The 144179-nt window shown below is 44.8% G+C and overlaps 1 protein-coding gene across 4 annotated transcripts; it reads right to left on the bottom strand.

The window, feature by feature from the left end:
* Positions 1 to 63645: 63645 nt before the first annotated feature.
* On the bottom strand, positions 63646 to 142195 carry LOC144498509 (sodium-coupled neutral amino acid transporter 4-like). 4 transcript variants are annotated; one of them, XR_013498722.1, is made up of 18 exons: positions 115727 to 115861; positions 113344 to 113460; positions 102929 to 103171; positions 100635 to 100728; positions 100363 to 100478; positions 95437 to 95510; positions 95029 to 95121; positions 92072 to 92153; positions 88342 to 88424; positions 86459 to 86517; positions 84201 to 84485; positions 84031 to 84110; positions 82032 to 82132; positions 81652 to 81776; positions 78081 to 78222; positions 70814 to 70958; positions 70610 to 70707; positions 63646 to 66895 (listed from the first exon to the last, which is right to left on the bottom strand). XR_013498722.1 is itself a non-coding variant. In XM_078219727.1 (17 exons), exons 3-17 carry the CDS (start codon positions 103045 to 103047, stop codon positions 66794 to 66796), a joined length of 1656 nt encoding a protein of 551 aa, XP_078075853.1. In that variant the 5' UTR covers positions 103048 to 103171; positions 113344 to 113460; positions 142050 to 142195; the 3' UTR covers positions 63646 to 66793. The 4 variants fall into 4 exon arrangements, 3 of the variants coding, with proteins under 3 accessions (XP_078075853.1, XP_078075852.1, XP_078075855.1); XM_078219727.1 differs by lacking the exons at positions 78081 to 78222; positions 115727 to 115861 and adding an exon at positions 142050 to 142195; XM_078219726.1 differs by lacking the exon at positions 78081 to 78222.
* Positions 142196 to 144179: the final 1984 nt, after the last annotated feature.

The raw sequence follows: 144179 nt of genomic DNA, 5'->3' as shown, positions 1-144179 counted from the left end.
CGTGAAGTCAGACAATGTTATGGCCTCAACTACTTTCTGTGGCAGTGAATTCCACACATTCGCTACCCTCTGGGTGAAGAACTTTCTCCTCAGCTCAGTTCTAAAAGGTTCATCCCTTATCCTCAAACTATGACCCCTAGTTCTGGAGTGCCCCACCACCGGGAACATTCTTTCTGAATCTACTCTGTCTAACCCTGTTAGAATTTTTCTAAGTTTCTATGAGGTCCCCTCTCACTCTTCTAAACTCCAGTGAATATAATCCTAACTGACTTAGTTTCCCCTCATATGACAGATTTGCCATCCCAGGAATCAGCCTGGTAAACCTTCGCTATGCTCCCTCTATTGCAAGGACATCCTTCCTCAGATAAGGACACCAAAACTGCACACAATACTCCAGGTGTGGCCTCATCAAAGCTCTGTACAATTGTAGTTATTCTCGCCGTTATGATACTTGACACCATCCAGGACAAAGCAGCCCACTTGATTGGCACCACATCTACAAATGTTCAATTCCTCCACCGCTGACGTTCAGTAGCAGCAGTCTTTACTATCTACAAGATACACTGCAGCAATTCACCAAAGATCCTTAGACAGTACCTTCCAAACCCATGGCAACTTCCATCTGCAAGGACATGGGCAGCAGATAAAGGGGGACACCACCATCTGCAAGTTCCCCTCCAAGCCACTTACCATCCTGACTTGGAAATATATCACCGTTCCTTCGCAGTCACTGGATCAAAATCCTGGAATTCCCTCCCTAACGGCATTGTGGGTCAACCCACAGCACATGGACTGCAGCGATTCAAGGTGGCAGCTCACCACCATCTTCTCCGTGGCAACTAGGGATGGCCAGCCAGGTCCCACGAATGAATAAAAATAACTTGAAATTGCGCCCATTATTGCACAGAAATACATTACTTGAGTCCATTCAGTCCATGACATTTTATTGTCCATAAGTTATCCAGTGAAATTCCATCTCCTGCTTGCTTTTAAGAATGCCTAACCTTACTCTATTTCAAATAAATTGAATTCCTCCTGATGCAAATTCATGGACTTTGCTTCAACAAGTCCTTAAAGACTTAAAAAGACATTTGAAAAACTGGATAAATACGTGCCAACAAATTGTATGAGTTAAAAGTAAATGCACAGATTTTCCTCCCTCTCTTCATGCCCAGGCAATGGACAGAACAGGATACAAAGGAACTATTATCTATCCAAATGCATTTACATTGCCCAAGGGCGCCACCAGTGTTGGCCTTGAGTTGGCAAAGGGAAGGGAAATAAACAGAGGGGCCTTGACATTGGGATCTGCTGGTTGTCAATATGTTTTTGACTTATTTGTTCACAGGATGTGGGTGTCGACAGCAAGGCCGGCACCTGAATGGAGCTGTCAGCCACCCCAGTTGTCCTTGTGATGGTGGTAGAGAGAGAGCTTCCTTCTTGAATCAATCACTGTTGTCCCTGTGATGAAGGTATTTACACAGTGGCATAGTTAAGACTTCCAAGGTTTTGACCCAGCAACGAAGAAGGAATGGTGACATATTTCCAAGGCTGTGTGACATGGAGGGGAGCGCAGAGATGGTGACGTTCCCATGAACATGCTGCCCTTTTCCTAGGTGCTGAGGTTGTAAAAGGTGCTGTATAAATGCAAGTAATTTCTTCTGTTTGTTTTGTTTCTAAGTACGGCCAGGCTGGCATTTTCCGCTTACCTCCACTGTCATGGGAACTAAAATTTAAATAAATAGCTTCCATGTCTTTATAGGAAACAAGCTGGCTGGAAACTAATGCAGCACAAAGCGGGGATCAAATCTGGTAGAAAACAGGAAAGGCAGAATGGAACAGACAGCAGACAGTCTGGAATGCTCCACCTTCACTGCAATAGCTTTTGTTTTTACAGATGGTACATGATGTTAAAGGTCTGTTTATTTACAATACGTTTCCCGTGTCATTGTTTTAATGGAGAAAAAAATGTACCATCAGGCCATGAGTGACGTACAGAAACAATTGAGAGACTTTGCGAGTCATTCTGTCACTCTTCACCAATTGAACGCGAGGCTTATGTTTAAAGTTTATTTATTAGTGTCGCAAGTAGGCTTGCATTAACACTGCAATTAAATCACTGTGAAAATCCCCTAGTTGCCACACTCCAGCGTCTGTTCTGGTATACTGAGGGAGAATTTAGCATGGTCAATGCATCTAACCAGCACGTCTTTCGGACTGTGGGAAGAAACCAGAGCACCCAGAGGAAACCCCTTCATCCCCAGAATCATTCTGGTGAACCTCCTCTGGACTGGCTCCAATGCCAACACATCCTCCCTCAAATAAGGAGACCAAAACTGGACACAATACTCCAGATGTGGTCTCACCAACACCCTATACAATTGCAACAACACGTCTCTACTTTTATACTCCAGTCCTTTTGCAATAAATGCCAACATCCCATTTGCCTTTTTTATCACATGTTCCACCTGCAAACCGACTTTCTGTGATTCATGAACATAAACACCCAGATCCCTCTGCCTGGACGCATTTTGAATCTGATTTCCATTTAGGTAATAATTTGCCTTTCTATTTTTTCTGCTAAAATGGATAACCTCACACTTATTCGCATTAAACTCCGTCTGCCAAATTTTGGCCAATTCTCCTAGCCTATCTATCTCCTAGTCTATCTATACCCATCTGTAAAATCTTTATATCCTCTTCGCAGCCTGCTTTCCCACCTATTTTCGCACCATCTGCAATTTTGCTACACTCTATCCCTGCTTGCAGATTATTTATGAAGATTATCAACAGTTGAGATCCGAAGACTGACCCCTGTGGCACTCTGCTAGTTACATTTCGTCTCCTTCACATTCCCCTCGACCTATCAAAGGGACCCTTCCAAGGTTGAGTGATGTTTTTCATTGGTGGGCTGATGCAGAGCCAGTAGTGGCCACCATCAAATCTAATTAGATTAGCCGGCAGCTCTTGAAAATGGGACTTCCTCCCCTCCGCTGACTGTTAAATTGTCACAGAGTGAACTGCTAGAATGGGTGGGTTTGTCTCCGATATTTACACAGCAGGGGCGGGGGTGGTGAGAGGGGGTGGGCGGGGTGAGGGACCCTGAAACAATATAAAATTCCACCCCAATGCGTGGAACTAAAGGAGAGAAGAGTAATGATTAATTAAAGGCGTGATCGTAGTTGGCTTTGTTGTTTTCATTTGTGAGGGTAGATATCTTGAATCCGCCAAGTGATAATCAGTTGCTTGAAAACTTTTATTTCCAGCTGGAAGAGAATTTTTGCTGCTATGATTAGATATCCAAAGCTTGTGATACCATTCCAGCGGGCTGTCACTAATGCTTCATTTATGAATGGGGGGCCAATGGCCTTTAATTCAGCAATGACCACATATCATGAATGATCAAGAAAGTCTTGTCCATTAGTGAGAAAATTTCCGAGCGATTTTGAGTTTTTAATTCCCCTATAATTTGACTTTAAAATTAAAAGTAACTCCCAACAGATTTTGAAGCCCTCGATAGTTTTGCTTTGGAACTGCAAAAGAATTGTTTCATTCTCTTCTAATGTTGTCATCAAAATGTTGATGAAATTGCAACCTTTTATTTTCTCCAAACCACTCTTTAATTCTATGTTTTGTGCAGCCATGTGACTCATAATAATATATTCTGCAGTGATATCATAGTCTGGAATAACCTATCATAATTCTAACTTTATACTTCACTGTCATCAGAATGAATTATACCTATAAAATTGGCAATGTTTAGAACATTTTTCAATGCAATATTTTTAATTTAATATTCCAATTTGCTCAGATAACATTTGAATCATAGAATCCCGACAGTGCAGAAGGAGGCCATTTCGCCCATCGAGTCTGCACCGGCTTTCCGAAAACAGTCCCACCCAGGCCCAATCCCCGTAACTCCCCATTTTTACCCAGCTCTTAACCTACACATCTTGGGACACTGAGGGGCAATTTAGCATGGGCAATCAACGGAACCTGCACATCTTTGGACTGTGGGAGGAAACCGGAGCACCCAGAGGAAACCCACGTAGACACGGAGAGAACGTGCAAACTCCACACAGACAGTCACCCAAGTTCGGAATTGAACCCGGGCCCCTGGTGCTGTGAGGCAGCAGTGCTAACCACTGTGCTACCGTGGTGCCCTTCTTCAGTCTTTATGAGGTGGTAACCCACCACGGCTCCAATATATCGGTATGGCTCAGATTGTTCTCCACAAAACAATGACGAATAAAAGTAAATCCATGTAGTTGGCTCCGTGTCTCCTCACAATTTGATCTCTATTTCCTTTCTCCAGCTCCACGATTATTGCCTTATTCCCTCTTTCCCCATCTAAGTGATGTGATGGATCTGGATACCAAGCTCCTTAGCACTGCTGCTTTACAGCACCAGGAAAAGGGGTTCAATTGGGTGGCTGTCTGTGTGGAGTTTGCATGTTCTCCCCATATTTGCGTGGGTTTCCTCCGGGTGCTCCGGTTTTCTCTCAAAGTCCAAAGATGTGCAGGTTAGGTGGATTGGCCATGCTAAATTGCCCTTATCATCCAAGATGTGTAAGTTAGGGGGATTAAGTAGGGTAAATGCGCAGGGCTATGGGGATAGGGCAGGGGGTTTGGAATGGAGATGGGCCTGGGTAAGATGCTCTGTTGGAGAGTCGGTGCAGACTCGATGGTTTGACTGGCCTCCTTATACACTGTAGTGATTCTATGGGGGAAATCTTACCAAATGAACTTGAAATCAGGAGAGAATCATGCTGATTTTTTGGGTGATCTCCCAATTACAATCGTACGACACTTCAAAATAACAGAGCCAGGATGTGATTCTCGCCAGTAATTGGCAGGGCGAAGTCTAGCTCGCTGGTGAAGTCGGCTGCTGAACTCTAGGGGCGCCATTGTGCAGGCGCATCTCCCAGCATGTGTACACAGTACACTGGGAGATCTACTGTCACCCACCCACCCGCCATGGACATTCCCCCCCCACCAATCGCTGCCTCAGATATCGCCGCCCCCACCACCCCTCCTCCAACGATTGCTGCCTCAGACATTGCCCCCCCTCCCCCGATCGCCGACCAGGCCAATCCACCCCTCACCTCTCCAATCACCATCCCAGCCGAGCCCCAGCCCCGATCGCAGAGTTCCTTCCTTTCCTCCCCCACCTACAGAGCTTCCCCGCCTTCCCCCCTTCAGGCCCCACCCCTTTAAGGTCCTGCCCCTTCAGGCCCCACCCCCTTGGCACTGCCAGGTGGGCAGTACCAGGCTGGCAGTGCCAGGTGCCAGACTGGCACTGCCCAAGGGGCAATGTCTGGCCCTGCTCCTGACCACCCAGAGGGCTTCAAAGGCCTCCGGTCCCACTGACGGGACCATCACGTCAGATGGGGACCATACATAATCCTCGCTGGTGAGGACGTCTACTGGCGAACAGTTAAAGGCAAGTGAGCCCGGATGATAGTCTCTCTCAGTTCTCTCTTTCATCCTGGTATTTTAGGAAGCTGCTCTGGCTTCAGACTTGTGTGTGTGTGTGTGTGTCTCAGAGAACTGCAGCATCCAACCAAAGGACTAAGTTCCAGCATCACATGAGCATTCGTATTTGCTGTGTTAAGCCTGTGGTAAGGATTTTGTTTATGGAGAAGTTTGTTTGATTGGAACATTGCATATATTTGTCAAGGGTTACACAACATCATAGTTGTTTCTTTTCCTTATTTATAATTGATAAAAGTTATTGCTAATTTTCTTTCCATACATGTTAACTGTATTAGAAACATAGAAAAACTACAGCACAATACAGGCCCTTCAGCCCACAAAGTTGTGCCGAACATGTCCCTACCTTAGCGATTACTAGGCTTACCTATAACCCTCTATCTTACTAAGTTCCATGTACTTATCTAAAAGTCTCTTAAAAGACCTCATCGAATCCGCCTCCATCACCGTTGCTGGCAGCCCATTCCATGAACCCACCACCCTCTGAGTGAAAAACTTACCCCTGACATCCCCTCTGTACCTACTCCCCAGCATCTTAAACCTGTGTCCTCTTGTGGCAACCATTTCAGCCCTGGGAAAAAGCCTCTGACTATCCACTCGATCAATACCTTTCAACATCTTATACACCTCTGTCAGGTCACCCCTCATCCTTCGTCTCTCCAAGGAGAAAAGGCCGAGCTCACTCAACCTATCCTCATAAGGCATACTCCCCAACCCAGGCAACATCCTTGTAAATCTCCTCTGCACCCTTTCTATGGCTTCCACATCCTTCCTGTAATGAGGCGACCAGAACTGAGCACAGTACTCCAAGTGTGGTCTGACCAGGGTCTTGTATAGCTGCAACATACGCCTTCTTAACCACAGCCTCAACCTGCACAGCTGCTTTGAGCGTCCTATGAACTCGGACCCCAAGATCCTTCTGATCTTACACTCTGCCAAGAGTCCTACCATTAATATTATATTCTGACATCCTATTTGACCTGCCAAAATGAACCACCTCACACTTATCTGGGTTGAACTCCATCTGCCACTTCTCCGCCCAGTCTTGCATCCTATCAATGTCTCGCTGCAACTTCTGACATCCCTTCACACTATCCACAACACCTCCAACCTTTGTGTCATCAGCAAACTTACCAACCCTTCCCTCCACTTCCTCATCCAGGTCATTTATAAAAATCACAAAGTGTAAGGGTCCCAGAACAGATCCCTGGGGCACTCCACTGGTGACCGACCTCCATGCAGAATATGACCCATCGATAACCACTCTTTGCCTTCTGTGGGCAAGCCAGTTCTGGATCCACAAAGCAATGTCCCCTTGGATCCCATGCCCCCTCACTTTCTTAATAAGCCTGGCATGGGGCACCTTATCAAATGCCTTGCTGAAGTCATGTATACTACATCTACTGCTCTTCCTTCATCAATGTGTTTAGTCACATCCTCAAAAAATTCAATCAGGCTCGTAAGGCATGATCTGCCTTTGACAAAGCCATGCTGACTATTCTTAATCATATTATACCTCTCCAAATGTTCATAAATCCTGCCTCTCAGGATCTTCTCCATCAACTTACCAACCACTGAGGTTAGACTCACTGGTCTATAATTTGCAGGGCTATCTCTACTCTTTTTTCTTGAATAAAGGAACAGCATCCGCAATCCTCCAATCCTCCGGAACCTCTTCCATCTCCATTGATGATGCAAAGATCATCGCCAGAGGCTCAGCAATCTCCTCCCTCGCCTCCCACAGTAGCCTGGGGTACATCTCATCCAGTCCCGGCGACTTATCTAACTTGATGCTTTTCAAAAGCTCCAACACATCCTCTTCCTTAATATCTACATGCTCAAGCTTTTCAGTCCACTGCAAGTCCGCACTACAACCACCAAGATCCTTTTCCATAGTGAATACTGAAGTAAAGTATTCATTAAGTACCTCTGCTATTTCTTCCGGTTCCATACAAACTTTTCCACCGTCACACTTGATAGGCCCTATTCTTTCACGTCTTATCCTCTTGCTCTTCACATACTTGTAGAATGCCTTGGGGTTTTCCTTAATCCTGCCTGGCTCTCCTAATTTCCTTCTTAAGATCCTTCCTATTAGCTGTATACTCTTCAAGATCTCTAACATTACCTAGCTCCCTGAACATTTTGTAAGCTTTTCTTTTCTTCTTGACTAGATTCATTCCAGCCTTTGTGCACCACGGTTCTTGTAACCTACCATAACTTCCCTATCTCATTGGAACATTGCTATGCTGAACTCCAGACAAATATTCCCTGAAAATTTGCCACATTTCTTCCGTACATTTCCCTGAGAAAAGCTCTTTCCAATTTAGAAACATAGAAACATAGAAAAACTACAGCACAAATAGGCCCTTTGGCCCACAAGTTGTGCCGAACACATCCCCACCTTCTAGACCTACCTATAACCCTCCATCCTATTACGCTCCATGTACTCATCCAGGAGTCTATTAAAAGACCCTATTGAGTTCGCCTCCACCACCACTGACGGCAGCCGATTCCACTCGCCCACCACCCTCTGTGTGAAAAACATACCCCTAACATCTCCCCTGTACCTACCCCCCAGCACCCTAAACCTGTGTCCTCTCGTAGCAGACATTTCCACCCTGGGAAAAAGCCTCTGAGAGTCCACCCGATCTATGCCTCTCAACATCTTATACACGTCTATTAGGTCTCCTCTCATCCTTCGTCTCTCCAAGGAGAAAAGACCGAGCTCCCTCAGCCTATCCTCATAAGGCATGCCACTCAATCCAGGCAACATCCTTGTAAATCTCCTCTGCACCCTTTCAATCTTTTCCACATCCTTCCTATAGTGAGGCGACCAGAACTGAGCACAGTACTCCAAGTGGGGTCTGACGAGGGTCTTATATAGCTGCATCATTATCCCTGGACTCCTAAACTCAATCCCTCGATTGATAAAGGCCAGCACATCATACGCCTTCTTAACCACCTCCTCCACCTGCGGGGCCGATTTCAGAGTCCTATGGACCCGGACCCCAAGGTCCTTTTGATCCTCTACAGTACAAAGAGTCTTTCCCTTTATTTAAGAGTCTTTCCCTTTATTTAAGCCTCCGACTTCCTGCCTGATAGCCTCATAATTCCCCTTACTCCAATTAAACACTTTTCTAACTTGTCTGATCCTATCTCTCTCCAATGCTATGTATTTTTAAAAAAACTTTGTTTGATAAAAACTCCCTCGTGGATCAATTGAATCATACTTGAAGTGAAACATCTCATGCTCACCCTAGCCAAACTCAAATTGCAAAACTTATGATCCAGATGGACTTCATAAAACATTTTGGAGTTCCTGACCTGAATTATAACAATAGTTTCAGTAACTGGGTCAATGGAGCAGTACAAGAGACCCAGGGAGAAAATGACACCGTATGAATTCATTCATATCATAATTCCGCATAGTTTTAAATTTATTTATTAGTGTCGCAAGTAGGCTTACATTAACACTGCAATGAAGTTACTGTGAAAATCCCCCAGTTGCCACACTCCGATGCTTGTTTGGGTACACTGAGGGAGAATTTAGCATGGTCAATGCACCTAACCAGCATGTCTTTTGGACTGTGGGAGGAAACCGGAGCACCCGGGGGAAACCCACGCAGACATGGGGAGAACGTGCAGACTCTGCACAGACAGTGACTCAAGCCAGGAATCAAACCTGGGTCCCAGGCGCTATAAGGCAGCAGTGCTAACCACTGTGCCACGGCACCGTGAATACCTCACTCAATGGCATGAGGAAGTCCTGGACTAATATTACCGACAGGCTTTCTTGATTTATATTTATTGTCTTTTCTCTACTATTCATTGGACGTGGGCATCACTAGCTGGGCCAGCATTTATTGCCCATCCCTAATTGAACGGAGAGGCATTTCAACATTGCTGTGTGTCTGGAGTCACACGTAGCCCAGTGCACAACAGGTAAGGATGGTAGATTTCCTTCTCTGAAGGCACTGGTGAAGAACCAGATGGATTTTGTTTTATAAACAATGATCTCATATTCATCACTACACTTCTAATTCCAGAATTCTATTAAATTCACATTTTGCGACCTGTTCTGATGGGATTTGAACCTGAGTCCCCAGATTTCCAGTCCAGTGACAATACAACTACACCACCACCGGCCCGGGGCATTGATGGAAATCCCCTGGTATCCTGGCTAGCAATTATTCCGCAATAAACATCAACAAAACAGCTTTCTTTACCATTTGTCTCATTGCTGTGTATGGGGCCTTGCCATGAGCAAATTGTCTGCCCCTGTTTCCTGCATCGCAATAATGACAAAACTTCAAAACTAATTAAATAACTTTATGGAAAAGTCAGGATGACCTGAGGATGTAAAATGAGCTATGCGGAGACAAATAATTCCTTGCTGTAAAGACCATTGGGATAATGGCAAGAACATCAACATTTAAGTATAGAACTCATTCATTATTCAACAACAGTCTATTCATCGGCGGCAAAGCATTTTGAGATGTCCAGAGGCGATGGAAAACATTATATAAAGAAACAAATTGATTCTCTTTTTCTTTACTCAATGGTAAAATATTTCTTTTGATGGTACGTAAGTTATCTGGAATTGATGTTGCTGCTCTCAGCTGCTACAAGTATCCTGCGGTTCATTTGCACAGAAAATATTATTACAACTGAATATTATTTGGATTTATATTGCATCTTATGTCAACGATGCAGTTCAAAGAGTTTCACAAAGTGAATTCCACAGTGGCACAGTGGTTAGCACTGCTGCCTCACAGCGCTAGGGACCTGGGTTCGATTCCCAGCTTGGCTCATTGTCTGTGCAGCGTCTGCAAGTTCTCCCTGTGTCTCCGTGGGTTTCCTCTGGGTGCTCCGGTTTCCTTCCACAGTCCAAAGACGTGCTGGTTAGGTGCATTAGCCGTGCTAAATTCTCCCTCAGTGTACCCAAACAGAGTGTGGCGACTAGGGGATTTTCACAGTAACTGCATTGTGGTGTTAACGTAAGCCTACTTGTGGTTAATAAATAAATTTTAAACTTTTCCTCTGAGTCTGCCCTTCTGCCACCCCATCACTGGTCATGATACATTTAGTCAACTAGGTTCCAGGTGTATAAGGTAGAGTAAGACAAAGTGCAAGTTTCTCCTATTAAAACTGTGAAAGTAGGAGTGTTTGTGAGTGTGCTGGCTTTTGTAAATGTGGTAAAGAGGGAAGATCAAGACAGTGGAGAGGGAATAGAATAAATTCACTAATTCACTGAGGAAACACAACTTCTGTGAAAACCCAAATTGAGAGGGAGACAAGGGGACTATTTTCATTGCCACAGTGATGGGTGATTTGATAAATGTGTTTAAAAGTCTGAAGAAACTGAGGATCCAATTTTATTTCTGTGCTTGGTTTTGAGAGGGTTCAAATATCACCCCCCTGTTTCCAGTGATTGAGGAACTCCAGATAGAACAAGGGGACATGGACTTAGGCCGGGCTTCTCCTGAATTCTCCTGAAGTGTACATGCCGGTGGGAAAACGGGAATGTTTCCCACTGCTGTTGCCAGCGTTTGTCAGGTGGGATTCACCCACTTGAAAGATGCAAATGAGCTGAGTTTTGGGAACCCACCAGCCAGCTCCGCTGTTCAGAGGTCAGGGAGCCATTTAAAAATGGCTCCCTGATCACCGTGCTCAGAGACAGGCGCCCGCTCCCCTAAAAGAATGAAATTCTGTCCTCCCCACCGACCACCGCCACCGCCCCCTCCCTCATTGCCACACTGACCAGGAGAGCACCACCAATGCCTCACCAAAGAGTGGCATCCTTCCCCCACCCCCCCCCCTTCACCCCACCCACAAATAACTGTCTCCCCCTGCCCAAAACCACGCAGGCATGAGGATGATCAAACACCGCACCCCCCCCCCCCCCCCCCCCCCCAAACTCAGGCTCCCTTCCTCTTCAGAACCTTTCCCCACTCAGGCCCTTCTCAGACCTACCCTACTTGGGCCCTCTTCCTCCTCAGACCCCCCTCCACGTGGGCCCCCTTCCTCCCCAGACCCCTCCCCCCACTTGGGCCCCCTTCCTCCTCAGAACCCTCCCCCCACTTGGGCCCCCATTCACCTCAGGCCTCCCCCACTTGAGCCCCCTTCCTCCTCAGATTCCCCCTAAGAACCTCCAATCTACCCCTCCCCCCTCAGGCCCCCTATCAGGCCCTCTTCAGGCCACGTACTTTGGCAGTGTCCATGGTGCACTGTCCCCCGGCATCCTGGCACTGACACCCTGGCCTGGCGTCTTGGCCCCAGAGGCGGCTTGAGGAAGTAGGTCCAGTGGTCCCTCTGCTGCTGCCAAGCTGCAGAGGAAGGGTCCCTCAGGGGTTATGGGGGTTGAGTGGGGGGGAATCGGGTTGGATAAGTCCCATGCCTGCATGGGTGGGGGAGGATGCCTCTCATTGCTGAGGGGTTGGGTGGTGCTTTGTCAACCCTCAGGATCCAGCACGTTGGGTCCTCTTTTGTGAGGGCCTGTATGAAAACCCACTCTCTGCAGATCCTGCTGGGTGAGTAGTGGGAGGTATTTGAATCGGGCATCAAAGCCCACTAATTATATGTTAAATAGGCAACTTGAATATTTATCGGGTTCCATTATGGGCGGGCCACCTGATTGGGGCTGGTGGGGGGGAGCTGGGCCCCATGCCCGTTTTTTGCTCACCGCCTGATTCTCCAGGCTATCACTATTCCCGCTGGGAGCTAGCCGGCCTGGAGAATCCCTTCCCAAATGTATAAGCTCTAAAACAGAGAGCAGGAGAATGGAGTTAGTGGTTGTACAGACACCATTGCCTCTGTCCCAACTTGTAATAGCCAAGAGGGGAGAGACACTCGACCTATCACCCATTCCAAGTTGGGACAGTGACCTTGGTTCCTGTTCAATCACTAAATTGCGGTAGTCTCACTGCCCTCTGTGTCAAAAAGCAATTCGCTGCTCTCTGTTCTAAATCTGCTACATCGTCCAACACCTTGCTGCCTGACTGAATGCTCTCCAGCCATCAAACCCGCCACATGGGTAGGCATTAAATTCCGCCCCAGGTTTGTGACCTGTTTGATGTGCATGAGCAGTTACTTTTTCCTCTCTCATAGTACCAAAAGTTCCACCTACTTTGAGCCCAGTTGGCCACCCTTCCTCCATTCAGACTGTGCTGTTACTGTGCTGTCACTTACACATCTTGTGACGGGACCTCCAACTGTTGAGCATTAAAGTTGGCAGTTCTAACTATGACACCATTGTGCCGACGTGAATTTTCTGTCATAAGAGCAATTTTCTTCCAGCTTATTATGTTCTGCATGTGGGCGGCACAGTGGCACGGTGGTTAGCACTGCTGCCTCACAGCGCCAGGGACCCGGGTTCGATTCCCAGCTTGGGTCTCTGTCTGTGTGGAGTTTGCACATTCTCCCCATGTCTGCATGGGTTTCCTCCGGGTGCTCCGGTTTCCTCCCACACAGTCTGAAAGATGTGCTGGTTAGGTGCATTGACCGTGCTAAATTCTCCCTCAGTGTACCCAAACTGGTGCGGAGTGTGGCGACTGGGGGATTTTCACAGTAGCTTCACTGCAGTGTTAATGTTAACCTACTTGTGACACTAATAAAAAAAACTCTATGGCCTTGTCATTCCTGATCTCTGCAACCTCAGCTGCATGGACGATAGGCTCTGAAATTCTCTCCCTTAACCTCTCTACGTCATTCTCCTCCTTTGACTATCTTAATGGCCAAGTTTTCAAGTATCTGTCCTATAATATCTTTGCATGATTCATTGTCAAATTGTGTTTGATAACACTGCTGGGAAGCACCTTGATGGCCAGAATTTCACTGGCACGCCCGCCCGAGGCTCGTAGAATTGTGCCCGAGGCCAACGGAGAGTGCCATTCTGTGAGTCTCGCGCTTCCCGATTGCAGGGCTGGTGTGCCGATAAAATCAGTGCCAATGTGTTTTGCTACATTAAAGGAACGGTACCACTGCAAGTTACCATTTGTATTCTATATATTCCAGGAAATGTAGATCATTGAAAGATAGCTGAATCATGTAGGACTGCAATATCCAGTTAAACAACTTCAAGGCTTTTTTCCCTGGTTACACCTGATAGTTTCCTGGTGGTACAGTAAGTCATACCTGGCAGTGTGCGAGGCAGGAAAAAGATGCTGCAGACACAATCTTTTAACAAATTGACAATGACTTTGCTCCCTTCACCGAGAAATGGCGTTCAATAATGGCCTCTTTTGCAGAGTTTCATTTTCCTCTCTGTCAGAAGGTACTGGGTTCTTGTCCCACTCCAGAGACTTTTAACAAATTGACAATGACTTTGCTCCCTTCACCGAGAAATGGTGTTCAATAATGGCCTCTTTTGCAGAGTTTCATTTTCCTCTCTGTCAGAAGGTACTGGGTTCTTGTCCCACTCCAGAGACTTGAGCACAAAATCTAGGCCGCTGTCCCGGTTCAGTGCTGAGGGAATGCTGCAGTCTTTTGGACAAGACACGGAATTGAGGATGGAATTCTCCATTTTGGAGACTATGGGCGAGATTTTCCAGCCGCGCTCGCCCCAAGGCCAGAAGTTCCTGCCTAAAGTAACGGACCTTTGCATGTTCCGCCGAATTTTCTATCCCACCTGCTAAGATTCCCGTGGCGTCGGAACAGGAAAATTCACCCCGTGTGTGGTAGTGGGCGGCTCCAGTGTTGCCTTTCCCGCTGGCCTGAATGTCCAGATTCTGTGCTTGGAATCTCATTAATCATGCACAGGTGAGTTCGCCTCTGACTCTCCTGGTGGCTGGTTTGTCTGCCCGCTGGTAGCTGGTGGGTTCGAAGATCCTGGCGCCATATTTAAACGCTGGTCCAGCACACTCACATCATTCTCCTCAGACCATGCGGGATGCCAGCAACCCAATGGGAAAAGGCGAGCAGCCTCAATAAGAATTCTGCTCCCCTAAACCTGTCACCCATGAGGCATCTTCTTCCTGCCTCGCACACTGCCAGGTATGACTTACTGTACCACCGGGAAACAATCAGGTATGACCAGGGAAAAAAGCCTTGAAGTTGTTTAACTGGATATTGCAGTCCTACATGATTCAGCTATCTTTCAATGATCTACATTTCCTGGAATATATAGAATACAAATGGTAACTTGCAGTGGTACCGTTCCTTTAATGTAGCAAAACACATTGGCACTGATTCTATCGGCACACTTGGCCCTCTACCCACTGCATCTGGAGTCTTCATCAATCTGCTTCCAGTAAACAATGTCGTATCCTTTTGATCCTCTTGTTTGTGAGATTTTCGTGTAACCTTGTCAGGGTTGAGTTTCCCTCCCCTCTGCCTTCCAATGTTCATTTTCTTCATCCATCTCCTTGTTTTATTAGTTGTCGTCCTGAGCCCTTGCCCGTCATTCCCCCCCCCCCCCCCCCCCACCACCTTGCCCAACCCTCCTTCCACACTGCCACCAGTGGGAGGGAGGGGTGGGGTGGTCGGATATAGTCCCCTATACTCCCCAGGCACAGTCCTATGACACAGGAAGGCCCATGGGTCCAGCAGCACGGTGCTGTCCATGAAGACCAGCTCAGCATGGAGGTGGAGGGCAGGAACCGGTCTCTGCTGGCAGAGTGGTGAACAGCGCATCAGGAGCAGTGCGACACTGTGGTCGAAAGACTTTATTGTGCTCACCTCGAAGTCTCTTGCCAACTGATGACCATCTTGTGCATGGCACTCTTTAACAATCAGGTTTTGCACCAACATAATTTCACCCTGGCGTGACGTGAGATTGGAAGATCTCTGATGGGATAGCAGCTGGCAGCTATTTTAATCAGCATTCATGAAATGCAAATCGAATTCATGCTACCAGCCAGCAGGAAAACAGACCTGCCATTAACCTGCCTTTGGGAGAATTGCAATGTGATTTTACGTTGGTGGGTTTCTGACTTTTTGGCTCCCACGAGGTTCTCTGCTCTGATGGCAGGATCCTGCCCTGAGTCCCTTTAAAAGAATCAATCGTTCCACTTGGAAGAATAGAAAGAGACTTCTTCCCCTATGTTCCTGGCTAATATTTGGGGTGGCACGGTGGCACAGTGGTTAACACTGCTGCCTCACAGCTCCAGGGACCTGGGTTTGATTCCCAGCTTGGGTCACTGTCTGTGTGGAGTTTGCACATTCTCCCCGTGTCTGCGTGGGTTTCCTCTGGGTGCTCCGGTTTCCTCCCACAGTCCAAAGATGTGCGGGTTAGGTTGATTGGCAATGCTAAATTGCTCACAGTGTCCCGGGATGTGTAGGTTAGAGGGATTAGCAAATTAAATGTGTGGGGTTGTGGGGGTAGGGCCTGGGGTGGGATTGTTGTCGGTGCAGACTCGATGGGCCGAATGGCCTCCTTCTGCACTGTAGGATTTCTATGATTCTACGATTCATACCTTGACCACCAAGACTGAAATAGATTGTTTGATCATTGTTACATTGCTGTTTGTGGGATATTGTTGTGTGAAAACTGGCTGTGATTCCAAAGATGTGTGGGTTAGGTTGACTGGCCATGGTGAACTGCCCCTTAGTGTCAGAGGGTCGAGCAGGGAAAATGTGTAGGCTTATGGGAGTAGGGTCTGGGTGGGATTGTAGTTGGTGCAACTCGATGGGTCAAATGGCCTCCTTCTGCACTGTAGGGATTCTATGATTCTATGTTTTCACTCGTGACATCACTTCAAAAGTACTTAATTGGCTGCCAATGCTTTGGGCCTTTCTGAGATTGCGAAAGGTGCTACATAAATGCGAGTCTTTTGCTTCCTTAATATTGTTTTTCAGGAAAGAGTTTTTATTTGCAATTTCCACCACGCCCAAATTATTGAAAGAATTGGTCAGTGGCTTTGAGGAGAATGGGCTTATCTTCTACATCCGTGGTGACTGATCCCTCCAACAGATCCCCAAATTGAGCAAATTGCATTGTGCTCAGTGGTGTTCTCTGGATTCTAAATGAGCTGTTGGGGCCCCATCAGAACTAATTGGCATTATCAAATTCTTTTCTCTTTATATGAAATGTTGTAAATATAGAATGATAGAATCATAGAATCCTACAGTGCAGAAGGAGGCCGCTCGGCCCATCGAGTCTGCACAATCCCACCCAGGCAATATCCCCATAACCCCATGCATTTACCCTAGCTAGCCCCCCTGACACTAAGGGGCAATTTATCATGGCCAATCAACCTAACCCGCACATCTTTGGACTATGAGAGGAAACCGGAGCACCTGGAGAAAACCCACGCAGACACGAGAAGAATGTGCAAACTCCACACAGACAATGACCCAAGCTGGGATACGAACCTGGGTCCCTGGCGCTGTGAGTCGGCAGTGCTAACCACTGTGTCACAGTGCCGTCCTATATGCTTGAACCTTTGAAGGCACATCATGATGTTAAGGGAATAAAATATATTGGCCGGGATTTTCTGGCCATTCTCGCTGGAGGATCTGGCCCCTCTGACAGCAAACCCCTGCCTCAGATTTCCTGGTGGTGGTGGGGGGGGGGTGCTTAGAACGTCAATGTCGTGCTGCCTATGCCACTGTGATAATGCCCTGGAAGTTGGAGGGGCGGGCAGAGGTCGGAGGTGTGGGGGGTGAGGGGGGGGGGGGGGTGGCGGGGGGATCCTGCACGTTATCTCTGCGCTCATAAAAATGAAATAATTTGGGCGTGATCTTACCGGCCGTTCCTGCCACGCTCCGGCTGCAGCGAGGTCGGAGAATTTTGCAGCCAGCCAAATCTCCGTTCGCTGCGGGATGGGAAAATCCCGCTGGCATGAACGGGGGTAAGATTCCGGCCTTTTCCTTTTTTGTTAATTATCAATGGGATTTCCAAACACACTAGTCGTGCCTTCAAACCTGTTTCGCTGCTGAGTCGGATCAGAGCTGATTTGAACATTTATCCCATTGACTTGCCTTCGCTCCAATCCCTCAATAATTCGGCTCACAACAAATCCATCAACTTCAACTTTAAAACATTCACTTGTGCGGCACCTACAGTTTTTCTGGGGGTGAAAGAGTTCCAAATTTCTACTGCCCTTTACCTAGTGATGCACTTCCTGGTTTTAGTCCTTTCTCTAATTTTCAGGCTGTGTCCCATTGTTCCGAATTTCACCATTTGAGGAAACAGTTTCTCTTTATTCATCCTGTCGAATAAAAGAAAGAATGGCTTGTCATGTCATTCATAGCCACCGGGCATCTTAAAGTGCTTTGCAGACAATAGAGTATTTTTAAAGTGTCATCATTTTAATGAGCTTCTGTCTCAATCTTCCAGGTAGATGTACAAAATGTTTCAGCATCTTCTCCTAGACACCTAGCTATTGTGCTTTATCTTTTCAAAGATGTTCTTATGTTGTGTGAGCCATTATTTCCAGCTGATTAAGCCTTGTACTGAATGTTTGTTCTCATAGAATATACAAAGAAAGCTAACATCCTGTGTGTGGCGGGGACGGGGCGGGGGTGGGGGGGGGTTGGGTGGGAGGGTTCCATATCAAGTAACACAACCGGAGGAGTACGAATCAGGGCCTGATAGTTTCCTAGAAGGAAATGAAGATAATGTTTCATGTCATAGCAGCTGGCAGTGATCCATGGACCAAAACCTGCTGGAAAACTGCATCAGTCGAATGATACGTTAAAACTGTTTCCCGAATTAACTTGTCAAGAAAAAAACCCCAGGAAATTGTGGAGTGAGACAGATAAGAGCCTTTGTAAATTGCTGTTAGCCAATAAAACTCTGTCTGTGCTATGAGTTTCCCCACTGAACTTAATGATGATAATGAATTTGATAGCTTCATGATGTTATTATGTATTATTCGCACCTCAGCCGTGACAGCAAATTGTCACACAGGACCCTGGTATTGACGTGCTGTGTGGTCCTCAACTTCAGCCCTGTAACAAAAGAGCAAAGCCATTAATTCTCTCCAGCAGGGCTGAATCATTATAGAGACTTCCCCCACACACCAATCACCGCCCCTACCCCCCCCCCCCGCCTCCCTCCCCCGTCCCTTTGAATCTATTGACAAACTTTTGTTGCCAATTTGTGTCTTTCTCTTGGTGTCAAAAGGTAATAATTCCCAGGACACAAAGTTTTTCACCATTCATTCAAATATCAATTAGATAGATTTCTTTCGGGAATAGAATATTTTTGGATTTGCCGCAAATGAGTAATTCGAGGCTTGACATATATAAGTGGAGTATTGCTTGGGAATCCATAGAATCCCTACACTGCAGAAGGAGGCCATTCGGCCCATTGAGTTTGCACTGACCAAAATCCCACCCAGGCCCCATCACCCCACTTATTTACCCTGCTAACCCCCTGACACTAAGGGGCAATTTAGCATGGCCAATCAACTTAACCCACACGTCTTAGGAGTGTGGGGGGAAACCGGAGCACCTGGACGAAACCCCCGCAGACACGGCGAGAAAGAAGGAAAATGTAACTTTGGTTCTCTGGTTTCTAAAGCTTTCGACCACTGGAATTTTCCTGGTGGTCACGTAAAGGTGGGAGAATGGCGTTGAGAAACATATCAGCCATGATTGAATGGTGGAGCAGACTCGATGGGCCGAATAGTCCAATTCTGCTCTTATATCTTCTGGTTTTATGTTCTGAGTCCGCTGTTGACTAAATTAATGGAGATTAATTATCGTGATTAGTCAATTCTCACAGTATGACCATAATGTCAGGAGATTGTTGGAAATGAATTCTTATTTCAATGTGAAAATGGGGGATCTGAACCTGTTCCATGTGTGACATTAGTGTACCTTTAAGTTCTCTTTGTTGCCAGGCTGTCTGTAGGAGTCCTTTTATTGCTCCTTCAGTGGTTTAAATGGGGTTTGTTTATTTTTACTTTGCGTTGTTTTATGGTCCTGCATTGTTAGGAGGAAGGTCATAGGTTCTGATCAGTTTTTTTCCTTCCTAGGGAATTCAAGGTTTCATTTTCTGTTTCTGGCTGGCAGCAGTGCTTTAGTTTAGAAGGGAATGGAGATCAGAGTGAAAGCAGTGTCTCTCTCTCTCTCTTCCTGGGTTTTGGAAGTTCTGCTGGTTAGCTGAAAGCAAGGCTTCCTGCCTTCCTGCAGTAGAAAACCTGCTTTTGGTGGCTTGACCAGAGTCTCTCCCTGGTGTTCTGGGAAGCTGTTCTGACATCAAACTGTTCTGAGTGTATCAAAAGAACTGCAACATTCATCCAAAGGACTCAGTTCCAGTATCACGTGAGCATTAGTCTGTGCTGTGTTAAATCTGTCGAAGGGTTTTTTGTTTATGGGATTGGTTTGATTGGAACATCTTGGATATATTTGTTAAGAATTAGACATTATTGTGCTTGTTTTGTTTTGTTGATAACAGTTATTGCTAATATTCTTGCTATGCATGTCAAATATATTCTTAAATACATTGTTTCATAAAAGCTCCCTAGTGGGTCATTTAAATCATACCTGAGGTGAAACACACCATGCTTATCCTAGCCCAATTCAGGCAGGCTCCATAAAACACTTAGGAGTTTCTGACCTGAACCACAATGCATCGATGGGGGAGGGAGGGAGGCCAGTGATTGTGGTTGGCCATTGGGGGCGAGGGTTTGGCCTGCTGGGGGGTCGGGGATGCTGCGGGGGAGGGGGGTCGGGACTGTGGGGGGGGAGTCAGTACTGCCGGTGGGGAGGAAATCGGGGGGGGGGGGCGGGAAATCGAGGCAACGGAGGGGAGAGGGGTGGAGGCTGGGCCGGACATGGTCAGGGGGCCAGCAATCGGACCGTGGGAGGGTGAAGGACCGGCTTTGCAGAGTTCACTGGTCTGGCCAGCGGCCAAGCCGGCCGATAATCAGGAAGCCGGCAGTTGGCGCTGACAAATCGGCGCATGCGCAATGGCTCCCTCAGCACTATGCTGCCGGTCCCTCCAGCAGGAATATGCCCCACTAATAGATTTTTAGCAAGATTGATGCTAGTGCATTTTATAGCGCACAGTGTGTGGGAGATTCATTTTGAAACTCCCGCTGAAAAAACCAGCGTGAATTACTCCAGTTTTTACACAAATTTAGAATTTTTTGGGGGAGAATTTTGGCCCTGTTGTCTGCTTTAATCAGGATTACCCAGTGTACAAATGGTATAATCAGCGATCCTTAGAGGGATACTGTCACCAGTGAATATAATTAGTGAAGAAAATTATTGGCTCCAGATCTTCTATTCTTCAGATGGTCATACGCTGGTGTATCCTAAAAGTTGCACATTCCCTTGGAAGCCCCGATGCAAGGACTTGATGGGAATTGCCTGGGAAGTTTCAACTTCCTGTGGGAAACTCCCATGCATCAGGGATCCTTCGAAAAAGTCTCCAGCTTTGAGTTAGAGTCAGAGACTGAAGGTTCTGACTCAGTTACTTGGATAATTATCTCGGAAATGTTGGACAGGAAAAAGTCACATCTAACTCCAGTTAACTAAACAGCTGAGCCCATCAACTCCTCACTGACATCCTGACTCCCACTTGACCCTTTAATCCTCTCCCTGATCCTCTGGCTACTCTCCCTGATCCTCTGAAACCACGACCCTCTGTCTCCACACTCTCCCCTCACCTTCAGAGTTCCCCCCTGAGTCCTTGACACTTTGAGCCCCCCCTATTCTGAAACCACTCCAGCAGCCCCCCCACCCTCCCGCATTCCCCCCCACCCCCCTGCCCCGACCCTCTGATCCCTTTTAGATCAAGGGTCGCCTCGACATGAAGGATAGGCTTGCAAGTGACCCCTCCCGATTCCTCTCCCCAAAATGGTGATTCCGGGACACCCACCCCCAGCCCCAAGTTGAACCTATCCGGTCCCCCGAGTCCTCTCCGGTGCCCGCTGAGATGTGCACATTGCGGAGGGTGCTGGCTGTCTGAGTGCTCACCTCTGAAAACCCCTCTGGGAGGGGAAGGTGCTGGGTCCACACTTCTGTAGACCGGTAGTAAATGGTGCTGATGTGACAGAAGCTGAAAATACTGTTCGGGTTATATATCTGGAGAGTGCTTGCTGATGACAAGCTAATGTATTCAAATGAGAAATCTGTGTTATGTTCCAGGCCACTCCACCAGTGAGGTGCTGGGAAGGTCAGAACTCGGAATCTCGTGCCCTCCGGATTTTGAATCCATGCAACCATTCCCGCAGACAGAGAGTGCAGGCTCAAAATCACCCCCATCATTCAACATGACTGGACCATAAAACCATAAGATATAGGAGCAGAATTGGGCCATTCGGCCCATCGAGTCTGCTGCACCATTCATTCAAGGTGATTTGATTCTCATCCCCATTCTCCTGCCTTCTCCCCATAACCATTGATTCCCCTTATTGATCAAGAACCTCTCTATCTCTCAGTCTTGTGGCTTTGTTTCTCTTAGTGGTTAACTGGGATTTCAAACTTTGTCGGCTTTAAACAGAAGATGTTGCTCCCTAACTGGAACGTAATAATTCCTGAAGGGACCAAACAATATGTCCATCTCAGCCTTAAAAATAGTCAACAATGAAGCATTCAATTTTCTCAAGAACCTCGCAGTCTCTCTCCCAATGATTCAATCTCTTCTCCTGAGACTGTGTTCCACAGGATTCATAAACCTGCACTCCAAACTCTAATTACAATTACAATTACAATTCCAACTCTAATTACAACTCTAATTACAATTCCAACTCTTTTATAAACTACTACATTCTTTAAGCTGGGACTGCCCTTGGGTTTCTCTGAATACCAGTCTCCGGGCTGCCCCATGCTATAAATGGCTCCCAGAGCTTCTCTGAACCCCAACTCTCTCCAACAACCATCTGCCACCTCCTCAGCTCCCCAGGACTTCTCTGAGCCCTATCTGCCTGGAGCCTGCTAATTGTTTCTTTGTTAGCTGTGAACCACACAATGTCCAAACTGCAACCAACCCCTTTTCCAAGGAAACAGACAAATAAATTGAAACAACAGAACCTCCTTAAGCCCCATCCATTTCCATGATGATCTAGCCTTTGAGGTTTCAGTGAATGTTTTTAAACTAACTTAACTCTAAGTCCCAAAATAACCTCTCTGGACTGCACTTCCACAGTGTAAACATCATCTCTCCAACTCTCCAGTGAAGCAAGCCCACCCACTATTTTATGGCTCTTACATTTCTCGCTGTTAACCTCTTGAGTCAGCATGACCCTAACCTTTAAAATGTAGTAGACTCCAAGCTGCTTTAGTTGCATTTATGCCATTTTCTACAAAGAACAAAGAACAATACAGCACAGGAACAGGCCCTTCGGCCCTCCAAGCCCGCGCCGCTCCCCGGTCCAGGATTGAATCCTGAATCCAGGATCCCCGCCCAATTTTCCAGCCTATCTACATACCAATATCCTATCCACCGAGCTGTCCCTCACAGCTACGATGCTTTGTTCATCACAACCTATTAACTCACCCCCACCCCCCCATTCCAGACCATGTGATCTCCAGGGAGAGGCGAAAACCCAGAGTGAAAACCCCAGGGCCAATATGGGGAAAAAAAATCTGGGAAATTCCTCTCCGACCCCCTGAGGCGATCGAAACGAGTCCAGGAGATCACACTGGCCCTGATCGGAAAATGCTTCCCAACCCTATTCATTTCCACTTCCACGAACACCATATGAATTCCCTGCCCCCGAGACAGGTTCCCAACTATCCGCAGTCTCGCTCTGTACTGGCACCAGCAAGATGATCATAGAATGAAGCCTTGAAACGAGAAACAAGGAACAATTAGCCCGCGCCACTCCCTGATCCAAACTAGACCACTCTTTTGTATCCCTCCATTCCCACTCCGTTCATATAGCTGTCTAGATAAGTCTTAAACGTTCCCAGTGTGTCCGCCTCCACCACCTTGCCCGGCAACACATTCCAGGCCCCCACGACTCTCTGTGTAAAATATGTCCTTCTGATATCTGTGTTAAACCTCCCCCCCTTCACCTTGAACCTATGACCCCTCGTGAACGTCACCACCGACCCGGGGAAAAGCTTCCCACCGTTCACCCTATCTATGCCTTTCATAATTTTATACACCTCTATTAAGTCTCCCCTCATCCTCCGTCTTTCCAAGGAGAACAACCCCAGTTTCCCCAATCTCTCCTCATAACCAAGCCCCTCCATACCAGGCAACATCCTGGTAAACCTCCTCTGTACTCTCTCCAAAGCCTCCACGTCCTTCTGGTAGTGTGGCGACCAGAACTGGATGCAGTATTCCAAATGCGGCCGAACCAACGTTCTATACATCTGCAACATCAGACCCCAACTCTTATACTCTATGCCCCGTCCTATAAAGGCAAGCATGCCATATGCCTTCTTCACCACCTTCTCCACCTGTGACGTCACCTTCAAAGATCTGTGGACTTGCACACCCAGGTCCCTCTGCGTCTCTACACCCTTTATGCTTCTTCCATTTATCGTGTAGCTCCTCCCTACATTATTCCCACCAAAATGCATCACTTCGCATTTAAACTTCGCGTTAAACTTTTATCTTCCCAGAACCAAATATTGGGGTGGCACAGTGGTTAGCACTGCTGCCTCACAGCGCCAGGAACCTGGGTTCAATTCCCGGTTTGGGTCACTGTCTGTGTGGAGTTTGCACATTCTCCCTGTGTCTGTGCGGGTGCTCTGGTTTCCTCCCACAGTCTGAAAGACGTGCTGGTTAGGTGCATTGGCTATGTTAAATTCTCCCTCAGTGTATCTGAACAAGCATTGGAGCGTAGCGACTAGGGGATTTTCACGGTAACTTCATTGCAATGTTAATGTCAGCCTATTTGTGACTAATAAATAAACTTTAACTCTACTTTTACCACTGAAATATCGGAACACAAACCATGAACTAGATATTTGTTACAGAATGAAAGGCAGGAAAGTGGAGTTGAAAGCAGAGTTCAGCCATGATCATATTGAATGGTAAAGCAGGCTCGAGGGGCCAAATGGTCTTCACTAGCTCCTAATTCTTATGTTCTTATGATGTGTCACAATCAGTATACATATGTTCAATCTTTTATTCATTTGGAATAAGAAGTTCTCCTGACTGTGTATTAAAGTCTACCGCAATGTAACATTTCCAGTAAATGTCACAAGTTTTTGGATAACTGAATGTTGTTTCCTGATCTGCTTCGGGAGACCTTTTGCGAGCTCACATTTGGCAATGTCTCTGGCACGTCTCCTATGATTATCGTGTTAGATTGTAAATCCTTATCCAACCATTCTCAAATTGAAAAGGAATCTGATATTGTGTGGGTTCTAACGGCAGACTGCACAATTCCTGCCCTGGTGATGATTCCCATCTCTTCAGGAAAAGGAACTGAGGTGCGTTTCGTTTTTGAAAGGCATCGCAGAGTAACCGAAAGTTTATTTATTAGTCACAAGTAAGTCTTACATTAACACTGCGATGAAGTTACCGTGAAAATCCCCTAGTCGCCACACTCCGGCACCTGTCCGGGTACACTGAGGGAGAATTTAGCATGATCCCCAATGCACCTAACCAGCGCGTCTTTCAGAATGTGGGAGGAAACCGGAGCACCTGGAGGAAACCCATGCAGACACGGGGAGAATGTGCAAACTCCACACAGACAGCGACGCAAGCTGGGAATCGAACCCGGGTGCCTGGCGCTGTGAGGCAGCAGTGCTAACTACTGTGCCAACACAATTTGGATTTTAAAAAATGCTCAAAATACGCAGTAGATCAATCAGCCCCCATAAACAGAGCAGACAGGATATGATGTCTTAAGTTGGGCCCTTTATCAAAACTTCAGACCAAAACGTTCAGTTTTCAGTTCTAATAAAGAACAAAGAACAATACAACACAGGAACAGGCCCTTCAGCCCACCAAGCCTGAGCTGATGCGTGGTTTCTATCCCTCTGGTCACCTCCTGTTCATGTCTCTATCAAGATATGCCTTGAACATTGCTAACGTGCCTAGTTCCACCATCTCCACTGGCAGCACATTCCAGGCACCCACCACCCTCCAGGTGAAAAACATCCCCCACACATATCCCCTGAACTTTCCCCATCTCACCTTGAACCTGTATCCCTTTGAGGTTGACCTTTTCACCCTGGGAAAAAGCCTCTGACTATCCACCCTATCTATCTATGCCTCTCATAATTTGGTAGATTTCTATCAGGTCGACCCTCAGCCTCTGTCTTTCCAGTAGAAACAATCCAAGTTTATCCAACTTCATACTAAAGTCCTCATACCTATCTCCTCATACCTAAAAGCCTTCAGGCCAGGCAACATCCTGGTAAACCTTCTTTGAACCCTCTCCAAAGCACTCACACCCTTCTTGGTAGTTTGGTGACCAGAGTATTCTCCTGAAATGACCCTCTCTTTAAACACATCTTGCTTTTGATTTCTACCATCTTTGATTTTATTTCCAGTCTTTGCAATATTGCTATGTGGGTTTAGATGGGAGTCAGTCTCCTTGAAAATCATTGGTGGGGTGGGGGAGTGTGGGATTTCCCCATCTGTAACCCCCCCGCCCAGTGAATATGTCTGCTTTGCCATTTCGCTCTTCAGCTGTTCAATCGCTGTCAGGAGGTTAATTCGCTTGGGGTGGGTTGTCTGTCCCCATCCGGGAAGGAGGTTACACTTCCGAGAGCCACTGGCCGGCATCTGTCTGGTTCCAGCAGTGCCACTGGGAGTGGTGGCCACTGTTGGGACTACAGCTAATCTCGATGTATGCTTGCTCGATTGGAGCCCAGACTTGGAAGAGGGCCTGGGTGGGTGGGGCTTGGTCAGACAGAGCAGGGCTGGAATGGAGGGAAACATGGGAGTGGGAAGACCTTGCCAAGGTGGATGGGGGGAGGGGGTGGGCTGGAAAAGTGGCACCCCACCTTGACTGGGCACCAGCTCACCTCGTGAGACTTGCCAGGCTACACACTTGGCACTGGATAAAGGCTCATAATTGGCCATTGATTGGCCATTTAAGGGCTTCAATTGACCCAAAGTCAGGAGGAACTCATGCCTCCTCTCCGCTGCTAGTAAAATTGTGGTGGGGGGGTGGGGGTGGGGGCTGGGGACTGCCACCGGGTATGGCAGTCATGGCATGGAGCCATTGGAATAAGACCAATCCCTCAGCTGCTTCTTCACCCCCATTGCTCTCTGGTTCTAACTGGTGGTGATGAGGAACCATCTTCAACTGTAAACAGTTTGCACTTGTTACCCTATGACAATGCTGTGTCTTTAAGAACGTATTTTAAAAATGTTTCTCTGCAAGATGTTTCTAGCAGTCCCTGGCATTTCGTTGAAGCTGTTTTATCGACAACTGGTATCCTCTATTGTTACTGAAGCAGCATAATTGACATCATGTTTTTTTTTAACCTGAACTAATGCAGTGTTCTGTTGTTTTAGTGTTCCCCTGGGATTGCAGAGTAGATTGCTTGATTGGGATGATTGACAGGTCAGGTCATGTGACTGGAAGTAGCTAGGCTTTCACTGAGAACTCCAGCTTAGTTTTTTTTTACCAGTTGCTGTTTGGACTTTAGAGAGAGAGAGTAGCGTCTCTTGTTTCCCCTATCTGGAGTTGGAGATTCTGTTGTCTGAGTGTTGCTGTTGGAAGCTGCAGAGAGAGAGGTATCTTTTCCTGTCTTTGAAGACTGGAAACTGCGAGGAACTAGATTTACTTCTCTGTTCTGTTGTCTTGTGGATATATCCTTCTCTGAAAATTGCTGTGTGGATTTCTGTTGAAAGCTGGAAATCTAGGATCACGTGAGCATACTTGTTTTAATACTAATTCTGAAGAAGGGAATATGGCTATGGGGTATTGCTTTTAAATTGGAACAACAGAGATAGCTAGCTGTTAAGAATTATATTGTGTCATGTTTGAGTTTTGTAATTGGTATAAACAATGCTAATTCTTGTTGTTATATTCTAACTGTGTTCTTAAATAAACTTTGTTTGGTAAAAGCTTCCTAGTGGGTCATTTGAATCATACCTGCAGTGAAACGCCTTATGCTCACCAATGCCAAAATCGAATGTAAACTTGAGGTCCAAGCTAACTTCACAAAGCACCTTGGAGTTTCTGGCCTGGGCCTTAATAACCTGTAAAGCAGAATACGAAGTCTCACAACACCAGGTTAAAGTTCCAACAGGTTTATTTGGCATCACGAGCTTTCGGGGCGCTGCTCCTTCATCACTTGCTGACTCACTCACTCACCTGATGAAGGGGCATCGCTCCCAAAAGCTCGTGATACCCAATAAGCCTGTTGGACTTTAACCTGGCGTTGTAAGACTTCTTACTGTGCCCACCCCAGTCCAACGCCGGCATCTCCACATCATGAAAAGCAGAAGGAAGGGGAGGTTTCATTTTTAAACTAATCGGTAACAGGTTTGTCTGATAATTAATTAAAAGATAAAAACACGTGGGCGAGGTTGTTTTCAGAAACTGGGAGCGGCGGCCAGAATATTTATACCTCTAAAGCTCAAAATGACAATGTAAGTTGAAAGCGGATTAGGCATTTTAATGCTATTAACGTGCAGAGTATTTTCAAGGCCGATGGTTAGTCTCTGTTTTTGTTTTAAATTGTACAGTTATAACATTGAAGCTGCCTTTTGCTGCATCTCATTTCCATTGTCAACCAGTTAGCATTCCCAGTTGGCTATTGTCTGTGTAGAGTTTGCACATTCTCCTCGTGTCTGCGTGGGTTTCCTCCGGGTGCTCCGGTTTCCTCCCACAGTCCAAAGATGTGCGGGTTAGGTTGATTGGCCAGGTTAAAAATTGCCCCTTAGAGTCCTGGGATGCGTAGGTTAGAGGGATTAGCGGGTAAATATGTGGGGTGGGATTGTGGTCGGTGCAGACTCGATGGGCCGAATGGCCTCCTTCTGCACTGTAGGGTTTCTATGATTTCTATGATTTCTATTCACTGTTAGAAGCCATTCACCAAGTTATCCCGTTTATTTTGTTTCTCAATCCCACAGTCGCTTTCTTTGGTGCAGCCAGAAAATGCCGGGATGGTGAAGAGGAATGGGATCAACTGGGTTGCCCTTTTGAAAGAGCTGACACGCACTCAATGGGCCGAACGGCCTCCTTCTGTGTCACACTGTGATAGTATGAAATTATATGTATTGGTCATGAACTATACATTTGTAAACCATAATAAACTTGCTGTTTCAAAGCCCAGGATTTTCATTTTAGCTAAATGATATTTGGATACTTAGGTTCTTGATTAATAAGGGGATCAGGGGTTATGGGGAAAAGGCAGGAGAATGGGGATGAGAAAAATATCAGCCATGATTGAATGGCAGAGCAGACTCGATGGGCTGAGTGGCCTAATTCTGCTCCTACGTCATATGGTCTTATGGTAAACCAATCATTGTGTCAAATGTCATTATGACATAGAGGAGGCTATTCAGCCCATTGAGTGCATGCTAACTAATAGTAATACAAAGCATTAAGCCTATACGACCCATGAATTGATCAATGGATTTTGATAATAGTTGTGTTTGAGACTGATTCAGCTATTGTTTTTATGATGATAGCATGTTATTGATATATTTTATGTTTAAGGGGAATGGTTTAAGATGCAGCATTTTTCTACAGGTAGTCGAAATGTTGAGAAGGAATATAGCTCAGATGCTGGGAGAGCAGGATAATTCCTAATTTTAACCCAGTAGTGTTTACTTACCATAGTGATAATGGACTTTAATTTACAAAAAGCAAAGATCCCCTGGGGTTTCTGATTAAAGGAATGGAAGGCGGGTTTAGGTAGGCAGGTTCATGTGATAATATCGTTAATGGGAGGAGCTAGATTTGTAGCAGAGGCAAAAGCAGCATTTCAGTTCAGGCTGGGTTTTTAAAAAAAATAGAGGTCTGCAAGTTGGTCTGAAAATCAAAACTTCTCTGAAAGCTTCGAGACTGTGTACACTTCTTATAGCAAGTATATTATGGTTGCTACCTGTATTTAAAGTGGTTTTTAATCTGTAAGAAAAATGTTGCTTATTTGGAACTGAAACAGTGATAGGTTAGAAATTGAAGTTGTTTGGTTTCATTTTTTAAATATTGTTTTTATGATGATAGCATGTTATTGATATATTTTATGTTTAAGGGGAATCGTTTAAGATGCAGCATTTTTCTACAGGTAGTCGAAATGTTGAGAAGGAATATAGCTCAGATGCTGGGAGAGCAATAGGCACAAATATCCTGGCTGGGAGCTTTGCTAATGCAGTTCGGGGGGGTTTAAACTAGTGTGGCAGGGGGGTGGGGATCAAACTATTAGGTCTATAAGTGTGGTGGCTGGGGACGAGCTTGGGGCTGGGACAAGGCTGGCAAAGAAGAAGAGCACTCTGGGGGAGGACGACCTCACTGAGCCTGGGGGTCTGGAGTGCTTATACTTCAATGCAAGGAGCGTAGCAGGTAAAACAGACGAACTTGGGGCCTTAATGCGCACGAGGAATTTGGATGTGGTTGCGGTGACGGAGACTTGGTTGAAAGAGGGACAGGACTGGCAGCTGAATATTCCAGGGTACAAGTGTTTTAGGCGAGACAGAGGAGGGGCCAAAAGAGGTGGGGGAGTAGCGGTATTGGTTGGAGAGCATATTACAGCGGTGCAGAGGGAGGACAATTCGGAGGAGTCGTGTAGCGAGTCACTCTGGGTGGAGCTTAGAAACAGGAAAGGCGCAGTCACTATGTTGGGGGTGTACTACAGGCCCCCCAACAGCCCAAGGGAAGTGGAAGAATGGATATGTCAGGAGATACTGGATAGGTGCAGGAAATATAGGGTTGTTGTAGTGGGAGACTTCAATTTCCCTGGTATAGACTGGAAATCGCTGAGGGCAGGGACTCTGGATGGTGAGGCATTTGTAAAATGTGTACAGGAGGGTTCGTTGGAACAATATGTGGACAGCCCAACTAGAGAGGGGGCTATACTGGACCTGGTGCTGGGGAATGAACCCGGTCAGGTCTTCAAAGTTTTGGTCGGGGAACATGTGGCAAATAGTGACCACAATTCTGTTAGCTTTAGGATAGTGATGGAAAAGGATGAGTGGTGTCCCAAGGGTAAGGTGTTGGATTGGGGGAAGGCTAACTTTATTGGGATCAGGCAGAAATTGGCAGCTCTTGATTGGGAGAGGCTGTTTGAGGGTAAATCCACATCTGGTATGTGGCAGTCTTTTAAGGAATGGTTGTTAGGGCTACAGGACAAGCATGTGCCTGTAAAAAAGAAGGATAGGAAGGGTAGGATTAGAGAACCGTGGATAACCAGGGAAATTGAGGGACTGGTCAAAAGGAAAAGAGAGGCGTATGTTAGGTCCAAGCAGCTAAAAACGGAGGGAGCTCTGGAAGAGTATAATGAAAGTAGGAAAATACTCAAACGGGGAATTAGAAGAGCAAAAAGGGGTCACAAAATGTTCTTGGCAGACAGGATTAAGGAGAATCCCAAGGCATTTTATTCATACGTTAGGAACAAAAGGGTTGTAAGGGAAAAAATCGGACCTCTCAGGGACAAAAGTGGGGACTTATGCTTGGAGCCCAAAGAGGTAGGGGAGATCCTAAATGAATACTTTGCGTCGGTATTCACTAAGGAGAGGGATGTGTTGACTGGGAGTGTCTCGGAGGGGAGTGTTGAACCGTTGGAGAAAATCTCCATTACAAAGGAGGAAGTGTTAGGTTTGTTAGAGAATATAAAGACTGACAAATCCCCAGGGCCTGATGGAATCTATCCAAGGCTGCTCAGGGAGACGAGAGGTGAAATAGTTGGGCCTCTGACGCAAATCTTTGTCTCGTCACTGGACACAGGTGAGGTCCCAGAGGATTGGAGGATAGCCAATGTGGTCCCGTTATTTAAGAAGGGTAGGAAGGATAACCCGGGTAATTATAGGCCGGTGAGCTTGACGTCCGTGGTGGGGAAGTTGTTGGAGAAGATTCTTAAAGATAGGATGTATGCGCATTTAGAAAGGAATAAACTCATTAACGATAGTCAACATGGTTTTGTGAGAGGGAGGTCATGCCTCACGAACCTGGTGGTGTTTTTTGAAGAAGTGACCAAAATGGTTGACGAAGGAAGGGCCGTGGATGTTGTCTATATGGACTTTAGTAAAGCGTTTGACAAAGTCCCTCATGGTAGGCTAGTGAAAAAGGTTGGATCCCATGGGATAAAGGGGGAGGTGGCTAGATGGGTGGAGAACTGGCTTGGTCATAGAAGACAGAGGGTGGTAGTGGAAGGGTCTTTTTCCGGCTGGAGGCCTGTGACTAGTGGTGTACCGCAGGGCTCTGTATTGGGACCTCTGCTGTTTGTGATTTATATAAATGATCTGGAAGAAGGAGTAACTGGGGTGATCAGTAAGTTTGCGGACGACACAAAACTGGCAGGACTTGCAGATAGTGAGGAACATTGTCAGAGGCTACAGAAGGATATAGATAGGCTGGAAATTTGGGCAAGGAAATGGCAGATGGAGTTCAATCCTGATAAATGCGAAGTGATGCATTTTGGTGGGAATAATGTAGGGAGGAGCTACACGATATATGGAAGAACCATAAAGGGTGTAGAGACGCAGAGGGACCTGGGTGTGCAAGTCCACAGATCTTTGAAGGTGACGTCACAGGTGGAGAAGGTGGTGAAGAAGGCATATGGCATGCTTGCCTTTATAGGACGGGGCATAGAGTATAAAAGTTGGGGTCTGATGTTGCAGATGTATAGAACGTTGGTTCGGCCGCATTTGGAATACTGCGTCCAGTTCTGGTCGCCACACTACCAGAAGGACGTGGAGGCTTTGGAGAGAGTACAGAGGAGGTTTACCAGGATGTTGCCTGGTATGGAGGGGCTTGGTTATGAGGAGAGATTGGGGAAACTGGGGTTGTTCTCCTTGGAAAGACGGAGGATGAGGGGAGACTTAATAGAGGTGTATAAAATTATGAAAGGCATAGATAGGGTGAACGGTGGGAAGCTTTTCCCCGGGTCGGTGGTGACGTTCACGAGGGGTCATAGGTTCAAGGTGAAGGGGGGGAGGTTTAACACAGATATCAGAAGGACATATTTCACACAGAGGGTCGTGGGGGCCTGGAATGTGTTGCCGGGCAAGGTGGTGGAGGCGGACACACTGGGAACGTTTAAGACTTATCTAGACAGCTATATGAACGGAGTGGGAATGGAGGGATACAAAAGAGTGATCTAGTTTGGACCAGGGAGCGGCGCGGGCTAATTGTTCCTGGTTTCTCGTTTCAAGGCTTCATTCTACGATCATCTTGCTGGTGCCAGTACAGAGTGATACTGCGGATAGTTGGGAACCTGTCTCGGGGGCAGGGGATTCATATGGTGTTCGTGGAAGTGGAAATGACTAGGGTTGGGAAGCATTTTCCGATCGGGGCCATTGTGATCTCCTGGACTCGTTTCGATCGCCTCAGGGGGTCGGAGAGGAATTTCCCAGATTTTTCTTTCCCCATATTGGCCCTGGGGTTTTTCACTCTGGGTTTTCGCCTCTCCCTGGAGATCACATGGTCTGGAATGGGGGGGTGGGGGTAAGTTAATAGGTTGTAATGAACAAAGCATCGTAGCTGTGAGGGACAGCTCGGTGGATAGGATATTGGTATGTAGATAGGCTGGAAAATTGGGTGGGGATCCTGGATTCAGGATTCAATCCTGGACTGGGGAGCGGCGCGGGCTTGGAGGGCCGAAGGGCCTGTTCCTGTGCTGTATTGTTCTTTGTTCTTTGTTCTTTGTTCTATTGCCCAATTGTTAAGCTGTTTCATTTTGTTAGAGTTATATTTAAACTGTGCTATGAATAATGTTTGTTTTGATACAACCAAAAGAGAAAATGCTGGAAAATCTCAGCAGGCCTGGCAGCATCTGTAATGAACAAATGCTGCCAGATCTGCTGAGATTTTCTCTTTTGGTTTCAGATTCCAGCATCTGCAGTAATTTGCTTTTATATATTGTTTTGATACAAGATCCCTAATTTGTCAGTGAAATTGCTGTTGATGTGAAGTATCCTCTCCTCATATTTATGCCAAAATAAAACAAAATGTTGGGGTCTAGTCTGGCTTCCTCATGTAATTTGGGATTCTGGTCCAGGGCCCTAACATTTTCCAAAACCTTGCTATCTTTGGGCAGTTGAAAAATACATGATGTGTTGCCTTTTGCTGCCTCTCATTTCTGTTGCCAATCAGCTAGCATTCCGAATATTATTCTTTAAGTATTATCGCATTCTGTTCAAAATCGTAATGCCTCAATCCTTTCTAATATTAGCAATGGTCAGAGCAGGGCCCCTCACATCTAATCCTCAGGATATTCCAGTACCGATCTGATTTGGATTTGTGGTTTTATGTTAGATCAGATTAACCGCTGGGTAATGTTACCTGGGAGGAACAAGACGTAACATTAGAGTACAAAGTGATCTTAGCTGTGTATATATTACCCGAGAGATAATTTAACTAGCTATCCAAAATCAAATCTTTATTTATATTTATTAAGTATTTAGTCTGAAAATGTGAGGGTAGACCATTTAGGATGGAGGTGAGGAGACATTTCTTCACCCAAACAGCGGTGAGCCTGTGGAATTCATTACCACAGGAAGTAGTTGATGCCAAAACATTGCATGTATTCAAGAGGCAGCTAAATATAGCACTTGGGGTGAATGGGATCAAAGGTTATGGGGAGAAAGCAGGATTAGGCTATTGAGTTGGATGATCAGCCACGATTGTAATAAATGGCGGAGCAGGCTTGCAGGGCCTCCTTCTGCTTCTTTCTTCTAAGTTTCTATGTTTCTATCTCAAGCCCCCGAATTCAAAGAATAGAATCCTACAGTGCAGAAGGAGGCCATTCAGCTCATCGAGTCTGCACCGACCACAATCCCACCCAGGCCGTATCCCCACAACCCCAGCTATTTACCTCAGCTGGTCCCCCTGACACGAAGGGACAATTTAGCATGGCCAATCCACCTAACCCGCACATCTTTGGACTGAAATTGATTTAAATATGCACAACTTCCTGTTTACAAATTTACACATTTCTCATTACCTGAGCAATTAAAATATGTTCAAAAAGACTATTTATTTGAAGATGAGTCACCGACCATCAGACTAAAGGAGTCTGGGAAGGGTTTTTATTTTAACTTTAAAAGTCAGTTACCTGGGTGGTTCCCCCTCAGTAGTAGTTTTTTTTTTCTCTCGGGCCCCTAGCCCTATAAATTGGTGCAGAGGAGATACCCGATCCTCTACACTGGTAGAGGATCCCACCCTTCCATCCTCCTCTAACCTAATTATAAGTGTGGGGAAGTTTTTTGTTTTCTTTTTTTCTTGCTGGTAATGGCTTCAGGGATGGCAGTTCAGGCAGTATGCTGCATCTCCTGTGGGATGTATGTGGTGAGGAAATCCAGTAGTGTTTCAGGAGATTTTAGTTGTAAGAAGTGCATTAGATTGCAGCTTCTGGAGGAGCGTGTAAAGGAGCTGGAGGGGGAGGTAGAGGAACTCCGCATAATTCGGGAGGTGGAGGTGGAAGTTGATAGGAGTTATAGAGAAATAGTAACTCCTAGAAATGAGGCTTGGGTCAATGCCAGGAGGAGGGGTAAGAAGCAATCGGGAAGACAATCCCCTGGGGCGGTTCCCCTCCATAATAGGTTTTCGGTGCTGGAGGCTACAGTTGAGGAGGAATCAACTGAGCATAGAGAGCAGATCTCTGGGGGTGAGCCGAGTGAGAAAGCTCAGGTGGTTAGGGGCTGTAAAAGACTGGGCCTTGTGATTGGGGACTCCACAATTAAGGGGACAGATAGGAGGGTCGGAACTAAAGGTAGGGACTCAGGGTTGGTGTGTTGCCTACCAGGGGCTGGGGTCCGGGATGTGTCTGACAGGGTATTCAGGACTCTTAGGGGGGAGGGAGATAAACCACAAGTTATTGTACATGTGGGGACACACGACATAGGGAGGATAGGGGAAGGGGATATTAGGCAGGGATTTATGGAGTTGGGGTGGAAACTAAAGGCCAAGACTGACAGAGTGGTTATCTCTGGACTCTTGCCTGTACCACGGGATAGTTTAGAGAGGAATAGGGAGAGGGAAGGTTTGAATTCATGGCTGAGGGGATGGTGCAGGAGGGAGGGGTTCAGGTACTTAAGCAATTGGGGCTCGTACTGGGGAAGGTGTGACCTCTATGAGAAGGATGGTCTACACCTTAATCAGAAGGGGACCAATATCCTGGGGGGTAAATTTGCTAAGGCCATGCAGGGAGGTTTAAACTGATTCGGGGGGGGGGAGGGATCCTGAGTAGTGGGGCTGAAAGTGAGGGATGCATGGATGGGGACTGCAATGCACGGCATTGCAGAGGTGGGGTGGAGCAGGGTTTGAAATGTGTATACTTCAATGCCAGGAGTATTCGCAATAAAGTGGGTGAACTTGCAGCGTGGATCAGTACCTGGGACTTCGATGTTGTGGCTATTTCAGAGACATGGATAGAGCAGGGGCAGGAATGGATGCTGCAGGTCCCGGGGTTCAAATGTTTTAGTCGAAGTAGGGAAGGAGGTAGAAGAGGGGGAGGGGTAGCATTATTGGTCAGAGATTGTATCACAGTGTCAGAGAGGAGGTTTGATGAGGACTTATCTGTTGAGGTAGTATGGGCGGAGATTAGAAATAGGAGAGGAGAGGTCACCCTGTTGGGAGTCTTTTATAGACCTCCTAAAAGTTCTAGAGAGGTTGAGGAAAGGATTGCGGAGTCAATCCTGCTTAGGAGTGAAAGTAATAGGGCAATTGTTATGGGGGATTTTAACTTGACTAATATTGACTGGAATTGTTATAGCTCTAGCTCGTTAGAGGGGTCAGTTTTTGTTCAAAGCGTGCAGGAAGGTTTTTTGACTCAGTATGTAGACAGGCCAACTAGAGGTGAGGCTATATTGGATCTGGTGCTGGGAAATGAGCCAGACCAGGTGCTAGACTTGGAAGTTGGTGTGCATTTTGGTGATAGTGACCACAATTCGGTTACGTTCACCTTAGTGATGGAAAGGGATAGGCATGAACCTCGGGCCAGTGGTTTTAGCTGGGGGAAGGGTAATTATGAGGCTATTAGGAGAGAATTAGGAAACATAGGTTGGACTAGGAGATTACAGGGACTGGGAACGTCCGACATGTGGAGTTTTTTCAAGGAGCAGCTACTGCGAGTCTGTGATAGGTATGTCCCTGTCAGGCAAGGAGGAATTGGTAGGGCTAGGGAACCGTGGTGCACCAAAAAAGTTTCTTTGTTGGTTAAAAAGAAAAAGGAGGCTTATGTTCGGATGAGACGTGAGCACTCGGGTAGTGCACTAGAAAGCTTTAGATTGGCTAAGAGGGAGTTGAAGAGCGAGCTTAGAAGGGCTAAAAGGGGACATGAGAAGACTTTGGCGGATAGGGTTAAAGAGAATCCTAAGGCGTTCTATAGGTATGTCAAGAACAGAAGGTTGGTTAGGGCAAGTTTAGGGCCAGTTATAGATGGCAGAGGGAAGTTATGTGTGGAACCGGAGGAGATTGGTGAAGCATTGAACCAATATTTCTCTTCGGTGTTCACGCAAGGGGACATGAATATAGCTGAGGAGGACACTGGGTTGCAGGGGAGTAGAATAGACAGTATTACAGTTGATAAGGAGGATGTGCAGGATATTCTGGAGGGTCTGAAAATAGATAAATCCCCTGGTCCGGATGGGATTTATCCAAGGATTCTCTGGGAGGCAAGAGAAGTGATTGCAGAGCCTCTGGCTCTGATCTTCAGGTCGTCGTTGGCCTCTGGTATAGTACCAGAAGATTGGAGGTTAGCGAATGTTGTCCCATTGTTTAAGAAGGGGAACAGAGACTTCCCCGGGAATTATAGACCGGTGAGTCTCACTTCTGTTGTCGGCAAGATGTTGGAAAAAATTATAAGGGATAGGATTTATAGTTATTTGGAGAGTAATGAATTGATAGGTGATAGTCAGCATGGTTTTGTGGCAGGTAGGTCGTGCCTTACTAACCTTATTGAGTTTTTTGAGAAAGTGACCAAGGAGGTGGATGGGGGCAAGGCAGTGGACGTGGTATATATGGATTTTAGTAAGGCGTTTGATAAGGTTCACCATGGTAGGCTTCTGCAGAAAATGCAGATGTATGGGATTGGGGGTGATCTAGGAAATTGGATCAGGAATTGGCTAGCGGATAGGAAACAGAGGGTGGTGGTTGATAGTAAATATTCATCATGGAGTGCGGTTACAAGTGGTGTACCTCAGGGATCTGTTTTGGGGCCACTGCTGTTTGTAATATTTATTAATGATCTGGATGAGGGTATAGTTGGGTGGATTAGCAAATTTGCTGATGACACCAAAGTCGGTGGTGTGGTAGACAGTGAGGAAGGGTGTCGTAGTTTGCAGGAAGACTTAGACAGGTTGCAAAGTTGGGCCGAGAGGTGGCGGATGGAGTTTAATGCGGAGAAGTGTGAGGTAATTCACTTTGGTAGGAATAACAGATGTGTTGAGTATAGGGCTAACGGGAGGACTTTGAATAGTGTGGAGGAGCAGAGGGATCTAGGTGTATGTGTGCATAGATCCCTGAAAGTTGGGAATCAAGTAGATAAGGTTGTTAAGAAGGCATATGGTGTCTTGGCGTTTATTGGTAGGGGGATTGAATTTAGGAGTCGTAGCGTTATGTTGCAACTGTACACAACTCTGGTGCGGCCGCACTTGGAGTACTGTGTGCAGTTCTGGTCCCCACATTACAGGAAGGATGTGGAGGCTTTGGAGAGGGTGCAGAGGAGGTTTACCAGGATGTTGCCTGGTATGGAGGGGAGATCCTATGAGGAGAGGCTGAGGGATTTGGGATTGTTTTCGCTGGAAAGGCGGCGGCTAAGAGGGGATCTTATTGAAACATATAAGATGATTAGAGGTTTAGATAGGGTGGATAGTGATAGCCTTTTTCCTCTGATGGAGAAATCCAGCACGAGGGGGCATGGCTTTAAATTGAGGGGGGGTAGTTATAGAACCGATGTCAGGGGTAGGTTCTTTACCCAGAGGGTGGTGAGGGATTGGAATGCCCTGCCAGCATCAGTAGTAAATGCGCCTAGTTTGGGGGCGTTTAAGAGATCCGTAGATAGGTTCATGGACGAAAAGAAATTGGTTTAGGTTGGAGGGTCACAGTTTTTTTTTAACTGGTCGGTGCAACATCGTGGGCCGAAGGGCCTGTTCTGCGCTGTAATGTTCTATGTTCTATGTTCTAACGTTATGGCAATATTTTGAGATAGAGATAAGAAAATAAAAACGATAAGAAGCTTGAAATTGATTTCCATTCAAAATAAGAGAAATTGACTCCAGGGGCGGGATTTTCCGGCCACGCTCATCCCGAAACCAGAAAACCCCGTCCGAGATCAACGAGCCTTTCCATAGTCCATCCCTCGCCCGCTACGATTCTCGTGGCGGGCGGAATTAGAAAATTCCCCTCAGGTCTATTTACTGAAGGGAATCTGTGTCCCTGCAGTACTTGACCTTGACCAGCAGATGGTGGTGTCGCACTGTTCACGAACTCACAAACTTGTTGAACACCGAATCACACTCTGGCTTGGCAGACTGTTTCTCTGGTGTGTGTGTGTGTGTGTGTGTAGCAAAGTTATGTCTATGAACAATCACATAATTTTTGGATTGCCTTCTCTGTTCTGCCATTACATATAATTTGCAAAAACAAAAAATCGATCGATTTGATGGGATGTAATCACTAGATAATCAGGTATGACCCAAATTGATCATTTGATTTGATTTGATTTGATTTATTATTGTTACATGTATTAACATACAGTGAAAAGTATTGTTCCTTGCGCGCTATACAGACAAAGCATACCGTTCATAGAGAAGGAAACAAGAGAGTGCAGAGTGTAGTGTTACAGTCATAGCTAGGGTGTAGAGAAAGATCAACTTAATGCAAGGCAAGTCCATTCAAAAGTCTGACAGCAGCAGGGAGGTAGCTGTTCTTGAGTCGGTTGGTAAGTGACCTCAGACTTCTGTATCTTTTTCCCGAAGGAAGAAGGTGGAAGAGAGAATGTCTGGGGTGCGTGGGGTCCTTAATTATGCTGGCTGCTTTGCCGAGGCAGCGGGAAGTGTAGACAGAGTCAATGGATGGGAGGCTGGTTTGTGTGATGAATTGGGCTATATTCACAACCTTTTGTAGTGCCTTGCGGTCTTGGGCAGAGCAGGAGCCATACCAAGCTGTGATACAACCAGAAAGAATGCATCTGTAAAAGTTGGTGAGAGTCGTAGCTGACATGCCAAATTTCCTTAGTCTTCTGAGAAAGTAGAGGCGTTGGTGGGCTTTCTTAACTATAGTGTCGGCGTGGGGGGACCAGGACAGGTAATCTGGAAACCTAAAACCATCATGTGGATCTCTGTGTCCGGATCTCTGCGGCATTCCATGAAGAATGCAAAATGTTGCTTTTTTGGAGCATTTTTGGGAGGATCAATTCGTGGGATTGGTCCATGCTTCACTAGTGTTGCTTGTAACTGGCCAGGATATACTTATTGACCTGGACACTACTGACAACAGCAAAACAAGTCCGTTTGCCTCTGAGCTCAAAGATAGACTCACTCAGATTGGGCAATCCCTGCAGTAAGAAATCTCTCTCAACACGCTATTGGCTGTAGCATTTCTGAGGAGGGGATTCCCAGCATGGAACTGCAGTGATGTCATCAGGCTGTCCAAGCAGCCAATTGCATTGAAGGATTCTCACAGAGAGCTAGCCAGAAAATTAAAGTTAATGTTTATTTATTAGTGTTACAAGTAGGTTTACATTAACACTGCAATGAAGTCATTGGAAAATCCTCGAGTCGCCACACTCCGGCATCTGTTCGGGTACACTGAGGTGGAGATACCGGTGTTGGACTCAACTGGGCACAGTAAGAAGTCTCACAACACCGGGTTAAAGTCCAACAGGTTTATTTGGAATCGCGAGCTTTTGGAGCGCTGCTCCTTCATCAGGTGAGTGACCTGATGAGGAGCAGTGCTCCAAAAACTCGTGATTTCAAATAAACCTGTTGGACTTTAACCTGGTGTTGTGAGACTTCTTACCGGGTACACTGAGGGTGAATTTAGCATGGCCAATGCACCTAACCAGCACACCTTTCAGACTATGGGACGTAACCAGAGCTCTCGAAGGAAACCCACGCAGAATGGGGGAGAACATGCAGACACTGCACAGACAGTCACCCAAGCCAGGAATTGAACCCCTGTCCCTGGTTCTGTTAGGCAGCAGTGCTAACCACTGTGCCACCGTGCTGCCCTGAGGAGAGCACTAATTATCAAAGGGCTCTGTTAAAAGAACTTACAGAGCGTGACATGAAGACTGAGACATACGTAGAGGTAAAGTCGCCATAGTCCCAGATGGCATAAGTTGTCCTCCCCTTTGAGGGGGAGAGCTGACTGGTGGTGATTTTAACCTGAGGATCAGTGGTTAGCACTGCTGCCTCACAGCGCCAGGGACCCGTGTTCGATTCCCACTTGGGTCAATGTCTGTGTGGAGTCTGCATGTTCTCCCCGTGTCTGCGTGGGTTTCCTCCGGGTGCTTCGGTTTCCTCCCACAGTTCAAAGATGTGCGGGCATGGTGGATTGGCCATGCTAAATTGCCCCTTATTGTCAGGGGAGCTAGTTAGGGTAAATGCATGGGGCTATGGGGATAGGCCTGGGTGGAATTGTGGTTGGTGCAGACTCGATGGGCCGAATGGCCTCCTTCAGCACTGTAGGGATTCTATGATTCTATCAGCACACCTCAGGCAAGGGGCAAGGTTGAAAAGGATGATAATCTTCATTGATAACCTCAGCCAGTACGGGATTTGCATCACTCTGCGTCACAGCCAGCTGAGCTAAGCCAATCCCCATAGGGTTAAATAAGAAGATGTAACATCAAAAACAAAAATTATTATAAGAAAAGCGAATAATTCATCATAATGGAGATTTTTCACTACATTCCAGAAACTAATCCGATGTTTAGCAGCAGTTACTCCTGAGATCACTGTTAAAACACTTGTTACACCTCATTGAACAAGCTTTATCTTCTCAAAGGCTATTTTTATCAGTATCATGAAAGTGGAAAAGAGGAAGTTCTCAATTGATCGACTGATTAATTTTACTGATTGCTGCGTCAGGCTGGGAGAGGTTTGGGGGTGTCCACAGAGCACCTCGTGGAAGGGGAGAGAGTGGCAGACACTGCAAAACACTGGAAAAATAACCCTAACGCGCCTGATCTGAGTCTTAAATTTCGCATTGTTTTTCCCACAAAAATCTCAGTGTTACTCACAGAATTGTTAGGGTGCAGAAGGAAGCCATTTGGCCCATTGTGACTGCAGTAGCTCTCCAAATGAGCATTTTAACTTGTGCTGATCCAAATAATCTAAGCTATCTTTCTTTGGGACATACAATTTAATGTAAACGCTGTGATTTTGGAACTACCGCTCAGTATTAAGCCAGGCCATTCCACAGGTTAATGGCTTCCACCCAACTTATTAAAATTTGATCTTTGGAGTGAATGTAGGTGCAGCAGGCAGTAAGGAAATCAAACGGTATGTTGGCCTTCACAGCAAGAGGATTTGAGTACAGGGATAGGGACGTTTTACTGCAATTGTATAGGCGTTGGTGAGCCCACAGCTGGAGTATTGTGTGCAGTTTGGGTGTCCTTATCTGAGGAATGATGTCCTTGCTATAGAGGGACAACAGCGAAGGTTTACCAGATTGATTTCTGGGATAGCAGGTCTGTTGTATGAGGAGACTAGGTCGGTTAGGTTTATATTCACTCAAGTTTAGAAGAATCATAGGGGATCTCATAGAAAGCTATAAAATTCTAACAGGTTTAGACAGGGTGGATTCAGAAAGAATGTTCCCGACGGTGGGGGAGTCCAGAAATAGGGGTCATACTTTGAGGATAAGGGGTAAACCTTTCTGAACTGAGGTGAGGAGAAATTTCTTCATCCAGAGTGTGGTGAATGTGTGGAATTCACCACCACAGAAAGTAGTTGAGGCCAAAACATTGTGTGATTTCAAGAAGAAATTAAATATAGCTCTAGGGGCTAAAGGGATCAGGGGATATTGGGGGAAGACAAGATCAGGATATTGAATTTGATGATCAGCCATAATCAAAATGAATGGTGAAGCAGGCTCGAAGGGTCGAATGGCCTACTCCTGCTTCCATTTTCTATGCATCCTCGACCCCATTCTCTAACTAGGAAGCGTAATGGAAGCCATGTTCCTGCCTAAAAAATGATGCTGAAGTGGAGATGGTTGAAAGCTTCAAGTTTCTAGATATTCAGATCACCAACCATCTGTCCTGGTCCCTCCATGCTGATGCTATAGTGAAGAAAGCCCACCAACACCTCTACTTTCTTAGAAGGCTAAGGAAATTCACCATACCACTATGACTCTCACCAATTTTTACAGATGCACCATAAAAAGCAATCTTTCTGGCTGTATCACAGCTTGGTGTGGCTCCTGCTCTGCCCAAGACCGCAAGAAACTACAAAGGGTCGTGAACAAATCTCAATCCATCACCCAAACCAGCCTCCCATCCATTGACTCTGTCTACACTTCCCGTTGCCTTGGCAAAGCAGCCAGCATAATTAAGGACCCCACACACCCCGGGCACTCTCTCTGCCACCTTCTTCCCTTGGGAAAAAGATACAAAAGTCAGAGGTCACGTACCAACCGACTCAAGAACAACTTCTTCCCTGCTGCCATCAGACTTTTGAATGGACCTACCTCAAATTTATTTGATCTTTCTCTACACCCTAGCTATGACTGTAACACTACATTCTGCACTCTCTCCTTTCCTTCTCTATGAACGGTATGCTTTGTATAGCGTGCAAGAAACAAAACTTTTCACTGTTTACCAATACATGTGATAATAATAAATCAAATCAAATCAATCTCTATCCCCTCCTTCACCTCTGAAGAAAGGTCATACAGACTCAAAACATTGGGTGGGATTTTGTGGCCTCGCTTGAGCGGACATTTCCATTGTCCGCACCTCACCCGCTCCGATTCCTTGGTGAGTGGGGCGGTAGAATTCCGAAGGTTAACTCTGATTCTCTCATCACAGCTGCTAAGACAACTCAGAAGTTCGATGAAATTCAGCCCCGTAAGATGTTGGGCAGAAAGTAAAGTTTATTTATTCGTCACAAGTAGGTACATTAACACTGCAATGAAGTTACTGTGAAAATCCCCTAGCTGCCACGCTCCGGCGCCTGTTCGGGTACACTGAGGGAGAATTTAGCACGGCCAATGCACCTAACCAGCACGTCTTTCAGAGTGTGGGAGGAAACCGGAGCACTTGGAGGAAACCCACGCAGACACGTGGAGAACAAGCAGACACCACACAGACAGTGATCCAAGCCGGGAATCGAACCCAGGTCCCTGGCATTGTGAGGCAGCAGTGCTAACCCGCTGTGCCACAGTGCCACCCATAAAGAAAGAAAGCTATCAATGTAGTTCTGTTCCTTTCTGACTCGGGTCCTCAATGAGGTATTTAAATAATGAAATTTCTAAGTGTTCCAGTGCCTGTAATGTAGGGAAAGGGGGTGAATTAGTTTGTCACGCAACATTAATCAACATTCCCCTTTCTATGATAACCCATCCATCACTTGCCTGGCATCGGCTGTATTTATTATCACATGATGGTTACATGCCTGCATATTTTTAACCTGATCACTGAGTGTGTGTATGAATATTTCAATGTAAACTACTCTGAAACTCAGTCTTTGGGCTCTGAATGTGTTTTTTTAAAATAAAACACCATTCTTATTCTGAAATAAATAAACAATTACTGGCAATGTTGTGTTGCACCTTTAAAATTGTGCTCAACTGGTTTAAAAATTGTACTGAAGGAAATCCCACTTTTCACGCTCCTGAACTCCAACTCAGAATATTCCTGTCTTAAACTTGATTGGCAGCAAAAGTGAATAAGCATAGTTATCTTTGAAAGACTATCAGCTGTAACTTGAAGCTTGTAGATTAGTGATCACAGTAAAATTCCACAGATGAGTCATTCTTTTTGATTAAGGCCAATGAGACTTGATTGCATAAAATGGCCTACATTTTTGATCATGTTTGGAAATGTGCATGCGGGAATGGGATTGGAGGGGTGCGTGCTCTCATCCCAGCTCATACAGTCGCAGGGAGAAGATGAAATTCCGGAACACCCGGAGGAAACCCACACAGGCACAGGGAGAACGTGCAAACTCCACTTGAGTCACTGTCTGTGTGGAGTTTGCACATTCTCCTCGTGTCTGCATAGGTTTCCTCCGGGTGCCCCGGTTTCCTCCCACAGTCTGAAAGGCGCGCTGGTTAGGTGCATCGGCCAAGCTAAATTCTCCCACAGTGTACCCGAACAGGCACCAGAGTGTGGTGACTTGGGGATTTTCACAGTAACTTCATTGCAGTGTTAATGTAAGCTACTTGTGACACTAATAAAATAAAATTTAAATAAAGTACATGGTGCCGGCTGCACATAAGATGCAGCCACACTACTCAACTTATTCCTTGAACACACAACCCTGGACAGGGAGACTGGAAATTAGACTTCACCTGCAGCACTTCAAGGCAGTCAGCAGCTTTCTAGAGTACAAAGAAGACCACACTTCAAAGTGCTTCGAAAAACAGTATATTGTGGATGCTGGAAGCCTGATGAATGGTCATCGACCTGAAATGTTGGACGAGATTTTCCGGCCCCGCAGTGGCGCATTTTCCAGGGGCGCTCTGGCAGGCCCGGGATCTTCCAGCCCCGCCAATGTCGACTGGGTCTTGTAAGCCTCACACCTTTCACTGCCGGGGAATGCGGTGTGAGGGGTCACCATCGGCAGGACTGGAAAATCCTGATGGAGGGAAGGGATCAGAAGATTTTGGCCATTAACTCTGTTTCTCTCTCCTTCAATGCTGTCTGACCTGCTGAATATTTTCCAGCATTTTCTGTTTCTATTTGAAAATGCTTCAGTTGGTTGTGAAGAACTTTGAATGTCCTGAGATGGTGGAAAGTGCAATCTAGATGTAAGTCCTTTCTTCAAATGCAACTCCACCACACGCTCACCAGTTATTGTGGGGGTCAATAATTATGATATCATGTAACCATAGAAGCCGACAGTGCAGAAGGAGGCCATTCGGCCCATCGGGTCTGTACCGACTCTCTGACAGACCATCCCACCCAGGCCCTATCCATGTAATCCCACATATATACCCCACTAATCCTCCTAACCTACACGTCATGGGATACTAAGGGACAATTTATCACGGTCAATCCGCCTAACCTGCACATCTTTGGACTGTAGGAAGAAACCAGAATACGCGGAAGAAACCCACGCAGACACGAGGAGAATGTGCAGACTCCGAGGCCGGAATTGAACCCAGGTCTCTGGCGCTGTGAAGCAATAGTGCTAACTACTGTGCCACTGTGCCACCCTTAGGTGGCTTAATTGATATTGATTTGCCTACAGCTTATTTACCTTCTGCCTCTCCTTTTCCCCAACCCCACGTTGTGTAGATTGTTAGGCCGGTGCCGGTATTACATTAGTGGCCGAGTTTCTGATTACACAGCCCAAAGTTCATGTTGTACAAACATTTCCTTGGAGTCACACTTTCAGAAGGGTGTTTACTTCGCGTACTCCTCATGAAAGGAGTGAAATCCTCGCCAAGCGCTCAAGGTAATTTTTGGAATGACTTGAAATGTTTTCCATGGAGTTGGTATTTTAATGTCTGCTCCAACATTGCACAATGATATTTGTTTTCAAAATCTTAGATGTTGTTCACTCCTTTTTCACTTCTATCAATCACACAAAGCCGCCAGTGTGTTTACGCTAAAATTGCTGTTTAATTTCTAAAGCAAACTTAGCCAGCCTTTGTTTATTCTCAGGCAGGATGCGGGGCATCACTGGCAAGGCCAGAATCCATTGGCCACTCCCAGTTGCTCTTGAACCAAAATGGCTTGCCATAACCGTTTCAGAGGGCTGTTGAGAGCCAATCGTATTGCTGTGGGTCTGATGTCACACGGTAGGCCAGATGGGTTTTTGCGACAATCTTCGATGGTCACCGTCACTGAAGCTGGTTAGCTTTTCACTTCCAGATTGTCAATTGAATTTAAATCCCAGCTATCATGCTGGGATTTGAACAAATCCCACCCCCTCCACCCCCTACCTCCACCACCCCCACCTCAGTATATTGGCCAGGGTCTCTGGATTATCAATCCAGTGACGTTCGCTGTGTCCAAAACCGTGGCGTGGGATTCTATGCTGTGCTGCCACGTGCTTACCGAGGTAATGATAAGGAATTGAGGTTGCAGTAGAAGATGAGAGGATGTATAACAGTTTGCACTGCTAGCTAGCATCAGGGTTGGATTGGAAGATCTTTATGATAAGGCAGCTATTTGCATTCATGCGTTTCTTCCAGGTTCTCCAGTTTCCTCCCACCGCAGTCCCAAGGATGTGCTGGTTAGGTTGATTAGCCATGGTAATTTAACCCTCGTGTCAAGGGGAATAGCAGGGTGGATATGTGGGGTTACGGGAATAAGGCCTGGTTGGGATTGTGACCGGTGCAGACTCGATGGGCCGAATGGCCTCCTCCTGCACTGTAGGGATTCTATGATTCTATGGATTCTATTTGTTGATTTGGTGAAGAAGTTCAGAACCATCAGCATTGGTGATGAAAAAAAATGAGACTTGTGAACAGAAAGAATGAAACAAATTATTTGGAGCACATTCCTGTTTATAGCAACAAGATTCAGAAGAGCACGAGGGGGACTTACAGATCTTTGAATATGATATAGAAATGCATATACCTTACAACAAGGAAACAGGCTAATCTGACGAATTAGCCTGTGTTGTCATTTGCCTTCCTGATCATAGAAATCATAGAAACCCTACAGTGCAGAAGGAGGCCATTCGACCCATCGAGTCTGCACCGACCACAAACCCACCCAGGCCCTACCCCCACATATTTACCCGCTAATCCCTCTAACTATGCATCTCAGGGACAATTTTTAACCTGGCCAATCAACCTAACCCGCACATCTTTGGACTGTGGGAGGAAACCGGAGCACCCGGAGGAAACCCACGCAGACACGAGGAGAATGTGCAAACTCCACACTGACAGTGACCTGAGCCGGGAATCGAACCCGGGACCCTGGAGCTGTGAAGCAGCAGTGCAAACCACTGTGCTACCGTGCCGCCCGAGGAGCAGATATTTTTAATCACATTCACCCACTGCGTTCCCGTATCTGTTCAATTCTTTTTTCCTATCACCAACTGTCCACTCTGATCTTCAATGTTGCCTCAATCACCAACCCTGGAAGTGAGTGAATTTGATAACCTCACAACTCCCTGTGCGAAGAGGTTTCTCCTGCTCTCTATTCTAAATCTCTTGTCTTTAATCTTCTGGGGTGGCACAGTGGTTAGCACTGCTGCCTCACAGCGCCAGGGACCTGGGTTCGATGCCCGGCTTGGGTGACTGTCTGTGTGGAGTTTGCATGTGCTCCCCAGGTCTGCGTGGGTTTCTTCCGGGTGCTGCAGTTTCCTCTCACAGTCCAAAGGTGTGCAGGATTGGCCGTGCAAAATTGCCCCTTATTCAAGAGAATTAGCAGGGTAGATATGTAGGGTTACGGAGATAGGGCTTGGGTGGGATTGCAGGCTTGATAGACCAAATGGCCTTTTTCTGCGCTGTAGGGATTTGGAGTCTTGTTCTTATATGGCTTCTCAGTTACTGGAAATGGTTTTCTTCTGTGTAACTTGCCTCATCTTTTCCTCATTTTAAACATTCTGCATCATTACGCTGCTATGATCTCACACAATCATTATTTGACTGTATAGTGTGCGCTCTTTTCCAAATTTAATGCCATATCTTCATGCCTTGACATGTGCAGATACAAACACCCCTCCATTAACCAACACACTGGACAAGATTTTCCAGCTATGCTCATCCCAAGTCCGGAAAATCCTGCCTGAGGTCAATGGACCATGCATGGTCCATGTCCCGCCCACTATGATTCCCGGGGCGGGCGGGATGGGAAAATTCCGGTCTCTGAGACAAAAAGGAAAGACTGAAAGTCCAAAGATGTGCAGATTAGGTGGATTGGCCATGGTGAAATTGTCCCTTGGTGTTCCAAGCTGTGTAGGTTAAAATAATTAGCCATGGTGAATGTACAGGAGAATACAGGGATAGGGCGGAGGAGAGGGCCTGGGTAAGACACTGGTTGGAATTTTGTCGCCACACTGCCCTTGAATCGGGGTGGGTGCCGCTCACAGAACGGCATTCTCCGTTGGCCTCAGGTGGGATCCTACGAGCCTCGGGCGGGTGAAGCGGTAACGTTGCGGCAACTCTGTCAGAGAGTGCAGACTCGATAGGCTGAATGGCCTCCTGTACTGTCGGAATTCTATGCTAATAAAGATTAATTTGTAATATTTATGAACCATGATCATTTATATAAATAATAATCTGAACGTATCTGTGTAAACAATTGTAATTTTAAATTTAATGAAGAATTTTTCAAGAACATTTTCCATGAAAAAATCCTTCTTCAGTTCTTTTCCTGTGGCCTCATTTCATTTTGTCTTCAGCGAACAGGCACGATTATGATTTGTGCTGGTACTTAACACAATTTCTAATCGAGTTTGTCACTGTGGCAGAGATTCATTTTATTGTCCTGCCAGGTTTTCTATTTAATAATTGTGCAACATCAGTACACAAATTTTAAGCCAGTGATCCATGTGACTGCAAGTACCAGACTTGCTGGAGTTTCACATCTCTCAGTGAAAGCCAAAGCTAATTTGGACGTGGTTTCAGCAAGTATTTACTGATCTATGTGCTGACCATGGAAGAAGATTGGGATCTCTGCCCATGCAGTGCTCCCTTCCTGATAGTCCTCAACTATCCTCAGGGAGTTTTCTGAGTAACTTCTTGAGGATCATATTGCACAGGACATCACTGAGTACAAAGTTATTAGTCTAGATGGCATATTGCAGTAAATGGAATTTGGCATCTGCTGATATCTTTTTCTCATCTTCCAACCCAGTCAGCTAACAGGTGCTTGCTGTGACTCTGTCTCAGTGTTAAAACACACATTTCTGAGTCGGAAGGTTGCGGATTTCAGATCCAGTACAGTAGATAGTCCAGTTTCTATCTATCACTGCTTTAAAGAAAAGAAGAAATTGTTACTTGGAAGATACACATCCAGGTGGGCTAGAGGAACAACGGGATTCTGGAGCATGGGTGGTACAGTGGTTAGCACTGCTGCCTCACAGCGCCAGGGACCCGGGTTCGATTCCCATGTTGGGTCACTGTCTGTGCAGAGTTTGTACATTCTCCCTGTGTCTGCATGGGTTTCCTCCGGGTGTTCCGGTTTCCTCCCACAGTCTGAAAGATGTGCTGGTTAGGTGCATTGGCCAGGCTAAATTCTCCCTCAGTGTACCCGAACAGGCACTGGAGACACAGAGGAAAATCCTGTTTATTATATTAGCCGAAACAATCGTCAATAGTCGAAAAAACCCATCTGGTTCACAAGTCTGGCCTATCATGTGACACAGTAAGAGTCTTAACAACACCAGGTTAAAGTCCAACAGGTTTATTTGGTAGCAAATACCATGTGACACCAGACCCACAGCAATGCGGTTGGCTCTTAACAGCCCACTGAAATGGTAATGGATTTTAATATACTTCTCCAGTGTAACAGGCTTCATACAATATTATGCTGTTAGTCTTTCTGGTTGCAAACATAACCATTATCTTTCCGTTTTCTTCTGCCATCATTACCTCAAATACTTTTGCAAAGTTATTGCTTCAACTGTTCCTGCTTAAACCCAAATTTTCTTCAATGCTCCAGAGTGAGTTCCACTGTGGCTCAGGTGACAGCTCCCTTACCTCTGACTCTCAAAGGCCTGGGTTCAGGTTCCATTTTAGAGCTTGAGCCTAAAATTCAAAGTTGGCGGCACAGTCACAGTTGGGAGGCGATGGCCTAGTGGTATTATCGCTAGACTATTAATCCAGAAACTCAACTAATGTTCTGAGGACCTGGGTTTGAATCCCGCCACGGCAGGTGGTGGGATTTGAATTCAATAAAAATATCTGGAATTAAGAATCTACTGATGACCATGAAACCATTGTTGATTATCGGAAAAACCCATCTGGTTCACTAATGTCCTTTAGGGAAGGAAATCTGCCATCCTTACCTGGTCTGGCCTACATGTGACTCCAGACCCACAGCAATGTGGTTGACTCTCAACTGCCCTCAGGCAACCAGGGATGGGCAATAAATGCCAGCCAGCCAGCGATGCCCATGTCCCACAAATGAATTAAAAAACAAAACCCAGACTGTCCCTTTGGTTGCCAAGTGACAAGTTGGCTTTCCAATGTGAATAAGTATTGTTTGATCAATAATAGCAGCGTTCAATAATAATCTTTCTGATAGGGCAAGTCGAATGATGCAGCATTTTCCTTCATTGCTGGTAAACGATCTGGTTTCTTCTTCATTGGTTGCCATCCAGTCCACCACCACCTGTTTCCTTAAAGTTCACGACGAGTATTAATTCTTCACTAATTCTGCAAACCTGGCCACTGCAGACGCTTCAGGGAATATGCCTGAAATGTGCTGTCATCAGCAAACAGGAGTCTGTACATCAACTCTCACTGACCTTGGTAAACATGCGGTGTCTGTTCAAGTGGGATAGCTTGCCAGACAGATGAAATCTGATGCACACGCTTACATGCAGATGGGGTTTTTTTAAAATATCGTTTATCACTGTTACAAATGGGAATGCAAAGTGTCTCTGTATAAGAACACAGTCTGGCCTGGCTACTGGAAATATTAAATGATTCAGAAAGGACGTCACCCACCCCACCCCCCTCACACCCCACCCACCCCCACTCAGCATGCCACCATAACATTCCCTGGCAATCTAAGGCTAAGATATCAGCGCGTTTAAGCTATCATTAATGATGGCATTATTATTTTGAGTGGGACCTTATCTACATTTATGACAAAAATTGTTACCAGCAATAAAATGACAATGACAAGAGTATAAAAGTTGGGGTCTGATGTTGCAGTTGTATAGAACGTTGGTTCGGCCGCATTTGGAATACTGCGCCCAGTTCTGGTCGCCACACTACCAGAAGGACGTGGAGGCTTTAGAGAGAGTGCAGAGGAGGTTTACCAGGATGTTGCCTGGTATGGAAGGGCTTAGTTATGAGGAGAGATTGGGTAAATTGGGGTTGTTCTCACTGGAAAGACGGAGGATGAGGGGTGACCTAATAGAGGTGTATAAAATTATGAAAGGCATAGATAGGGTGAACGGTGGGAAGCTTTTTCCCAGGTCGGTGGTGACGTTCACGAGGGGTCATAGGTTCAAGGTGAGGGGGGGGGAGGTTTAACACGGATATCAGAAGGACGTTTTTTACACAGAGGGTGGTGGGGGCCTGGAATGCGCTGCCGGGCAAGGTGGTGGAGGCGGACACACTGGGAACGTTTAAGACTTATCTAGATAGCCACATGAACGGAGTGGGAATGGAGGGATACAAAAGAATGGTCTAGTTTGGAACAGGGAACGGTACGGGCTTGGAGGGCTGAAGGGCCTGTTCCTGTGCTGTATTGTTCTTTGTTCTCTTTGTAATTAGAAACTGAAACACCATAAGACCATAAGACATAGGAGCAGAATTAGGCCACTCGAGTCTGCTCCGCCATTCAATCATGGCAGATATCTGGCAAACACTTGAATATTCCGAAAGTATTTTAAAATACTTGCATTTCTACAGCACTCTTCACAACCACCATGACATCTCGAAGCGCCAATGACCTTTGGAAGTGTTGTCTTAAGAAACGTGGTAGCTCACACACAGAAAGCCCCCTCAAACAGCAATGTTCTTGTGATGTTGTTTGAGGGAGAGTTAATAAGTATATTAATACTTAGCATGAACTTTAAGTAAACAGTTGGTGCACTGGGTGCCAATACCACTGGGCCATCGCCTCCCCTATTTCAACACAAGTTTCATACTGAATTCCAAACTTGGTCACAGTATTCTGATCTTGATTTCCCTCCATGGAGGGGGGATCTCACCAGGGTTTCGCAGCCCCCTTGGGACCGGTTCGAAGATTCCAATGAGTCTGCCGACTCTAAAGCTTGTTCCTAAAATGATTTCATGTTAACTTTCTGTTGCTTTATATTCAACGATTCACCATGGGCATTATTGTCACTGGTTTAGTTCCCTGGATTTGATTGCCTTTTGGTGGATAGATGCAGATTTAAATTATGGACTGTCTTCCTATCAAAGATGAAGATCTCAGACAGATTTCAGCTTCTGTCTATCGAAGAGATGGAGAGGCCCTTTAGTGTAGAGGTGCGGTGAGGTGAAGGACAAGATATTTCGGATTCAGCCAAGCTTGCTACGTTTGCAGTAAATAAACACAATTGTTAGGAACTCTGCCAAACATATTGACACTATCTCTTGCTTCTAACACAGATTTGCAAGTAAAACATGTGAATTTTAGAAAGGTGAAACCATGCAGCTGATAAATGTGGTTAAATCACTGACTCAGGTCAAGTAATCCTGCCCAATGTCTATATTCTGCCCTTAATTTATTTTTAGTCATTCATGGGATGTGAGTGTCACTGGCTGGACCGGCATTTATTGCCCCATCCCTAGTTGCCCTTGAACTGAGTGCCTTGCTTGGCTGTTTCAGAGGGGCAGTTAAGAGTCAACCACATTTGCCATGGATCTGGAGCCACATGTAGGCCAGACCGGGTAAGGACAGCAGATTACCTTCCCTAAAGGACATTGGTGAAGAATCTCCCTAACCTGCACATTTTGGGACACTCAGGGGAAATTTAGCCTGGCCAATCCACTTAACCTGCACATCTTTGGACTGCGGGAGGAACTGGAGCAACTGAAGAAAACCCATACAGACACGGGGACAATGTGCAAACTCCACACAGACAGTGACCCGAGGCCAGAATTGAAACCAGGTCCCCGGTGCTGTGAGGCTGCAGAGCTAACCACTGTGTCACCATGCCACCCAAGCTAGGCAACATACACATTGTAGGCAACATACACATTAAACTACAGAATGGACTTTCCCCTTTTATAGCAATCACCCATAATGCTCTCCGCAGAAATACAGTCCTTTCAGAAAACAGCCCACAGTTGCTCCCAGAGTCCATTGGGTTTGTTGAGTAACCATAACCAGGCAATTTGCTCAGTTTCCAAAGAGTTTACTAAATCCATCAGCAGCAGTAAAACCTGTCCTGATGATTCTTCTCTCCCTTGCCACGTCAGGACAAATCTCCCAGGATCTTTAGATGGCTGGAGGATGCATCTCTGGAGATGATCCCCCTTCCACATCCAGCTATGGTAGCTTACAAAGTCAAGCAGCCACTTCTCTCTGCTGATCGCGTAGAAATTCTGCTATCTAGCTGCAACATTCATTGATTTGTAAGGAAGCCTGTAACCTGATCTCAAGAATGGATTCCTCTGCTCTCTTCCACATGGCAACGTGAAACACCTTGCATTCAGGTAGAAATGCTGATTAGCAATACTTGACCCCAAATTTCTTTCAGCTTGAAGTAAAGGACAGTTTGCAGCACAACTGCTTCTAACCAGACACCTACAGTACCTTTCTGGAATGTTCGGATACTTGGAGTGTGCCCATGGTAAATGCAGAGACTGTTGCCAATATTTCCAAGCATAAATTCCATGCACTTTTCTCAGCAAAACAATCTAAGCCTTTCTTTGATCTTTAATAATCAAACCACCCAGGCTTGCTGTGAGGTAGGCCTCTGAACACATCACAGGACCCCCATCATTTACCCTAAATTTGAAGATACAGTCTTATAAACTGTTTATAAATGTCTTATAAACCTCATTATTCTAACATTACTCTTTCATCCATGGTCAATATTTGGAAACCTTCTTTATATCACTTCTGCTGTCATGGTTTTAAAAATTTATTCATTTATGGGACTTCAGCATCGCTGGCTGGGCCAGCATTTATTGCCCATTCCTAACTGCCCTCCACTTCAGAGGGCATTTGAGAGTTGACCGCATTGTTGTGGCTCTGGAGTCACTCGGGGATTTTCACAGTAACCTCATTGCAGTGTTAATATAAGCAGACTTGTGACACTAATTAATAAACTTAAACTTAAACATGTAGGCCAGACCAGGTAAGGATGGCAGATTTCTTTCCCTAAAGGACCTCAGCGAACCAGATGAGGTTTTACGACAATTGACAGTGGTTTCATGGTCATCATTAGATTTTTAATTCTAGATTTTTATTGAATTCAAATTTCACCATCTGCCGTGATGGGATTCGAACCCGGGTCTCCAGAGCATTACCCTGAGACTCTGGATTATGAGACCAGTGGTTATCAGCTTCTGCAGGGAACATAGAAAAACATGTCTGGTTCGATACAGTCACCAGGATCAATGCTTTGACAATTAGGGGCTGAACTTTTGTGTTCCAAAGAAAGTTGGGAATGGGTGTGGGACTGGGAAAAACTGAGGCCGCAGGAGTTGGGATTTGAATTCCCACCTCTAAAAGAGCCCCACACAAGCTTTCAATAGGCGGGAAGAGGTTTGGTTTGGTTGGGGTAGGGATGCTGCCCACATGTCCTGTGACATTAGGGTTGCCGTTGACAGATTGAAGGGGAAATTTGTTTTCAACGTCTTGAGTCTTTTTGTCAAGCCGAGACGAAGGTTCAGCCCTGAATCTTAGGTTGTACCTCAGGACTCCCTTAATTTCCACTTCTTTCTGTTTTACACTATTGTCCTTCCTGATGTGTACAATGATTCAGAAATGTCTAAATATACTCTCATTTATGCTTTCTATTATTTCTCCTATAAATAATGGACTAAGAAACAAAACTGTTGCACACAGGCAACCCAAACTGCACACACAACACAAGGATTTGCAACTTCTCGAAAATATTTTTTCAGACAAAATGTTCTTATGTGCAGCTCCAGGATATTACATGAAGAAATGTTTACTCAGTGACTTAATAGAGTGCATAAATCAACCTTGAATTTCTGAGTCTTTCCCCCCCAAGTAGTGTGTTGATAAATTGCTTTTTTAGTATTTTGTTTCCTATCACTGATTTCTCCCTGATTTCGGCACCCATTACCATTTTATTACAAAAGGATTTTAGTGCAGAGGAGGGATATGAGATCAAAGTAGATAGTTCCAGTATTGTGGTACTGTAAACTTTCTGAAAGAGAAGTAGGTACATTTGTATAGAAACTCCAAAATATCCCAAAGTGCATTGTATCCAATCAAACACTTTTAAAGTGTATTCTCTGTGTTAATATTGCATTATATAAAAGCAAAGTTCCACAAAGAGCAATGAAATTAAGGACTCGATTGTTCATGTTACATTTATGCTACATGATTTAAGTTGGTAATTAACCGATTGGGGAAAGAGTAGGAAATCATTGTAAGTTCATTTTGGGCATCTGGGGAGGAACTGTGAGAGTCTGTGATTTTATTGTCTTGGGCATAGACCTGTTTTAAGGTACAGGCCAACTTCAGATTCATTCTTCCTCAACCATGCAGTCATTGGAATTAACACAGATTATCTGTTTTAATTATGTTAGTTGGAAGTTAAGTACTGCATTGGATTAATCCATCTTCTCTTGATCAATCCATAGCATGCCTACCTGTTTTTTTATTCATTCGTTGGGACATGGGCATCACAGGCTGGGCCAGCCAACTCCTAGTTGCCCTTGGAGGGCAGTTGAGAGCCAATCACATTGTTGTGGCTCTGGCATCACATATAGGCCAGACCAGGTAAGGACGGCAGATTTCCTTCCCTAAAGGACATTAGTAAACCAGATAAGTTTTCCCGACAATCGACAATCGTGGTCATCAGTAGATTCTAAATTCTAGATTTTGTCTTGATTCAAATTCCACCATCTGCCGTGGCGGGATTCGAACCCGGGTCCCCAGGACATTAGCTGAGTTTCTGGTTTAATAGTCTAGTGATAATATCACTAGGCCATCGCCTCCCTGTTATCTGTGAGGAAAGACAGGGCATCACTTAAAGTTTCATGAAAGATAGCACCTCCAACAGCTCAGCACTCCCTCAGTACTACACTAAAATGTCAAGTTGTACGCCGAAGTATCTGGAGTTGGGTTATAAAGCCAGGCGCAGCAAGGCACCATTGCTATCATTGAGCCAAAGCTAACACCATGGGTAAAGCAAGGCTGGTTTAGCTTTTACAATGCAGAGCAAATGAAGTGAACTACCCACACGAAAAGAGGATTTATCTTCAAATATATCTGAAAAGTCACTTTGCCTTTCCGTGTATTGAAGCAACAAAGGTTAGCAGCAGCTTCTCTGTGCTTTCAGCAGCAATCTGAACACTCCAGCAGGTTTTTAAAAAAAGTGGTTTTAGACAGAGGGAGCCTGGAAAAAAACTTCAGATTATTGTATAGCATAAATGGGCACCTTAACAATATTTTCTTTTAGTCATACAGATCACATTGCCACTGTGAACGAACCCCACATTGTTATATATTGGCACACACCATCATTATTTCCTGAGGCAACCTCTAGAATGTGTAGCCATTTTGCAGGCTTTGTACATAGCCCCAATCCAAAATACGGGAACTTTGACCTTTCGAGTGTCCTGTGATTGGTTGCATGTGAGAGGTTGGTTTTGAGTTACTCTTCAGCTGTGATTAAATGTTGAAAAGCACTGCAGACGTCATCACTTGCTCTAAAATGGTACATTGAGAACTGAGTCTGCACTTTGGTGTTGCAGAAACAAAAATAGATCCACTGGCTCAACTCACTGGCCGTTGAAGAGGCTGCTCTGTCTTGTCAAAAACAAACCGCATTGCAAATACAATGGATTCTGTTCGGTGAATTCAGTGGGATCTGTAACTGTGTTGCAAAAAGACCAGAACACAAGAAGGAGATTTTATTCCCTCTCTCAGTAACCCCTGTCCCCGCAACCTTTCTTTCCAGCAATCAATGCCATTGACTAATATCTAGAATCATAGAATCTCTACAGTGCAGAAGGAGGCCATTCAGCCCATTGGGTCTGCACCAACCACAATCCTGCCCAGGCCCTATCCCCGTAATCCCATATATTTATCCTGCCCCTGACCCTAAGAGGCAATTTTACATGGCTAACCAACCTAACCCGCACATCTTTGGAGTGTGGGAGCAAACTGGAGCACGCAGAGGAAACCCATGCAAACACGGAAACCCACACAGACATGAGGAGAGCATGCAAACTCCACACAGGCAGTCACCCAAGGCTAGAATCGAACCTGGGTCCCTGGCGCTGTGAGGCAGCAGTGCTAACCCACTGTACCACCGTGCCGCCCAGTAACTAATCTAGTCACTCCTTGCAACATTTTGACTAATTGCTAACTATGTTTAATTTTACTCAGTCAGGCTCTCAATTGAATCTTGAAATGACAATGGTCGGTTGTTTAAAAAAATAACTTCTATACCATAGTTAATACAAAGAGTAGACTCCTTTTAATGGAACGTAAGACCTCACCAAGAATTCTTGTATCTAGCTTCCAGGCCTTTTAGTTGAGAGCGATGGTGAGTTTTGATGTCTCTGGTAATGTATGGCAGAAGGCTTGCTAGCTCTTTGTGGCACACCTTAGTGTTAGCCCTGGTTCAGTGATTACACTCTCACCTCTCAGTGGGTACAAGTCTCACTCCAGAGACTCTCCTCCCATTTCTCACCTGCATGCTGTTCCTTGGCAGCGTCAAATTCAACATGTATGCAGACAATACCCAGCTCAACCTCTGGGTTGAATTGTTTGGCTGTGTGTTGGTTTCCAGAAACATCCTCTAACCAAGCGCAAGGATTACCAAAAGCATTGATGTTGGTTGTCACCACAAAACCTGATCCCTTGTCATCAGCTCCAACTCCAGCCCTCTCCCTGGCAAGTGCCTGAGGCTGAACCAGACTGTTCACAACCTTGGTATCATATTTGACCCCAACTGACCCACCCCATCACTAAGACCACTTATATCCACAGCCATTACATCTCCCTTGCCTCAGGTCACCTGCTGCTGGAATTCTCACCTAAACCTTTATTACCTCGAGATTTGAGTATTTTAGTGCATCCCTGGCCTGCTTCCTACAGATCTCCATCCAATATTCTGCTGCCTTCGTCTGAAACCACACCAAGTGGTATAGATGAGAATGTGGAGGGAACGATAAGCAAGTTTGCTAGATGACACCAAGATTGGTAGGGTGGTTAATTAGTAAGAAGAAGCTCGCAGGTTACAGGAAGATACAGATGGATTGGTCAGATGATCAGAGCAGTGGCAGGTGGTATTTAACCCTGTTAAGTGTGAGGTGATACACTTTGGAAGAGGTAACAAGATGAGGGAGTATTTAATGAATGGCAGGACACTAGGAAGTTCAGAGGAACAGATGGATCTCGGGTGCTTATTCACAGATCCTTGAAGGCAACAGAACAGGTGAATAAGGTAGTTAGGAAGGCATATGAGGCACTTGCTTATATTAGTCATGGCATAGAGTATAAGAGCAAGGAGGTAATGTTGGAGCTGTATAGAGCATTGATTAGGCCACGGCTAGAGTATTGTGTGCAGTTCTAGTCAGCTCACTATGGAAGGATGTGATAGCACTACACGGAGTACAGAGGAGGTTCACCAGGGTGTTGCCTGGGATGGAGTATTTGAGCAATAAGGAGAGACTGGATAGGCTTGGATTGTTTTCTTTAGAGCAGAGAAGGCCGAGGGGGATATGATTGAGGTGAAGTCGCATGGGTTCAGAGGTGAGCTGGCAAGGTGGATACAAAACTGGCTCGGTCAAAGAAGACAGAGGGTGGCAGTGGAAGGGTGCGTTTCTGAATGGAGGGCTGTGACAAGTGGTGTTCCTCAGGGATCAGTGCTGGAACCTTTGCTGTTTGTAATATATATATAAATGATTTGGAGGAAAATGTAACTGGATTGATTAATAAGTTTGCGGATGACACAAAGGTTGGTGGATTTGCGGATAGCGATGAGGACCATCAGAGGCTACAGCAGGATATAGATCGGTTGGAGACATGGGCGGAGGTTTAATCTGGAGGTAATGCATTTTGGAAGGTCTAATACAGATAGGAAATATACAGTAAATGGCAGAACCCTGAAGAGTATTGATAGGCAAAGGGATCTGGGTGTACAGGTACACAGGTCACTGAAAATGGCAATGCAGGTGGAGAAGGTAGTCAAGAAGGCATACGGCATGCTTGCCTTCATCGCCCGGGGCATTGAGTTTAAAAATTGGCAAGTCATGTTGCAGCTTTATAGAACCTTAGCTAGGCCGCACTTGGAATATAGTGTTCAATTCTGGTCGCCACACTACCAGAAAGATGTGGGGCTTTGGAGAGGGTACAGAAAAGATTTACCAGGATGTTGCCTGGTATGGAGGGCATTAGCTATGAGGAGAGGTTGGAGAAACTTGGTTTGTTCTCCCTGGAACGACGGAGGTTGAGGAGCGACCTGACAGATGTCTACAAGATTATGAGAGGCATGGACAGAGTGGATAGTCAGAAGCTTTTTCCCAGGGTGGAAGAGTCAATTACTAGGGGGCACAGGTTTAAGGTGCGAGGGGCAAGGTTTAAAGGAGATGTACGAGGCAGATTTTTTACACAGAGGGTGGTGGGTGCCTGGAACTTGCGACTGGGGGAGGTAGTGGAAGCGGATATGGTAGTGACTTTTAAGGGGCATCTTGACAAATACATGAATACATGAATAGGATGGGAATAGAGGGATATGGTCCCTGGAAGGGTAGGGGGTTTTTCGGGCAGAATGGTCGATGCAGGCTTGGAGGGCCGAAGGGCCTGTTCCTGTGCTATAATTTTTAAAATTCTCTTTGTGTACATTAATGGACAGGGTGAATAGGGATCAGTCACGAGGGGGCATAGTTTTAGAGTAAGGGCCAGGAGGTTCAGAGGGGGCTTGAGAAAAACAATTTTCACTCAGAGGGTGGTGAGAATCTGGAATGCACTTCCTGGGAGATAGTGAAGGCTGGAAACCTTACAAACTTTAAAAAATATTTGGATGAGTACTGGAAACATCATGACATTCAAGGATATGGGACAAGTGCGGGAAAATGGGATTAGTGCGATTTGAGTGGTAGTTATTGTTGGTACAATGGGCTGAAGGGCCTTTTCTGCGCTGTACAACGATATGGTTCTAAGTTCTGCTCCCTGATCACTCCTCTGTCTGCTGACCTAAGTTGGCTCAAGGCTGAGCAATGTCTTGATTTTAAAATTTTCATCCATGCTTTCGAATCACCTCCATGGTTACCCTTCTGAATTTCATAATTCTCTCCAGGCTTACAACCCTCCAAGGTATCTGTAAAGTTCACTTCTGTGGCAGCACTTCAAAGAATTTTCCTCTTTGCTATGATTCTATACCTTACCTTTGGTAAGGTATAGAATCATAGAATCCCTACAGTGCGGAAGGAGGCCATTTAGCCCATCGAGTCTGCACTGATCACAACCCTCCCAAGGCCCTATTCTCATAACCCCACATATTTACCCTGCTAATCCCCCTGATACTAGGGTCAATTTAGCATGGCCAATCAACCTAACCCGCACATCTTTGGACTGTGGGAGGAAACCGGAGCACCCGGAGGAAACCCACGCAGACACGAGGAGAAAGTCCAAACTCCACACAGACAGTGACCTGAGGCCGGAATTGAACCCGGGTCCCTGGCGCTGTGAGGCAGCAGTGCTAACCACTGTGTCACCATGCCGCTCTCAAAGCTAGTTGGTGAAGGATAGAACCAGAGCCAATCTTTGTACATTTTAATATTTATTTACAGAGTTACATACCACAGTTTAGTTTGTGCTTATTTATAGGGGCTACCTGCACACAATTAAGCATAATTAATATACAAATAACATGTCAAATTTCTCAATTTGAACTTTTGGCTGTGGAATGTGTCTGGATGTTCTCTATATGGTCTTCCAGAAAATATCTGATAAGGTTTCACATGAAAGTTAAAAATTATAAATAAAAATTGAATTGGCAAAACAGGGGAGCAGAGAGACCAAGGAGAATTTTATTTTTACATAGAGTTACAATGGCTGGAATCTTATCACCGTTCACGCTGGTGGAATTTTCCCATCCCGCCGCAGTGAATGGAGATTTGGCTGGCTGCCAAATTCTCTGACCTTGCTGCAGCGGGAACGTGGCGTGAGCAGCAGGTTAAGATGGCATCCAATGATTTGGAAGGCATTGCCACATAGACTGGTGGAGGCACATTCAATAGTAACTGAGAATAGAACTGGATAAACATAAATCTAAATAGGAAGCTTTGGAAAAAGAACAAGGAAATGGGAATAATTGTATAGCTCTAAGAGCTGACATAAGCATGATGGGACAAAAGGCTTCCGTTGCTGTGAGATTTCATGGGCCTTAGGCTCATCTATGTGACATTGCCAATTAGAACAGGGTTTGTTCTATAGCCAGCCCTTGTTGACCAGGAACTGCATTGACATTCATTGCACAGAAGAGTTAGCGCCAGCAGACCAAGGAGACTTTTTTCATTGGACATTTCATTTATTAGAAATAAGAGATATTGGAGGTGTGAATGAAGCTATGGATTAGGTCTGATTAGAGTAATTGGAAGAGGTTCAGTGGACTATTGTGTGATAGAAAGGTACAGCTGAAAGGGTGCATCAACAAGGCAGTTAAAGTTTAAACTTCATTTATTAGTGTCAGAAGTAGGTTTACATTAACACTTCAATGAAGTTACTGTGAAAATCCCCCAGTTGCCACACTCTGGCGCCTGTTCGGGTACACTGAGGGAGAATTTAGCATGGCCAATGCACCTAACCAGCACGTCTTTTGGACTGTGGGAGGAAACCGGAGCACCCGGTTTTCTGGAAGGGCAGCACGGTAGCACAGTGGTTAGCACTGCTGCTTCACAGCTCCAGGGACCTGGGTTCGATTCCCGGCTTGGGTCACTGTCTGTGTGGAGTTTGCACATTCTCCTCGTGTCTGCGTGGGTTTCCTCCAGGTGCTCCGGTTTCCTCCCACAGTCCAAAGATGTGCGGGTTAGGTTGATTGGCCATGCTAAAAACTGCCCCTTAGTGTCCTGGGATGCATAGATTAGAGGGATTAGCGGGTAAAATCTGTAGGGATATGTGGGTAGGGCCTGGGTGGGATTGTGGTCGGTGCAGACTCGATGGGCCGAATGGCCTCCTTCTGTACTGTAGGGTTTCTATGATTTCACCCGGAGGAAACCCACGCAGACACGGGGAAAACGTGCAGACTCCGCACAGATAGTGATCCAAGCTGGGAATCGAACCTGTGTCCCTGGTGCTGTGAGGCAGCTGTGCCAACGCTGTGCCAATGTGCGTGAGAGATGTAGAAATTTGGGAAAATCAAGAAGAGAGAACCAGTGACTAGCCACTAATGAATTGATGAGATCAGGAAGCAGTGCACCAGAGGATCAAGGGAGATTGTGGAAACTGTGAGGGAAATAGCTGAGAAGAGATTGAAATTGGGTTGGATATCTGTCGCAGAGAGAGAAAGAAGGCTAGTGAGGGCAGTACGACAGCAAGAAAGATCAGGTGGAAGGATGTAGTGGCGGGATTGGAAGTGGAATGGGGAGTTACAGGAAGAAATGGAGAAGGGTGATCAATCAGCATTGTGGCGAATGGGTGAAGCTAGAAGAAGGCGTCACGGTGGCACAGTGGTTAGCACTGCTGCCTCACAACACCAGGGACCCGGGTTCAATTCCGGACCTGGATAACTGTCTGTGTGGAGTTTGTACATTCTACCCGTGTCTGTGTGGATTTCCTCCAGTTTCCCCCCCCCCCACAGTCCCAAAGATGTGCGGGTTAGGGGAATTGGCCATGCCTAATTGTCCCTTAGTGTCAGGGAGCTTAGCAGGGTAAATATATGGGGTTATGGGGATAGAGCCTGGGTGGGATTGTTGTTGGTGCAGGTTTGATGTGTCAAATGGCCTCTTTCTGCACTGCAGGGATTTAAGAAGAGGAGGAAGAAATACTGTCAGACCTGGATCGGATGATTGAAGGCAGGCAAGGATCTGATGAAACCCTCAGGAAAATGTCCAATCAGGCTTGGTACTATAACCCACTGATCTATCCATTTCCCATCCGCAAGTTTTGCCAGAATCTCTTTTTGAATGACCTAGCTGTGCATCTGTTCCAGCTGGTGCAAGTCAAACAACATTTTGCCAAGTTGCATTTTAATTCATTTACAGTTCGTTATCCACGGCTCAGAAAGATCATTCGCACAAATTCACCATAACAACATGAGGAAAATGTCTTTAAGCAGCTTTATTGAGCGTTAAGTTTTTTTTTTCACAATTTTTATTTTCTGGATACAAAAAAAAAGCCTGTCTTTCCAGCAATAGTAAGTCAGAAAGGTTATACCAATTTTAAGTCAACCGAAATGCAATTTGTATCTTGCTGCGGCAGCTTCACCTATCTATACAAAAACATGAGTCATTTTGTGAATACTGTGCATAATTTATATCATAAAACGAAACACTGCTCTGAAAGGATCATGATAAGGCATTTGAGAGGTCACAGACAATCAGGTTTTGCTTCATTGAAAAGATTAAGAACGGATTGTTTCTTTTTTAAAAAAGCACTTGAGAAAAAACATCAAGAAAAAATGATTAGTTGTCATTTTGTGGCAAATTTAAAAATGCTGAATTGAAAAATATCCTTCAAAGATTTTCAGGGTAAATTGCTCATCAGGCTTTTAAAAGCAGCTTGAAATACTCCTGGGTCTACTATATACATGGCCTGCCTCAACCTCAGATGCTTATTGTCTAAGCATCAGATGGCACGTTGTCTGATTTCCGTAGAACCCTCCACAATAACCCTTCAAGCGGCAAATACGAACGATGGGAGGCCATCCTACTGGAACATCATAGGAGTGAGTCTTAGTGTCAGGGTCAGTCAGTGCCACAGAACCCTAAACTTTGGTACCCATGAGGTTCAATCCCACGGAGAGGCTGGTGGAGTGAAGCACTTTGTCTGAGGTGACACAATCCCAACGATCACATCTGGCCCCAAACCCTCAGTGCCCTTGACGGCTCCTCCCTTCATTTTAACAGGACCATATATTGACTTCTCTCCCTTACCACTCTTTCAACCTGTGCCATTTTCTCCCTTGAGACCAGCTATGGTGACACTGAAGCCATCGGAAACCAACCGACAGAAAAACGGTTTGTGCAAAAAATATCCCTCACAACGTAGAGGTTGACTGTTGCGTTTCAGCAGACAACAAAACTTACATATATTTACCATGGGGATCCCTATTTACAAGACGTAAAAGACTCAAGTGAAGACACCATTTGCGTAATCAAACACACCCACACAAGAATAAATCACATCATTGGAAATATTCACTGGTCACGCATGCTTAGATCTATAAATAAAGTTCCACTTTGGCTAGTTAATTAAAAATATCTCTGCTGGGCATTTTCTGTCCATCATAATGGCCACAGATCTTCACCATGATACAAGCTTGCTCGCAAGGTAATGCAGAAAAATGATTGCTAATGTACACTAGGAAGGGAAACAAACTAGTTTTGAAGTTCCAGGGCTTCAAAAATCCCTTAGAAATCTGTTGGGACATCAAAACTTCAGAGCATTATCACCAAGCTAAGGAAGTGTGAGCTTCTTTCCTGTTACATATTTTTAAAAAAACCACTATTCTCAAAGCACGTCATTGATTGCTAAATGTTAAGCATGGGAAATCAGAGCAACCTTTCAGCAGCTAATGCAGATGTCAAAGTATATTGTGCAATTGAATGAAGGTTCATGTTAAAATGCAGCGCACAGTTAAGCAGTGTTGGAAACTAACAATTAAAATAACAAACACTCAGAAATCAAGCAAAGACTAGTTCAAAAATAAATCTGGATTATTGATCTTTCTAGAGATACTTTTTTTTAAAAAAGGTAACTGAACAGATAAAAGTACTATACATTTTAATTTGAAAAATATCAGCTCATAAAAAAAATGAGAATTATGTACATTGATGAAATCACAGTTGTCTGCAGCATAACATTCTTGACAACTGGTGCTGGCTTAACAAAACCAAGTACGTAGTTACTCGAACATTTTGCCCCCTAACACCTTTCTGTTCATATATGGAAGACAAAACTATTAATTAAACCAACACTTACTCTGTGATTATTTTTTAGAAAGTATTTGCAAAGCACCATTCATAAGACATGCTTCAACAGTAAAGCAGTGAGATATCCTGTCTGGAGAAGGGGGATACAGCTTATATACTTAAGTGGATCTTGTAAAATGGTCAAAATGATTGGACTGCACTTTCTACCATTCTGAGAAAGATAATAAATAATGTTACACTTATATTCCGGTGAAGTTACACATTGCATATCTCTGCAGGTTAAAGATTAGAATGAAATAAGTTAGCTTTTCCAATCAGGTATCATAATTTTGTACCTAATCTTCTGATTCTTTCATTTGTCATAAGAAGCTCGTCGCCATTCCAAACTACTAGTTCCAGGCATTGTTATTGGTTGGAACCATAGAGTCATAGAGGTTTACAGCATGAAAACAGGCCATTTGGCCCAACTTGTCCATGCCGCCTTTTTTTTTAACCACTAAGCTAGTCCCAATTGCCCACATTTGGCCCATATCCCTCTATATCCATCTTACCCATGTAACTGTCTAAATGCTTTTTAAAAGACAAAATTCTACTACTGCCTCTGGCAGCTTGTTCCAGATGCTCACCACCAAAATCAAAGTGGAGAATGTGGGCACAGAATGGACAAGGAAAGGGCGGGTCGTCGAGATACAGGTTCGGGACCTTAACTACAGACATGCAAAAATTGCTAGCCAAACCCATTTTATTCCATTTTAAACTTCAATTGAAAAATAAAGATGTTCTTTAAAAAAAAGGGGGGTGCTCTCTGTTTACATGCCCAGCAGACTTCACCAGCTAGATGCATTTCCTGTACGTAAAAAGATAAGAGGCAAAATGCAACAGGAACCTAACATGTCCTGGAAGTTAAAAAAATGCATGCTTGGTGTAATATACAAACTATATACAAACTCAGAGACAAGAAGGTTTCCAGTATTTGAGCAACAGGTACAGATTTTCTAAAATTAACTGCACTAGCAGTTAAGTTGCACTGTGGTGTTGTTCTATTGTGTGTTTGTTCACAGCACATTCTACCTATCCAGGATCTGGATTTTTATTTTAAAAGTCCAAAGACATTGTAAGCCTAAGTAAAACAATCCCTTGTAAGAATAGATCTTCAGTTATCTACAGACAACATCTAGCCTTAACTCTTGTGTGCTCAAGTCTCTGGAATCTTGCTGTCAAAAAACAAATGAGGAATGGCATCTGGCTGTTTTCCAGGGCTGTTTATAAAATGCAAAAAACCGCTGGTTCCATTCAGTAGCTCCCATCATCTGGTTAATGGCCACCTGAACCTGGTGGGTTGTGGATCCAGTCAATAACAATAAGAGTCATGCTTCCAATCATGAAAATGATTCCAATGATTAGGAAAATCATAGCCTAGAGAAGAAGCGGTACAAAAAAAAGGTTACATTTCATGATTTGTTCTACTAACTTGACCTAAAAAAAGCTATTCATCCTTAAAAGTATCCATAATAGTCAAACATTTCCATATGGAACCAGAAACTGGTATGGAATTCAGGGCGGCACGGCAGCACAGTGGTTAGCACAGCTGCCTCACAGCTCCAGGGATCTGGGTTCGATTCCGGCCTTAGGTGACTGCTGTGTGGAGTTTGCACGTTCTTCCCGTGTCTGCGTGGCTTTCTCCGGGCACTCCGGTTGTGCAGCTTAGATGGTTTGGCCATTGTAAATTGCCCCTTAGTGTCCCAAGATGTGTAGGTTAGATGGATTAGCCATGGTAAATGTGTGGAGTTACGGGGATAGGACAGGAAAGAAGACCTCGGTAAGCTACTCAGGCAGAGAGTCGGTGCAGACTCGATGGGCTGAATGGCCTCCCTCTGCACTCAGATATTCTATGCTTCTATGAATTCCTAACTAACTAAACATTTCGGGAACTGGTGCCAAGTGCAGAATCAACGCAAGGGGGTAGATTTTCCTGTTCCGCCCATTACGGGAATCGCAGTGGGTGAGGGACGGAAAGGTCCGTTGATCTTGGCTGGGATTTTCCAGTTTTGGGGTGAGCGCAGCCGGAAAATCCTGCCCAATGAATCTGCAACCTCCATCATAATTGTGGCTTAATTACTCAGCAGTTCATTGTCTGATGAACAGCAGGAACAAACAGGGGCAGCACGGTGGCACAGTGGTTAGCACTGCTGCCTCACAGCGCCAGGATCCCGGGTTCAATTCCGGCCTCGGATCACTGTCTGTGTGGAGTTGCACATTCTCCCCATGTCTGCATGGGTTTCCTCCGGGTGCTCCGGTTTCCTCCCACAGTCCAAAGATGCGTGGGTTAGGTGGATTGGCCATGCTAAATTGCCCCTTAGTGTCAGGGCAAATGCATGTTACGGGAAAAGGGCCTGGATGGGATTGTGGTCAGTACAGACTCAATGTGCCGAATGGCCTTTTTCTGTACTGTAGGGATTCTATGATAAAAGGAGGTGCTGTTTCCGATCCTGCTCGGTTTAGGGAGCTGGACCCTTTTACACTTTGGGTGTGCAGAACCACTGCTAGCTGGGTGAACGGAGGAGAAATTTGGGATGGAACTGAAAATTTGTCCATTTTTTTTAAACCTCCTACGAATTAACTACGTGAGCAGGCAACCGCTCCCACACCAGTATCCCACACTTCACCCTCCCCACAAACACTCATGTCAAATGAAGAGGTGAGGGTGGATATTACATCACCACCAGAAATCCCATCCAATCATACAGGCATTGCAAGCAAATGGATGGAGATGTTTAACAGTGTTGATTTATGTAAGACAGGACAATTGACTTAACTTACATTTGCCAGTTTCTAGATGGGATCTATCATTATCAAACAAAATCCATACTTTTGCCAGGAATGCACTGCCCTCTAACAGAGCACTGAGACACTATTCTAAAATTCCTCCCATCTCTGTTAGGGGAATTCCCAGAAAGCATCACAAGTAGCACAGTGCCCGTCTCTTTTATTGTGATGATGTGGAGATGCCAGCACTGGACTGGGGTAAACACAGTAAGAAGTCTCACAACACCAGGTTAAAGTTTATTTGGTAGCACAAGCCACTAGCTTTCGGAGCGCTGCTCCTTCATCAGGTGAGAGAATAGAATCTGTGGAGAGAGCCCACTCACCTGATGAAGGAGCAGCGCTCCGAAAGCTAGTGGCTTGTGCTACCAAATAAACTTTAACCTGGTGTTGTGAGACTTCTTACTCTTTTATTGTGCCCAGCCTTTCTGCACTCTCTCCTTTCCTTCTCTATGAAAGGTATGCTTTGTCTGTATAGCGTGCAAGAAACAATACTTTTCACTGTATGCTGTTACATGTGACAATAATAAATCAAATCAAATCAAATCAAACAAGGGTTCTGTCCTGCCAAAAGTTGGTGGTGTTGTTGATGATGTAGGTCCTAGCCCACCAGGAACACGGAGGCTGGGATTTAGTATTCAGGTTAAACTGTGTGTAAAGGACAGGTATAGAATTGGAAAGAACATGCGCTGGTTAATGATTTATAAGGTAATAGAGGCTGAAGAATGGACAGCAAGTCAAAAAAAGTTACGTTGTGTTGCAGAACAAGTCAATTAATATTTGTTCATGTCTATTTTTATTCACAGCAGTTAATGTTTTCAGATTAAAGGAACACAAACTGCCCAATGTTTGGGCTGTGATGGCTTTAACCATGTGACACCAGAAACTGAGAAACAGCAAATGGTGACCATGTAGAAGATCACTCAGAGTTACTGCACAGGTACAAATAGTAATCAAAATGGTTAGTTGGATTAGGAAGTGATGCTTCAGTTGTACAGAGCTTTGATCTGCCCCCATCGAGATACAACGTTTAGATTTGGACACAGCGCCTCAGGGATGACAGATTGATCCCAAAGTGCAAATCACCAGAATCATATCAGGGTTTAAGTTATGAGGAAAGGTTGCGTATTCCCTTGCTGAGGGGAGATCTTAATGAGGTATTCAATTCGCTGGATAGTGCGAACTAATTTCCTCTGGTGGGGAATCCAGAACAAGAGCACAAAAAGCGCGGTGGAAACCTAGAACCCTTTTCCCTCATAAAGACTGTGGGTGCCGGTGGTCGACTAAACGCGTCAAGACCGAGATTGATGGGTTTTTTTCAGGTAAAGGGGCGGCACGGTAGCACAGTGGGTTAGCACTGCTGCCTCACAGCGCCAGGGACCTGGGTTTGATTCCCATCTTGGGTCACTGTCTGTGTGGAGTTTGCACATTCTCCCCGTGTCTGCGTGGGTTTCCTCCGGGTGCTCCGGTCTCCTCCCACAGTCCAAAGGTGTGCGGGTTAGGTGGATTGGCCATGCTGAATTACCCCTTAGTGTTCGGGGGGGACTAGCTAGGGTAAATGCATGAGGTTATGGGTTAAGATGTTCTTACTTCATAAGTTGGTTGCCTGGGTGGGATTGTGGCCGGTGCAGACTTGATGGGCCGAATGGCCTCCTTCTGCCCTGTAGGATTCTATGATTCTATGAAAGCTGTCACAGGATATGAAACAAAATTGGATAAATAGAGTTAAAAGCCAGATTTTAACTTGGTAGTGGAACAGGATTAATGGGCTGAAAGGCCTGTTTGTGATGAGTGATTCTAAGACACTGCTTACATTGGTGAATTTCTGGAATTGTGCTCCCTAAGTATTGATCCTTTAAACATTTCATAGAATCCCTACAGTTCAGAAAGAGGCCATTCGGCCCATCGAGTCTGCACCGACCACAATCACACCCAGGCCCTATCCCCATATCCCTACACATTTACCCGCTAATCCCTCTAACCTATGCATCTCAGGACACTAAGGGCAATTTTTAGCATGGCCAATCAACCTAACCCGCACATCTTTGGACTGTGGGAGGAAACAGGAGCACCCGGAGGAAACCCATGCAGACACGAGGAGAATGTGCAAACTCCACACAGACAGTGACCCAAGCTGGGAATCGAACCCAGGTCCCTGGAGCTGTGAAGCAGCAGTGCTAAGCACTGTGCCACCGTGCCGCCCTTTGGTGTGTGCCAGACATAACTTTCTGTTCAGAATGTGAGTGCAGCCTCACAAAGCTCTCCTGACAAAACTGGCACGAACTGCTATGATACATCATTACTGACCCCGATCTTTTGCATGGATTTCATTGATTCTTTCTTCACAAGTCGGATGTAACATGCTGAGGGGAGTATGAAGATAAGCATTGTTGCAGCAGATGCACCTGCAGCACAGAAGAAAAAAGACAAAAATAAAATGATATCAATGTACCACATCTGACTCATAGCAACAGCATATAGTGTCAGTCACACTGGTGCCTGCGAACTTACCTATAAAACCAAAAATATCTCGAATGTTTGGAACGAATATCACAAGAAGGGTGTCTAAAATCAGCAGGATCCCTCCGATTACAATATGTCGTATCCAGTTGAAAGACCTCCTTGGAAAGATCAGTTCCTGAATCGATGTTCGGATCTGTAGAGGTGAAATATATGATTTAAAAAATGTTTCTGACATTTTGCGAACAATGTTATATTGCACACCCTTCCACCCACTTCAACATACCTAAAATAAAATTGAGGAACAAATAATCCCAAGGACTGCCCTTGTCAACAGAACATTAGAAATTTTATAGCATCCGATTTCTGATTTACACGAGCTCATTTTCAATGCCAGAACCAAAATTTCCTGAACTTAATATTTCAAGCTGTTGAAAGGGAACTTTCACTAAAGGTTCAAATCTGGTGGCATGAATAAAGGTTTGATGAGCTGATGTGAGCCATTCGAACACAACACTCTGCAACAGCAACTGCAATCTGAAAGCAACAGCCATGGGCCAAAAAAGATCACATCATTGTCTTAATCCTTTTAGTGCTACAAACACAGTCTGCAACAAACATGAACACTTGGAGACGTAGTAACAGCATTGTGGGCATGCCTACACCACATGGACTGCAGCAGTTCAAGAGGCAGCTCACCACTGCATTCTCATCTCACCTTTTTAACAGAAATGCTATCTGGCTTGTTTTAAATCAGTTAATTCCTTTGTCAAAGTAGCAGACAACATTTCACTCTAAATTTTTAAGGAATTATATGTTAACATATCCTTATTACAATTGCAATGCAATAGTATTACATCTGTGAAGCTTTAAAATTAGGGATGGGCAATAAATGCTGGTCTAGCATAGGGTGGCACGGTGGCATTGTGGTTAGCACTGCTGCCTCACTGCGCCAGAGACCTGGGTTTGATTCCCGGCTTGGGTCACTGGAGTCTGCACATTCTCCCCGTGTCTGCGTGGGTTTCCTCCGGGTGCTCCGGTTTCCTCCCACAGTCCAAAGATGTGGGGGTTAGGTTGGTTGGCCATGCTAGATTGACCCTAGTGTCAGGGGATTAACGGAATAAATTTGTGGGGTTACGGGAATGGAGCCTGGGTGGGATTGTGGCCGGTGCAGACTTGATGGGCCGAATGGCCTCCTTCCGTACTGTAGGATTCAATATCAATTTAATATAGCCAGCGACGCCCATACCCCGTGAAATAATTTAAGAAAGGTAATTTGGTCCCCCCCCCACCCCGAGTCTGTTGCATCACTCAATAAAGTCATGGATGATCAGCAGAGTAATTTCATTTACCCGTCTTTACTCTGCATGTCTTGATAACTTCGGCTGACAAAAATCCATCAGTCTCTGTTTTAAAAAGTAACAATTGATCTTGCACGATTGTTGCTCGGGGAAGAGCATTCCAAACTTCTACCACACTTTGCGTGAAGAAGTGTTTCCTAATTACACGCCTGAAAGATGAGCTTCTAATTCTTAGACCAGGCCCCCTGGTCCTAGACTTCCCACTGGTGGACCATTTATGCAACATGTCGTCTCACAGAGTTCTTTCAAGAGACACTGAAAAATTGATTCTCAGCTTGGAACATGTATTTCTGCTAAGAATTTGAATATTCACACCGAGTCATCCAGGCAGCTGAACTGATACACAGCTCAAAAGTCAAAAGTAGAAGTAGTGTACAGGAAAATATTTTAACACAGACTGGCAAGACCTTTTCTTCTTTTGAAGGCTAAAGGGATAAAACTAAAATATCTTCGATTTAAGAATGATTGATGCCTCAGAAGTGTCCTTTTGCTGTACAATTGCCAGCTCAAAAAAGTGGTTTACAAATATGTTTTGAGTCCTACAAGGACAAGCTGTGTAGCAATCCTTGCTTCAGCTTACTTAACCTTGAAATGAAATTACTTGTGAGATGGCTTAACACTGTTGCATGATATTGGTGGTGATTGTCCCTTTCAGGGCAACACAGCAGAGTAATGGTCACCTGGCCTGGGTGGCCAATCAGGACTCAGAGTGGGGAATCGCCCGTTGGGGAGGAGTTTTCCGAGACAGATGTATTCGTGAAGCTGCAAACATGCAGCTCTTGAAGATCACTAAATGAATCTCTTTTTGGCCACTGATAAAATCTCTGAAATTGCAGCATTACAATATTCCTCTACCTGCTATTTCAACAGAAATGCTAACTGGCTTGTTTTAAATCAATTAATTCCTTTATCAAAGTAGCAGACAACATTCCAAATTTTTAAGGAATTATATATTAACATACCCTTATTACAATTTCAATGTAATTGTATTACATCTGCAAATCTTCAAAATTGTCCATCATATGTAATACATTCAAGCTAGAAAAACGGTATGTCATCAAAAACTATAGACAAGAGTGTGGAAAAGGAGAACATTGCAGTGGGTTCCTCCCTTTTCTCCCCAGTATCCTCAAGTGCATTGGTACCTCCCAGTTAAATGTTCACCACTCCTATAATGACCTCTTTAAATCAAGATAGCCCTGGTCAAAAGTATCACTACATCCTTTGTGACTGTGACCATATTTCAGTGCCATTCATTGAACTCTCTATGATATTTCACTGTCCCTGCTCCATAGCCCAGCTGTATAAGATTTCTGTTATGTGCTCTATTGCAGGTAGCACAGCACCAGAAACTGCTCTTCAGTTGCCCACTGGAGTGCTCAAAGTTCCATTCTCTGTTCCCTTCATTTCCTCATTTGCATATTGCTCTTTGTTTGTAATCATTGAGTCATTTACATGTACCTGTTGGGTACAGCTGACTTGTCCTCTCCACAATTATGCCTTTGCTGGACATCCAACATCCATTTGTTAATGGGGCAGAACTTCCTTCGTGGCAATTGCTACTCTGTACCAGCAGTTGCCAAGGATGAGAAGACTGAACTCATCCTATTCAGACCCTCCCAAAAACTGGATACCTTTGCTATTGATTCCACCTCACCCATTCTTCTTACCCCAGTCAAACAAGATACTGTGCAATCTCAGTACCTTGCCAACACATTGCTGGGTCTGAATCTCGTATCTTATCTGTCAGGCTGCTTATTTCCAGCTCTTCTGCATCACCTATGTCTCCTTTTACCATATTCCCAGTTAACATCCTTATCTATGCTATGTTATCTCTCCTCAACTGCTTTCATGATCTGCTCATCAGCCTCCTGAGCTCCATCCTGCCCATGCTCCATATTTGTAAAACTCCATCCAAACGCTGAAACTTCCCACAGCCTTGCGTCCCAGCCTGTGCCCTCCAATTCTGTTTTAAAGTTTATTTATTAGTGTCACAAGTAGGTATTGAAGTTACTATGAAAATCCCCCAGTCGCCACACTCCGGTGCCTGTTCGGGTACACTGAGGGAGGATTTAGCATGGCCAATGCACCTAACCAGCACGTCTTTTGGACTGTGGGAGGAAACCGGAGCACCCGGAAGAAACCCACAGACATGGGGAGAACGCGCAGACTCCACACAGACAGTCCCCAAGTCAGGAATCAAAGCTGGGTCCCTGGCGCTGTGGGGCCGCAGTGCTCTAGAGGAAACAATTTATGGAATTTCAGCTGGAAAAGTGTGGTTCTTAGCTCTTTCACATTAGCAGAAACTATTCTAAGGATAATGTTTAAAGCTTTATATTAAAGGATAGTCTAGTCTTTCTGAATACTAGACCTGAAAGACTAAAGGCTCTATCTAGTCTTTGACCTCTATTCTTTGCAATGCAACAGACATGCCTTTAGGCATTAGCTGCAGTAGTGGGAGGATGGAGCTTGACACATATACTACTACTTAGTCTTGAATAAAAGAATTAAAAATTTTCCGGGTTATGATAAAACTGAGTGCTAAGTAATCTATACACACATTTTTCCACTAACATCTTTTTTAAAGCAATGAAATGCACTTTTTGGTGAACACGGTGCTTGGTGAGAAATGGAATACTTCTCAAGATGTCAGCGTTAAGCACTCCCAGTTAAGTGTACATGGTTAGATGCAGAGTAACTCTACTGTGTTTCAACCCTAACTTCAAAAGAGGACATTCTGCTGCATCAACAGAACATTTTCCTATTTCCCACATTAGCCATCCATCCAAGATAACTAATTTAGTATCAAATTAGGGGTTGTCTTGTACAGTAGCCTCATGAATTTTAGAAACTGAATTAAGACTACCCAAGTTCATTTCATGATAGGTACTGCAGACAAACTAAACTCTTTAGCCACAAGACAACAACACTGGTCAACACCAAGGTTAGCATTGGAAACAATGCCTAGCACATTTATCAGTCAGAGATTTCCCCCAGGTCAGTTAATGTGCAGCTTCAGATGCAACCTTATCTAAAGTCTTCCATTTCACTTATATGGAACAAACTGAAGTGGCAATCAATCCAGAGGGAACTTGGAAAGATCTAAGTCTGACCTGACTCAATTTGGATCAATCAAAACTCAATGGCAACACTCTAGGCCTCAGGACTTCCATAAACACAGCTGTGGATGACAAGCTCTAGGTGAATCACACTGGAGATACTCTTTGTGATGCAGAGGATGGGGCCAGGAGATCTGTAAAAGTAGCATTTAACTGAGCTGGATCACAATGAAAAAGCAATTGCAGAACTCCACATAATCTGAAACAAGCGCTTCAACTTAGTACCACCCAGCCGGATCTACAGCTTCTTTCTGGTATTTCCAAAAAAAAGGCTGGAAAGATTGTGCAAATCAAAATGAGCAAAGACCAGACCAGACAAAAATGAGTAAATGCAAGGCAATGCAAAATTGCACTAACATGTTGTGAGGCGATTCGGGTATGGATGCCACCTTAAAATGTTTTTTTTCACTGTGACAGAATAGTAACGGTTCTGAGATACATTACAATTAAACTCACCCCACATTCTGCCTACAGGCCTCGATTGGAAGAGCCACCTCTCACTAATAAAGTGCTCAGATCCTATGGCGAAAAGAACTACAACATTGTCTTTGCAAATAATGTGACAGTTGATAATGAAGGAGATTTCTGGTGACAGTTAAACTCGGCACCGTTACGATACAGTCCGAATTCTTCCAATGTTTCACCCAATGGTAGGGCTGTCACACAAAATTGGATACATTCATTGTTAAATCTTAAACCATGCCCGCAATAAGGCCCTAATCAGATGCATGTTGTTCCCTGTTTTGAACTCAAAGCAAGCTGTTTTTGTTCATGCAACACGGATAATTAAAAACACCAATCTCATTTTAATTTGTTTCATTCAAGGTCATTCAGAATTAAGATTAGAAAATTCACCCAGATGTCTTTCCCATTAGGCTGAACACATTCATTTTTAGGATTATAAATTAATTTGTCAAGTGAATTAAAGCAAATTATCAAAGAAGGTTAGTTAATCAAAAACACCTCTCTATTTTAATTCAAAGAATGTCAGAAGTGAGAAAATGAAATGTTTTTCTCTTTGGGGCATCTCACATTAGCAATGACGTCCCCAGGTTAAATAATCCTGTTAATTTCAAGATCGGGAGAGAATCCACAACTTGTATCGGAGGAGTTTTGCCACTTCTCAAGCTAGCCATGTGTATGTCCTCAGAGTGTTGTTTCAGTATTGTTCCAATCCGTACAAAACCACAGCCTGTTATGACTGAAACTATTTCATATCCGTGCCTCCAAGCCATCCCATCAGCCTGGGCAAGATTTGAATCCAGCATGTGGAACAATGTGCTGCTTCTGCTCAGTCCCCAAATAAACATGGTTTTCAAAACATTGCTTCATAGTTAAGCTAGTTTCACCCCTCCCACCTATTCACTTAATTCACTGGAAGGAAGGTAACCAGGATAGAACAATGGAAATAGTTGTGTGGTTAGCGGGTGTTCTCTCAAAAAGTGATTTGCTATAAGAAGTCAAGTAGAGGAAGACTATCAAAGGACTCTCCAAATATCATGCCCTTCTGGCCAGTACAATGGCACAATGGTTAGAACAGTGGCACAGTGGTTAGCACTGCTGCCTCACAGCTCCAGGGACCCAAGTTCGATTCCCGGCTTGGGTCACTGTCTGTGTGGAGTTTACACGTTCTCCCCGTATCTGCGTGGGTTTCCTCCGGGTGCTCCGGTTTCCTCCCACAGTCCAAAGATGTGCGGCTTAGGTGCATTGGCCATGCTAAATTGTCCCTTAGTGTCCCGGCATGTGTCGGTGAGAGGGATTAATGGGGTGGGGTCACAGGGATAGGGCCTGGGTGAGATTGTTGTCAGTGCAGACACCTCGAGCCGAATGACCTCCTTCTGCACTGTAGGGATTCTACGATTCTGTGCTGCCTCACAATGCCAAGGACCCGGGTTCAATTCCAGACTTGGGTGACTACCTGTGTGGAGTTTGCACGTTCTCCCTGTGTCTGCGTGGGTAAAGTACTCTGTCAGGGAGTACAGACTCAATGGGCTGAATGGCCTCCCTCTGCACTGTAGGGGTTCTATGAATGCTTTATGGTTTTGCCTGAATACATTTCTACTGAAATCAGCAAAGATCATTCATCCTCAAAGTCTACATCCTGCACTTGAAGGCTTCACCTCCTCAGCAAGCCAAATCTAGAACTAGATATATAACTCCCTACTTAACCTACGCACAACACAGTGACTGAAATTTGGAAATCATCCCTTGATTGGAATATTAGATATCCCGATGCAAAGATGCAAGTTCTTTGTTTATTGTAGACCCTAACCCGAACCAATCTGCACAGAGAGAATTCATTTACATGTCAGCAGCAAAGCCAAACATCACAGATCCTGAAATCAAACATGTTCAGCCTAACCAAGAGCTGTATGGATGGGAGATTTTCATGATGCTGCCCCGATACCTATTTAAAGTAAGATATATTGCAGCAAGCCATTTAAAAAAAAAGTTCAATTAATTTCATCAAAGGTGGAGGTGAGCAGTAAGGGCGGCATGTTGGCACAGTGGTTAGCACTGCTGCCTCACAGAGCCAGGGACCCGGGATCGATTCCCGGCTTGGGTCACTGTCTGTGTGGAGTTTGCACGTTCTCCCCGTGTCTGCGTGGGTTTCCTCCGGGTGCTCCGGTTTCCTCCCACAGTCTGAAAGACATGCTGGTTAGGTGCATTGACCTGAACAGGTGCAGGAGTGTGGCGACTAGGGGAATTTCACAGTAACTTCATTGCAGTAAGCCTTAGTTGTGAGTAATAAATAATAAATAAATAGATAAACTTGTCATCGTTCTGAAAAGCTGGATTGCTAGACCGAGGGAGACGGTGCTGCCTGATTTGGCTTACCCGAAATTCCCAAGCTGAAGTGAGCGGGCCTTCAGGCTAAAGTAGAAAGTTGAAGTGCCAGCGTACAAAACACAAGCCACCACTGTGGCTGATCTGGCAAGAAATGCAAGAAAGAGATTTGAAGAGTCATTGCCCTTCATACCTGTTGGATCAAACCAGAGTAAGAGCTCACATAAACACCTGCCAGCACAGGCCCCAAATTAATTTGGTCACAAAACACCACAGAGCTTCGTTGTTGCTGTTTTCTCCTGAAATATTCAGCTACTAGAAAACAAGCAACATGCCAGCGGCTCCCGTTTATAAAGTCAATGAAGCAGTTTTATCCAATTTTATTTGCTTTCATGGCAAGGAAAATATTATTCGACATTGCGACTCATTATCCGCTTAGTAACGTTTATAAAAATATGCTTGATGTTGTTTTAAAAACACTGAAGGTCTTACGTGTAGGGAGACCCACCATTCTGGATCTCCTCACACTCTGGCCACTTGGGTGACACTGCATGAAGGGAGGGGACAATGTGACTCAGAGCAGTTACATTAAGACCGTAGGAGCAGAAGTAGGCCATTCGGCCCATTGAGTCTGCTCCACCATTCTATGAGATCATGACTGATCTGATATGATAATCCTCAACTCCACTTTCCTCCCTTATCCCCATGAACCTTGATTCCCTTACTGATTAAAAATTTGTCTATCTCAGCCTTGAACACACTTAACAACCCAGCCTCTACAGTCCTCTGTGGTAAAGAATTCCATAGATTCACTACCCTCTGAGAGAAGAAATTCCTCCTCATCTCTGTCTTAAATGAATGACTCTCTTACTCCGAGATTATGCCCACTAGTCCTAGACTCTCCCACAAGGTGAAACAACCTCTCAACATCTACCCTGTGAAGCCCCCGAGAATCCGATATGTCTCAATAAGGTCGCCTCTCATTCTTCTAAACTCCATTGAATACAGGCCCAACCTACTCAACCTCCCCTCATAAGAAAATCTCTCCACACCCGCGATCAACCTCGTGAACCTCCTCTGGACTGCCTCCAATGCCAGTATATCTAAGGATTCTATGGAATTCTTTCTATCACATGCTGCTTCCGCTATTTGGCATGCCAATAGTCCGGTATTTAGCTTCACCAGGTTGACACGTTGTTTTGACAGAAGGGGTGGCATAGTGGTTAGCACTGCTGCCTCACAGCGCCAGGGACTCGGGTTCAATTCCGGCCTCGGGTGACTGTCTGCACAATCTCCCCATGTCTGCGTGGGCTTTCTCTGGGTGCTCCTGTTTCTTCCCGCTGTCCAAAGATATGAAGGCTAGCTGGATTAGCCATGCTAAATGCACGGGGTTTTGGGGATAGGGGCGGAGGGGAGGGCCTAAGTGGAATGCTCTTTTGGGGAGTCAGTGCAGACTTGATGGGCCAGATGGCCTCTTTCTGCACTGTAGCGTTCTGTGCTATTCTATGGTTTGGTATCTTTCCTTAGATAAAGGTAACAAAACTATTCACAGTATTCCAAATGCCAGTGACAGCTGCAACTTTGACCAAGTTATCGAGGTCTGATCCAGCAATGCTTGACCCAAGGAAAACCCGCTGCTGCTGAAGTAGTTAGCACAATTGAATTTTTCAAAGGGTTGACCAACACTCATCACTTCCCAGAATGCACTCAATTGAAGGGACCTGTTCTGGAATGCACATGGGCTCCTCCATGTCATCCCAAAGTGCTAGAGGCAAGAGAACCCAACAGTGAACTGACTTAAGAAAGAACATTGTCAAGGCATATTTTATAAGCATAGAACAGGAGGAAACTTTGCAAAATTTTCCACCCTCTAAGTCACCCTTCACCTTTAAACAACAGTTTGTTTCCTGATCTCTCTTATTGTCATTAAAAATAAAAATTTTCCACAGCATATTTTATCTTACTTCATAAATATAAAGTGAACATCTGGTAATGCACGACATCAGATATCAGACACTGACACAACATCCTGAACACATGCCATTACTTTCTAGTTTTTAACAGTTTGTACAAGTACATCCAACCCACCTGTAAATTCAGACTTTGTTAGATCTTTAGGGGAAGGCAGATATGTCAGCGTGCTTTGGTTTCAGGAAAGCTTTGTTCCAGGACTATGATCAATGTGACGAAATTGGTGCCAAAATTGCACATTATTCAATTCCAAGACATCAGGGAATTGATTTTAACTTCCAGCCAGGAATGAGGCCCAGTGAGTGGATGGCCCACCCGACACAAGAAACAGCTCCTGAGTTCAGATCGAACAGCTCAGAGGATAGAGTCATAGAATCCCTTCAGTACAGAAGGAGGCCTTATGGCCCATCAAGGCAGCACTGACAACAATACCACCCAAGGCCTTATCCACATAACCCCATGCATTTACCCTGCTAACCCCCTGACACTAAGGGACAATTTAGCATGGCCAATCTATCTAACTTGCACATCCTTGGAGTGTGGGAGGAAACAGGAGCACCCGGAGGAAACCCACGCAGATGCGGGGAGGACATGCAAACTCCACACTGACAGGGACCCGAGGCCGGAATTGAACCTGGGCCCCTGGCATTGTGAGGCAGTAGTGCTAACCACTGTGTCGTCCTTGCATCCCTAGGCTGCTAAGGACCGAGGGTACAGTCCCTGGCACAAGGTGAGTAGATTGGTGAGATTCAGGAGAGGGGCTGCAGTCAGTGATTGGGGGGAGAGCCCAGGGCTGGGGAAGCCCAAGGTTCCCTTGTGGGGCTTAGAATCATAGGAACCCTACAGTACAGAAGGAGGCCATTTGGCTCATCGAGTCTGCGCCGACAACAATCCCACTAAGGCCCTATCCCCGTAACCCCACATATTTACCCCGCTAATCCCTCTCACCTACGCATCCCAGGACACTAAGGGGAAATTTAGCATGGCCAATCAACCTAACCCACACATCTTTGGACTGTGGGAGGAAACTGGAGCACCTGATAAACCCACGCAGGGAGACCATGCTAACTCCACTCAGACAGTGGCCCAAGCTGGGAATCGAACCCAGGTCCCTGGAGCTTGAAAGAATGAAAATTCTCCCCGAGCGTCATTATAAAATTTCCAGTTCAGGGAAAATCAACCAATTACAAAGTATTGCTTCCTTCGCTTTGAAGTGTGCCAAGCTGCATTTTTCATTTGCCATTCCATTTTGCTCATCATAGCCCTTTGAGCCGTAGCTACAATTAACTTTGTTGCAATTGTCCAAATTTGCTTCTGGTTGATATGGGACATATACCATTCCCAAAATGGGTTCCATTTGAACTGGCATCTCATGGAATGAAAGATAAGTTAAGTGGACACATATTTTTGAAACTTAAGTTGCGATGGACACTTTGAATGAATCTGTAAACCTCAACTCCCCTCACAATTGTTCTAAATTCAAACTTTGACAAGCCGGGCCACCGTAGTGTCAAGTGAGCTATTTGGTGATGGATGGATTGTGAGTTTTTCCATAAACGTTAAATGTGGAGAATCTTCAAAAGTAACAAAAAAAAGGTAGCCACTTGTGTTTTGAAAGTTTTGGATCATCACAAGCCCTGTTCTTACTTACCGGGAAAAGCACAATGGGCACCGTCAAAGTGACGGCCACCAGCACAGCCAGACGAACACACAACAGCAAAGTATCAAACTTGTACACCTTTGTGAAGGTGTGAAGCAATTCCGTTTCCACTTGTCCTGTGTGTGAGGAGAAAGGAAAAATAAGCACCGTCGCATTTAGTCTTGGTCTGGAAACAAAGAGATAAACTGAGCAGCAAACGTTAGCACTTCATTACTCATCTACTTGACATTTTGAGAGTTAGATTAATTGGAACACTGAAATGAAAATCATTACCATTGACGGCACATTTGCATTTGATTCGACAGAAAATTAAGTATTTGGATCATCAAACTCAGTATGGCTGATTTTGCATTCCCTGCATTCTGACTCACCATAGAAGGTTAAGTAACCAAAAAGAGCAGCCAGTAGATACATGATCAGCATCGTAGTAATCGACACATTGGAGACATGTTGCATTTTCTTCTGAGAGCGGCTGAAAGGCAGACAGAATTATTTTAAAATTCTCTGCAAGATACCTTGCCTAACAGTGAAAGGTTTGTTTTTAGGAGCTATGTCGGCACCTGGAAAATACATGTTGGCAGGTCGCGATATGTGAATGTACATAGGAATTAGCAGCAGAAGTAGGCAATTTAGCCCTTCGAGCTTGCTCCGCCATTCAATCAGATCATGGCTGATCTCTCCCTGGTCTCAAGTCCACCTCCCCATCTGTTCCCCATATCCCTTTAACCTGTTTTTTGAATCAGAAATATATATATTTTCTTCTTGAAACCATTTATTGATTCAGGCTCCACTGCATGGTGGGGCATGAAGATCTGAAGTGACATGAAAACAGTAAATGCTGGAAGTACTAAGCAGGTCAGGTAAGGGAGTATCTCTGGAGCGAGAAACAGAAACCAGGGATTTTCCCCTTCCAGTCGCGTTGGGAGGGTTGGGTGACAGGAGCAGAAAATACCGTGAGAAGTGCAAAGTTGTTTCTTATGGTGGCATAAACGCATGAAGCGATTGTCCCCTCCTTCCATCACTTACTATATAATTATCAGGCCCATATACTCGAATCACCATCACCCCCCCCCCTCAAAAAACCCATCCAGGGCGACATGAGGACAGAATGGTGTGAAACACGACTTGTCTCCAAAGATGTGCACCGAGAATCATAGAATTATAGAATCCCTACAGTGCAGAAGGAGACCATTTGGCCCATCAAACTGACACCAGCCACAATCCCACCCAGGCCCTATTCCCATAACCCCACACTTTTACCCTGCTAATCCCCTGACACTACGGTCAATTTAGCATGGCCAATCAACCTAACCCGCACATCTTTGGACTGGTGAGAAGACCTCCCAAAGGGGTCCAGGCAGTGCTAGGGTGGTGCCAGAGTAGTGCCTGGGTAGTGTTGGAGCTCTGCCTGAGCGGTGACCGGGGCAGTGGGCATGGGGGAGGGGGGTTTCCAGGGTTTATTAGTTTGGTCACTGTGCACTGGGGCAGCCTTTAAGAATGCTACCCCGATCCTCGCGTTTCTAAGTTGCTAGCAGGGCAGATGAATCGGAGGCCACCCCAGCAGCAACACATCGTGGTGCCGTCCCTTCAATTTCTTTTCTAAGTTGCCGGTCTATATGGCTCCAGCACCAATTTTCCCATCCGACATCGGCCTTTGCCAATATCGGGGAAAATCATTCCCAGCGTTAACGTTTCAGATTAATGATCTTGGGGCAGCATGGTGGCACAGTGAGCCCAGCTGTCTCACAACGCTAGGGACCCTGGTTCGATTCCCAGCTTGGGTCACTAGCTGTGCGAAGTCTACACGTTCTCCTCTTGTCTGCGTGGGTTTCCTCCGGGTGCTCCGGTTTCCTCCCATTGTCCAAAGATGTGTGGGTTCGGTGGATTGGCCATACTAAATTGCCCCTTAGTGTCAAGAGGACTAGCTAGGGTAAATGCATGGGGTTATGGGGATAGGGCCTGGGTGAGATTGTGGTCGGTGTAGATTCTATCAGCCAAATGGCCTCCTTCTGACTGCACTGTAGGATTCTATGATTCTATCTTCCATCAGAATTTACCAGATCTGAAAGATTAGCTTGATCTCTCTGTGCAGATGCTGCCTGACCTGCTGAGTCCTTCCAGAATTTTTTGTTTTTACTTCAGTTTTCCAGCGTCTGTGGTATTTTGCATCGGTAAGAAGTGACACTTCATAAAAAGTGAAATAAATTGAGAAAAAGAAGTTCCAAATTCTTCTCATTTTCTATTCAATGGAACATGGGGAAATACTCCCGTTAGACTTGAAGCCTCCTCCAATATCTTAGTGCATCTTTCATGGAATATTTGTGAACATAACATGTTGGAATGTGAGAAGGCTGCGCGTGAAGTTCTTACCCTTTAAGCTCGCTGTAGATCGGAAGTACTTCAGGGTGACACACAAACGCAAAGGCCAGGATGGGAATGGTGTAGGCCGTCTAAGAAATTGAGAAAGGTAACCACATGAAGCACCAAAATATAGCGTACAGGGGAACTGTTTCCTAAGTACATTTAAATGTCTGGTGTACCTGTGAGTTGAACACAAAGTATTTTGGTCTACACATGTCAGCTTCAACATGGGCTTCATAACTGACGCCGTTGGTATGGAAGTGGGAATCGTCTTCATCATGTGTTGCTGTGTGCCCATTAACATAGGGCATCATGAGGTTCAGGTCGTGATCAGTGGTTTTGTTGCGTATCATTGGATATATGGTTACCAAATGTCCTGTAGTGTTTGCCAGGGCGGTCAGATTTCCTGAATAGTGACCCAGTGCAGGCAATGGGCAGGGGATCTGGAATTTCTTATATATTACCTGGAAGAATATTTTGGTAGTATTTAATATTAAGTAAATAATATACATTATCTATATATTAAAGTGCAAGGCAATTCTCCATATTACAAAAGAAGACTTTGACCGGAATTTTACCTGGGATACATTAGCTCCACCCCACCCCAACCCCCAGCTGAAAGGTAGGGATGAGCCCACTTCCACTGGACTGGGGAATCGTGACTTAATTTTTCACCCATGTCTAAGGTCATGACTTCCGCCTCTACCTGGGAGGAAGTTACATCTCTGAGAGCTGTTGGTTACGGACTTGGTCTTGAAAGCAAGTCTGGAGCTTTGCCGATGCCACCTCTCCCCAGGGTGGGGTGCCAGGTTCATCAGGGCAGAGGTGGGGTGTGTGGAAAGGGGTGCTGGGATGGTTGCCTGGAAAAGAGCTCCATCTCACCTCCCTCCCCTCCCCCAAGCCAGCAACAAGACTACAAGATTTTAACTAGTAGCGTGGATACTTGGCCCAGTCACCCACCACTGCAGCGAAAATCCCAGCATGAGCAGGAGGTGGTTTTATTGGGCATCGATTGGCCACTTATCAACCTCACTTGGCCCATAGAGATGTCCCAATACCTCCTCATGGCACAGGTAAAATCCCAGTTCTGCAAGGTAGACAATGAGCATGGTGCTGCTGCCATGTTGCCCGATTTTGTGCCACCCCATTTTCCAAAAAGTCAGTGGGGGTGGGGGGATAACGTATTATGTATTAAGGGTGAGCAACTTATTCAAAACAACTGATGGAATATTATAGAAAATTGGTCATAGAATCATAGTATCCCTGCAGTACAGAAGGAGGCCATTTAGCCGATCCAGCCTACACCGAGATGCCGGCGTTGGACTGGGGTAAACACAGTAAGAAGTTTAACAACACCAGGTTAAAGTCCAACAGGTTTATTTGGTAGCAAAAGCCACACAAACTTTCGGAGCCCCAAGCCCCTTTTGGCTCACCTGAAGAAGGGGCTTGGGGCTCCGAAAGCTTGTGTGGCTTTTGCTACCAAATAAACCTGTTGGACTTTAACCTGGTGTTGTTAAACTTCTTGCTGAGGGAGGAAACCAGGGCATCCGGAGGGAATCCATGCAGACATGGGGAGAACATGTAAACTCCACACAGACAGTGACCCGAGGCTGGAATTGAACCCGGGTCCCTGGCGCTGTGAAGTGCTAACCACTGTGCAACCGTGCCACCCGTTCTCAAAGGGCTAATTCTGGAGCTTGAGTAATTAAAATTGCATAGGCTATCAGCAAAGAGAACTAATATCTTCCCTTCCAATCATTCAATGCCACCGCGCCACCCACAATGAATTAGCAGTCCATCGCCTTAACCTCTCGGCCACCGATGGAACAGAGTTCACTTATTGAGCAACTTTGACCAGAGAACAGTTTGCTTTCTAGAGATGCCCTCTAGGGGTAGATGCCATAAGGTACAATTCAGGCAGAAGAGCCAATCCAATTTTCCCATCCCTTGAGGAAATCTTTTGCCCAACAGCTCCCTGCTTGGAATGGTTCAGACTAGGAACTGCTCCAACAGTGGCAGAGGCAATATCATTGAACCTCGGCACTCACACTCAGTTTGGTGGTGTCACTTCTCTAATGCTAATGTACAAAGTGTAAACGGGTTTCTACTGGTCATTGTTTATGGCAGCCTTTCAACATTTCCCTGCCATTGATGTGAAAATGTGGTTAGAAATTCCAGCTATCATATCACAGATTTGGGCAGAATTTTCTGACCATTCACGCCGGCGGGATTTTCTGGTCCCGCTGAGCGCCAATATCTCCATCCTCGCTTGCAGCAATGGTGGGGCGCGAATGGCCGGAAAATCCCGGCCCTGGTCTTAAAGGGCTAGTTCTCTCCAGGAGCAAATGTTGATGGATCAGTCTGCATTCCAGCCCAGGGTCTCCCCATTCTAACACCAGCTTTATTTTATTGTTTAACGTAATCTGTCTATACTTACAACGCAAACAAAGAAAACCATACAAGAGAGCGAAAATCCACTTGTGTAACCAAGATAGCCTGCATAGGGAGAAAGAAAATAATATTTCAATTATCGATTCTGTTGCTTCAATGGCAAGATGAACCATACAGAATCATAGAATCCCTACAGTGCAGAAGGAGGCCATTTGGCTCATCGAGTTTGCACCGACCACAGTCTCACCCAGGTCTTATTCCTGTAATCCCACATATTTACCCTGCTAATCCCCCTGACACTAGGGTCAATTTATTGTGGCCAATGCACCTAACCCACACATCTTTAGACTGTCGGAGGAAATTGGAGCATCCGGAGGAAACCCACGCAGACACGGGGAGAATGTGCAAACTCTACACAGACAGTGACCCAAGGCCGGAATTGAACCCGAATCTCTGGCATTGTGAAGCAGCAGTGCTAACCACTGTGCTGCCGTGCCACCATAATATAGTTAATTAAGATTTCTTAACAGTTAATGGCTTGAGTATATGGTCAGTGGAATATTCTAATTATTATGCTCACATCAAAACAAATTATCAGTGAGTGATATTAATGGGTACCTGAATAGAATGACACAGAATATACAGCACAGAAACACTCTTGCCCAATCCATGCTGATATTTATACTTTACTCCCATCCTTCCTCATTTATCAGTATAACCCTCGATTCCTATCTCCCTCATATGTTTATCGAGCTTTCCCTTAGATACATCTATATGACTTGCCTCAACTCCTCCCCATGGTATTGAGTCCACGTTCTCATTTTTCTCTGGGTAACGATGCTTCCTCTGAATTCCCCAAAGGATCTCTTGATGACTCTCCTATATTGATGCCTGCTAGTTTGGTTCTTACACAGAAGGGGAAGCACACTGTCTGGGCCGACTCTCTCAAAAGCTTTCATCACTGACTTGATTGAGGTGTACAAAACTATGAGGGGAAGAGGTAGAGCGGACAGGATAAAATTGCTTCACTTGGTGGAGAATTCTAGATACAGGGGACCTCGATTCAAGACAAGTGGCAGAGGGAACATGAGGAAGAACGCAGAGGCTGGTGAGTGTCTGGAATTCGCTGCTCGAGTTGGTAGTGGTGGCAGAGACCCTAAACTCTTTTAAAAAGTACCTGGATCTGCATCTTAAGTGCTGTAAGCTACGGGATCTATGGGCCGGGTGCAGGAAGGTGGGGTTAGATAGGGCACCTGGGTGTCTTCGGGGCTGGCATGGGCAAGATGGGCCATATGGCCTCCTTCTGTGCTGTAACTTTTCTATGGTTCTAATTTGAAGATCTCTGTGAAGTTACCTCTCATCCTTCTCTTTTCTGAACCATTGCTGTGTATATCCATTCCAGAACCAGTTTGTTAAGATTGTGACATCAGTAAGATGCCAATGCATACTGAGCAAGATACAAAAATTTATTGTATAAATATGTATGTTGCAGCTGTGAAGCATTAATTCTGAAAGAAACCTTCCTGATGTTTCAGTTCAGCTGTGACATACAAGGCAGAAAGACGTTTGAATTGGATTCTGAGAATATGCGGACCTATGAATTAGGAACAGGAGTAGGACTCCTCCAATCTGTTCTACCATTCAATAAGATCATGGCTGACCTGATTGTAACCTCCTCTACACATTCCCACTTAACGCCGATAACCTTTCATCCCCTTGCTTATCAACAATCTATCTAGCTCTGCCCTATGAATATTCAAAGACTCTGCTTCAACCGCCTTTTGAGGAAGAGAGCTCCAAAGACTCACTAACCCCCGAGGAAAAAGATCTAATTTTAATTTTAACACTCCATTAAATGCCACATTGCTGGCAGAAATCAAATCTTGCTCCCAGACTGCGGAAATGTTACATACGGGAGAAATATCTTACCCAAATTCTTTAGAAAAGTCAGCGGTAGGATAATAAACAGCGCCACAATTACGACAAGGTAGTTGCCGTTTGTATACCATTCCCTGAAAGAGAAAATTTTATCCCATCAGAATTTCATTGCATTATAAACAAGGCGACTAACAGAGGAACATTTGCTTTGAAATAAAAAAAGAGGAACATTTGCATCCTTTGAATTCAAATTGTTTTATGCCTTTCCACTAGGAATGCTGTCTCAGATGCTAACATCATACATTCTCCCAAGATTCCATGATAATAAATATTCAGATAACCAGCATAGGTAACGATTTATAAGGTTAAAAACTTTGGTCACCATTTGTGGATTGAAAATGGGTTTTTGCCTTGTACACAGTCATTGCGATGCATGGTTCTGGATCTGTTCATGGGCTGTCCACTCCCCTGCTACTCGTTTGCTATCCTTCTAACTATTCTTGACTCAGCAGCATTACTCATATCATGTTAACCCAGCGGCAAGGTGGCACAGTGGTTAGCACTGCTGCCTCACAGCACCAGGGACCTGCGTTCGATTCCTGGCTTGGGTCGCTGTCTGTGTGGAGTTTGCACATTCTCCCTGTGTCTGCATGGGTTTCCTCCACATGCTTGGGTTTCCCCCTACAATCCAAAGATGTGCAGGTTAGGTGAATTGGCCATGCTAAATTCTCCCTCAGTGTACCTGAACAGGTGCTGGAGTGTGGTGACTAGGGAATTTTCACAGTAACTTCATTGCAGTGCAAATATAAGCCTACTTGTGAATAATAAATAAACTTTTATTATTACTTTTACTTTACAACCCATATTTATGCTTCTATTTCTCAGTCTCTGGCCCTCTATCCATACAGAAAATGGAGGCATAGTGAACTGTCTTCACCCATTACATGAAACCTACCACTCTCCATGTAAATTTACTGCTTGTCATAGTCTCAAACTCCTGTCCCACCAAGGTGTCTTCATTGGTGAGCAGGCGATATAGTCTTACAATTGTATATTGAAACACATTAGATTTTCATTTTAATCATACATGGTGCTTGTGAAAGATTGCAGTATTCTACCTTGTACACATTAAACAATAATCAATATTTACAACACTTACCCCAAATAATTTTTATTTTGTAATGATTACACTGTGGCAAATATCTGTCTCATTATTGTCTTAAAAGTCTCCGCCTCAGATTCAATAAATGGCCTGCACAACATACTTTGTTTCAAGACCTGGGTCATGTTTTGAATATAAACCATTTTTATTCCACCATGGGTGCTCACCTTATCAATTTGATGAACTGGTGCGATGACAATAATCTCTCCCGCAATGTCAACAAAACGAAGGAAATAGTCATCGACTTCAGGAAGTGTAGTGGAGAACATGCCCCTATCTACATCAACGGGTACGAAGTAGGAAAGGTCGAGAGTTTCAGGTTTTTAGGTGTCCAGATCACCAACAACCTGTCCTGGTCCCTCCAATGCCGATGCCATAGTTAAGAAAGCCCACCAATGCCTCTACTTTCTCAGAAGACTAAGGAAATTTGGCGTGTCCACTACGACTCTCACCAACTTTTACAGATGCACCATAGAATGCATCCTTTCTGGTTGTATCACAGCTTGGTATGGCTCCTGTTCTGTCCAAGACTGCAAGAAATAAAGCCCAGTCCATCACTCAAACCAACCTCCCATCCATTGACACTGTCTACACTTCCCACTGCTTCAGAAAAGCAGCCAGCATAATCAAGAATCCCACGCACCCCGGACATTCTCTCTTTCACCTTCTTCCATCGGGAAAAAGGTACAAAAGTCTGAGGTCATGAACCAACTGACTTAAAAACAGCTTCTTTCCTGCTGCCATCAGATGTTTGAATGGACCTACTTCGCATTACATTGCTCTTTCTCTACACCCCAGCTATGCCTGCAACACTACATTTTGTGCTCTCTCCTTTCCTTCTCTATGAACGGTATGCTTTGTCTGTATAGCGCACAAGAAACAATACTTTTCACTGTATGCTAATACATGTGACAATAATAAATCAATTCAAATCAAAATCAATTTAAAATTGTTCTGTGTGTCATTCCTAAGAGCAAATCAATGAAGAAAGATTCACGGGTATGGATATCACCTGAGGCTCGGCTATGAAGAGTTCCCCCTACTGACTAGTCTGCTAATGTGCACAGTCAGGATTGACAAATATAAAGGCCATTAATACTGATGCTACTGCAATAACAGTGAAAAATGATTTTAAAAAATAAAGTTATTCTTGAGAGGATATATTTGGGGAATTGAACAGAAGAACATAAGAAATAGGAGCAGGAGTAGGCCATCTAGCCCCTCGAGCCTGCCCCGCCATTCAATAAGATCATGGCTGATCTGAAGTGGATCAGTTCCACTTACCCGCCTGATCCCTATAACCCCTAATTCCCTTACCGATCAGGAATCCATCTATCCGTGATTTAAACATATTAAACAAGGTAGCCTCCACCACTTCAGTGGGCAGAGAATTCCATAGATTCACCACCCTCTGAGAGAAGAAGTTCCTCCTCAACTCTGTCCTAAACTGACCCCCCTTTATTTTGAGGCTGTGCCCTCTAGTTCTAGTTTCCTTTCTAAGTGGAAAGAATCTCTCCATCTCTACCCTATCCAGCCCCTTCATTATCTTACAGGTCTCTATAAGATCCCCCCTTATTGCTCTTTTAGTCTTCACACATTGGAGAGAGCTGTTCGATCGATTCCCAGGAATGGGATTTTCGTTTAAAGCAAGTAAGTTGACAGGTAAGGATGGAGACAAGATATGGCAATTTGCAGGGGTGGGGGAAGAGTGGGGCGGCGGGGGGTTGTAAATGGTAAATGTATGCAAGGGATGTTATAATGTAACCAATAGTAACATGCTGTGAGGGTCAGCTGACCAGCTAATCCAGTAGACAATGTAACCAATGGCAAAATAGAACAAAGAACAACAAAGAACAGTACAGCACAGGAACAGGCCCTTCGGCCCTCCAAGCCTGTGCCGATCATGATGCCCGAACTAAACTAAAAAAACCTTCTGCCCTTACTCGGTCCGTATCCCTCTATTCCCTCCCTATTCGTGTACCCATCCAGATATCTCTTAAATGTTGCTAATGCGCCTGCTTCCAACACCTCTTCTGGCAGCGCGTTCCAGGTACCCACCACCCTCTGCACAAAAAACTTGCCCCGCACATGGTGTGATGGTGAGCTGACCCAGTATAAATAGAAAGCAGATGGGGATTGTGGGGAGCTTGGGTGGCCCAGGGTGTGGTCCAAGAGGTGATGGAGTAATGAAGTTTCTTTCTTAGACCTTTTTCTTTGATTTACTTTGTGAAGTTAGTTCTTTCATTGACTGCAACTGAAGTATCCTTACTGCTGGATGAAAAAGGGAAGGTGTTGTTCCAGTTTAGCAGACTTAAAGATGGAGGGAACCAAGGATGGGAGTGCAAGCAGAGTTTCTTCTGCTGAAGATACATGGGAGGAATTGTTGAGAAAACTCCCGGTGGAAGCCAACCGAGCTGTAAAGGTTCATCTGTGACTAAGAAGAGAGACTGAGAAAATACTTTGTATGGCCATCTTAGAAAGAAAGTCGTTCGTTTTTGAGACTTTGATGGCGAAGAAGGGCCCACAATTCACACTCAACACAACTGTTCTTTACAATTATAATGAGTCACGACATAGTTATATTAAAAAAAAGATTTATTTTGAAGCCACGATACTTACCCACCGATCTCTTCAAGTCCCATAAACGACCGTATTACTTCTGGTAGCTCATATTTGACAATAAAGAGGTAGCTTGACATAGCTGTAAGAGGAATAGTTTGATTAGATTAAAGGCCGCGATAAACTTAATTCAATTTAGTTGCAGCAAAAGGTTCCTGAGGATTAAGAAGCTTGACAAAATAGTTTTCCTCTATTTTGAGGAGCAGCCGGGTGGGGCAAAGCATCGGTGTAACTTACAAACCAAAGCCTCCAACAAACTTAATCTGTTACAGAAACAGAAAAATGCTGGAAAATCTCAGCAGGTCTGACACCATCTGTGGAAAGAGAACAGAGTCAGGATGACTCTTGGAAGAGTTATCAGGTGGCACAGTAGCACAGTGGTTAGCACTGCTGCCTCACAGTGCCAGGGACCCAGGTTCAATTCTGACCTCGGGTGACTACCTGTGTGGAGTTTGCACATTCTCCCTGTGTCTGCGTGGGTTTCTTCCGGGTGCTCCGGTTTCCTCCCACAGTCCAAAGATGTGCGGGTTAGGTGGATTGGCCATGCTAAATTGCCCCTTGGTGTCAGAGGGGCAAGCAGGGTAGAATACTTGGGGTTAAGAGATAGGGCCTGGGTGGGTTTATGGTTGGTGAAGACTTGATGGGCCAAATGGCCTCCTTCTGTGCTGTCAAACCTGCTAAGATTTCCCAGCATTTTCTGTGTTTCTTTCAGATTCCAGCATCCGCAGTAACCTGCTTTTAAACTTAATATGTTGCTTTGTGGAAAAATTCAGCTTGTAATACTATTTCTTTGCAGGCTGATGGGAAGTGAGCTACTGGCGGTTCACTGGCGTTCATGATCATGTACTGCAGCAAGAAGGCAACTTTTCCAGGAGACGGGAAATATATATATATAGTTTAGAAGGCAATAAAGTTATGAGAAGGTGTCTCCAGAGTACAGCGTGATGTCAAACTGGATAATCAAGCTGCGAAATAGTAAGGAGCCGAAGGTTCAAAACACCAAGGTAAGTTTAAGGTTATTTATTAGTGTCACAAGTAGGCTTACATTAACACTTCAATGAAGTTACTGTGAAAATCCTCTCGTCGCTGCACTCCAGCACCTGTTCGGGTACACTGAGGGAGAATTTAGCATGGCCAATGCACCTAACCAGCACGTCTTTCAGACTGTGGGAGGAAACCGAAGCACCCGGAGGAAACCCGGGGAGAACGTGCAGACTCCACATGGAGAACAACCCAAGCTGGGAATCAAACCCATATCCTTTGCGCTGGGAGGCAGCAGTGCTAGCCACTGTGCCACCATGCCTCCCTAATGTAGGATCACATTTGTCAGTACACTATAAAAAGAATTCTCCATGACATGGTGTAATGGGATAGATGATTTTCCTGGAGTTGTGCCCTGCTGCTGGCAGTGAAGAGTGAGAACTGGCAAGAGATGGATGCATACACAAGATGGAGTTTGCTGATTTTTTTCATCTATTGAGTTAAGCAGAGGGAGAATCAGGCATTGCAATATGCTCAGTTGCAGGATTAGGACAACCTACCCGGCGACTGAGCTGAAGTCTCAGGCAATTCCAATTCTGATGCCTGAATGTACTCAGTGGAAAATCTACTGGATTCACAGAATGTGATGATTGACAGCATTTTAATGGATTTGGTCTACAATCTTTATAATGTTAGTCAACAGAAAATCTCTGCAAAGAATCATTATTCATTCTAGCTTTGCTTAGCAACAATAAGGAATGATTAAATTGGAGCAGCTAAAAGAATGGTTTTTGTATTTTGAATATGTATATGGTAAATGTTGTTCATGGTTTGCTTGTGATTTTAAATGCGGAAAAACGGAACAGATTAAGTTTTTTAAAGTTTAGGTTTATTTCTTATTGTCACAATTAGGTTTACATTAACACTGCAATGAAGTGACTGTGAAAATCCCTTCTCCGGCGCCTGTTCGGGTACACTGAGGGAGAATTTAGCATGGTCAATGCACCTAACCAGCACGTCTTTCAGACTCTGGGAGGAAACCAGAGCACCCAGAGGAAACCCACGCAGACACGGGGAGAACGTGCAGATTCCGCACAGTCACCAAGGTTGGAATCGAACCCGAGTCCCTGTCACTGTGAGGCAGCAGTGCTGAACACTGCGCCACTGTGCCACACAAATACAATAACTGGGATCAAGCCCCAGAGGACAGAAGAAGGCCTTCTAATCAGCCTGCCCAACCCCATGCCTTCCTAGCTTCTGCTTCCAGGATTCGTGGATTAAACCTTGCGGCCTGCCCTTTTGGAGCTTAGGGCGCATGTTGTGGGGCAGTTTTAAAATGAGGTGAGTCTGGTGAGTCGGGAAAATATCCCTCTATTTATAAAGTCCAGGATTCCATATTCTTTATCACCCATTTTGTTAAACTGCCCTGTCACTTCTACAGATTTGTGCACAGATGCTCACAGCCCTCTCCGCTTCTGCAACGCCCCCCCCCCCCGGCTCATATCGATCCTCCTCACTCTTCCTACCAAAATGTATTGCCTCACACTTCTCAATGTTGAATTTCATCTGCCCATTCAACCAGTCTTGAAGCCCATTGCTATCTTGTACACTGTTTACCGCACTGTCAATTTTTACATCATTGCCAAATCTTCAAATTCTGGTCTGTACGCCCAAGTTCAAGCCATTAATACAGTGGACAGATTAATCAACCCAAGGGAACATCACTAAATATCTCCCTTGAGCCCAAAAATCAATCATTCACCACAACCCCTTTTCTTCATCCCTGGGTCAATTTTGAATCGGTGCTTCTATTGCCCTTTTTACCTCATGGGCTTCAGTTTTTCTAACAGGATTCATGTATTGTCAAACATCTAATGGTCAATCCTTAGTAAAACAACATTAACGTGAGGATGATGGATTGGGAGGTCTTTACCGAAACAACAGACTTAAAGGTGGACTTTACAAAAAGATATTACCTCCAATATTTTGCATGGTAATGGAGCCAAAAGCTGCAATCTTCCCAGGCCACCCGAAAGCTCGTTCTCCTAATTTCTCATAAATCATTGAGCCTGATTGAGAAAAAAACAGAGACTTTAGTTCAACAAAATGATAGCATTACTGAATAGAATCCTGCTGTTCCTATTTTCTCTGTTTCTATATTTACTGACATATGTATTATCGGACAAAGCATTGTCTTGCGCAGTACGCAAAATGAACAGTAATGGACCAATCCGGTCTTGCCAAATATTTGATTAACTTTATAATGGAACCTAATATCAAATACAGAATATAACATATATCTAATGATGTACTGCTCATCTAATGTCTCGACACATGCTGTTAATATGCTATCTGCTACATTTCAGGAAAAGCAATGGTCATACCTCCTTCCTTTGAAGTCTTTAGTAAGAGATGAACAGAATACAAGGATAATATCGCCACTGCAAGTAGCAAGATCCTGTAAGCAAGCAAAAGGGGGTTTACAAAACAGAGTTAAAAAATAACGATGCACAAAGAACAGGGAAAGAACACGAGTTCATGTTCTCATGAACTCATTGAGTTTTTTACATTTAACAGAAATGTTTGGTTCAAAATTTCACTTGTTCATTTCTGTGACCCCTTTGGTTTTGAATGCAAAACATCATTGCAATTATGTGTGAAATCTACCCTGGCCAATTCCACCTAGGTAGACAAATAGGAAGAAGAATGTTGATGCTGAAAATCTGAAATAATAACAGAAAAGGCCAGAAACACGTTGAAGTAACTCCTCAGAGGCCGGTGTCTCTGCTCCAGATTCCATTTATTTACAAATTTATCTCCACTTCCAGGAGAAAGGAGTCAGAGACCAGTAAACCCGGCACTCCTCCTTACATACACAGGTGGGAGTCTGTGGGGCAGGCAATCATTACCTCAATCAAGGAGCTCATACTTGAAAAGGCCACTTCATGGGCCTCATTGATGTCATTACACATGTTGTAATGGGTGAGTAATTGTGGAGTGCTTAAGAGCCTGTAGCTGAAATATTGCTTTGTCTATTCTCCTGCAGTACCTCTAAGGGATGCTTCTAAGACTGCTCAAGACTCGTAAATAACAGTAGGGCCTTGGCCATTGAGAGTTCTGGCTGGTGTAATTTAATTCATCATTTTAGCCCTGGGACAGAAATGAACGCAAGAGCTTCAGTTCAACATTACAACCAACAGGAACATGAATAAATTAATATTATTACCTCATGTGTACAATCATTTAATTAAGGGTTCCAGGCATTCCTTTTGTTAAGATTCTGAGCACACAGGACTATTAAATTATTTTGGGATCAATATTTTAGAGGGCAATCATTTTTAACTCGATTTTTTCATTTATTATTCCTTTGGTATTTTATTTATTCATAACACTAATCAGATTTCTATTACTTTTTACTTTGATTTCAACGACTGTTTATTTCTGTATTTTGTGTTTTGACGTAGGTTGCTTCAGATCATGATCTTGTCTTACATTCTTCCTGTGTCCTCGTGGTGTATTTTAATCACACGGTGAACACTGATTAATTTTACGTGCATCTAAAACCGTGTTCATCATTTGTGATAGCCACTGGCCTTTTAATAAATTTATGATCACTAGGTATAGGTTAGAAAACAAGCTAAAGACTTGGGACAGAATTCTCCGACCTTGCCCGCGGCTGGGATTCTCTGGTCCCGCTGCAGCGAAAGAAGATATTTGGCTGAGCGCCAAATTCTCCATTCTCACCGGCAGCCGTGGCAGGGTGAACGAGATCAGACAATCTGGGTCTAGGTGACGTTTTGGGGGAAAATAGTTCGACTGAAAAGGTTAGTTGAGAACCCACTGGTTTTGTACCAAAATATGAGACTATTTGCACCCCTTAAAAGCTTGTACTGTAACAATTGTATATCAGATCAATAATATTAGACCTTTATACCTAAATTAAATGCATGTGTCAATATACACTGATAATTTTGTGGATACAGGAACAGTAATGTTCCATATTAATTTCACATATATTTACAAAGACCAGCAATCAGATGTTGACTGATCCTGGAACACTCTGGAATGCAGAAATACTATCGTGACTCTCTTTACAGAAATAGCCCACCAGCTGCCACAGTTCATCAAGTCGGTTATCCTATATAGTGCAGCGTGCCTACATTTGCCATTCCTCTTTTTCCTCCCATGTTTCAGACGGAAGAGGCTCACCCTTAATATCTGTTCAAGCAATTATAGCCAGGAAGTACAGACTTAATCTTACCCTTAATCAGTTCAGCCTATTTAATGTTAAGCTACAGATATTGCTGTGGTGTAGTGAAATTTAATAGAAAAGCATTTTTAATAACAAGTTTTTGGGCGGGATTTTCCAGTTGTGCCTGACCCGAGACTGGAAATTCTGCCCCAGGTCAGTGGACCTTTAAATGCTCTGTCAAATTTTCCCTCCTGCCCATGACGATTCCCGCAGTGGGTGGGACCCAAAGTAGTTTTTTAATTCATTCGTGAGATATGGGTGTCGTTGGCTGGCCAGCATTTATTGCCCATCCCTAGTTGCCCTTGAACTGAGTGGCTTGCTAGGCCATTTCAAAGGGCAGTTGAGAGTTAATCACATTGCTGTGGCTCTGGAGTCACATGTAGGCCAGACCAGGTAAGGACGACAGATTTCTTTCGTTGAAGGGCATTAGTGAACCAGACGGGTTTTACCGACAATCAACAATGGTTTCATGGCCATCAGTAGATTCTTAATTCCAGATTTTTAAAAATTGAATTCAAATTCCACCATCTGCCGTGGCAGGATTTGAACCCGGATCCCCAGAACATTAGCTGAGTTTCTGCATTGATAGGCTAGCGATAATACCACTAGGCCATCGCCTCCCCTACATTTTCCTCTATAAGTCAGAAATAAAAATCTGTAAGTATGCAGTAGGTAAAGGTTGTGGAGCAAACAAGACTGCATGCGTGCCCTATTTCTGTTTCAGAGCTCTATTTTCTCTCTCCACAGATGCTGCCAGATCAGCTGAGTTTTTCCAGCATTTTCTGTTTGTGTTTCAGATTCCAGCATCCGCAGTATTTTGCTTTTATATTAGGATGCATACTCTTCTGCATCAGCACAACTATGGGGGTTGAATTCTTTTCACCAATGACCCTGTCACACTGCTGGTAGCGAAAGCAGGATCTGACCCCAGCCTGGTGGGCGGCGGGACCCTGATTCAATTAGGGGGTCACTGCTGAGGCGGCTGCTGTCCAGTTGAGAATGGTGGTTGGACACCAAGTGCTGCTGGCCCAATCAGAGCAGTGGCTGAGTTGCCTCTGCAGCCCTACTGCTAGGATTGGCCATTGCTGAGGCTCCGTGACCAGGGAGACAGGGCCGTGTCCTCGCAGGGTGTCGAAGCTGGGGCTAGCAGGCAGATTCCAGTGATGGGGTGGGAGGTAGTTGTGCATAGGCAGCACCGCTGTTGATGGGGCAGCCAGGCCTCCAGAGGACCCTCCATGGGCCAAGGAGCACCCATCAAGGAGGGCTCACTGCAGAACCCACTCAGGGTGGGGAAAGAGTGGACGGGAGGGGTGATGGTAAGGACACCTGGGTTTGCCTGATGGTCTCAAAGCAGCAAGCCTCCCCGATGTGGTCAAAGTGGCCCTGAATTTTCCACTTAAGTGGCTCAATTTGTCTCCCAGCATGTGTCCATGTTGCTAAGATTACTGCTGCTGATAACATGCCATGGCATGGGATGATGTTGACTTCCTCTCTGGACATCTTCCTGCTGCTATACTGCTGGCCCTCCCACCTCCCAGTCTGTCTGCAGAGAAAGATTCAGCCCAAATGAGCCAGACTGACATTTTAAAACAAGCACAGAGAGGAAGCATAATTGGAAAAATGCAACAGGCAATCTCAGTCAAGTAATAGTCTCTTGAAGAAGGAAAAGACATTAAAGAACCACAGGGCCAGTGAATAGCTGAAGTAGTGAGATGCACAATAAGGCTGTGGAATGAGTAAAATGGACAATCTGAGGGTCAGATACCATAGAAGAATCATAGGGGGGAATTTTACCGGCACGTCCGCTCAAGATACGTACGATCCCGCCCGAGGCCATCGGAGAATGACGTTCACCGAGCCTTGTCCGCCCCGGAATTGGACCGAGCGTGCCAGTAAAATTCCGGCCATAGGATCCCTCCAGTTCAAAATAGGCCATTCGGTCCATTGAGTCTCTGACAGGGTATCTTACCTAGGCCTTCTCCCTATCCCCGTGATCCCACACATTTACCATGTCTAATCCATCTAACCTGTCCACCATGAGACATTAAGGGGCAATTTAGCATGGTCAATTCATCTAACCTGCACATTTTTGGACTGTGAAAGGAAACCGGAGCACCCGGAGTAAACCCACACAGGCACAGGGAGAACATGCAAACTCCACACAGACAGTGACCCGAGGCCGGAATTGAACCCGGGTCCCTGGCGCTGTGAGGCAGCAGCGCTAACCACTGTGCCACCATTATAGCGATAAAAAAATCAGGTTTGAGTTTGAAATAGAGCTGCCGAGAAAGTACAGAGAGTCCATTAACTCCAAAACAGAGAACAGGTCAACAGGGAATGGATTGGATTAGTCTTGATGATTTACATAACCGTTACCTTATCTATATTGAAACTAATTTGAAATGATGATGTATATAATCAGAAACATTTTCTCTGTGGGTATGTCTACGTTGGCTTTCGTGGGATGACTCAAAGATTTTCCTCATACTTATTAGGATTAAAGGCCAATTGGAAAGATCAGGGGAATGAGACTATTTGCATAACTCTTTCAAAGATTTAGCACAGGAATGATAGGCCGAATGGCCCTCTATGCGCTTTGGTGATTCTGTGACCAGAGTCAAGCTGCCTGGTTTAAATTTCAAACAATGCTTGGCAGTTAACTGTCAGTCACCACCAACTGGTGCATTCTCAATGGCAAATGCTCTAACATTCAGAGTCCACTTGCCAAAAAGTCAGCACTCTCTTCTCAATTGGGATAAAATTATTGCTTTCACTGACATTGATTTTCTTGTGGATTGTCCTGGTATGTGCAAGACAAAAATAAACATTAAAAGTCCAGCTCTGACGAAGAGTCATTCCGACCTGAAACATTGGCTCTATTATCTCTCCACAGGTGCTGTCAGACCTACTGAGTTTCTCCAGCATTTTCTGTTTTTGTTTCAGATTCCAGCATTCGCAGAATTTTGCCTTTATAATAATAAAAGTCTATTTTGTTCAGTAATATTCAAAATTGTATTTCCATAATACCTTATGAGATAAATCAGCTTTCAGTACTCACACAAACAGTACGATTCCAGTGTTGGCCATGGCATAGGATAAGCCAAGAATGCCACTACCCATGATAGCATTACTGAGGTTAAAGGCTGACATTCCAAATGATGCCATTCCAGGATGCTGCATAAAATCAAAGACCCGTGTCAGCACAATTCCATCGACATTTACTATGATTTTTATGTTAATTTTTAATTCAGGGATCTTTTTCACTGATTATAAGACTTTTAAAAAACCTGACAACATAAGCAATGATGGACAATAAACAGTGTTACTCACATATTCTTCTTGATATTCTTCATACTTTTTTTTCCCGGAAAATTCACTTGTGAGAAACCTCTGAATTTCGACATCATCTTCGTCTATGAATTGGCTAGGGAAGAGAAGCAACCCAAAGTAAGGTAAACGCTCACTGGGGTTTCAGCCACAAAGGAAGGTTATAAAACTGATCTCTGTCTCTTTAAATGAGGCACTTTATCCTCACGGGGTAACTACGGAAGGCCATTTGGATCATCTTGCTCATCCAATCAGAAAGATGCTACCGTCTCCTCATTAATGCATTTTTAATTATGTTTTTCTCTTCTCCCAATCTATGCAGATGGCCCTTCTTCACATTCATCTCTTTAATATTGCTGACATCGGCTGGAATTCTCTGACCTCGGCCGCGGCTGGGATTCTCCAGTCCCGCTGCTGTGAATGGAGATTTGGCTGAACGCCAAATTCTCCATTCTCGCTGGAAGTAGTGGCGGGGCGTATGACACCGGAGAGCCCCAGCCATCATTTCAAACAATCATAAGAATTTATACTCCATTTATTCTGTAGTATAAATTGTCCTGTAAAGCACAAGATGCAAAGCTTCTACAACCTGCCTCTCTCTTTACCAATATTAAAAGTCTATTGTTTTATGTGAAGTCAAATTACCGAATGTCACACCTAAATCTTCCTTTTATGAGTTTGAACCTGTGACCCCATTTGTTAATCTGATGATATAGATTGATTTCCATTCTTCAATTTCCACATCATTTATGATACACTATGGGCGAGATCCTCTGGCCTCCTAGCCACGTGTGTCCTGTGGGTGGGAGGTGGAGAATTTGTTTGCTAGCGGCAGGATTCACTGGTCCCACCACTGTCATTGGGTATTCTCATTGACATCAGCGGGAAACCCATAGGCAGGGGTGTGCTGCCGGTGGGACTGGAGAATCCTGCCGGCGTGAATAGCCAGCGAGTTCCAGCCAATATCCTTTGCCTCCCAGTTACCTTCTTTCAAATTTCAGAGGCTCCAGTTTTTCCTCATACTTCAATCTCTAGGGATAATTCTCAAAGTTCGTCACTAATTGTCCCGAGGGCTTGAATAGCACAAATGCTTACTTTTGTTAGAGCAAGGATTGGGTCAGGTCTCAGTATTAAAGCTAAGGTTTGGCCAGGGGATGATGTGGTTTTGAGCATGACTTCCTCTAACCTCGACTTTACTCCACAGTTCAACATTCTATTTGATTTATTGAGCGGCACGGTGGCATAGTAGCTGCCTCACAGCGTCAAGAACCTGGGTTCGATTCCTGGCTTGGGTCAGTGTCTGTGTGGAATCTGCACGTTCTCCCTGTGTCTGCGTGTGTTTCCTCCCACAGTCCAAAGATATGCAGGTTAGGTGCATTGGCCATGCTCAATTGCCCCTCAGTGTACCTGAACAGGTGCTGGAGTATGGCGACTAGGAGTTTTCACAGAAACTTCGCTGCAGTGTGAATGTAAGCCTACTTGTGACAAATAAATAAACTAGTATATATTAGTTGTTTGTGTTGAATCCAAGACCCCGACATCCTCTGAAATATCTACACTTGTTTGAGTCTGGCTTCTTGAACTGCTCCGATTTTAATTGTCTCATCGTTAACCCGCACTTTCTTTCAGCTGCCTAGTCCCTTAGCTCTTGAATGCCCCTGCTAATGCTCCCCACCTCTCTTTTATCATTTCAGATGGTCCTCGAGAACTCCTTCTTTGATCAAGCTTTTGAATAACATATATTGGTATATCATCATATGTGGTTTGTCAAAATTGGCTTTATAATGCTCATTGAAGTGCCTTGGAATGTCTTGTCACTTGAACGGCACTATATAAATACAAGTTGTTGTTGTTGATTTCTTTCAACTTCGTTAGCTATTTTAACTGCACCCATGGAGTAGTCATCTTATTCTTCTGCATGTTACTTTGAGGTTTCCTATATTAGCTTATATTTGTTGTTGTTCCACTATTTACGCATGTTGTCTAACTCCTTGCAGTTCCATTGCAGCCAGTTCATGATCATTAACTGTAGCATCGACGTAGACAAGCAAACAATTACCCCTTTGCTTGAGACAGTGAATATTAATTAAAACGAGACTCCTTCATGTGCCGTGCTACTTTATGAACCTTAACCTCTTTCCCATAATAACATTTACAAAGTTCAAGCTTCAGAGGACATATAGAAATAAAGAGCTCAAATTCAAATAGTTATACTTAAAACTCTCTTCTGCTTTTGTAGTAACTATTCTTGTAAAATATTGATTTCAGTCTTTGTCAGTCTCATACTTTACTCTTACCTGCTGATGGTAACTTTTTCCGAATCTGTCAGTTTAGTATAGCCGTCATCCATACTGCTCCCACTGATACTCTCATCATCAACCTCAGTGCTAACCCTCTTCAGTTCCATGCGATCCATTCTTTTTTGACAAGACAAAACCAGTAAGCAAAGGGAAAAATAAACGGTACAGCGATCCCTCAGGTCTTTCAGGATGCTTCTTGAGCTTCTGTGTTTCTTTCCTGGACAGAGTGTTCTGTTGAATCTAAGTAAGAAAACCAATTACACTGGGTCAACATGCACTGCGTAATAATGAGCACACTTATTCCGTGCCTTAGCCCTTTCACATTTACCCTTCTGTAAAACATTAAAAGAGGGGTTGTCATATGTTTGTCAGGGCATTTATTCTCTTCATTGACGTCAACAACTTCACTGTGTAACCAAGTTAAGGGGTAGGCCACAAACATAATGCAGTGAAAACAGAACGCCATTTTGACAAACTAAAAAGTTCAGACAATTAATGAGAATACAAACAGATAAAATACACAAGGACGGGTTAAAGATTTAAACCCGCCCCCCCTGCACACAATGTATCAAAAGCTTTACCACAACTGGCTGTTGAGGCATGGTCTATTAACGTAAATTAAATAGGAACTGGATCAGAATTGAAGCAGAAGGAATATTAAAGGGAAATGTCAATGGCGTGGGGCGCGATCTAACCAGCCGTTCACGCCAGACTCCTGCTGCAGCGAAGTCGGTGAATTTGGTGACAAGCCAAATCTCCGCTCACGGAAATTCAGGCTGTGATATTAGAGTAGTTAGCTTCGTCTGGAATGCAAATTCAGTCAAATTACCAATTTCTGTGTCAGCAAGCCAGCATTGAGTCGCGTGGCTTGGCTAGAGAAGCTGGATTTGTTCCGGTAGCGCAGGTTAAATTAAAGGGAGATTTGACAGGGGTGTTCCATATTCTGAAGGGTTTGATACGAGTAGATGGGGGCTTCCACAGGCAGGAGGGTTGATAAGCAGAGGTTGCAGGTGCAAGGCAATTGCTAACACAAAGCAAGGGAGGGGGGAACTATTTTTATGCAGTAAATTGTCACAATTTGGAACAGTGCCTGAAATGGTGGTGGAAGCAGATTCAACAATAACTTTTAAAGAGCATTGGATATATACCTAGAAATATAGGAAATAGGAACGGGGTAGGTCATTTGGCCCTTCGAGTCTGCTCCGCCATTTAATATGATCATGGTTGATCCTCTATCACAACACCACACTCCTGCATTTCCCCGTGTGCCTTAATGTAGAAATCTATCTATTTTCTCCTTAACCATATTCAATGATTTGGCCTCCACAGTCTCCGATGGTAGACGATTCCATAGTTTTACCATCCTCTGAGTGAAGAAGTTTTTCCCACCTCCTAAATGGCCCACCCTATATCCTGAGGTTGTGACCCCTATTCGAGACCACCGCCCCCACCAGAAGAAACAACATCCCTGCACCTAGTCTGCCCATCCCTGTCTGAACTTTATACATTTCAATGAGATCCATTCTCATTCTTCTAAATCCCAGTGAACACAGGCCCAGTCAATCCAATCATTTCTCATATGGCAATACGAGGAAGGGAGATGTTTGGAGGGAATCAGGGAACAAGTTTATTTATTAGTGTCACATGTAGGCTTACATTATCACTGCAATGAAGTTGCTGTGAAAATCCCCTAGTCGCAACACTCCAGTGCCTGTTCGGGTACACTGAGGGAAAACTTAGCATGGCCAATGCACCTAACCAGCACGGGTCTTTCGGACTATAGGAGGAAACCGGGGCACCCGGAGGAAACCCATGCAGAATGTGCAGACTCTGCACAGCCAGTTACCCAAGCCGGGCGGCACGGTAGCACAGTGGTTAGCACTGCTGCTTCACAGCTCCAGGGACCTGGGTTCGATTCCCGGCTTGGGTCACTGTCTGTGTGGAGTTTGCACATTCTCCTCGTGTCTGCGTGGGTTTCCTCTGGGTGCTCCGGTTTCCTCCCACAGTCCAAAGATGTGCGGGTTAGGTTGATTGGCCATGCTAAAATTGTCCCTTAGTGTCCTGAGATGAGTAGGTTAGAGGGATTAGCGGGTAAAATATATGTGGGTAGGGCCTGGGTGGGATTGTGGTTGGTGCAGACTTGATGGGCCAAATGGCCTCTTTCTGCACTGTAGGGTTCTATGAAATCTATGAACCCAGGTCCCTGGCACTGTGAGGCCAGTGTGCCACCGTGCTGCCCAAGTGGGGAAGTAGGACTAATTAGGTCGCTTTTTTGGAAAAGCTGGCACAGGTTCAATGGACCAACTGGCCTCCTTCTGTGCTGTATATTTTTATGAGTCAAAGCCATATGGTAAAAGTAATTTAGATTGTACTGTTAAAATATAATCATGAAAATATATTCTGAGATACCTAAAACAAGTCATTAAACAGAATTTATTCATTGAAAATTTAGGTTCATAAACAGCAGTTTTATTTTATCCTCCTGCCCTGAGGCCTAACCAACAGCTGAAAAGCTGACAAATTAGGTGGCCTGTGCTAATTGTATATCAATGTGGTTAACTGTCTGCAGGTGAAAGGCGTTGACTGAGTTGTTACTTGAGCACATATAAAGAGATACTTACTGACAATGGGGTGAGGGTTGAGTTAGGTGGTGTCTATTTATCTCACATTGTAAATAAGTCTAAACTGAATATAGATTGGCTCTGGTTTCATTCTTCACCAGCTGACCAGGGTTTAGCTTAACAAATGGCCTCGCAAGCCACTCAGTTTCAAGGGCAACTGGGGATGGGCAATAAATGCTGACCAGCCAGCAATTTGATTTATTTTTGTCAGATGTATTGGAAAATAGTGAACAGCATCCTTTCTGGCTCGCTATGCAGACATAACATACTGTTCATAGAGTACATAGAGGAGAAGGATAGGGTGCAGAATATAGTGTTACAGTCATAGTTAGAGTGTAGAGAAAGATCAGCTTGATATATGGTAGGTCCATTCAAAAGTCTGACAGCAGCAGGGAAGAAGCTGTTCTTGAGTCGGTTGATACGTGATCTCAGACTTTTGTACCTTTTTCCCGACGGAAGAAGGTGGAAGATCTGGGGTGCGTGGGGTCCTTGATTATGCTGGCTGCCTTAAATTGATGCCCATGTCCCACGAATAAATACAAAAAGAGCAGCCGTACCCCTCCTAATTATTAATTGCAGGGTGAGGGTAACCTTTGATTCCCCTATCAAACGCCCCCACCCACATGTAGGCTGGAATTCTCCAGCCATTCATATCCCACCACTGCTGCCAGTGAGGAGAGAGACTTTGGCGCTCAGCCATATCTCCGTTCATTGCAGCGGGACTGGAGAATCCCAGCTGTGGGTGCGGTGGGAGAATTGGGTCCTCTTTCTCAATTGAACCGACACTCTGCCATTTTTTGGTAAGATTTCGCCCAGAGTTTTTGATGTCATCAGAATCGGTGGGCTGAATTCTCCTGTTCCGCTGGTCAGCCTGCAAGAGAAGGGAGATGGCATGGAGGAGCAGAGGGGCCCCCCGGAACCTGAAGGGAAGAGGATCAGCACGAGTACAGCCCGTGGTCCTCCCACACCTCTGTGGAGTGTGAGAATGGCAGCGTGATGTCCCTCCCACCCTTTTGCCAGTCCCCACGAAGGAAGGGCTCTCCCTCAGCTGTGATATGGACAGGAACCTAGGACGGAGGACTCCTCACGGCCCCTCCTCCTGAAATGGCAATTCTGGGACCACCCCTGGCTCCGAGTTGAACTTATCCGTCTCCCCAGTGTCCTCTCCGGTGCCTCTTGAGCAGTGCACGCCGCGGAGGATGCTGGCTGCCTGAGCGCTCACTCCAAAATCCCCTCCTCAGAGGTGAAAGTGCCAGGTTCACACTTGTGGAGAGCTGTTGTAAATTGCGCTGACGTGACATCACGCCTAGGCCTGCTGAATATCTGGTGAGGGTGGGGGGGAAGTCCTGGAGAGAGTGCTCGCTAATTACATGCTAATGTATTAAAATAAGCTGCATCTTTCACACCACTCCACCGGCGAGGGGCCGGGAAGATCAGAACTTGGAAACCCGCCAGTGAGAATCACACTCTCCGGATTTTGAGCTCACACCGTCATTCCCACAGACGCAGAATGCAGGCTCAAAAATTCCCCCTCAGTGTATTTAGAAACTATATCATAAATCATGTACGGGCTGCCAGACTTATGTATACAATGTTTTTGAATGAATGGAATTTCAGCATGGAATGAAATTGGGCCGGGTTTATCTGTCACTGCCAATTCCCACCACTGCTGAGAATTAAAATCAGCTCGAATGGTTTAGCCTGATGGGGCAAATTTAGGTAGTTGGGTAATTAGCTGTAGTCCATGAAGGGCCAATGGCGCTTCTCTCTGTTACAGAGGGAGAATTGGTTATTTAGCTTAAGGGAAAGCATTCCGTCAGCATAGGTCAAGGTGAGGACTCCATGAGCGACCACAGCTGGCACAGGGATTGAACCCGCGTCACTCTGTCCAGCTAGCCAACTAGCCCTGCCCCAGCTCAAATGTCCTGGTTTCCAGAACACACAGCACGAGTGCTCAATACCACACACTGCTCATTCCACAAAATAAGCACTCCCCAAATATTTATCCTTAACAACCAGTGTTATCAACCTTTGCAACTGGCTGAAGCCTCTACAATAGTTGCATTAGAAATTGTGCAATAAGGGGAGAAGGTTAAATAGAAACTTCGCTGATAACCAGACTGTGCTATTTGTCAATGTGATGACGTGGGTTTGATACAATATTTAGCACTCCTAATACAAGATCACAAAAAACACACAAAATAGGGGCAAGAGTATCTGACCCATCAAGCCTGCTCTGTAATTCAGTATGATCATGCCTGATCTTTGGTTTCAAGTCCACTTTTCTGCCTGTTCCTTAATTCCCCAAGAGAGCAAAAATCTGTCAAGCCCAGCCTTCAATGATGGTGAATGGGGAGACGATGGCCTAGTGGGATTAACGCTAGACTATTAATCCAGAAACTCAGCTAATGTTCTGAGCACCCGGGCTTGAATCCCGCCACGGCAAATGGTGAAATTTGAATTCAATAAAAACTATCTGGAATTAAGAATCTACTGGTGACCATGAAACCATTCTCGATTGTTGGAAAAACCCATCTGGTTCACTAATGTCTTTAGGGAAGGAAATCTGCTGTCCTTACCCGGTCTGGCCTACACGTGACTCCAGAGCCACAGCAATGTGGTCGACTCTCAACTGCCCTCTGAACAAAGGCAACTCAGGATGGGCAATAAATGCTAGTCAGCCCATATCCCATGAATGAATAAATCCACAATTATCTGGGGAAGAGAATTTAAAAGATTCGCAACCTTTTGAGAGAAGTAATTTTTCCTCTTCCCAGTCCTAAACGATTGGTCCCGTTATCCCGACACGGTGCCCCCACGTTCTAGATTTCCCAAACAGTGGGAGCAATCTCTCAGCATCCGCACAATCAAACCGCCTCAGAATCTTGTATGTGTCAATGAGATCATCTCTCATTCTTCTAAACCCCAGAGAGCATAGTCCAATTCAGCCTCTCATCATAGAACACCACCCCACCTCATCCTAGCAACCACTTCAGACAACCTTCACTGTATCGAATCCATGAAAAGAGCTATTTAAAAGAAAGCTATGGGAGGCATTTTTCTGTGTTAATCTTGGTTGCAGTTACCATTTATAATGTGGCATACAAAGTGGTGAGAATGTACCTGTGTGTTTAGCAGATGAGGTTGTGGTGTGGTTGGGGATTATTGCAACCACAAATAAGGACAACCTCCTTCAGTATTTCTCCTACGATGGCACCTCCAATTCTTCAACACCAATGGGGGCAATGTTGCTCACTTTCGATGCTATTAATCAATAGTCTATCAACTGGATTTAGTTGGCTCAATAGGGGTCTCACCCACCAGTCTGAGAGCTGGTGTGGTAAACCACCACGCACTGCCAACCACCCTCCCCACTGCCACCATTGGGCCTTCCTCAGACTCAGGACCTTTGGGATGAAAGTCCATCCCGCCAGGAGCTGCTGAGGCCAATCACAGGCTGTCAGCTCCTCATTGCCATCACTGCCACCAGGAGTGGTGGCAGCTGTCGGTAATGCACCCACCAGCAGACCAGAATCATTGAGTAACCTCCAGGCCAGAAGAGAGTGAGGGCAAAACAGGCATTGTGGGACTGTGGGGCGGGAACCATGGGGTGGGAGGGGAGGGGTGAGATATAGGGACAGGGTGCAGGAGGGTTGGAGGCAAGGGCAGGGATGGCTTTCAGTGGCACCCCTGCTCCTTTCTCGACGCTGGGTCTTTCAATTGGACATTGAGCGCCTGATAATGAGAAACCACTTCGCCTTCTCCAGCAGGCTGCTGGCAAGCCTGGCAGGATTTGCCACACGGCCCCAAGGGAGCACAGAAAAGGCTGTGCAGCCTCCATTTAATTCCTGAGCCAGCACTAAATTGCAGTGGACTCGGGGATAATGGTTGTCAATTGGCTCATTAATTGATATTGCCACCAGTAGCTGGTAATTCCCTGTCAGCTCCTTCCACTCTGAATTAATCAGTGGCGGTTTTGCTGCTAGTGGGAGGCTGGTATGGAGCCTTGCCCATGATTAAGAGGGCTTGCCCACCATGACTCCTCCTGCGATGGGTTGGATTAGATCTAGACTCAGATTTTTGGCATCATGATTTCCTTTGACAGCATCAAACAACTGCACTCTCCTAATGTTAGATCCCTGGGGAAGATGACTATAGGTCAGTTCGCAAGATTTTCATTTCCAAGTGTGCTTCTCAAACAAGGGGGAGGGGCTTTCATCCCAAAGTTTGGTGCCCACCTACCTCAGGGGCTCAGGAATTGCCGTGCCATGGTCTTGTCCAACCCGTTCTTACCATAATGGCAAAATCTGGGATCTCATTGTTAAAGGGGGTTGATCAAGTTTATTTATTTATTAATGTCACAATTAGGCTTACATTAACACTGCAATGAAGTTATTGTGAAAATTCCCTAATCGCCACATCCTGGCACCTGTTTGGGTACACCGAGGGGGAATTTAGCATGGCCAATGCATCTAACTAGCACGTCTTTTGGACTGTGGGAGGAAACCGGAGCACCCGGGGGAAACCCACGTAGAGAGCGTGCAGACTCCGCAGAGTGACCCAAGCCGGGAATCAAATTCAGGTCCCTGGCGCTGTGAGGCAGCAGTGCTAACCACTGTGCCATCGTGCCACCCTAGTCGTAACATGTCAGCCAAAATGTTGGGAAACATTTTTATCCAGTTACTGGCAGATCATATATGAAAAGAGCAGCCCTTCATTAACACAAAATAATGTGTTCGAGTATTGAGGCTGTTGATAAAAGACCCTTGGGCGAAACTTTCACACTGACAGGATCACCTGGTGCCGCTGATGGCGCACCCCCCACCGCGGGTTTCCCAGCAGCCTGGGGTGGACTCAACAGGAAATCCCATTGACAGCGGCGGGACTGGAAGATCCCGCTGCCAGCCAATGGCAGGCCGTCTCCCACTGCCGAGGAACGCACCGCGGGGAGGCCAGAGATTTTGCCTTGTCTTGAAAATATTGACATAATGGAGTTAAATGAACCCAGCTCAGAAGAATGAAGAAGGCACTGATGGCATGAATGGTGCGAAGAACATTCATCTGCCATCAAAGATTTATCATCGTCCAAAGATGTGGAATGGAGACAGGTGGGAGATAAAAATAGCCCCGTCGGTATGCCCATTCCCTGGCACCATCGCACACCCAGGCTGTTTCACAGAGGCAGGTTGACTCAGGGACAGCAGAGCTGTCTAAGCACATGCATTGGATGGCCAACAGCATTCTAAGAGCCCATTGAAGCCAATTAAAGGAGGGCGACTGAGTTTTTCCAGTTGTCCTCCAGGATCCCACAGTTGGCAGGGGCTGGTTTAGGTGCCTGGGAGCAGCCTCCCAGTAGCTGGCTGGTGGACTAGTGTACCAAACTGGCCGAGAGGGCCTCCCTGCCAGCCTGAGTGCAGCAGCAACCATGGATCACCATGGAGAGGGGCTCCTGCACCCACAGCAATGGTGGACTATCTACAAAGGCCACTTCTTAGTTTAAAGTTGCAATGCGTTGGAGGATGCCTCCATTTTGAAGCGCCCCCTCCATTACTTACCCTGCATTGCAACCGCCCACTCCTTTCGCGCAGGAAAGACTCTGATTGGTCCTCCAGCTTCAACAGCCTGTCTGCCGACCTTAATTGAATGGGGCGTCTGCCTCCAGATCATTTAGCGGGGGCACCCCTGTGAAATCATAATGGATGACAACGGGGGATGGGGTGGCATAGTGGTAATACCACTGGACTAGTATACCAGAACCTCAGGCTAATGCTTTGGGGACACAGGTTCAAATCCTAACATGGCAGCTGGTGGAATTTAAATTGAATTAGTAAAATATGAAATTAAAAACAAAAACTAGTCAAAAGGTGACCACAAAACTACTGTGGCTTGTCATAAGATCTGGTTCACTAATGTCCTTTAGGGCAGGAAATCTGTCCTCATCTAGTCTGGCCTACATATGACCTACATGTGACTAACAGCTATGCGGGTAACTCTTACACAGAACATACTCTTGATGGGGGACTTTCAATGTCCATCGCCAAGAGTGGCTCAGTAGCTGACCAAATTACTGACCAGGCTGGCCACATGTTAAAGGACATAGCTCCCAGACTGGGTCTTCAAAGGTGGTGAGGGAACCAACAAGAGGAAAAAACCTACTGGACTTTTTCCTCACCAATCCTACCTGTCGCAGCTACACTTGTCCATGACAGTAGGAGTGACTACCACACAGTCCTGTGGAGATGAAGTCCCATCTTCACATTGAGGATACCTTCCACCATGTTGTCTGGTAATACCACAATCTCAATGGAATAGATTTCAAACAACTAGCAATTCAAAAAACTAGGCATCTATGAGGCACTGTGGCTCATCATCAGCAGCAGAATTGTGTACAACGACAATTGTATACAACCTCATGGCCTGGCATATCCCCCTTTCCCAGCAAGCCAGAGGGTCAACCATGGTTCACTGAAGACTGTAGGAGGCCATGCCAGGAGCAACACCAGGTCCACTAAGGCCTGGTGAAGCTATAACACAGGACTACTTGTGTGCCAAAGAGTGGAAGCAGCATGTGACAGACAGAGCTAAATTATCCCACAACCAACCAATGGGTCAGCTCTAAGCTCTGCAGTCCTGCCACATCCAGTCGTGAATGACGATGGACAACTAAACAACTCACTGGAGGAGGAGTCTCCACAAATATCCCCATCCTCAATGACGGAGGAGCCCAGAACGTCACTGCAAAAGATAAGGCTGAAACATTTACAACTCAGCCAGAAGTGCCGAGTGGATGATCTTTCTCGGCCTCTTCCTGAGGTTCCCAGCATTACATTTGCTAATCTTCAGATAGTTTGATTCACTCCATGTGATATCAAGAAACGGCTTAAGGCGCTGGAGACTGCAAAGATTATGGGCCGTGACAACATTCCAGCATTAGTACTGAAGACTTGTGCTCCAGCAACTGCCATGCCCCTAGCCAAGCTGTTCCAGTACATCTATAACACTGGCATCTACCCAGTGATTTAATGATTTTCATTAGCAGACTGAGTGAGAAAAAGAGGGTGAAGCATAATTTAGTTACAAAAGTGATTAGTCATTTTCTGTCTCCGACTGGAAGCTATCATAGAATCCCTACAGTGCAGAAGGAGGCCATTTGGCGCAACAAGTCTGCACTGACCACAATCCCACCCAGGCCATATCCCCTTAACCCCACGTATCTACCCTGCTATTCCCCCTGAAACTATGGGGCAATTTACCATGGCCAATCAACCTAACCCGCATATCTTTGGACTGTGGGAGGAAACCGGAGCACCTGGAAGAAACCCAGGCAGACACGGGGAGAACGTGCAAACTCCACACAGACAGTGTCCCAAGCTGGGAATTGAACCCAGGTCTCTGGAGCTGTGAGGCAGCAGTGCTAACCACTGTGCCGCCCTATCACTAACCATCATTAATTCAAGGACTAATGGGGCTCCCGTGTTCAAGGTGGGAATAAACTTCAGAAGCTATTAGTTGTCCTGAGTGTAAAGTGTGAAGTAGAAACTTTATATACTTATGCGAAGCTCCTTCATCCATGAGTATACAAAAAAAATCAGCATTATACAATAACTCAACGTAATGACGTAATTTGAACATGAATAAATAAAGCATAACGATAAACTGTAATCATTAGATTTGGAGATAATGAAGTGGAATCTCCCTGAGTTTTATTTGCATTACAATGTTGCAATAAGTGCTAAGTTGGAATGACCTGTCTGTTATAAAATGGTTTAAGAACAATTCAGAAGCACTTACCTAAAATAATCAACGTTCTTTCAAGTAATTCAACACTGAGGTGCTGCTTCTTTAACCTTTGCTTTTAAATCAAATCTTAATAATTCTGAAATTAATCTTTGTTGGGAATTTGATTACCTGTTAGAAACAAAAAAATAATGGCAAATTAGGCCAAATGATTGGAACAATTAAAGGAAAGTCCAAATTAGGTCAGCAGTTAGCTCTTGATCTTTACTGAAGTTTAATTGAATGTGCAGAATTTCAATTAAAATATATTTTAAAAACAATTTTTGCACACACAAATATTCCATTCATCTTAATTCACTTTCATTAATTTTTGATTTCAATTGTAATTCTGCAAAAGAAAAGCTTTTTTTTCACGCGAGGCTTTCCTTCCATATTGGCAGGATTATTTGATCAGGAAATGACTTTCAATGGATAGGCTTCCCTTAAGGAGTCATGGGGTAACTCTCACTTCTGCCTGGACTGTTCGAGCCCCACTACAGGACTTGAAGACATTTCATCTCAGTTGACATTCCAGTGCCGTTCAGTGGGAGGACGGTGCATCTGGATGCAAAAGTTTATTTTTCCGGTATCCTTGGCAACCGTTATCCCACAATCAACACCACCAAGAATTGTTTAATTGCCAACTTATCCTCATTGCTGTTTGTGAATGTTTGTCATGTGCAAATTGGCTGCAGTGTTTCCCTACATTGCAAGAGGAAGACTACACTTTATAGAGATTACCTAGCTGTGAGGAACTTTGTGATGTACTGAGGTGTGAAAGGCACCATATAAATACAAATTCTTTCTTTCTTCTTTGCCCATCCCTCCTCTGAAAGCCCTGCGTTTTGCAAAGATGCAATTCCACAGACCCTGGCTGCTCGATTATGATGTGGAGATGCCGGCGTTGGACTGGGGTAAGCACAGTAAGAAGTCTCACAACACCAGGTTAAAGTCCAACAGGTTTATTTGGTAGCAAATACCATAAGCTTTCGGAGCGTGCTGCTCCTTCGTCAGATGGAGTGGTCTCTGTAGACCACTCCATCTGACGAAGGAGCAGCACGCTCCAAAAGCTTATGGTATTTGCTACCAAATAAACCTGTTGGAGTTTAACCTGGTGTTGTGAGACTTCTTACTGTGCCCGATTATACCCTGCTCAACTGGTTTCGGATGGAGCATGTAGCTCAGTTTAAAAACAGTCGCTTCAATACAGTAACTGTTAATGTAAGCCTACTTGTGGCTAATAAAGAAATACAATTTACATTTACTTTTAAGTCTGATATGAGCCGGGGGAAAAATCAGGCAACATACAAATTGTATCCAAATTAATGGAATCCATCTTTGTACATAGAATCATTATAGTACAGAAGGAGGCCATTTGGCCCATCGAGCCTGCACCGACAACAATCACACCCATGCACTAATACAGCCCTCACCCCTCTCCCCACCCTCTGACACTAAGGGGCAATTTAGCATGGCCATTCAACCCAACTTGCATGTCTTTGGAGTCTGAGAGGAAACTAGAGCACCCTGAGGAAACCCACGCAGACATGGGGAGAACTTGAAAACGCTACACAGTCACCCAAGGCTGGAATTGAACCCAGGTTCCTGACGCTGTGAGGCAGCGATGCCAACCACTGTGCTACCATGCCACTGTGATCGCTTCAAGGGATCTAAATCCATGCAGTGTATAAAGAGGACTCTCGTGCAAAAATAGTACCAGTGATCCTCCATTTAAAATGATCTTACAGTCTTTGATTTTGGTTTTGAATAAAGAGAATTCTTATTCCTTGAGCTATAAAACATCTTGAAATGCATTCCATACTTTGACATCCTTTTTGACATAAATTACTGACACAACTCAAGATCATTTTACATCACCCTAGCCATTTCCATCACTCCCATTCTTTATCCCTATTATCGAAAAACTACCTGGCAACATTTCTGAGCTGATGGTTGTTTGGCAACAGCTAAAAGGCTGCTTGGATGAAAGCAACTAAAAGTACATGCATGACAAGGGCAACTTCATATGAATCTATGAAACTTAAACCAAAGGAACATGGTGCTTGGATTTATTATTCCGCAGCGTAAATTAATCAATCGTCGACAGAAGATTCCTTTCTAAAATTACCACATTTCCAGGAAACAAACGATAGTTTCCAAAAGTACTATCAGAAAATAGTCGACTAGTGTTCAATTTCATTTTATAAAAACAGATTTAGAAAGGTTTCTAATATATTGTTGATTAAATACATCCCACAGTCAAAATCATTGAAAAATTAATCTATCACAACTCCATAATCTCGTTTAAATAAAATAAGAGAAGGGTTAGTCAACAAGTTTCAAATATGTAAGTAAAGCAAAGTAGAAGCACTCATTCAGTTATGAAAACCAATATTACCTTAATTCATATAGAAGAATTCTTCCTCAAATTATTGCTCAACTCTGAAAGGCAACTTTTGTACTGCTGCACATAGAACCTTTGACTGATTGCATCACATAGACAGGTAAGCAGATGAATAAAAAGAGGGGGGAGTATACTCGGAGAGCCAATCATGAAATGTACCAAACCCAACGCTTCCATTTAACGATTGCTTACATCAGTAATACGAAAGTACAGTATCTTATCCAGGATCAAGATTAACCCGGTCTCTGTTTAACCCGTCAATGTGGCATGAAAGCAAAATTCTACAACTGACAGATCTACCATTCTGGAGAAAGTCTGATTGAAAAGAAACAACATCAGGACTCTAATACAGTGCTCCGATCAGAAATTATCTCATTGTCTTTGGCATGATTTAAACCTGTGGCGCAAATGCAAAATGATCCCAGAAAACTTATGTTGTTCTTTATGGACGGGCATGCATGAAAAGGACAAGGCTCAGAACACAAGATTCTTCCACAATGACTCCAGCTGAAAGCAGCAAAGATTGGGCAACTAGGGAAGTCCTGATTCATTGCGAGCAAGCTTGGGTTGTAATCAGCTGAGATTGTTGGAAATAGGAAAGACTGCAGAACTCCATAAACCTGGGAGAAAATGAGTCCGAGTTAGAGAAAACATGCTGAATTTGGATTTTAATGTCTTGGGGATATAGAGAGGAGCACACACATTAGGGTTGCCAACTGTGATTGAATGTATTTCTGGAGATTTCATCACATGGCTTGCCCTTGCAATGTGACCATTATTCGATCAACACATCCATCTGCTGCCTCCCTGCGCCATTAAGAAAGCAAATAGACTCATCGCCCAATTGGATGAAGTTTGGGCTGTCAGTCAATCAGTCTTTTCTCCGCCCCGCACCCCCACTTTCAACATTTTCATATCAGGTAAAGAGACATGCTCAAAGGAAATGACAATTTTATTTTAATGTCCGGATGAACGGATCAATGGAATGGACTGGTGGATGAATGGGCAACACGGTGGCACAGTGGTTAGCACTGCTGCCTCACAGTGCCAGGGACCTGGGTTCGATTCCCGGCTTGGGACACTGTCTGTGTGGAGTTTGCGCGTTCTCCCAGTGTCTGCGTGGGTTTCCTCCGGGTGCTCCTGTTTTCTCCCACACTCCAAAGATGTGCAGGTTGGGTGGATTGGCCATGCTACATTGCCCCTTAGTATCCCAAGATGTGTAGATTAAGGGGATTAGCGGGGTAAATATGTCCTCCCACAGTTCTATATGTCCTCCCACAGTCCAAAGATGTGTGGGTTAGGTGGATTGACCATGGTAAATTGCCCCTTAGTGTCAGGGGGACTAGCTGGGTAAATGCATGGGGTTATGGGGATAGGGCCTAAGCGGGATTGTGGTCGGTGCAGACTTGATGGGCCGAATGGCCTCCTTCTGCACTGTATGATTCTATGATTTTTCTCTGGGACTACACACAGCAGTGTCCTGGAGATTGACCTTTAATTCATGGAGGCCCCAGGCCAATCCTGAAGGGTCAGCAACCCTCTAAAACATAGTGGGAGGAACAAAAAAATTAACAGCAGCAGTTTGCAGCAAAAAGAATAGAGAGTAAGGGAATGAGAAATCTCACTGAACTGAAAATGAGCTTATATTTACGTCCTGAGCACGGAGTAAATAAAAATGGAAAGCCCACCCACCCCTCCTCCTCCTAAGAGCATTAACGTTGAGCTTATAAATGGTTAAGTGCTATTGAGGGCTTTAGAGTTTGCTACGAGGGAAGAAACCATGGTGACGTAAGACTTCTGTTTAAAGTCAGAAGTCCGCTCAAAAGTGTTAATAGATGAAGAGGCACCAAAATATCGTAGATAATAAGCAAAGTCTATTCATTTGGTCGCGTCTACATCTGGTGCCAGTAACCCTACACTAATAAAACTAGATCACTCTGTAGACAGTTAGTTCCAACCGGATCGGTTAGGGAGGAACAGCGGGCCACAATAAGAAGTTATATCGGGCTGAAACGGGACTACCTAAGGGTGGGTCTTTTCCCAAATGATAGTGAAAATGGAGAATAGGCTTCCAGCGATTGCGATAGGAATTGATCGGCTGAATTCTTTCAAGGGAACTGCACCAATTACTTGACAGAGAACACCTTCTATACCACATGACATTAACCAGCACCGAGCAGTCCATGCATTAGTTACAATTCTTTAAAGAGAGGAAGCTTGCAGATTTCTCTCTCCCCACCCCACTGAATTGAGTGCAGTTTTTCAATGGATTTCTCTCGTGTAGGAGATTACATGGTGCCAGACAGCTTATGCATCATGATGCACAACACAAGCTGGGTTGACCAATGGATCTTTTCATGTCCATCATTGTCCACTTGTTTTCATTCTCACAAATTGAGATGTGACAATTTCATTTTGCCTTCAGTTCTCCTTTCACAAAACAATTGAAAACCCCGGAAGACAAATAGATTTTAAATCAACATAAAAGATCAGATTCTGCTGAAAGTACCTCACCATGCATCAGTCAAAGACAGGACAGCCTTGTGCGCACGTGCTAATTGGATTCAATTTAGTCAGTGGAAAGTTGGCTCCTTGTCAACTCAGTATCTTTCAAAATAAAGTTTACAGACACTCGCTCTTTACCCTTCGCTTGGTACTGACTGCAGCTTTACTACAGCAGGTGTAAAGCCTTGTCGACGGTGAGCAGACTTTGGAAAGGCAAGAAGTGTATCACACATCTTCAAGATGGGTGGCACAGTGGTTAGCACTGCTGCCTCACAGCGCCAGGAACCCAGCTTGGGTTCGAAGGATGTGCTGGTTAGGTGCATTGGCCATTCTAAAGTCACCCTCAGTGTACCCAGGCACCAGAGTATGGCGACTAGGGGATTTTCACAGTAACTTCATTGCAGTATTAATGTAAGCTACTTGTGACGCTAATAAATAAAATTAAACTTTAATATTTCCTCAACTAAAAAGCCCAATCAGTTGAAAGCGTTCACACTCAAGACACTCCACTTCCAGTACAAAGTGAAAAACACTTTGCAACTCAAATGTGTTCTGGTCTACAACAGCCAGAAAAAAAATTTGCCCGATTTTCAGGTTGCGATGGTGGCGAATGTGTCCACTGAACAAGACAGCAACTTCCTCACGAGTGCAGTGAAACTTGGAAATGCTGAAGTTGCTGTCAGTGATTCCCTGCTCCTACATAGGTGGTATATGGGCAGCACGGTGGCACAGTGGTTAGCACTGCTCCTCACAGTGCTAGGGACCAGGGTTCAATTCCCAGCTTCGGTCATTGTCTGTGTGGAACTTGTGCATTCTGCGTGGGTTTCCTCCAGGTGCTCCGGTTTCCTCCCACAGTCCAAAAGATGTGCCGGCTTGGTGCATTGACCCAAACAGGCGCTGGAATGTGGCGACTAGGGGAATTTCACAGTAACTTCATTTCAGTGCTAATGTAAGCCTACTTGTGACTAATAAATAAATAATAAATTTAACTTTAGGATGCATTGCTGAAGTCCCAATAGATAGGGCGGCATGGCGGCACAGTGGTTAGCATTCCTGCCTCACAGTGCTAGGGACCCTAGGTTCAATTCTGGCCTCGGGTGACTGTATGTGTGGAATTTGCACGTTTCCCCATATCTAGTGGGTTTCCTCCGGGTGCTCCGGTTTCCTCCCACACTCCAAAGATGTGCAGGTTAGGCTGATTGGCCATGGTAAATTGTCCCTTAGTGTCAGGGGGATTAGCAGGGTAAATACATGAGGTTACGGGGATAGTGGCTGGGTGGGATTGTTGTTGGAGCAGGCTTGATGGGCTGAATGGGTTCCTTCCGCACTGCAGGGATTCTATGATTCTAAGATGACAAACCACTGAACTGATAAGATTTTCCTTTTACTCTATAATACCACAGGTAAAAAGAAATCCCGAAAAGATTCCACATTGTTAATGAGGTGCAAATAGGCTTTTAACATATGAATTAGGTACAGGAGTAGACCATTCGGCCCGTTGACCCTACTCTGCCATTCAGTAAGATAGTGGTTGATCAAAGTATGTTCTCAACTCTACATTCCCTCCTATCCCTGGTACCCATTGACTTACTTGTCAATCAAGAATCTACCTCAGGCTTTAATAACTCAATGATCCTACCTCCACTGCTCTCTGGGGAAGAGAATTCCACAGACTCACGGCACTCTGAAAGAAAACACTGCTCCATCTTAAATGGAAAATCCCAGCCATTCTCTTACCAATGTCCTATTCAATGGCAGCAAAACATTTCTACTTTTATATTCCATTCCCCTTGCAACAAACACCATTTGCCTTCCTAATTACCTGCTGTACCTGCACACTAACTTTTGGTGCTTCATGCACCAGGACGCCCAGATCGCTCTGTATCTCAAGCTTCTGAGATCTCTCTCCATTTAAAATAATTTGCTGCTTTTTTATTCTTCCTGACAGAACGGACAAGTTCAAATTTTTCCCTCATTATACTTCATCTGCCAAATTTTTGCCCACTCATTTAACCTATCTAAATCCCTTTGCAGAGTCCTTCTGTCCTCTGCACAGTTTACGTCCCTGCCTATCTTTGTGTCATCAGCATTCATTCAGTCCTGTCATCTAAGTAATTGATATAAATTGTAAATAGTTGAGACCTCAGCAGTGATCCCTGTGGCACTCCACTCATTATATCACAACCTAAAATTGACTCATTTATGCCTACTCTCTTTGGTTTTTCTTTCCAGACTTCACAGTAGACAAGGCAGACTTTCATCTATTCCCTCAGCAAGGCCTGGAATAGGTCACTCGCCCGTCACCAGAGCCTTATAGCTTGAGGGACACCACTCTGGATAAAGCGTGCCTGACCTGGAATCTGTCCCATTCTTGCCTGCTATTGATGTGTGTTGGGAGGCCACACTTCCTTGGCCGTGGGGTGGGACCCGAACCCAGAGTTTCTGGTTCGGAAGCAGGGGGCTACCCATTGTACCAAATGACCCCCTTGGAATCACTGAGCCTTAGCTAAAATAGTTAAGGAGGACCAGAAGCTAAATTAAAAAGAAATTTCCTTTGCTGCATGATTTAAACTATCCAACTGGAAATATATTGGTGAAATCTTAATATTACCTTCCCCACAGCACTTTGAAAAATATATAGACCGACAGTGCAGCACAAAAACAAGCACAAGTTGAAATTAGAGTCTTATTCATGAAAAGAAATTAGAGAGCATTCTGCATACATACCACTGTGCCTCTCTTCAACCTTCTGTAGTTATCTCCAGAAAATAAGACACCACAATCATTACTGTGTAAGCATTACTCACCCAAGATATGATGTAGGAATATGTGTTTAAGTTTACTGACTGATTCAGCCTTATATGAGTGTCATCAGTAATGTACAATCGTCATGTCAGCTACTGCAAGTAAGGAATTACAAGCTTTTTATTTTTGTCTATTGTTCACAATAGAAGCTTAATACCAGTTGTGGTAAGATGGATCCCAATTGCAATGGTAGTTCTTAGGCACTCAGACAATCTTGCAAGCTCTTCAGTTTGAGCACATAATGAACAAGTGAAAGATTAAGTACCGTAACAGCAAATAAAAGGTCTCATGATTTTATACCTCACTTATGCTGTAGAAGTTGAATTCTATCAGTGTCTTGAGAAGTGGCTGGCACTTGCTGGATGCAAAGGCAGTCATTTGTTTTACTGCCTTAGCAGTAGGTTTGAGTGCCTTTTTTCACTGGGGAGAGAGGCTGAATCGGCCTGGGCTTGATCAGTATGCTGTGGAAATGTCTACACCTCAGACTGGATTTTCACTCAGTCAGGTTGACTCAAGACATCTTCAGAAATGGCGGTCGGATCCAGATTATGGGATTCCTGACCCCATTTCCAGGCTGTCTAATTTTTGAGAGCCTCTTTAAAGAGTATAGGCTGGGTCTTGTCCCGACGTGGCCGGCTCCATTGTGGAGATAGGTGTGCTCCACTGCTCTGTAATTTTCATGGAGTCAGGCCAGGTTTTTATAAAGTCGTGGTTCAGGACTCCTGAGAGGAGAGGTGAACCCTGGTGTGCATGAGGGAGCCTTTAAAAGGTAATTTCAAAAGGTCTCCCATGTGCCCCTTTAACTGAACTCTGCCCTTCCACCACCCCCATGTCCCCTCATGCCTCCTATTGCAAGATATGGCCCTTCCATGCCCATTGAACCATATAGTGTATAGTGGAATGTATAACAAAAAAGATTTGAAAAAAAGGTAATCCATTGATAACTTTCTCCTATGCTTGAAAAAAAAGTCTGGCTTGCAAGCAAATAAAAGTGTCAAACATCCAGGCCCTTTGACGTTTCAAAACACACAAACCCTTTAAACCACTTAACTTGTGCTAACAAACATTGTGAAATTGACTGCAGAGATTGGAGAGCCTGAGCTGTCAATCAAACAATTCCTTTCGGGCACAGGTGTCCTATTATTATAATAGCTGGTTTGGGCTCTCCGCTGACAAGGGTTTGTGGCATGGAGAGTGTTTGGAGGGTGAAGACGGTGTGAGGGGTGGAGGGTCTTTCTTTTCACTGGGACAGAGCACGACAAACTGAGGGGGGGAGGGGCCTTTAAACAGCCAAACTCCGCGCCCCTGTGTCCATGTCTACACTTCTTCCCAGGTCTGGCTGGCCTGGCTCTAGCCTGCACTCAGCCCCCATCAATGAAGATTCTGCCTTTGGAGGCACTTTCTCCTGAGGCAATAGAATTGAGCCAGAAATTTTCCTGACTCACTCTACTCACCTCAAGGATGAAAATCCAGGCACTGATGAGAGGACAGAATTGGACTAGGCTGCGACTGCTATTTTCAAGTTAAATAGCCTGCTAATGCACCGTCTATGTTCACATATTTGGTTAAACCACTTGGGGTGGGCATCAGAGGGTATCTAGTGGCCATGGAGTTGTAGAACAATCCTCCAGGAGCACAAGCCAATGTTTTCAGGAGAGGAGGGGAGGAAAATGACAATCTTCACACTCCTCACAAACAATTTTGTTTTGAAAAACGTTCATTTTTTTATAAATTGGGGAGAAACGTTCCCAGAAACCATCCCATAAGAATATCGATTTACATTCAAACAGCAATTTTCCTTAAGATTTCTATAGCCAATGGGTGGGATTTTCCAGCAGTGCTTGCCCCAAGGCCGGAAAATCCTACCTAAGGTCAACGGACCTTTTGCATGCTCTGTGTCCCAGCTGCTACGATTCCCATGGCAGGCGGGATGGGTAAATTTCACCCAAAACATTTTATTGAATGCAATGTAGAGATAAATGCCCGCCAGGATTCTAGGAGAACTTCAATAGCATCTCATGCAAAATGTGGCACTTTCAACATCATAACATTCCTTCAATCCTACAATGAGGAAGTTAAGTTAAATACAGCACAGAAGGAGGCCAACTGTTCCATCAAATCAATACCAGTTTTCCTAGGGGTAGTTTTCATAGAATCCCTACAGTGCAGAAGGAGGCCATTCGGTCCATTGAGCCTGCACTGACAACAAACCCCAAGTATTTACTCTGCTAGTCCCCCTGTCACTAAGGACAATTTAGCATGGCCGATCCACCTAACCCGCTCATCTTTGGAGTGTGGGAGGAAACCAGAGCGCCCGGAGGAAACCCATACAGACATGAGGATAACGTGCAAACTCTACACAGACAGTCATCCAAGGCTGGAATTGAACCCGGGATCCCGGTGCAGTGATGCAGCAGTGCTAACCACTGTGCCACTCAGTCAGCTCCACTCTCTGCATAGCCCTGAAGGTTTAGGCTTCTTTCCTACATGTGCCCAACAAATTTATTTTTTACTTTCACAACCCTTATGGGCAGCGAGGTCATTACCACTCGATGTATAAAAAAAACTCTTTGCATTCCCCCTGCATCTCTTGCCCAAATCCTTAAATCTCTGTCCCCTCATCTTCAGCTAATGGGAACAGTTTTTTCCTCATCTAACTCATCCAAACCTGTCATAATCTTGTACACTTCTTTCAAATCTCCCCTGAAGCTCAGCTTTTCCAACCTGATCTTACAACTAAAATCCCCCCATCCCTGGAACCATTTTGGTAAATCCTCTCTGCAATCTCTCAAGGACCTCCGCATCCTTCTTCAAGTGAGGTGACCACTGGATGCAATATTCTACTTAGGGCCTAACCAGAGCTTCATACCTCTCCTGCTTTTGTACTCGATGCTTCCATTTATGAAGCCTGAGATCCTGTATATTTTGTTAACCACTCTTTTAAGATATCCTTCAACCTTCAAGAATTAGTCTGCATGCACCCCCAGATTCCACTGGTCCTCACAGTTAGCTTAGGTCACGTGTCCAGGTTCTTGGGATGGGGGTTTGAACAAATTGCTTTCTGACTCCAAGGGAAAAAGTGGCGTGACTGAGGCAAGCTGATAGAGATAGATTTGGACAGAGCTTAACAAATAGTCTGAATGTGGTGATCCAAAATTTAAAGGCATGACGGGTGCGGTTTTCCCGGCCTGTTGTGCTGGGAAATTTGAGTGGAAGGCCAAAAGCGAGAATCATGGCCGGCATCTGGCCGGTTGCGAATCTCCCAGGCTGTTATTTATGGAGTGATCACCCTCGCGCCGGGAATGGGTGATGTCCGGGAAGGTGGGGGAGGGGGGAGCATGTCAACTGATCTACCAATATACTGGCAGATCGGCGCATGCCCAATGGCCCCCTCAGCAATCTGTTGCTGGCCTTTCAAGCAAGATTAGGCCTTGCACCCCCCCCCCCCCACCTCCCCCCCACCATCCCCCTCTACTGGTGTGAATCATCTGATGGCCTCTGTGTCACACAGAGTGCTAGAGTGCTGCAAATTCATTTAACTAAGCTCGCCCAAAAAACATGTGGGAAAACCTCCCATTTTCCTGCCTGTTGGGCGCTTTTGGGTAAATCGCACCCTATATTCCTCTGCTAATATTGCTGGTAATTGTGGTGTGTCCCCAGTCCATTTTGATATCAAAATGTTAACAACTGAATCACAGAACCAGTGCAGGGTAGAAAGAGGCCATTCATCCCATCATGTCTACAAATGAGCAATTCACTTAGCGCAGATTCATTTAGCACAACTGTACGCAGATAAGTAATTTATACTAACCTGAAGTTCTTTAATAACGATTGTGCCAATTAAAAATAAAGTAATCACACCAGGTTTGACATCTAATATCTGGAAATGTTTACACATCAAATACTTCGATAATTTTTGGGGTTATTTCTTGCTACTCAAGATAGAAAAAAGTACCTTTGAGGGTGATTATCTTGACAGGCCCAACCTACCATTCAACAAAAGTTACACTCCACCTCCCACAAACTGAACAATGTGGAATGCAGTCTTAACATCTTTCATGTAAAGCAAACTGAAAATCATTATTTACCTGAGATAGCACATTTATTGGGAAGGGGTCGGAGTTAGTAAGAATGGAAGTGGAAATGTCTCAGCTTTCTAAATAAAGAACACATCCCTTTCAAACAAACAGGCTGGGGTAGAATCCACTCACATCTCTTACTTAAAGAAGATTACAAATCAATATATATATTATCAAACCTCGAATTAGAAAAGAACAATGTAAGGTAAAAGTCTCTCAGCTTGATTTAAAAAAAGCAAACATAGCAAAGCTGATTAATCATGTAAGCTCAAAGCTCCGTTCAAAAAGTTAGTCTCCCACATCTGTTATTGCCTTTAACTGAAGAGAAAAAAAACTCAGCACAGATACCGCTTTCTGGACGGCTGCACCATTCTTCAGTGAAACCACTTTTGTAGAGTGATATCTTATTTCTGGGCACAAGTCCATAACTCAGTTTCCAGAGAAGATTTTACTATCCTATCAGCTGGTCATTCAAATGTGAGGCAATTGCTCGCCCCATAGATAAGGGGCCATCGGAACATTGAGTTATTATCACTGAGGGATTTTTCCACAACCTTATCAAAACAAATCGTCAGAACATATCAGTTCTATTACAGGACAATGTATCAAGAATAAGGTAACCAAAGAAAATAGGTTTATTCATTCGCAAGCTCATTTTTGCTTCTCGTACCAACTTCTGTTCTTGCTCTAGAGGGAGTGCAGAAAAGGTTTACCAGACTGATTGCTGAGATAGTGGGACTGATTTATGAGGAGAGATTGAATAGGTTAGGATTGTACTGGCTGGAGTTCAGCAGAGTGAGAGGGGATCTCATATAAACCTATAAAATTCTAACAGGACCTAGACAGGATGGATTCATGGAGGATGTTCCTGATGGTGGGGGTGGTCACAGTCTGAAGATATAGGGTAGACCATTTAGGACAGAGGTGAAGAGAAATCTTTACACCCAGAGAGTGGTCACACTATGGAATTCACTGCCACAGAAGGTAGTTGAGGCCAAAACTTTGAACATTTTCAAGAAGCAGTTAGATCCAGCACTTGCATTTTCTAAAGTTCAGTTGATTTTTTAGTGTCACAAGTAGGCTTGCATTAACACTGCAATGACGTTACTGTGAAAATCCCCTAGTTGCCACACTCCAGCGCCTGTTCGGGTACACTGAGAAAGAATTTAGCATGTCCAATGCACTTAAACTGCACATCTTTGGACCATGGGAGGAAACCGGAGCACCTGGAGGAAACCCATGCAGACACGGGGAGAACATGCAGACTCCGCACAGTGAGCCAAGCTGGGAATTGAACCCAGGTTCCTAGTGTTGTGAGGCAGCAGTGCTAACCACTGTGCCACCATGCCACCCATTGAATTCAATGAAGTAGAAATTCATACCCTTTTTTGGTTTCTAAACTGTCCTTTATTTTATCTTCTATTGAAGTTTAATTAGTGTTCACACTGCTGATGTTATGCTGACTCGTCCCTATTTCCTTGGATATGCTTGATCATCCTTCTTAAATTATATTCTTAAATTAATTGAGTTGAATGATCAGCCACGATCCTAATGAATGGTGGAGCAGGCTCAAAGGGCCAAATGACCTCTTCCCACTCCTGTTTTCTATGTTTCTAATATTTACATAGCCTTTAAAATGTAATAAAACATCCCAAGGTGTTGCAAAGGAGCATTAATCAGACGTGAAATGCTGCTGTCAATGAAGGAGACATTGGAACTGGTGATCGAATGTTTGCTCAAAGAGGTAAGATATAAGCAAAGTCTTAAAGAGAGGGAATTCCAGAGTTTAGAGGGTAGATGGCTGAAGGCATGGCTGCCAATGGTGAGGCAAAGGAAATAATTTATGAGGGATTAAAGCTGGAGGATTGTAGGATTGGAGGAAGTCATAGGGATAATGAGGTTGGAGGCCATGGGGGGGATTTGAACATAAAGATCAAACTGAGACATTGTTAGATTGGGGGCAAAATGTAGGCCGGGGCACACAAAGGCGTTGGGTGAATGGGAACTTAGTGAGATTTAGGTTATGGGCAAGTTTGCAAATAAGGAAATCACGATGCTGTACATTGAATAACGACTGCATCGAAAACATAGGAGGTCTTAGCATGTTAAAATATTTCTTGTGCCTTCCAGGGACTTTGCTCCATTTGGATTTGTCAATCTCTCAAGTCATTGGTCAATGTAGATTTGCTGATGTCAGAACAACTGGAAATCCACCTAGCTCTTGTGATGAATTATTAGTTGAAAAATGATACTGCATTTCAAATTACTTGCTTGAAATCTGTGGCATGAAAAGTGCAAGTAGAAGCGATCAAATAACTTCATGTAAGTGCATTTATTTTTGGTTGGATTGACATTAGTCAATGGAAGTGAGTTCACTCAGGTCTCATTATTGAATTTAAGTTAGCAATTCTGATAAGTGCGGTCAATAATTGATAGTACTGACAAGATAGATATATATATAATAAAAGACTGTATCATAACCCCTCAGATTGCAGTTGCACAACCTATTGGATACTCCACAACCCACTGCCTTATCCCCTACCTTATAAAGTGACTCCTTTTCTATGAAACCTGTTCCTCTTTTTGAATATAATGTCCATATTTCCCTGTGCTCCATTAAGTTGATTTTATTTGCTTATGTGTGTACAAGCTTGTTGTAGACTTGTTTGTTTACTTGACACGAAGGCAGATCACACACAATATCATGCATGAGCAGTCTGGTGTCTGGATCTGGATTTTTATGCGTCTCGCTGGATGTAGATCTCTGGTGTATGTGACGTTTAGCTGTTAACCTGACTTGTTGCCTTAAGGCTGTAATTCGAGTATTGCGGGGAGGTGTTGAAAATGAGCACATTCTGCTCAATGTAAATAGTACAGCACAGGAAACAGGCCCTTCGGCCCTCCAAGGTTGCTTAATAGTTTGCTTAAGTCACCTAGAACCTGATCGTTAGCTCTTTATAAATTTCACATGATTGCTTTGCATCAGTAACATGTGACAAATAATATCACCTTGAAGTGTGGTGGGTAGATCCAAGCTTAAAATTTTTATCCATATCTATTACAACAACCTGGGTTTACAGTGTGCATGGTAGCAGGTTCTGCACAGAGGCAGGAGGAAAATAAACTGATGCCAGAGTCATAGAGGGAGTGAAGTTTGATTACAGAAATGGATTTGAAGAATGGTTAAAGGGATGTGGAGAGACAAATGAACTTCTGGCAGCAATAGCAAAGCATAGGCCCTGGACAGCTGAAGACAGGGCTAATAGTGTGGTATCAGAGGGAGTTGGAAAACAATGTGGGAAGTATTAGAGGCCAGAGATAGGGCTGAAAGACGTTACAGAGATACAGAGGAGTGAAGCGATTTAGACATTAAGATGAAAGGTGTTGGCGGATTGGAAGTTAACCCAGTCCAGTGATGACAGGGTGGGACTTAGTGTGGGATAGGATATTGGTAGCATAATTTAGAATGGTCGATTCTCAAGGGTGGGAAATGGGAGGCCGGCCAGTAGAGCATTGAAATAGTTGAGTCTGGAGGTGACAAATGGGTGAGGATTTCGGCAGCAGATTAACTATGTAAAAGACTGAGGAGGAAAATGTTATGGACATGAAGGTCAGCAGCCTTTGTGATAGAGAAATGTTTTAAATCATAGAATCAGAGAATCCATACAGTGCAGAAGAGGCCATTTGGCCCATCGAATCTGCACCGACTCTCCGACAGAACATCTTACCCAAGCCCTAACCCCCGCCCTATCCTTGTAACCCCACACATTTTCCATGGCTGACCCATATAACCTACACATCTTGGGAATGCTAAGGGGCAATTTAGCATGGGCAATTTAGCATGGCCAATGTACCTAACCTGCACAACTGTGGACTGTCGGAGGAACCAGAGCGCCCGGAGGAAACCCACGCAGACACAGAAGAATGTGCAAACTCCACACAGACAGTGACCCAAGGCCAGTATCGAACCCGGGTTGCTGGAGCTGTGAGGCAGCAGTGCTAACCACTGTGCCACCATGCTGCCATCCCATTTATGAGATGTGTTGTTCCTGGCTCAGCCAGTATTTGTTGCCCATCCCTAATTGCCCTTCAGAAGGTGATCACTGCCTTCTTGAGCTGCTGCAGTCCACATGGTGTAGGTACACCCACAGCGCTGTTAGGGAGTTCCAGGATTTGGATCAAATGACAGGACCAGGTGACATAATGGGTAATTCGGGGGAATCGTATTGGTGGAAAAAGTATCCATGGTGTAATGGAGGACAAAAATACTTATGATGTTAATGAACCAAGTTAAATCATAAACAAGCTACATCCCCAGAGGTAGCTTTTAACAAACAGATCCATGTATGCATGTCAGTAGAGAGCTAGATTGCAGAGTTTAATGGATCATTGACTTGCATATGGAGTGAACAGGTTCAGTGTATGCTTACATCAGAACATGAATTGATCAACATCAAACTCATCACATTTAGAGAGTAAAGTTCGCTGCTCATCAGGAGAACGTGTATGCAGTGTACAGAACACCCAACACAAAATAATCACCAGACTGTTCAGAGTTCGAGACAGGACCTTTCATTGATTCATCTTATACTGCCAATTCTCACTCAGACATGGTTACTATTAAATTGTTATTAATCCTATAGATTGTTGAAGGGCTCACATTTATTGGTTTAATTATGAAAGAAAAAAAAGAGTGGTGAAACTGATTTGTCCTTTTGACATTGGTGTTAAGGTACATTGTTTTGAATGGGGAATGCTGGCATGAACTTGATGGGCCAAATGGCCTCCCTCTGTTCCGTAAATTAATCTATGGCTGGATTTTCACTGAGTTGGGTGAAAAGAAAGTGAGCTGTCAATCCAACAATGTTTCCTCAGGGGTGCAGGTGTTGCATATTATAATGGCTGTCCGGACTCTCAGCCAAACCTTATTATGCATGCTTGGCTGAGCGCCTGGACAGCTTTTAGAACACCAGAACGTCTGCTTCCCGAAGTGGCTAAAATATAGGCCCCTATCACTGCTACATTGTGGAATCCATCACAGAGAATCCATCACGGGCCCCAGAAATTACAGTTTACATTGGTCCCAACCCCAGTGGAATTTGAAGACCAGTCTAACAAAACCTGCCTCAGCCACTAGCAACAGTGAAGGACTCTTAAACAGTGAACCATCTACTTTTCTTGTCTTTTATCAATGAATCTTAATTTGGCCAAAAGTTAACCTCCCCTTCTGTGCAACTTGTAATTTTGCATGCTTGTGTGTGTTGTGAAGGTCGGGACAAGTGTTTATCTTTTTAATTAACTTTATATGTTTACTTGGGGCGGTTTTTAGCATAATAAAAACAAATCCCCTTTGTGCTTAAACTCAAGAAAGCCTGGTGGACTGAGGGCTTTGCAATCAGCACTTAAATGGTTAAGCACAGACACGGAATGAATATCTTCACCTTTATAAACTACAAATAAAACCCTGATATGATTAAATGGGGCATGAAAAAGAAAGGCCAAGTCCTGACATGTGTCCTCACAGGTCGTAACAATGTTTATAAAACACCATGGCTAGAATTTTCTGGCCCTACTTGCTGGGATCTTCCAGTCCCACCGAAGTCTATGGACTTTTGGCTGGTTCGCCACATCTGCCAGGGGTGACCCTGAAAATCCTGCCCTTTGCCTTTATTTGAGCTCCTCATTTATGCTAATGCCAAACCACTACCTTTTGCCAATAGATATTTCTTTGATTTTTAAAATTTATGTGTCACAAGTAGGCTTAGATTAACACTGCAATGAAGTTACTGTGAAAATCCCCTAGTTGCCACACTCCGGAGCCTGTTCGGGGACACTAGGGGAGAATTTAGCATGGACAATGCATCTAACCAGCACGTCTTTCGACTGCGGTAGTGAACCAGAGCACCCAGAGGAAGCCCTCGCAGATACGGGAAGAACGTGCAGATCCCATCCAGATAGTGACCTAAGCCAGGAATTGAACTCTTTCTCTGGCACTGTAAGGCAGCAGTGCTAACCATTGTGCCACTGTGCCAAACGGTATATGCTGCCATATTTTGATCTGATGTTTCTACATGCCCTCTACTTACAATTAAAGTTAGATAGTTCATTGTGCCATCTTTCAAACCCATGTTCCCTCAGAATATGAGCATTTCTTGGTGCCCATTGGGCAATGCTTAAAGAAACGGAAAAATACCAACCAACTGCAGATTTCACAACATTTTAAAAGTGCATTATCATTCTTACTCAGTCTGTCACAGACCTACATTGGTAACCAAACCAAAATGGGTTTACACCTCTGTTTAAACAGCAAGAGAAGAATTTCATACAAAAGTTTTAATCACCTGGATTATTTCCAAACTCTATAATCTAGAGTGCCACATAATGAATCTGGTGATTATTACTGATCTTATTATACGTATATGTAGGGTTGCCTGGATAAGGTACACTTACTCATTCTGACTGTTGTGTTAAGTACAATTGGAACATGTTTCATATTGTTGCATTGTCATGAAGAGCCACCAAAGTTCTGTGCCATTTTTTGTTCGCTCAGCAAATTCTATTTGCACAATTTGAAAATTGAACTGCAGTTTGCTGGTAATGTCTGACTGATGGCACATTCCCATCCTGAACACAACAAAACCTCAACCGCTGTAATGTCAGGGTTCTGAATTGGGGTGGCGCTAGTCCAGTCAACTCATTTGTGATCAGGTGTGAAGTTGCATTCTGGGGCCCGCATTAATAAAAGGCCAGACACCCAAATTGCAGGTAGCTTTTGACAATCTTTGTGTCTGGAAGCACTCTGCAATGTTTCTGAAGGTCCTCTGTGCTGATTTGCAGGAGCATAATAAGAAGTCTCACAACACCGGATTAAAGTCCAACAGGCTTATTTGGAATCACGAGCTTTCGGAGCATTGCTCCTTCATCAGGTGAGTGGAGGTAGGTTCACAAGCACGGCATATATAGGCAAAGACACAATTGCAAGATAATCACAGATTGGAATGTGAAAAATGGTTGGAATGCGAGTCTTTACAGGTAATCAAGTCTTTACAGATACAGTGTGAGTGGAGAGGTTAAAGTGGAATGAATTGTCTCAAGCCAGGACAGTTAGTAGGATTTTGCAAAACCCATGCAGTATGGTGGGGGTTACATGTAGCGCGACATGAACCCAAGATCCTGGTTGAGGCCGTCCTCATGCGTGTGGAACTTGGCTATCAGTTTCTGCTTGGCAATTTTGCGTTGTCGTGTGTCTTGAAGCCTGCCTTGGAGAGCGCTTACCCGAAGATCGGAGGCTGGATGCCCTTGATTGCTGAAGTGTTCCCCGACTGCAAGGGAGCACACCTGCCTGGTGATTGTTGCATGGTGTCCGTTCATCCGTTGTTGTAGCGTCTGCATGGTCTCGCAGATGTACCACACCTCGGGACATCCTCTCCTGCAGCGTATGAGGTAGGCAATGTTGGCTGAGTCACATGAGTATGTACCGTGTACCTGGTGGGTGGTGTCCTCATGTGTGATTGTGGTCTCCATGTCGATGATCCAGCACGTTTTGCAGAGGTTGTGTGGTGTCATGGTCGCTGTTTTCCTGAAGGCTGGGTAGTCTGCTGCAACAATTTGCTGCGAACAAGGTCGTGATTCCAAATAAACCTGTTGGACTTTAACCTGGTGTTGTGAGTCTTCTTACTGTGCCCAACTATGCCCATTCTATGATTCTTTGATTAGTTAAAGTGAATATGGATTTATGAAAGGGAAATCATGTTTGACAAACCTACTGGAGTTTTTGAGGACATAACAAGTAGAATAGATAAGGGAGAACCAGTCAATGTGGTGCATTTAGATTTTCAGAAAGCTTTTGATAAAGTCTGATATAAGAGGTTAGTGTGCAAAACTAAAGCACATGGGATTGGGGGGTAATATATTGGCATGGATTGAGACAGGAAACAGAGAGAAAGAATAAATGGGTCTTTTTCAAAGTGGCAGCCGGTGACTCGTAGGATCCCACAGGAATCAATGCTTGGGCCCCAGCTATTCACAATACACAAGAATAATTTTGATGAGGGAACCAAATGTAAAATTGCCTAGTTTGCTAATGACATGAAATGTGAATGGGATGTGAATGGTGAGGAGAATGTCAAGAAACTTCAAGGTGATTTAGACAAGTTGAGTAAGTGGGCAAATACATGACAGATACAGTATAACGTGGGTAAGTGTGAAGTTATCCACTTTGGTAGGCAAAGCAGAATGGCAGAGTATTATTTAAATGATGACGGATTTGGAAATGTTGACCTGGGTACACCAGACACTGAAAGAAAACATGCAGGTACAGCAAGCAGTTAAGAAGGCTTTAGTGTGTTGGTCTTCATTGCATGATGACTTGAGTACAGGAGCAAGGCTGTCTTACTACTTAAGGGCGGCACGGTAGCACAGTGGTTAGCACTGCTGCTTCACAGCTCCAGGGTCCCGGGTTCGATTCCTGGCTTGGGTCACTGTCTGTGTGGAGTTTGCACATTCTCCTCGTGTCTGCGTGGGTTTCCTCCGGGTGCTCCGGTTTCCTCCCACAGTCCAAAGATGTGCGGGTTAGGTTGATTGGCCAGGTTAAAAAATTGCCCCTTAGAGTCCTGGGATGTGTAGGTTAGAGGGATTAGTGGGTAAAATATGTGGGGATAGGGCCTGGGTGGGATTGTGGTCGGTGCAGACTCGATGGGCCGAATGGCCTCCTTCTGCACTGTAGGGTTTCTATGATTCCTATGATTACTACAACTGTACAGGGACTAGGTGAGACCACAACTGGAGCATTGTGTGCACTTTTGGTCTCCTTGCCTAAGAAAGGATATCCTTGCCATGGAGGGAGTGCAGCAAAAGATTTACCAGACTGATTCTGGGATGGCAGGATTGTTGAATGAGGAGAGTTTGGGTTTATTAGGTGTTTATTCAATGTAGTTTGGAAGAATGAGAGGGGAGCTCATTGAAAGGTATAAAATTCTGATAGGGCAGGACAGACTGGATGTTGTTTCCCCTGGCTGGAGGGTCTAGGACAAGGGGTCACAATCCCAGGATACAGCGCAGGTCATTTAAAACTGAGATGAGGAGGAATTTCTTCATTCAGAGGGTGATGAACTTGTGGAATTCTCCACCGTGGAAGACTGTGGAGGCTAAGTCACTGAATACATTTAAGGAGAAAATAGACAGATATCTGGACTCTAAATTCGTTAAGGTATATGGGAAGAGCACAGGAGTATGGCATTGAGATAGAAGATCAGCCATGATCATACTGAATGGCAGGGCAGGCTCAAAGGGTGGAATGACCTCCCGCTGCTCCTATTATCTATGTTTCCTCATACAGCACTTTTTAAACCCATGACCGCTACCATTCAGAAGGACAAGGGCAGCAGATGCATGGGAACACCATCACTTGGAAGTTCCTCTCCAAGTCACTCACAATCCTGAACTGGAAATACATCGCCGTTTCTTCACTGTCACTGGATCCAAACCCTGGGGCTCTCTCTCTCTCTCACAGCACTGTGGGTGTACCTACTCCACAAGGCAACTCACCATCACCTTCTCAAGGGCAATTCAGGATGAGCAATAAATGTTGGCCTAGCTAGCAAATGTCCATACCCCTTGAATGGATAAAATAAAACTTCCAGTCCTGCCTATGAAAGTCATGGCCCTGAATGGAAAATTTGGAGCGGCAGCCAAAAAGTCCACTGAGCTTTGGCAATGACTGGAAAATCCCACCCAATGTTTCAGGTTGCTGATCGCTTGTCAGAAGTTGTTTTGACGAAAGGTCAATGACCTAAGACATTAACGCTGCCTTCCCTCCAGCTATTCCAGCATGTCAATGTTTTGTTTTGTCTGCATATCCACTGGATCCAATCGAATCATCTATGAAAGACGATATGGCTATTGTTAATAAATCATGTGTGAATGATGGAGAGAATGAAGAAATGTAGAGGCTGATCTACGTCTGCAGTTGATTTCTGTGTGTCAGTGCGGTTGGAGCAGTACCGTGGGCCCGATTCTCCCTTCCAATCTGACGATTTGCTGAAGGTGTCTGTTTACCAGCTTAAAGCAGGAGGAATAACATCTGGATAGGAATATAAGACACACAGCTGTCTATACCCACTCTCAAATGTTTACTCATGTAGCAAGGGACCACGTGAGTCCAAAAATTTCTTCTCTGCTAAGGCAGCGTTAACGGTGTTCCTGAATTAGAGTGGTAGGTACAAACAGGAGGATTTACAGTCCAAACTGGGGATGACAACAACAATAATTTGCATTTATATAACTCCCGTAACATAGTAAAACTTCCGAAGGCTCTTCGCAGGAGAACTGCCACTGAGTCACTGCCACTGAGATATTAGGGCAGATGACGAAAAGTTTCAAGTTTATTTATTAGTGTCACAAGTAGGCTTACATTCACCCTGCAATGAAGTTACTGTGAAAATCCCCCAGTCACCAGACTCCGGCGCCTGTTCGGATACAGTGGTAGGGTGGTACGGTGGCACAGTGCTGCCTAACAGTGACCTGGGCTCGATTCCTAGCTTTGGTCACTCTCTGTGCAGAGTCTGCACATTCTCCCCATGCCTGTGTGGGTTTCCTCCCACAGTCCGAAAGACGTACTGGTTAGGTGCGTTGGCCATGCTAAATTCTCCCTCAGTGTACCTGAACAGGCACTGGAGTGTAGCGACTAGGGGATTTTCACAGTAACTTCATTGCAGTGTTAATGTGAGCCTTCTTGTGACATAATAAAAAAATATCCACACTTACCAAAGCAGCCTAAACTTCTGTGACTTTTCTAGATAGAATGTCTCAAAATACAGTTTTCCACCTTACTTTACTGTAGTCAATTTATATATGCGGCCAAACAAGATTATTAGCTGAAACTAGCTTAGTTTGCTGATGATTTTACAATGTTCACGACTCTTTAGATACTGAAGCATTCCATATCTATATGCAGCAAGACCTGGCCAACATTCAGACTTGGGCAGATAAGCGGCAAGTTACATTCATGCCACACAAGTACCAGGCAATGACCATCACCAACAAGAGAGCATCTAATTATTGTCTCCTGACATTCAATGGCATCACTATCGCTGAATTCCCCATTAACAATATCCTTGGGGGTTCCTTTGGCCAGAAACTGTCCTTGATTAGCCATATAAATACTGTGGCCAGAAGAGCAGGTCAGACGCAGGAAATTCTGTGATGAGGATTCACCTCCTGATTTGCCAAAGCTTGTCTACCATTTACAAGGCACAAGTCAGGAGAGTGATGGAATACTCTTCACTTGCCTGGATAAGTGCAGCTCTAACACTCAAGAAGCTCAGCACCATCCAGGACAAAGCAGCCCACTTGATTGGCACCCATCCACCACCTTCAGCATCCGCTCCCTCCATCACTGATGCACAGTGGAAGCAGTGTGGCATCTACAGATGCACAGCAGCAACTCACCTCACTTCAACAGCACCTTCCAAACCCACAACCTCTACCACCTGGATGGACGAGGGCAGCAGATACATTGGAGCACTAGCAAGTTCCCTTCAAGCCATTCACCATCCTGACTTGGGAGTATATCACCATTCCTTCACTATCCTGGGGTCAAATTCCCTCACTAACATCGCATGGACTGCTGTGGTACAAGTGGACAGCTAACTACCACCTTCTCAGGATTAATTAGGGATGGTAACAAATGATAGCTTAGCCAGTGATGCCCACACATTCCCTCGAAAGAATAATATACAAAAGGTCTTTTGATCAGGTAACCAGCAGAACGAAGCATCAATCATTACTATACCTTTTTACAAGCTAGTTACAAATTCCACGCATTCCAATCACCTTTGTCTCAATTGCCAAGCTTTCACTAGCAAATAGCATTGATTCATCATCTCTGCAGAAAGAGAACATATTTTGTTCCAGCATTCAGTCATTAAGTTGTATCTGGCAAACACTTAATGCCAGGCAACCACTCACAGTACAATGTTAGGAATATTATTATATAAGTAGCTACACTGGAGTTGTTTTCTCTGCTGTACGGAATCATTTTTCATGTCTTTCTAATGATACAAATTGCAGCAAAAACACAATTCCCGTATTAGCTTTATAAATTCAAATGATGGAAAGGTTTGGTTTTTTTTACAGAGTAATTTCTTACTTTAGTCCAAGGAAACCTGTCTGACAACTTACTGCAGTGCCATTAACACAAAAGGATTAAAGGAAGAGTATTTTAAGCGTAAAAGGTCACAATCTGCCCAAAATGGTTGTTGCCTACCCCATGCAAAAGAAAAATTCCCCTGCCCCTCATGCCCACTACTGCAAAACATAATGAGCAAAAAACCTCATGGACACTTCTATCTGTTAAAACATGCACATCCAAATAAGCATTAATAAATACACCAGAAGTGAGGACTGCCTGAAATTCAGCCTTGGATTTCATCTAACTCCTCTTGGCTCACAGAAGAAACTAACCCAATAGATAGGTGAGATTTTGGTACAATTACTGCCTCACCTATTGTAACTCCAGTCCATCACGCAAACCAGCTTCCCACCCATTGACTCTATCTACACTTCTCGCTGCCTCAGAAAAGCAGCCAGCATAATCAAGGACCTCACGCACCCCGGACATACTCTCTTCCACCTTCTTCCATTGGGAAAATTATACAAAAGTCTAAGATCACAGTCCAACTGACTCAAGAACAGCTTCTTCCCTGCTGCCATCAGGCCTTTGAATGGACCTACCTTATGTTAAGTTGATCTTTCTACGACTGTAAAACTATATTCTGCACTCTATCCTTTCCCACTCTCTTATGTAATCTATGAACGGTATGCTTTGTATGTATAGCGCGCAAGAAACAATATTTTTCACTGTATACCAATACACGTGACAATAATAAATCAAATCAAATCAAAAGATTAAATCCATGGGGTCGGGGGAACAGTGGGAGGGCATTTGTTCGGAGCCATCAGCAGCTGCTCGGAGCACTGTGGAGAATGAAGGAACAGTAAAAGAAGAAAATCTGCCATTCTTACTTGGTCTGGCCTCCATGTGACTCCAGAGCCACAGCAATGCGGTTGACTCTCAACTGCCCTCTGAAATGGCAACTAGGGATGGGTAATAAATGCTGGCCAGCCAGCAACGCCCATGTCCCATCAATGAATAAAAAATGTACTAGCACCAACACGCTGAATGGCTTTTAAAATTTCATTTCTGTGATTCACCATCAAATACATGTAATGCAAATTATACTTTGATTTATTCTATCAATGTAATTACTTATCTATTAGAAGCATTAAATTTAGATCTAGCAACCAAATGTTCTAGCTATTTGCCTCCTTTCTATTCCATCTGTACAAATATCTCATGACTGTTTTTTAAACATCTTTCTTATTAAATAAAGTCCTTGGCTTTACTTCATAGAATCGTCGAATCCCTGCAGTGCAGAAGAGGCCATTCGGCCACTAAGTCCACACCGATTCTCTGACAGAGCATCTTACCCAGGCCCTCTCCCCAGCCCTATCCCCGTAACCCCACACATTTCCCATGGCTAATCCATCTAACCTGCACATCTTGGGGATACTATGGGACAATTTAGCATGGCCAATCCACCTAACCTGCAGATCTTTGGACTGTCCTACTTTGTTTTACTGTAGTTTGGAGAACATGTCACAAAAATATTATAAAAGTAATTTTCCCGATGCTTTCTCAGGCAACAATGCTCACTTATGAAATACAACTTTAAATAAATTCTGATTAAAGCCTCTGGCTTTATTCATCCATTGGGTTATTGCTTGAATAAGGGTGCAAATTAAATAACACTGCAATGATTTCTGCTTAAAATTGGAACTAAAATTTATGAACATGAATCAGTGCATCTATTTTTGGTGCATTAGTTGAGGAAGGAATGTTGGCCGTGACACTGGGAGAACTCATCTGTATTTCTCCATTCGTACCATGGAATTTTCCAGCTCCTCCTGAGGAACCAGGAAATGCAAATGAGGGGCTTGGTTTAATGTTGAATCGCACGTACTATCTTGTCTTCCGAAAGCAATCTGTACAAGGACAGGACACTGATTTTGGTAAATATTTACTACATACTGTTTATCATGATAGAATCCCTACAGTACAGAAGCAGGCCATTCGGCCCATCAAGTCTGCACTGACTCTCCTACAGAGCATCTTACCCAGACCCTATTTCTGTAACTCCACACATTTCCCCTTCTAATCCCCCAAACCTACACATCTTGGGACACTAAGGGGTCATTTAGCACCTAACCCGCACATCTTTGGACTGTGGCAGGAAACTGAAGCGCCTGGAGGAAACCCACACAGACATGGTGAGAAAGTGCAAACTCCACACAGGCAGTCACCCAAGGCCGCAATTGAACCCAGGTCTCTGGCACTGTGAGGCAGAGATACTAACCACTGTGCCACCGTGCCGCCCACTGGTGTACAAGAATAAGTCATCAATTGCCCCATTTCATAGCACAATGTTGAGGCTATACATTTTTTGGTCATTCTTTGGTGAAGTGCAACTAATGTTGATGAAAAATATGCCATCTGGCGTAAAACGTGCGGCAATTGCCTGGTCCTTGTAATATGCTGAAGCCCTAATTTTAAAACTCCGCCAATTCCTGGCTCGGGTCACTGTCTGTGTGGAGTTTGCACATTCTCCTTGTGTCTGCGTGGATTTCCTCCGTGTGCTCCGGTTTCCTCCCACAGTCCAAAGATGTGTGGATTAGGTTGATTGGCCAGGTTAAAAATTGCCCCTTAAAGTCCTGAGATGTGTAGGTTAGAGGGATTAGCGGGTAAATATGTGGGGGTAGGGCCTGGGTGGGATTGTGGTCGGTGCAGACTTGATGGGCCGAATGGCCTCCTTCTGCACTGTAGGGATTCTATGATTCTATTCTAGGACAGAAAATGTCTTGTTTTTCCCAAGTGCGTGTTTTTTTTTGGAAGTTGTATGCACTGGTGGCAGGTTTGACTAATCCCGGTTGTTGTTAAACCAGCTAGACAGAGCTCATAGAATCACTGCAGTGTAGAAGGAGCCATTCAGCCCATTGAGCCTGCACCAACAACATTCCCACCCAGACCCTATCTCCATAACCCCATGTATTTACCCTGGTAAACGCCCTGACACTAAGGGACAATATAGCATGGCCAATCCACCTAATCTGCACATCTTTGGACTGTGGGATGAAACCAGAGCGGGCTGTCGGCCTGGATAGGATATTCTGTTGGAGAGTCGGTGCAGACTCAATGGGCTGAATGGCCTCCTTCTGCACTGCACTCCAAAGATGTGCAGGTTGGCCATGCTAAATTGCCGCTTGATGTCCCAAGATGTGCAGCTTAAGGGGATTAGCGGGGTAAATACATGAGGTTGTGGGGATAGGGTGGGAGTGTGGGCCTGGGTAAGAGACGGGGTGCAGACTCGATGGGCCAAATGGCCTCCTTCAGTGCAGCAGCGATTCTAAGGTTCAGTGAGAAGAGGCCAGTGTCTGGAACCCTCCGGTCACTGTACGCGGAGGGACTGGATGTAAAACCTCTGAAGCTGTAGGCACCAGAGAATGTTTAACATAAAATGCAAATGCACATTTTAAGTATGACCTGTAATGACAAGTATAGCGAGAGAGACTGCACCTTTACAAAACAGCACAAATTTGGCATTACATTCTTCTTGAATTTATTCAAGGCTGGCGGGGATCTTGAAGCACATCTTGAAGCACAGAGAACAAAAGGCAGTGAGTAAAATTTGACAGGTTTGAATTGGCACTGCAGTACTTGGTAAGCATAATGGGAACTGGTCAGACTGAGGGTTTTGAACTGATGCAGGAGCAGGGGCTCCTGTCCTGGGACTGGGCTCTGAGGCGAGAAGGGAAATGCTAGAATTAATTGCTGGAGGTTGCAGGAGTGGACAAGGACCGGGCGAGGGGGAAAGCTAGGCGGGGTCCCCTTACCCACTGCCTTTGTGGCATGGCAGCAGCAGCGCCCAAGGAGCCAACTCAACCCCGGCTGGAGATCCCGAAACTCTTGCAATCCCCCCTCTCCCCTTACAGGTAAGTAGCTGCCAACACCCGCCCGCCCCCCCAACTCGATGTCCTCTCCCCCGCTCGGTTACAGTCCCGCGGGTACCCCAAGTGATGTGCCAGGGAAGCAGGCGGGCGAGAGGACTGGCATTAACCCGGGGCTAAATGGATCATATCACAGCACCCATGCAAGATTCAGCAGTAAGCTGTAGATATATTCTCTTAATAAATAAGAAAAGGCGAATACAATAAGTAACAGAAGTGAGCAACATAGACTTCAAGACATGCAGTTTTATACGCATTTCACTGCCCCCACCTCTCCTCTCCATATGTCCAATCTGATATAACAATAAACAATTCTTCGGATGCAGGAGATCAGCAAACATTTGTAGAAATGTTTAGCAAGTTAAAATAAACATTGCTGCAACAATACAGAAAGCACCATTATCACAAATGAAATTGCTTTGTCAGAAATCGATCCAAAAGGCGCGGTTAAAAACACACCGTTCGGTCGCACTGCACAAACACACATGGAATTATATACGAAACTGAAAACAGTAAATAAACTTTAAAACTGGAATTTAAAAAAATGATAATTTCCTGTTGCCCCCTCCACTCTCCCCAAATACTGAATACATTCTTTGCTCACGCACATATTAACGCCTCTCAGTTCGTTTTTCCCCAAATAAATGTCATTTGTCTCAACACTTTCACACGTTTTTAATAAGCAGAGAATATTCATTCAAACCTCCCCCCTCCCCAACCCATCGCCCGCTTACAATCTTAAAATTCAGCTTGCAACCAGTTTGGGTTTTGTTACAACACACTGACAAAAGCAGCTTAAATGTTATCTACTTTTTTTTTGCATTAACGAGCTAATTCCTTTTGTTTTAATTTTGGATCAGACCCACCTTTTAAATTTTGCAACTTGAACCAAGCAACAAAGCGGGAGCAACAGTGAATTGTAATTTCCAGAGTAAGGGATGGTTCGGGAGGGGGGGGTGGGGGGATCCTCTGCATTTAACAGTGGCGAGGAGATAGTGGAAATTTCCACCATGTGAACCAAGCAGGCAAACAGTCTCATGTTTCATCAATGAAAGACACGCCCAGGAAACCGGGGAGCCGCCAGTCAAGACGGAGCTGTCCAGGGCGAGCTACTACAACACAAAGGGTTTGTGGGCACACAGGATGCACATTTCAACCCAAGGCAAGGAGTGAGATTTCCTCCAAAAGACAACTGACCACCCCGTAGGCGTGTGGGCAAACCCCACTTCAGCCGGGTTGCAGACAAAAGGTGTATGTAATTCCTGTCCCATTGTAAAAGCGCACCCGTGCCACCAGCTATGGTGCAGAATGTACGCTCCCAAATCGTGGGTGTACTCTTATCTCTTACTAATCTTTCGCTTTGAAAGAAGCTACTTCCCGCTTTCCAGCCTGGCACAATCTCCTTGCTGTGCAAATGAAACGGCTTCCCTTCCTCCTGATTACCAGTGCGAGGCACTTATGCAGTCAACCCATTTTGTTTTGGCAGAACTAACTAAGGGATTTTCACAGTAACTTCATTGCAGGGTTAAATGTAAGCCTACCTGTGACACTAATGAATAAACTTTAAACTTCTTCTGCGTTCTCTGTTTCTGTTTCAGATTCCAGCATCCACAGTATTTTGTCTTTAACTTCTTCTGTTTTTTTAACACTTGATGTACATTCTGACCTCTGCTTTATGAAGATGCTCATTGGCAGCAAATGTTCTCCTTATACGTAACTTAAATTATATATGCCCTTAATTTGTTAGTTTGAACGTTCAGCCACTTTTTAATTGGCCTATTTGCTCATGTAGAAAAGTTACCATGCAAAAAGAGGCCATTCAGCCCACAGTGTCTGTGCTGGCCCAGAAAGAGAAAAAATAAACTAGCCACTCATTTTGATCCCATTTTCCGGCACCTGGTCCATAGCATTTCAGATACCGATCCAGGTACCTTTTTAAATGAGTTGAGTGTTTCCATCTCAACCACCAATTCAGGCAGTTGAATTCCAGATGCCCACCACTCTCTGCGTGAAAAAAATTCCTTATGTCCCTCTAATTCATCGACAAATCACCTTAGTTCTATGATGGCTGGTAATCGACCCCTCCGCGAAGGTAAAACAAGTCTTTCTACCCCGTCCAGGTCCCTCGTAATTTTGTACACCTCAATTAGATCACCGCTTATCATAGAATGCAGAAATATGCAGAAGCAGGCCATTCAGCCTATCAAGCCTGTACTAACTCTGACAGAGTGTCTTACCCAGGCCCTCTCCCCCGTCCTATCCCCATAACCCCACACATTTCCCATGGCTAATCCCCCTAACCTACAGACCTTTGTTCACCAATGGGCAATTTAGCATGGCCAATCCGCCTAACCTGCACATCTTGGACTGTGGGAGGAAACTAGAGCACCCGGTGGAAACACACAGTCACGGGGAGAATGTGCAAACACCACACAGTCACCAAGGCTAGAATTGAACCTGGGTCCCTGGAGCTGTGAGGCAGCAGTGCTAACCTTTGTGCCACATTAGCCTGCTCTGCTCTAAGGGAATCAATCCTAGCCTATATAATCTCTCCTCATAGCTGAAATTTTCAAGTCCTGGCAACATGGGGATAAAGACAGATTATTTAGATTGAATAGCCTATTTCTGCATTATAACCTCCATGGATTTGTTTTTTCCTAATGATCTTTCCTCTTATTCAGGTCTCTCAGCCTAGCAACCATTGACAATATTCAACCAGACTCCGGCTTTGGCCAATTCTACTCTGGAACCCGCTGCTTAGAAGGTTGCAAGAATGACATGGTGCCAACTCACCCTCATTTATTTTTCTCCACTGGAGAAACTGATAGCCAGCATACCTCCCTCTAAGTCTTGACTGAGGTTGAGAAATCAGAGAAATGGGAATGAAACCTGTATGGCTGTATTTTATGGTGCAGTGCATTGATTTTCCAATGGATACTGCCCTTCAATAGCTCCCTTTGTAAGCGAGAACAAATAATACATTCAAATTGTGCAAC

This window comes from Mustelus asterias, chromosome 9 (genome assembly GCF_964213995.1).
Source record: "Mustelus asterias chromosome 9, sMusAst1.hap1.1, whole genome shotgun sequence".
NCBI classification, from domain to species: Eukaryota; Metazoa; Chordata; class Chondrichthyes; order Carcharhiniformes; family Triakidae; genus Mustelus; species Mustelus asterias.
The sequence above is the reverse complement of the archived record's forward strand: the minus strand, read 5'-3'. Positions and strand labels throughout refer to the sequence as shown.

Excerpts from the sequence above, each read along its gene's own strand:
- LOC144498509 (XM_078219727.1), bottom strand. The coding sequence starts at position 103,047 with ATGGATCGCATGGAACTGAAGAGGGTTAGCACTGAGGTTGATGATGAG. Across the intron at positions 100,479-100,634 it reads AAGAATATCAAGAAGAATAT|CATCCTGGAATGGCATCATT; the intron begins GTGAGTAACACT and ends GATTTTATGCAG. Across the intron at positions 66,896-70,609 it reads AATCCATGCAAAAGATCGGG|GCTATGATTTTCCTAATCAT; the intron begins GTCAGTAATGAT and ends CTTCTTCTCTAG.